The sequence below is a fragment of the Onychostoma macrolepis genome, chromosome 12 (assembly GCF_012432095.1).
Source record: "Onychostoma macrolepis isolate SWU-2019 chromosome 12, ASM1243209v1, whole genome shotgun sequence".
NCBI classification, from domain to species: domain Eukaryota; kingdom Metazoa; phylum Chordata; class Actinopteri; order Cypriniformes; family Cyprinidae; genus Onychostoma; species Onychostoma macrolepis.
In genome coordinates, this window is record NC_081166.1 from 24,092,814 (window position 1) to 24,214,709 (window position 121,896).

The 121,896-nt window shown below is 35.7% G+C and overlaps 5 protein-coding genes and 1 long non-coding RNA gene across 10 annotated transcripts; 4 read left to right on the top strand and 2 right to left on the bottom strand.

Moving 5' to 3' along the window:
* Positions 1-1,838: 1,838 nt before the first annotated feature.
* Positions 1,839-19,143, bottom strand: tubgcp2 (tubulin gamma complex component 2). Of its 2 annotated transcripts, none has more exons than XM_058794631.1 (18): positions 19,063-19,143; positions 18,123-18,287; positions 17,923-18,051; positions 17,631-17,807; positions 16,332-16,491; positions 15,905-16,112; positions 13,791-13,990; positions 12,690-12,879; positions 10,148-10,293; positions 9,780-9,960; positions 7,702-7,882; positions 7,081-7,253; positions 5,119-5,247; positions 4,919-5,039; positions 4,079-4,222; positions 2,698-2,826; positions 2,355-2,518; positions 1,839-2,153 (listed from the first exon to the last, which is right to left on the bottom strand). In XM_058794631.1, the coding sequence occupies exons 1-18, from the start codon at positions 19,081-19,083 to the stop codon at positions 2,078-2,080; spliced, it is 2,694 nt and encodes an 897-aa protein (XP_058650614.1). In that variant the 5' UTR covers positions 19,084-19,143; the 3' UTR covers positions 1,839-2,077. The 2 variants fall into 2 exon arrangements, with proteins under 2 accessions (XP_058650614.1, XP_058650615.1); XM_058794632.1 differs by lacking the exon at positions 19,063-19,143 and adding an exon at positions 18,541-18,678.
* A 4,756-nt stretch (positions 19,144-23,899) lies between these two features.
* LOC131550752 (QRFP-like peptide receptor) lies at positions 23,900-25,174 on the top strand. The gene has a single exon (XM_058793130.1). The coding sequence runs from the start codon at positions 23,900-23,902 to the stop codon at positions 25,172-25,174; it is 1,275 nt and encodes a 424-aa protein (XP_058649113.1).
* A 12,761-nt stretch (positions 25,175-37,935) lies between these two features.
* Positions 37,936-51,111, top strand: adam8b (ADAM metallopeptidase domain 8b). The gene is made up of 23 exons (XM_058792930.1): positions 37,936-38,059; positions 38,559-38,629; positions 38,768-38,874; positions 39,002-39,080; positions 39,299-39,375; positions 39,474-39,657; positions 39,746-39,808; positions 40,088-40,159; positions 40,283-40,452; positions 40,934-41,015; positions 41,142-41,284; positions 41,652-41,829; positions 41,990-42,079; positions 44,411-44,606; positions 45,548-45,650; positions 45,819-45,987; positions 46,071-46,151; positions 46,279-46,363; positions 46,467-46,581; positions 46,987-47,146; positions 47,753-47,800; positions 48,720-48,794; positions 48,966-51,111. Exons 1-23 carry the CDS (start codon positions 37,990-37,992, stop codon positions 49,020-49,022), a joined length of 2,475 nt encoding a protein of 824 aa, XP_058648913.1. The 5' UTR covers positions 37,936-37,989; the 3' UTR covers positions 49,023-51,111.
* Positions 48,279-54,919, bottom strand: LOC131550648 (uncharacterized). Its single transcript, XR_009273615.1, has 3 exons — positions 54,408-54,919; positions 51,888-51,989; positions 48,279-48,778 (listed from the first exon to the last, which is right to left on the bottom strand). It is a non-coding gene; the product is annotated as an uncharacterized LOC131550648 (long non-coding RNA).
* exoc6 (exocyst complex component 6) lies at positions 53,137-110,875 on the top strand. Of its 4 annotated transcripts, none has more exons than XM_058792931.1 (23): positions 53,137-53,303; positions 64,118-64,289; positions 67,970-68,017; positions 68,159-68,249; positions 68,708-68,753; positions 71,905-72,109; positions 73,486-73,635; positions 74,421-74,489; positions 76,664-76,747; positions 76,828-76,874; positions 76,964-77,084; positions 80,266-80,337; positions 80,790-80,887; positions 80,986-81,091; positions 82,431-82,540; positions 90,494-90,605; positions 90,694-90,828; positions 92,018-92,197; positions 92,818-92,847; positions 99,737-99,878; positions 103,305-103,378; positions 108,172-108,284; positions 109,370-110,875. In XM_058792931.1, exons 1-23 carry the CDS (start codon positions 53,173-53,175, stop codon positions 109,500-109,502), a joined length of 2,469 nt encoding a protein of 822 aa, XP_058648914.1. In that variant the 5' UTR covers positions 53,137-53,172; the 3' UTR covers positions 109,503-110,875. The 4 variants fall into 4 exon arrangements, with proteins under 4 accessions (XP_058648914.1, XP_058648916.1, XP_058648915.1 ...); XM_058792932.1 differs by lacking the exon at positions 53,137-53,303 and adding an exon at positions 54,129-54,375; XM_058792933.1 differs by lacking the exon at positions 92,818-92,847.
* Positions 110,876-116,978: 6,103 nt separating this feature from the next.
* Positions 116,979-119,837, top strand: LOC131551059 (cytochrome P450 26A1). The gene is made up of 7 exons (XM_058793672.1): positions 116,979-117,284; positions 117,451-117,675; positions 118,079-118,360; positions 118,456-118,611; positions 118,698-118,832; positions 118,913-119,065; positions 119,184-119,837. The coding sequence occupies exons 1-7, from the start codon at positions 117,096-117,098 to the stop codon at positions 119,520-119,522; spliced, it is 1,479 nt and encodes a 492-aa protein (XP_058649655.1). The 5' UTR covers positions 116,979-117,095; the 3' UTR covers positions 119,523-119,837.
* Positions 119,838-121,896: the final 2,059 nt, after the last annotated feature.

The following is a 121,896-nucleotide window of genomic DNA, read 5'->3' on the forward strand; positions in this document are numbered from 1 at the left end:
GTCACCCTGATGTCCAGGGTAACAGATATACATCTCTGCAGAGACCTATTGCATCTGACCTCTGATCACTTGTCACCAAATTAATCACTAGAAGATATGCTTCGAGTTTTACGTCCATGTGTGGAGATTTTCTTAGTTTATCTATGTTTCGACCAACCAGAATCTTGCTTACCTATGTATTGATGTAATTAGTGACCTCTGTTAGAGTATAATTACTGGTGTCTTGAACATGTACGCAGAGCGGCCTACGAACTCCATTGAGAGTTTTGAAGCTGACTTCTGCTGATGAAACTGCAAACTATTTTCTTCAGTAAATTGTTCAATTGATTGCATCTCCGACTACTGGTCTTTGTTCATCATACCTGGTCCTTGGGTTTAACTGTAAATTCCCCTACAGGCTACATATTAACTTTTTGAACAACTGGGCTGAGGAATTAAACACCACTACATACAGCTGTTGATGAGCTTCTTTGGCTTCATTTGGAACTGTTTTTGTTAGTGGAGCAAAAACATGTTAATATGGTCTCTAAAAAGTTACCCAATTGAATATATTGCTCAAGTCAAGCTTAGTTTGGATTGACATTACATTTAGTCATTTAGCAGACGCTTTTATCCAAAGCAACTTACAACCCGAATTCCAGAAATGTTGGGACATTTTTTAAGTTTGAATAAAATGAAAACTAAAAGAATTTCAAATCACATGAGCCTATATTTTATTCATATTAGAACATAGATAACACTTGTTTAAACTGAGAAAATTTTACAATTTTATGCACAAAATGAGCTCATTTCAAATTTGATGCCTGCTAAATGTCTCAAAATAGTTGGGACGGGGGCATGTTCACATATGGCTTCCTTTTTGCATGATAGAGCTTTAGTCGGCATCTGCAGATGGCACGGCGGATTGTGTTTACAGACAGTGGTTTCTGGAAGTATTCCTGGGCCCATTTAGTAATGGCAATTACAGAATCATGCCGATGAGTGATGCAGTGTCGTCTGAGGGCCCCGAAGACCATGGCATCCAACAAAGGTCTTCGGCCTTGTCCCTGACGCACAGAGATTTCTCCAGTTTCTCTGAATCTTTTGATGATGTTATGCACTGTAGATGATGAGATTTGCTAAGCCTTTGCAATTTGACTTTTTTTTTTTTTTTTTGCCCATCTTTACTTCTGAGAGACTGCCTTGCTAAGACATCCCTTTTATAGCTAATCATGTTACAGACCTGATGTCAATTAACTTAATTAGTTCTCCCAGCTGAATCTTTTCAAAATATCTTGCTTATTCAAATAAAAAAAAAATGCCCCAACATTTCCGGAATTCGGATTGTACAAATGAGGACAATGGAAGCAATGAAAGTCAACGAAAGAGCAATGATATGCAAGTGCTATAACAAGTCTCAGTTAGCTTAATGCAGTAGCATGTTTTTTTTTTTTAATTATATAATAAAAAGAAAACATATAGAATAGAAAAAAAAAATAGAGCTAGCTAGTGTTAGAGGCCTTTTTTGCTTTTTTTAATTGTATAATAAATAAAAAGAAAACAAATATAGAATACAAAAAGATTAGAAAAGCTATTGTTACTTTTTTCTTTTAGAAAACAAGCAGTAAATGAATAGAGTAAGTCTAAGGGACGTTTTTTTTATTTTTAAGAATAGAATTAGAATAGAGAGTGCTAGAGTTAGAGGGTCAAATAAAGATGGAAGAGATGTGTTTTTAGCCGATTCTTGAAGATGGCTAAGGATTAGCACTGCTTTTCTTGTCACTGAAAATAAGTTTGTGAAAGTAATACAGTTGTGTTTAGAATAATAGGCAGGAAAAGAAGAATACAGAACAGTGAACAAAGCTACATTTTTACTTTATTATATTGGATTTTCAGTCGGCTGGAATTCATTAAATTTGTACAAGACCATTAAATACATTTGCAACAGAGAGGAGAAACTGATCAAACAAGACTTTAAGTGCTTCATGTTACAGCACCATGTAATATTACTACATATTAAAAAAAAAAAAAAAAAAAAAAAAAGAGACCAATCAGCACTGAACATTTTAAAAACAAATGAATTTTATAATGGATGATGCTATGCAGCAGTTTTCTGGCTTCTCTCAATGGCCATTCTCTCCAATCTCTCTGTGTAGAAGCCATTGAAGTCCAGCCTATAAAAAGAAATCTCATTATTCATAGCACCTTTGAGCAGACTGAATTTTAATGAGGGTTGTATAAGCTTTTCAAATGTAAGAGATTTCAAAAGCTTGCGCTACACATTTCTATTGTTAATGCTCAGGCCAGGTTAAATCAGTAAGCACTAATACATGCACTGGGGGAAATGTTAATGAAAGGTTCTTTTCACAACTCGCCTGTAGATGATGTTGATCATGCTGTGTTCACAGTCATTGGTGCTGTAAATGCTGAGCTTATCCAAAAGTTCCAGCAATAATGTGCTGAAGTTACTGTCAAACTTGCTGATGGTTGCCTCAAACCCAGAGTCAGACTGTAGGGCATCCACGTGCTCAGCTAGGAACTGGGATCAAGACAAAGAGATGAGATAAAATATGATTATTTATTTTAAATGTTTAATTATAAAGATATAATTAGTGTTTTTTTATTTTTATTATGGTGACAGTGATTACACAGCCTGTTTTAAAAGTGCCTCTGTAGTTTTGGTATTGTAAAATAACTGATTCAATGCCAATGACTCACTTTAGAAGCCAGTCTTTTTTTCTCTGCCTCTTCTGTCCGCTCAGCTGAGGCTGAAGAGCCCTCCATAGTGCCATGCTCGAGAGTCAGGCGCTTCATCTCACTGTCTACCCTCATGCTATGAGTGAACCGCTGCAAAACAATCAAAATAAACACTTCAGTATGAGCATGACAGAAATATTGTTAAGTATTTTTACTATTTAAAATACCTGCTTTCTATTTGAATATATTTTAAAATGTAATTTATTCCTGTGATTAAAGCAAAAATCTTCATCATCATTACGCCTGTCTTCAGTGTCACATGATCATTCTAATATGCTGATTTGCATTTCAAGAAACATGTTTTATTATTATTAATACTATCAACATTTAAAGTGCCCCATTATGGATTTTTGAAAATTACTTTTCATGCAGTGTGTAACACAGCTCTAATTGAATGAAAACATCCTGCAAAGTTTTAAATCTGAAAATGCACCGTGTATGAAGTTATTTTCTCTCAAAAGAAAGAGTCGACTCTGAATCATTGAAACGAGTCGTTTTTAAAACAAATCCCAATCCTTTTCATGTTGACGTCAATATGAAACATTATCATATTGCCTGCCCACTTGTTGGTCTTTTCGCGTTGGTCTGAATGAAAATGCAAATTCATTCTTTCCCACTAGGTGCCACTTTTGGAGCGTTAAAAGCTCACAAACACTGCTTCAAATGAAAATTAGCGTCACGCAAAGGAGGGGTTTGGAAAAATTAATCGTTGAGCAAATCGTTTGGGAGTCGTTGAGCAAATAAGGTAAAAAAATTAATGCATAATATAAGAAAATGAAAGTGTTTTTTGACCTTGCATGCATGTCAACCTGTTGTTGGGGACTCCCAAAACCATAATATGAACCTTTCATAAACCATAATAGGGGCACTTTAAAACAATTGAGCACACTTTGATGAATATACACATATATACTGTATATACACACAGCATATATGTAGCTAGGATGCATTAAACATTCACATTTTTATTTCAAAATCTTTTGAACTTTGTATTTGAAGAAAAAAATTAAAATGGTCTCTACAAAATATTAAGCAACAACTGTTTTCAGCATTGACAATAATAATAATAATAATAAATGCTTCTGAAGAATGATTTCTGAAGGATCATGTGACACTGAAGACTGGAGTAATGAATGCTGAAAATGTAGCTTTACAATCGCAGGAATAAATTACATTTTAAAATACATTAAAATAGAATGTGGTTTACAATATTACTGTTTTTGCTGTATTTTTGAGCAAATAAATGCATCCTAAGTGATCATAAGAGACCTCAAAACATTTTTTAAAAATCGTACCGACCCTAGAAAAAGCAGGTTTTTCTCAATAATGTCTGTATTTTTACCTGCATGCAGTTGGTGAACATAACACAGACAGACATGAGCTTGGAGAAGATGCGGAGCAGCTCAGGGTTGGTGAGCATACAGTCCTTCAGACAGTTATCCAGGAAGCTGGTGTGATGACACAGCACATCATCAATGTTGGAAGCCTAAAAAAAGACAAGCAAATTAAGAACGCTCTGTGAATTAATTTAAACTCCATTTGTGCTCAGCCAGACCTATCACGATTATTACATAACAGCCTGATTACAATTATTTGAGAGAACCATGATCACTGTGCTCTTTAAATTCAAACCAATAATGGATACTGGCATACAAATAAGGAATTTTAATGGAGTTATGCAAGCACTCCAGACATTATACATAAGTACGTGTCAAATACTGTATATACATATATAAATGTAAAATATTGTATATTACATTTTATATTTGTTTAGCTTTAAAAGGAAATAACATTTTATTAATATTTAGTGTAATGTAAAATAAACAAATTAAATGACACTAGGTTTGTGTAATACATTTATACAGTACCATTAAATTGCAATTATTTATTTATTTATAATTAATAATTAATTGGCAACCAAAGTTTCAGAATAATGACAGCCATATACTGAAGCAATTCATTAATTAAAGTTGAAATAGGTAAATTCACTTATTGACTGGTAAAATCACTGGATATATGTACATGGAAATGTTATGCCTGTAACAGGTTGTTAACCCAGAAAGAAACCAGATAAATCTGACTTAAATCCAATTAAATATATTATATAAAATGAACTGCTTGTTTTGAAGTCATGAGACTTAATTATTAAGAATAAAGCAGATGTTTTATTTCATTGACTTACAGATTTCAGGTTGTTCTCCATGATGTGCCATGTGGGCTCATTAACCTCAAACATCATGTAGTACTGAATGTTCTGTACAAAGTTGAGCATCCGTTGTCTTAATGCAAAGGCAGCAGCAAACCTACAACATACAAGATCTACTTAAAAGATGTTCACTTTAAGATACACAATCCAAGGTCAAAATACATATTTAGTCTCACCATTTAGCAGAGTGCAGTGAATATTGCTTAGCTGCTTTATTGCTGATCCACACATTACAGAGCAACCTCTCCACATGCTTGCAGTAGAACATGTGCCTGAAGAGCATCTGGTATCTTGTCAGGGCTTTTCTGTACAACAGAACTTTGTGTTAAAGGAGCAGTTTAAGGACATTTGAATGACATTTGGAAATGTGACATTTCCAAAAATGTAGTGTGTAACGCACAACATTTCCAATGACGCAGCATGTAATGTACGACATTTCCAATAACGTAATGTGTAACATGCGACATTACCAAAAACAAAGTATGTAACATGCAACATTTCCAATAGATTAGTGTGTAACATTTCCAATAACAAAGTGTGTAATGTACGACATATCCAATAGATTAGTGTGTAACATGCAACATTTCCAATAGCATAGTGCGTAACGTGCAACATTTCCAATAATGTAGTGCGTAATGTGCGACATTTCTAATAATGTAATGTGAGACATGTCCAAAAGCGTTGTGTGTAATGTGACATTTCCAACAACGCAATGTGTAATGCACAACATTTCCAATGATGCAGCGTGTAATGTGCGACATTTCCAATATTGTAGTGTGCAAAGTGCGACATTTCCAATAACAAAGTCTGTAACATGCGATATTTCCAGTAGAGCTGTGTAACATGCGACATTTCCTATAGCATAGCATATAACGAGCAACATTTCCAATAGCGTAGTGTGTAATGTGCGACAATTCCAATAACGTAGTGTGTAATGTGCGTCATTTATGCATTTCCAATAACGTAATGTGCGACAATTCCAATAGCGTAGTGCATAGTAGTGACATTTCCAATTATGCAGTGCGTAATGTGCGTCATTTTCAATAGATTAGTGTGTAACATGCAACATTTCCAATAACAAAGTCTGTAACGTGCGACATTTCCAATAGCGTAGTGTGTACCGTGACATTTCCAGTTACAAAGTGTGTAACGTGCGACATTTCCAATAGCGTAGTGTGTAAAGTGCGACATTTCCAATAGCGTAGTGTGTAAAGTGCGACATTTCCAATAACAAAGTCTGTAACGCGACATTTCCAATAACAAAGTCTGTAACGTGCGATATTTACAATAGCGTAGTGTGTAAAGTGCGACATTTCCAATAACGTAGTGTGTAATGTGCGTCATTTCCAATAACGTAATGTGCGACAATTCCAATAGCGTAGTGCATAGTAGTGACATTTCCAATTATGCAGTGCGTAATGTGCGTCATTTTCAATAGATTAGTGTGTAACATGCAACATTTCCAATAACAAAGTCTGTAACGTGCGACATTTCCAATAGCGTAGTGTGTACCGTGACATTTCCAGTTACAAAGTGTGTAACGTGCGACATTTCCAATAGCGTAGTGTGTAAAGTGCGACATTTCCAATAGCGTAGTGTGTAAAGTGCGACATTTCCAATAACAAAGTCTGTAACGTGCGATATTTACAATAGCGTAGTGTGTAAAGTGCGACATTTCCAATAACGTAGTGTGTAATGTGCGTCATTTCCAATAACGTAATGTGTGACAATTCCAATAGCATAGTGCATAGTAGTGACATTTCCAATAATGCAGTGCGTAATGTGCGTCATTTTCAATAGCGTAGTGTGGCATGTGCAACATTTTTGATCATGCAGTGTGTAATGTGCAACATTTCCAATAGCATAGTATATAATGTGCAAGATTTCCGATCACAGTGTGTAATGAGCAACATTTTTAAAAGAATGGATTCCTATTTGAATGACTTCTCTTGCTGAAAATTCATCAAACAACACTAAATGCAACTGCACCTTAAGTGCATTGAATACAGGGTTGGAACAACACGAATGAAGGTCAGTTAAATGATGACAAAAGCATGTCTTTAAGAAGCATGGGCCATAATTACAATCACAAGCTGCTTGAAATAAAAGCTATACTGTCATACAGAAAAGCTGTGTACCGGTTGATTATGAGAGAAAGTGGCCACTTGACGATGTAGTCGAAAGAGAAAGCCTCCAGGCCGCTAAGTGACACCTCTGTGGGCTCTGCATTAATGATGGCTTTCTCTTGCTTGGTGTCTATAGCGAGGACACGCAACAGCTGGGTGATAACGTCATGGGGCATCAGGTCAATCTGGAAGAGGATAATACTGTTAAATTTGTGCAATTTCAGTGATGACCGGTTGCCTGTTTTTGAGCTGCACATAATTTTCCATTCCTTACACTACTCAACCACCTTCCAAATGATACAACCATTTAGATGGGTGACAGTAGCCATTTTCACACACACACAAAAAAAAAAAAACAGTGCTGTGCTTCGTGAAACATCCATCTTATATACAGTCAGGTCCATAAATATTGGGACATCGACACAATTCTAAAATTTTTGGCTCTATACACCACCACAATGGATTTCATTCTTTTAGTCTTTAGGCAATTTGTTCTTCATTTGGATTTCTACTTCAAATGCAATTGCTCAACACCTGAAATCTAGACTGTTATGCAGAATACACAAACATTCTCTACATATTACAAAGTGCGACTGTTAAAGTAATTGTTGAGAAGACAGAAGTGCATTTGACCTTTAAATCATCTTTAAAGGGGTCTGTGTTGGCAGTGCTCATTCTCAGGGCCAGCTCCAGCAGAGCCTCCAGCCGTGGAGGAATGATGTCATCAACCGGCTTCTTCAGTTCTTCCTCCGTCAGGTCCATAAAATGCACGAAAAAGTCTCCTTTATCCATCAAGAAGTAATGTTTGATTGACCTGCACCATAAAATGTAAGAAATGAGGTGATATTGAGATATTGAAAATACCAAATAATATTTAGGATTATACTTTGGGCTTTGGAAACAGATGACACTGTGATGCAGCTACACCAGAATATGTGTGGTTTATGCATGTTGATCAAAGTTTATGCAAATAATTGCCTAAATTAAAGGAATAGTTCACCCAAAAATGAAAATTTGTTAAAAAAAATTACTCAACCTCAGGTCATCAAAGATGTAGATGAGTTAGTTTCTTCATCGGAACAGATTTGGAGAAATTTACATTTACAGTTATTAATTTGGCAGATGCTTTTATCCAAAGCGACTTACAATTTAGCATTTCATCATCTGCAGTGAACGAATGCTGTCAGAATAAGAGTTTAAACAGCTGATAAAACATCCCAGTAATCCACACAACTCCAACCAATTAATTAATGTCTTGTGAAGTGAAAATCTGTATGTTTGTAAAAAACAAATCCATTATTAAGGCGTTTTAACTTTAAATACTTGCTTCTGAACAAAATACAAATTCATAATTAATACGCTTCCCTACAGTGAAAAAGTCCATTCCCTGTTGTCCTCTTACATCAAAATCCACTGACACATTTATTTAGATATTTAGTTTAGACTTATTTATTTAGACATATTTATTAACTGTTTTGGATCATTTTCAACAGTGCTCAATCCGTGCGAATTTCAGACAAGATGACTGGAGAAATCAATATTACAAATAGAAAACTTTTCGCCAGTAACAAGTTTGTTAGAATCTCAACTTAACATATCTTTACTATGAGTTATCCTTACTTTGCTATTTATTACAAACACGTGACTATACTGGGTGAACCTTTAAATCTGTCCATCATATAAAGCAATCATGTCTCTTTAGAAGATTTGGATTAAATCATTCGATTCACATGGACTATGTCTACTATGTCTTTACGATCCTTTTAAATTGTCAAAGTTTGGTTACATGGACTTGAAAGTCTCGCATTTGGAATGACATGAGGGTGAGAAAATGATGCTAGAAGTTAAAATAAACACCCACGGTCTGCTGCAGTACTAACAAAAAATCATGTTCCTAACCTTTATCTCCAGATGGAAATCTCAGTTGGCCAGACAGTGATTCATCTTTTCTGAATCATTAAAGTATTGGTGTCTGAAACATTGTGAGTTTTCAAACACTTCATTTAAATATGTGCTACAAATGAAGAGTGCTCAGAAACGGCTGTTGAGAAAAAAGTATTCCGTACGTCAAACCAAACAAGCGGACTGGCAATCAGTATGAATCACTGACTAAATTGGTCAGTTGACTCACTTCGCCTCACCATTGGCTCAGATTACTTACTCACATACCTGACAGCAGATTATGTCAGATTCTCAGCGAGTCCAGAATGGTTACCATGTTATGTGTACTTATTGAAAGCAAACAAAATTGTATTATGTGGTACACACTATGCCACAGGCGTCAAACTCACTTCCTGGAGGGCCACAGTCCTGCAGAGTTTAGCTTCAACCCTAATTTAACACAGCTAGTCAAGTCCTTCAGGCTTATTTGAAAACTACATGGTTTGTGTGTTGGAGCAGGGCTGGAAATAAACTCTGCAGGGCTGCGGCCCTCCAAGGAATAGGAGTTTGGCACCTCTGCACTACGCTATTGGTATTATGTGTTACTAGGTCCTTTTTTTAACATTTATTTGTTCCTAATAACAAAATCTTTTGGGAAAGCTGACAACTGATTTCCTGTTCACTAGAGTCTAAATACATTTAAACAGTGACACATACATTTTCTATAAATGACACTGAAACAGTGTGTATTGTTAAAAATGCTTGACTTGATTTGACATGACAGTAGGAAACACTGCCAGAAAATACAATTTCAAACCTTCAAGTTTTACCTCAGGCGTGAAACAAGCTCCTTTTCCTCCATCAGGAAATCAAGCAGAACCTTACTGGCGTAGTAATATGCTTTTTCGATCTGCTCCACATAAGCTCTCTCTTTAAGCGTGTAGAGAACCTCTTTGGCATCTGGACAGGTTACGTCACGACCGCACTCTCGCACAACATTAAGATACTTGCCTGAAATGAGAGAGAAGTTAGGAGTGGTTATGAAAATAAAGCATTTAGACACTGTTTCCAGCTGGCATTATAATCATTAGAAATTTGAACATTTTTACTATTTTCAGCTGCCTTCTACTGATGCCTAAAATGCTGTCTAATTACATTCTGGAACTAAGCTAATGTTTCATAATTGAAAATATCTCACCTGTGTTTAATATCTTATCTGCCATTTTTTGAAGGAATGATGGGATCCTGTGCTGAACTATAGTGTATCTCTGATCCCAGTATTTGTCATTATAATCCTCTTGGATCTTCTCTTTTTGCAGCTCATGCTCCTCAACCATGAATTCGCTATTTAAAAAAAAAAAAAAAAAAAAAAATTACTTGAGTTTTACATACACACACACACACACACATATATATACACATACACGTAACCCCCCTCCCCTTTTCAAGGGACCATAAATAATTGGACAATTGACTCAAAAGCTGTTTCATGGACAGGCGTGGGCTATTCATGTTATTTCTACATCAATTTAAGCAGGTAAAAGGTCTGGAGTTGATTCTAAGCCATTTGCATTTGGAAGCTGTTGCTCTGAACCCACATCATGCGGTCAAAAGAGCTCTCCATGCATGTGAAACAGACAATTGTTAGGCTTCAAAAACAAAACAAATCCATTAGAAAGATAGCAGGAACATAAGGAGTGGCCAAATCAACAGTTTGGTACATTATGAGAAAAAAAAATAAAAATATGAACGCACTAGTGAGCTCAGCAACATAATAAGGCCTGGATGTCCACGGAGGACAACAGTGGTGGATGATTGGAGGATCCTCTCCATGGTTAAAAAATAATAAAAATCCCTTTCACAACATCCAGCCAAGTGAAGAACACTCTCCAGGAGGTAGTTGTGTCACTGTTAAAGTCTACAATCAAGAGAAGACTTCACAAGAGCAAATTCAGAGGGTTCACCACAAGGTGCAAACAAGGCCAGATTAGACTTTGCCAAAAAAACATCTAAAAAAGCCAGACCACTTCTGGAAAAGCATTCTTTGGACGCTGAAATTAAGATCAACCTGTACATGAATGACGGGAAGAAAAAAAAGTATGGAGAAGGCTTGGAACAGTCCATGATCCAAAGCATACAACATCATCTGTGAAACATAGTGGAGCAGTGAGATGGCATGAGCATGCGTGGCTTCCAGTGGCACTGGGTTACTGGTGTTTAGTGTTGATGTGACAGAGGACAGAAGCAGCCGGATGAATTCTGAAGTGAATAGGGTATAGAGATATACTCTCCGCCCAAATTCAGCCAAATGCAGCAAAGTTGATTGGGCGGTGCTTCATAGTACGAATGGACAATGACAGCAAAAGCAACCCAAGAGTTTTTGAAGGTAAGAAAGTGGAATTTTCTGCAATGGCCAAGTCAATCTCCTGATTTCAACTTGATTGAGCATGCATTTCACTTGCTGAAGACAAAACTAAAGGCAGAAAGACCCACAAACAAACAATAACTGAAGTCAGCTGCATTAAAGGCCTGGAAAAGGATCATAAAGCAGGAAACCCAATCTCTGGTGATGTCCATGAGTTCCAGACATAAGGCAGTCATTGCCTGCAAAGGACTCTCAACAAAATATTAAAAATGAACATTTTATTTATGATTATATTTATTTGTCCAATTACATTTGAGCCCCTGAAAATGGGGGGAATGTGTATAAAAATGGTCGTAATTCCTAAATTATATTTTTGTTCATCCCCTTAAATTAGTTTTTCTCATTAGTTTAACTTATGCTCATCAAAGGTGTATTTATTTGATCAAAAATACAGAAAAACGAAGAGACTCCTCAACCACCACCAGTGTGCAGCATCCACCTGGATGATGCGACGGCAGCCATATTGCACCAGAACGCCCACCACACACCAGTTTACTGGTGGAGAGGAGACAAAGTGATGAAGCCAATGAGAATATGGGGATGATTAGGAGGCCATGATGATGATCAGAGGCCAATGGGTGAATTTGGCCAGGATGCCGGGGTCACACCCCTACTCTTTTCGAAGGACATCCTGGGATTTTTAATGACCACAGAGAGTCAGGACCTCGGTTTAACGTCTCATCAGAAAGACGGTGCTTTTATGACAATAGTGTCCCCATCACTATACTGGGGCATTTGGACCCACACAGACCACAGGGTGAGCACCTGCAGGGTGATATGGCTGCTGAACACAGTTCTTTTTAACTTTTCATTTATCAAAGAATCCTAAACAAATTATCACAGGTCCCAAAATATATTACGCAGCTCAACTGTTTCCAACATTGATTATAATATTAGAATGATTTCTGAAGGATCATGTGACATTGAAGACTGGAGACTGGAGAAGCCTTGATAAGCATAAGAAACTTTGTTAAAAAATATTAAAAATCTAACTGATTCCAAACTTTTGAAGGGCATTGTATGTGTGTATATATATATATATATATATATATATATATATATATATATATATATATATATATATATATACACACGAAATATAAATTAAATACAAATTACTCTAATGTTTCTGGAAATACTCAATATCTTATGTATATAATATGTTTAAGGGTAATTCATACTGAAAAGCAAAATATATTATTAACATACTAAAAAGATTCAAATTTGAAAAAAAAAAAAAAAATCTAATTTAAAAAGCATTCACAAGAGGATACCGAATGGCTCAAAGCCCTGTAGGTCCAGAGTCACATTCTACCTGTATGGGTCTTTAATGATGCCCCTATAGATCCACTTCTCAAGTATTTCAAAGTAGGGTACGCTGGCTGCTTTGGTCAGATAGAGGCAGAGCTCTTGAGCCTGGCTGTCTCCGGTGTAATTGAAGGTACGATCGTGAAGCAGGCTGAGGGTCGAGCCGCCCATACACTCACCCTTGTCAACAGAAGTGGCTACATGAAAGAGACCAAGGAGAAAGCGCATTAGCATGAGCATGTCAACAGTGTTGGCGCTACATCTGGGTAAAGTGAACCCCTAAACATGATGAAACCTGATTTCTACCAAGGCCCCCTTTAGAAATACAAATGTTTGCTTTGGCGCTGACTCTGTGTCAACAGTAAAACATGCTAAAAACATGCCAGCATTGCATTAACAACATGCTAACACCATGATAAATCATACTAGCAACATGCTGAGACATAGCCTACTCGCAACATGCTGAATCATACTAACAACAACATTAAAATGTTAATGTACTAAAGCATGCCAACAACATTAAAACATTCTAAAACCTGTTAGAAACATCCTAAAACATGCTGCCACCATGCTAAAACATGACAGAAACATGTTAACAATTTTACAACATTCCAAAAAATTTTAGTTTTAGAAACAGATTAGTAACATGCTAATTCATCCTAACATTGTGCAAAAACGAGTTAATAATAGATTATATTTGCTAGAATCACATTAAAACATGCTGGAGACATTAGCAACATGCTAACAATGTGACAAAACATGGTAAAACATGCTAGAAACATGCTAGCAATATTCTAACAAAATCTTAAATCATGCCATCAATGCCTAGCTAGCTATCTAGATGCTTTTAATATTACATCGGTGTAACCATCAGTGAAACTTTAAAATCTTAATTAAACTTTCAGATAAGGATCTGTAAAGCCAATTTGCAACTTATAAAGGTAAAGAATTAAGAACCAGCTATCAATGATCATGAAAAATATACTTTGACTTAAAGTATATTTTTACCTGCAAAAACTGTAAAAAATTAACTTATTACTCCTGTTGACACTTCTAAAATGCTAAGTGCTATTCTTTTAACAGTAACCACATGTGTTGAGAGCTTTACCGATGGAGGCCAGGATTTCCATGGTGCGCATGGTGGGCTGTATGTAGAACCAGAGCTTCTGCAGAGAGAGCATGCCCTGTCTGTGGAGATGCTCCAGCTGTGTCACCAGGATGAGATATTCCTTCATCAGAGTCCTCATGGCTGCAGTCAAGGCATGATTCACCTGACCGTACTCAAACGACGACTTCTCTTCTGTGAATCTGGACACGGAATATGCAAATTAATTGCAAGTAGTTTACATGAGTCTCAGATGACATGTGAGCAAGTCATACAAAATTTGAAAAATGAAACATCAATGCTTTTCATAAAATGATTTAAAGGGGTCACATGACGATGCTAAAAATAACATTATTTGGTGTATTTGCTGTAATGCAATGTGTTTACACGGTTTAAAGTTCATAAAACACATTTTTATTCGCATACTGTACATTATTGTTGCTCCTCTCTGCCCCACCTTTCTGAAACGCGTAGATTTTTACAAAGCTCATCGTTCTGAAATACGCAGTGTGCTCTGATTGGCCAGCTATCCAGTGAGTTGTGATTGGCCGAATGCCTTAAGCGTCTGATGGAAATGTTACGCCACTTACCATATTCGAAAACATACCGTGAAATAGCGATGATGGCAACAATACTACAGCGAGAGTAAAAGTTACGCGTTCTTTCTGCGTGTAAACATTTGGGCGGTGCTATGCAAATCTTCCAACACAATGATGTAGATATGTGGAGGGCGTGTTTAAAGCAGCAGTCCGTAAGTTTTGCCTCTTTGTCGCCATCTATGTTTGAAAACCTGGAATCATCACAATTAAAAGAACCATAGACTTAAACTACTTCAGTCTGTGTGCACTGAATTTATTTAATATACGAGTTTCACAGTTTGTTGTTTTCACAGAGTTGAATTACTGAAATAAATGAACTTTTCCATGACATTCTAATTTATTGAGATGCACCTGTAATACTTTCTGGATTACAATCCGCCATCAAAATGATAAATTTAATTATTCCAGCTGCTGTGAGAAAAGGCTATAAACGGTGCGCCACCTGCAGAATCCGCACTTGCTATAGCCAACTAGCCAGGACAACTTCTTTATGTTTACAGACGTGACGTAATGACGCAGTGCCATGCTCGAATTTCCCATGAAAACCTACCCGTACCACTCAATTTAGAAAACATTATTATAAGACAACTGTTGTGAATCGGGCTAAAGAAAGGCAATAGGTTTGAACACTGGCTGGTTATTTACTTGCTCAAATATTGATTTCGGATCATTTTTAACCAAAAAAAAGTTACGGACGGCAGCTTTAAATAAAGCATTTTAGGAAGCGTGGACGAGTCTTAACTTTTATAAAGAATATCTCTTTGGGTTTGAGACTTTAGTCTTTGCAATTTTACAGATCTTATATATGCACAAACAGCTTGTAACACTCCAAAGAAAGAGGAAAGCTTGAAATCGCATCATATGACCCCTTTTATAAAAGCCCTCTGACATTATTGACAAACTTATTTAATATTGCAATCAGGGTTTGAAATTAACACCGCCGACCCACCAGATGCAGGTGAAAAATCAACCGCAGCAGGTTACACATATCAAATCAATAGCCAATTTGGCAAGTTATGAGTCATAAATTATGTCCTCCAACCAGGAGCCTCCAACATTAGCAAAATAAAAATGTCTTTAAAAGTTCAAACACATTGCTTATTTGTATGCGTGCACATACACTAGCTAAAAGCTCCACACATCTTCAGTCTGTTAAACATTAAGCATTTTAACTTAATTTCCATACTATGGAAAGATTCTACCATTATTATAATTGTTTGTTGTTGTTATTAATCACAGAAAATTTTGTTTTCATTTCTGTTTAATTTTATTTCTACAGCATCCGGAAACAAGTCATAAAACGGTCATAAAAATTAAATTAAATTAAAAAACAAAAATAAATACATTTAAATATAAGATGTGATTTTGATAATCTGGATTATTTCTGAAATTCTGAAAGGTTGGCAACTTAAACATTTTAGAATCCGAAGTGGCTGGTGAGTGAAAATCTTAATTTCAAACTGTGATAATGTAAACACCTGACTAATATAAATATTAAAGGTCATATTGTTCACTGACCGTGTGATAGTGGAGTAACAGGATGCCACCGGTAATATCCGGTTGACCAGCTCTTTGATGGACATGTCAAGGGAAGGATCCACTATGAAGGAGCGGCTCTGTCTGCCGAGCACAGGCTGAGCTGTGATGTCTCTCCCATCCACACCAATCAGCACATACAGCAGATCCTCCACCAGAGCTTGTTCCTGTGCAGCCAGTGGCATTGTACCTGTAAACACACGTGTTAAAGTCACCATCAAATCAAAACTGACCACTCTTTTTTTTTAATGTAATTTTACAGTGTTTAATATAAATTATTTGTCCATGCAAATCTACTTAATGCACATGATACATAAAGTATTGGTGTTTCTTCATCACCTCTCACCAAATTAAATAACTTGCTTTACCTCTGTAACAATTCCCTACTCATCAAAGCCATGTCACATACCAATAGCCACCACGGGATCTCCCACTGGGGTGGGGCTAGTGATGAAATCCCCAATCAGCGCAGGCCGGTCATACACCCAGTTTGGAAACACAGGGTTCGGCTGAGTGGGGTTCTTCTTGTTATGTCGGTCTCTCAGCATTTTACGGATGACCTCAGAAGACTGTAAGGGAAAACAAAATCATTGTAAACTCATGCAATATACAGAATTCAGGATCGGCTTACTGAATCATGTTTATTAATGAATGCAAAAAACATAACAGTGTACACTGTGTTCCAAATTATTTTGCAAGTGACATTTTAGTAGGATTTCAGTAAAACAAACATTCAGATTCCCCCCCACAGAATGTGTTTGCTTGTTTTTTTCTAATATCTTTTCAGATAACTATTATCAATATCAGATGGGTTTGTTAAATATTTTGCAAGGTCTTCTTAGGTAAATGAAAAACCTACTTAGAGAGGTTGTTCCTCATTATTAGGCAAGTCACAGTTCTCATGCAATATGGGGAGGAAGAAAGATCTTTCTGAAGATGAAAAGGCACTGAAAGATCTAAGGATTCTTTGTAGCATCCTGTGTGTGTAAAAGCAACCATACAACCATACATTTGTGTTGTATGCTTTCTTTTCTATTTATTTATTATTCATTCTTATATAATCATTTTATTATTCAATTTAATCATATAATCATTAAAAGGCATTAAAATTTATGGTAACACTTTATTTTAGGGTCTCTTAATTAGTTGCTTTTTAGCATGCATATTACTAAAATATTAGCCATTTATTAGTACTAATTAAGCACATATTAATGCCTTATTCTACTTCCCTAATCCTACCCAATACCTAAAATTAACAACTACCTTACTAACTATTAATAAGCAGCAAATTAGGAATTTATTGAGGGAAAAGTCATAGTTAATAGTGAATAAGTGTTGCCTATTCTAAATTGTTACCAAATTTATATACTCATTTTATTGATTCATTTATTGATTATCTGGCATGAAGGCATGATCTAAAAGCATAGTAAGTAAATATTGTAATAGCATTCCACTCACAACAAATGTGTTCCCTACATTTTAAGATTAATTTTAAACAGCTGCTTAAGGCAAACCAGACCTGTGATCCCTTTGAGTACGGTGTATTTGTAATTGGTATACTGTCACTAACTGCCTAGGGACTATGGATGTAAATTAGCAATGTTGCTATAAATATTTAAATTTTGTATTTCATACTGACATTCATCAATGTGCACTGTCCCTATTAAATAAACAAACAGACTAATATCACTTTGTTTCCTCATACTACCTGAGGCACATTGGAGCTGGCTGTGACATTTCCCAGCTTTTTCCGCAATTCCTCCAGTTCTTGCATGGACATTTTGCTGCTGGTTGTAGGAATGTTGTAAGACGTGGTGGTGCCGGACGCTGCATTTGCAGACATTTCTGATCTCTCCTTTGCATTCTGCTGCAGGAACTTCAAAGTCTGAAGAAAACAAGCAAAAAGAAAAAATGAAGAGACTGACAAATGTATGAGTTTAAGGGGGGAAATTATGTGAACTTCTTGTGTGGAAATGAATAATGAGTTTCATTAAACCTACCTCTTTATCCTCAGTGAGTTTGGAAAGCAGATACACCAGTGGATCGAGGTTGCGCACATTCTTTGACTTCAATTCATCATATTTCCTCAAGAAGTCTTCAGGAGTTTTGGAGTGTTCTGCCATTTTGACCTGCAAGACATGATAAATTAGGCTCCTACATTCACAATACATATTAAAAGAAGATGAAACACATAATTCACCTTAGCACTGTGTGCTGTAGTGGTCACATAAGCAGTCCTGTTCTTCTGCAGTAAATCAATATAAACCTCAGCACCATCTCCTCCTCGGACATTAAGAAGCCCGAGAAGTTCATTAACATCATGATGAATCCTGAATTCACTCATGACTTCAGATGAAATCAGAAGCTGAAATCAGAAAGCACCATCATTGAGAAACGAGAGCAAGCTCCATGAATGAATAAATACATCAGCTACACAAACGACACTAGATCTAGATCACATAATTTGATGACAAATGAACGCCAAAACCATGAATAGTTAGTACGCCCAAGTAAAAAATAATAAACGGGGGTTTGTTATTACTTATGTAGATATATTCGTGCTGCATGATAAAATAAAACGTCTTGTTTACCTATAATTATAGAATATGTTATTTTACCTAGTAGAAGTCTAATTAGTCCGTCTGAATAACACCTACTACAGCATCTGTTGATAAAACACTAGTGAAACTGACAACACCAAAACAGTAGGAAGTCAGACACTGAACATTTGTAAATGTCCGCCAAAAGGCTTATTTTTCAAAATAAAAGCCTTTCCTCCTAACCGTCCTACTAATATAAAAGACGATCTGTTTTTTTTGTTTTTTTTTTTGTTACATATATATATATATATATATATATATATATATATATATATATATATAAAGATTTATACATTTTAAAAAGCAAAAATTCAATCAACATGTACAATAAGTATAACACGTATTTTTGATTATTTTTAAACATTTACGTATTTGTTAAATCTGTAAAACGTTTTGATTTAGTTTTGTTTAATAACAATACTACTACTAGGCTACTCCTACTTATAATAATAGTAGTAAAAGTAAAATAATAATAATAACAATAATGATTATTATTATTATGTAAAATAATTAGTTATCAGAGATAGTAGGCTAACACACAGTTCCATGGGCCGGTTGCATAAACTCAGCCTCTAAACCAGTGGTCTCAAACTCAATTCCTTGGAGTTTAGCTTCAAAGCTCCAAATCACACCTGCTTGGAAGTTTTTAGCGATCCTGAAGACCTTGATTAGCTGGATCAGGTGTGTTTGATTAGGGTTGAAGCAAAACAGGAATTGAGTTTGAGCCCAATGGTTTAGAAAGAAACCAAAATACAACTATGAAACACAACATCCTAGAAACCCCACTGCTAATGTTCAATTTGAACATCCAATTTTTACCTCAATTGCCTCAGAGCTGTCAGTTCCATCAATCACAGTATTGATTCTGGAGACAGTCACACATCCGGACTATTTGAGTGTGCTGTGGTGATTATCAGGAGATGTGGGTGAAGATGGCACACATATCTTGTCTATTGTTTCTATTAAATAAAAAATGTATCGCCTATATACACATCACAAACAGATGCAGACAATTTTGTCTCTCTGGCCTTCCAAACAACCTCAGTCAGATCTCGGTTTGCACTCTGGTGTTATTCTAGAGAACGCAGATGTTTCAAGCCGGAAGATTACTCATGTCAGTGATTCTCCTCTAAACTCCCAGCATTTGCAGTAGCTCAGCGCAGCACAGCTTGCCAGGATGATAAACACAATAAATGACTCACCACTAAAGGTATTACCTTGTGAAAAAACCAAGTGCCATCTCACCAATCTAATCCAAATATCTGGTGGCGCTTTCAAATGGAACCTCTGAAGAATAAAGTGTGAAAGAAGCAGGTGGTGAATGAAAAATAGAGAGGGTGGCTACTCAAGCCACAAATAATCTTGAAACTGTCATGGACTAAAGTGCTGCTGTTGGTTTATGGTTTGAGGTCACTAGTCTGGGGAATGAGACCATCTGCAGAGATGAAGCCTGATCACTCAAGACTTATAAAACAGGAGAAACAACTGATTCCATTTAATTTCACATGACCCTCTTGACCGCAGTATTGTGCTGCTCTTTAAGAGTCCTGGTTCAAAAAGAATGATACTCCTACACTGCTTGACATATAATTAGGTTTTTGACACTCCGAAACATAAAGATGCATAACAAATTTGCCTTATTTTTGAGGGAAAGTTTTGCATGCATGTTCAACCTCAGTATAGTCAGTTAGGCTTTTTATGTCATGGTAAGTATGAATTCTCTTTTTTATCATTCATAATGCAATTGCGTCATACATCATTTAGTTGTACAAGAATTGCATTGGCAGCAAACTGTTCTAGAACAAAAAATTATGACAGTGTCACTGGACAGATATGGTTACAAACTTTACAAATTTTTTTTTTTTTTTTTGTCATATTCTGTTTGCTGTAACAGACGTGATTTGAAACACGCATCTTGCATTATTTGCTACTGAATTATAATGTTCTCATTACATATTAAAATGATCTTGTGTTTTTAAATATTGCATATATGGAAAGGAAATATTTACAACTGAAAGCATGAGATCAGGTTTTTGATTTGAACAAACGATCAGTTTTGATTTTATACTAAATGTATTGAAAATGTACACTTTGCATGTAAAAATAACCAAAGTGAATGAAGAAACATAAGATCAGTTAGATTAAACAATGAACGAGAAACTAAATAAAAAAAATGTTTGAACACTTATTTTGTATAGTGAAAAGGATACTTTTTGACATGATTGAAAACATGCTAAAATATTTTTAAAAAGTGCATTTTGGATGATCAGTTGCAACATTCGAGTAATAAGAGTTTTGCATGTGAAAACTGCACCAAAGCAATTAAAAAAACTTTTGAAGGTTAGTTTGAGTTTATAAATGTGTAGTTGTGTAGTTAGAATACTTGTGCTACATTAAAAGAGATATTTTGAAGAATGTTGGAAACCAAACAGTTGACTGTAGCCATTGTCTTCCATATGTTTGGTTACCAACATTCTTCAAAATGTCTTCCTTTGTGCTCAGCAGAAAAAAGAAACTCATACAGGTTTGGAACAACTTGAATGATGACAGAATTTTCATCATTTTCATTCACTATCCCTTTAATGAAATGGAGATATGGATAAAAAATCTTGTTATATGGTTTCTATGAATACTCAATTGGTTTATCATTGCGCTCACCTTGATTAATTCTTCCTCAGTCTGATTGTTGTTCGTGTAGACCTTAATTATATTGCTTCACTAAATCAATAATATGCTTTGCATATTAGAAATGAGATTTGCTTTGTCAAACTCTGTGTAATTCTAGACAGAGTTTCCTTCTTATGTTTGCTACTGAGAGCTAAGATTTCAAATACAACATTTGATTCTGTTCTTGTGCGAAACTGAAATGATGATTTAAAAACACACACACCCAAATATGGTGAAAAAAATCAGTTTATTTATTTATTTTTCACATTAGATGCACTTCAAGATGCATTTAAAATAAAAATGTATGCAATAAACTGCAAATAGAGAGTTTCCTATTATAAAGTTTCTCAAAATCTAGTGCAGATAAATTGCTTTGTGAAGGTTTTTCTATTTCAAGTGTTTTAATTAAAAAAAAAAAATCTTTTAGCAAAACTTAAATGAGTAATAAGGTTAAATTTATATTAAGTATCATGAACTAAAAATAAATATTTACAGCATTTATTTTTTTGTTCATGTTAATTTATGCATATTTTAACGTCATCATGTATATTTTTAGTTTATTTATTATGAATAACAGAATTAACAATAAACAGTTGTATATATTTATGTTTATAAATTACCATCATTAAAAAATTAAATTGTTGTTCATTGTTTTATTTATGGTACCTAATTCATTAAATTAATGTTAATAAATTGAAACTTAAAACCTTTTATTTTTTGAGCACAGACCTGTTCTTGCACTCTAAGAAATTTCTGTAAAAACAGTTTCACCTGTGTTTTGAAAATGGAAAAATGTCTTTGGAGCAGATTACTAGTACCTTTTCCATTTTTCTACATTCTTTTTTTTTTTTTTCTTACAGTGCCCAATTTAAATCTTAATAGTTTTAATAACATAAATGTTATTGACAGGAAAATGTAGGAAATTGCATCAAACAAGTTTAATGAAGTCATTTAGCCAGTGATAAAAACACTATTTGTCAAGCATGACAGTTTTATTATTAATAACAGCAGAACACAATAAGACAGCAATTGAAACATCTGAGAAGAATAATCACTGTGACCATTAAAAAGAGCTTATTGAGTGGGCGACAAACTGCACACCTGCAGTGCATTTAGATCATTGGATAGATCAGGCATTGCTTTGTGATGTAGGTAAAGTAACAAATATGTGGGCTATTTGTTGTGTCAGTGTTGAATATTGTCAAATAAATGTGCTTGCAAGACAGTGACGTTCAAATCACATCATTTGCCTTCCTGTCGACCTTACTCAAGCAATGTTCTTCTAGTGTTTGATATCACAAGCAAATCATTATTAGTTTTCTTATTAGTCATGCTGTAGGTTGGAGCTGACATGTCAGCATGATGTGAATGAGTGAATTAAAACACTTTGACAGCAGGCCTGTTATGTAAGTCTGTTCATCAGTGCTACTTGGTGGACTGGAACACTATGTGTTAGTTTTGAGGTGTGTGAAGAAGAAATGATTTTTCTTCTTTTTCCCCTGTTCAAAAATATTACCAGTTGCAAAGGCAATTAAGGCAAATGCACATTCATTTTTTTATTCATAATATATGCAATATAACACATGACTGTAACGTGGCATCGAGTGGCTTATTGCTTTTATAAACGGCGGCAACAGCGATATGATAAAAGACACAAATGTTCAATAGATAATTACATTTATTCATAATGAACGATTCTTCTGCCAAAAGATATAGCTAATTAGCCTCCAACTGGGGCTGTTTATAGAAACGGCTTCGAACATGACTAATGCAATCAGATTTTATACACAAAACTATTCATTTTATAATATGCGTTCATATTCTGTTAGTGGCTCTTTGAAATGTGCTGGAAATACCTATACCTGCAAAACTACTGTAAAAATGCAAAACAACTGACTGGACTGATTTGATGACCTAATATCGATTCAGCCCTAGAAACCGTTAATTTAATCAATAACAAAGCCAGTTAATTTAGATGCTACCACTAACTGCTAAGCAGCATTGATTTAAAGACAGCATGCTTTAAGTTTGTTAATTTGAAAATATGAATCAATGTGGATGGGTAAATGACATCTGGGGGACTACATGACAGAAAATGCATTTTCATGTTTATTATGTTTATCTCTACATTTGGTTAGTAACTCAGACAGATGTAACAAAGAGAAAGAGAGAGATTAGTGTGTGTGTGTGTGTGTGTGTGTGTGTGAGAGAGAGAGAGAGATAGAGAGAGACAGAGAGAGTATGTGCATGCATGTGTGCCCATAATTCTTCCTGTGTAGTGTCTGTTTGCCTTTAATGGAGGTGTGCAGCAGTAATACACACTCACACAGATACATATACACGTTTACTAAATGAGGACATTTCATTTACTTTAATTGTATTTACACAAAGCTAAATATACAGAATTATCTTTCCTATATTATTATATATATATATGTGTGTGTGTATGATAGATAGATAGATAGATAGATAGATAGATAGATAGATAGATAGATAGATAGATAGATAGATAGATAGAAATACATAATTCATACATTGAAGCTGCACTATATTGAATATTTTAATTAAACGCGACATTTAACAAGTTATGGAATATTTGAGTCTTTTTTCTTCAGTGAATCGTTGCTCTTTTATTATATTCTTGAGGGTGGGGGCGTTATGGAGATCCTCAAGAAGCGGATGGTCAGATGAAATGGCACATAGAGGAAACATGAACACCTCGAGCATTTACAGCACATTCGGACGCTTCTTCCCAAACAACTTTTCTATTTGGGAGCATCTCCAGAAGAACTGGACCACGCGTGATTTGACGCCTTTCTCCATCGACTTTCTGTTTGCGGGTCACGAACCGGACACTATAGTTTTAATGGTCATGTATGTGATATCTTTCCTGACAGGACTGGTGGGGAATATCATGGCTCTGTGGGTCCTGACGCGCCGGAGGAATCGCTTGTCTGGAGCTTCGGCCACCAGGAGACTCCTGGTCAACCTGGCGGTGTGCGACATGATGGTGGTGTGTGTCTGCATGCCGGTTAACTTAGGACATCAGGTGTATAACGCCTGGGTGTTTGGAGACTTTCTGTGTCGAGCTGTGCCGTTCGTTCAGGCCGTGTCCGTCTCGGCAAGCGTTCTGAGTCTGGCCGTGATCAGTCTGAACCGATACTACAGCGTCCACAGTCCACTGCACGCCAGGTCTTTCTTCACGGCCAGCAGAATGATATGCATGATAGCTGTGGTGTGGGTCGTGTCTTCTGCGTTATGTTTGCCGTTATTTTTCATGAACACAACTAAGACGCTTTCCCTTCTGGACGGGCTGCACACCGTGACGGTGTGCGTGGAAAGCTGGTCTAAAGTCAGACTGCGCCAGGGTTACAACTTTTTACTCTTCTGCGCGCTGTATGGATTCCCGGTGGTCTTTAACCTAATCATTTGCTTCCTGACCGTTTGGAAACTGAGTAGAGGAGGCACGGCATCAATATCAGATCCCAACCAGCTCTCTCTGACCTCTTCGACATCGCGCCTGAAAACGCGCAAGAGGATCTCCAAAATGGTCTTCGCGCTCGTGCTGCTCTTCACTTTCTCCTGGCTGCCACTCTACGCCGTGGACATCTGGATCGATTCCAACATCCCCAGCTCTCCCGATCGAAACGACGAGCTGAGCAACGTTGAGCATCATTGGATTCTCCAAAGCAGACCCTTTGCGCAATGGCTGGGTCTCACCAACTCGTCCCTCAATCCCCTCTGCTACTGCTTTGTTGGAAACTTGTACAGATCGGCCAAAAGGTTCAGAGAAAGCTACAGAGAGAAGATGTCTTCAGTCTTGAGCCTGACCAATAAATCTTCAATTAGAAATTCCGCGTCTAAAATCCAGCAGCGCAACTCTGGCTCATCCAGGAGATTTGCTCCGGAAACAAGGAGCTACACTGTTTTCAAGCTGACCAGAAGTAAAAGCGTGTCTTCGACGACCGTGTGTGAGAGTATTTGACTTGGGGAGCATGAGAATGCACAGACAGAGATGGAAATATTAATAGGGTGATGCTTTATAAATAACTCTCATTGATAAGTCATTATCAAACATCATACGCTGCTTAATAGAGTAGTAGTTGATGTACATTTCAGTCTAAATATATTTTTTTAAAGTTTCTTTGCAACACAATAACATGCTTCTATTTTGCATCTATTTATTATTTGCTTTTTTATATAATTAAAGACATTTTTTATTAAAAAAAATATTTCCAGCATAATTTGAATTTGAAGAGTATTTGACATGTGTCTTTTTTTCCAGTGTTGGCTTAGACATATAATGCATAATTGTTCATAAATTAAAGATGTTTTAAAAAGGTATTATTAAGGATTAATGTAAATTATATATTTATCTTGGCTATTTTGATGTCTTCTTTTGTTATTATTTTCAGTTAAATAAATGAATACCAGACTTGTTCTGAAATCAGTCCATATGAGTGGAAAACTGTGGTGGGATTTACGGGGACAAACCCAGAGCGTGTGGCTCAAGTCAAGATTAATGGTACCGCTGAGAGGCTTTAGCCCTGACGTGTGCTTGTCTGTTATTCCCACCAACTCCTCCCTGGCAGAAATCTGATGAGCTCTAAATAAAAAGTATTCCTACTGCTATACTTTATGACTGTATCACTGCACCAGAAGTTAAAATTACAAATGTAATGACAAATTAGAGTTATATCAAAAACATAATGCTCCAGTGTTTGCTGTCACTCAAGAAAATTACTCGGTTGGAGATTAATATATGTATTCTATGTCATTTCCATACTAGCGTGACTAATACAGATGATAATTTGTTGTCACTAAGATTGAGCACAGATGCACACTCTCTAAATGAATAGTAACCCTGTAATTCTGACAAACACATCTCCACAATTTTCTGTGCAATTAAATTAATTTAGCATTAATCCGGATAAATAGCATTCTAAGATTATCCTCAAGTGCAAAAGATTTTCTGCGATCTGTGCAAGCATGCTGGCTATATTTCAGAAACTATGATTATGCCAGCTTCACTTCATTAACTGAAAATTGACTGTGCATAATTTGTTTAGAAATGAATGCAGGAAATGAATCAGCATAGAGATACACTGCAAATGAGTGCTGTAAATTGTAAATTTGACATAAGCATCACTTCAGATGCTGATACTATTATAAATACCCAAATAAACTGTGTAATGCTCTGCATTTGACTCATTTTATTGAGATAAACATAGCATTTCATTTTCAATCAGTAGTGTTGCCACCACTTAAGCTTAAAATGTGCTCTCTCTTATCTCTTAATATTCTGTGCTTAAATGTTTAATGTTGCATTTGAATTATGTGTTGTCTCGTTTTTGACAAAACAGTTAAAATTTCAACGCTCATCTGAAGCACAGCAAAACTAGCTCTATTTTTGCAAATACATTACAGCTTTTTTCTCTCACTAGCATACCGAATAACCCTAATGCATTATCATAATTTACATTTTTTACTGTTTATAGCAGGGGAAATAGAGTGACTAAGGCGTCTATTTTGCTCTAAAAGATCTCAAGAGTGTGCTTTGATTACATTTATTTAAACTGAATGCCTAGCACAAATGGGCTCCTGTCAGTCATTGAAAACAAATGAGTGCCATAATGGATGTAGTGCCTCTGTTAATAACCTCAGAGAGCTTGTGCCATCAACGATTCAATCTTGTTTCAAAACAAAAGGAACGTCAGTGACAAAACATGTTATTCGGTGTGGCTTTAAAAGAGTCATTTAAAGTCTTAATTTAAAAATATTAGCGCAGCTTAATAATTTACACCTGATGTAGCGAATAAACGCCACAATATTGAATATTTTAGGCTGTTCGTGTTCATAGACAGTCTATGAATGCAACAACCGCAGTCGTTGTTATTCAGTGTGGGTGTTCTGCTTTGTATTTTGAGGATGGAGGAGAAACCTGTGAGCATACTCAATAAATTATAGTTTGCTTTTTCGTCAGACTTTGGCTGCGGTTACTCTTTCTCTCTCATCTGGACATCTAAAGCTATCCATCTGTAAAACAAGAAATGGGCTTCTCACCTCGTATCTGTTCAGTCCAGCTGCTGATTCTAATCGAATGTGTCAGTCCACCCAGTGGGTTCTTTTCAAAGGTCCTTTTTATATTTGATCAGTCTAATTGTCCACCTAAAAAGGAATGAAGTGGTTTGTAGGAAAGATTCAGTATGAAGGTCTTCAGAAACAACATGAAAGGCAATTCAGCCCTCTTTATTTCTTCTGTCATTAATGAATAGTACCAACTGATCAGCTAAATGGCAATATAAGGAATGACACTAAAGAAATAGTTCCCAGAAAAATGAACATCTGCTAGAAATTTATTTACCCTCAGGCCACCCTCAGAACAGATTTGGAAAAAATTTGTACTACATCAGTTGCTCTCTAGTGGATCTTCTGCAGTGAATGGGTGCCGTCAGAATGAGCATCCAAACAAATGATAAAAACATGACAATAATCCACAAGTGATCCACATGACCCCAGTCCATCAAGAAATATATATTTTTTTTTACTTTAAACTGTCATTTTGGTTAAAATACGAGTCCATAATAACGCTTTGTCCAGTTAAAAAGTCCAACTGCTGTTTTCCTGCACATCAAAATCCACCAACATATTTGTTTAGAACAGTTTTGGACTGTTTTCGCTTGTAAACAGCATTTGCTCTGTGCATATTTCTATCCTGATTCAAACAAGACAACAAGTTTTAATTGTTTATCACAAACACACCATTTTTCACTTCATGAGACGTTAATTGATAGACTGGAGTCATGTGAATTAATTGTAGAATTTTGTTTTTATCAGCTGTTTGGACTCTCATTCTGACGGCACCCATTCACTGCAGAGGATCCATTGGTGAGCAAGTGATGTAATGCTATATTTCTCTACATTTGCTTGGCTTAAATGTTAGTAAGTTTTCAGCACAATTTATTTTTTGGTTAAACTATTCCTTTAAGGAAAGGGTGCCTGAAGTGTATGATCAATAATCTTTTTTTTTTTTTTTTTTTACAGAATTTTGTTTAAGCAAAACAATTTGTGTGAAGATAAATAATAAAAGTAGATTGTTTTTATGTTACATATGTGAATATAAGGGGTATGACAAAATATGCAAATATATACAACAACATATTTTTGAGGAAAAAAAACCCCACTCTCATGAATATTCCCGTAAGAGGGTCTTTTCAAGGAGTCCTTTAGCAGGCCAACATCAAGGGGCTTTTTACTCTAAATATCCTTTCACGTATTACTGTTGATTTAAAGACCTTACAAAACTGAAAAAACATCTTAAAATATCCATGATATTTTATGGGATTCTCATCAGCTATGAATCTGCCACGTAAAAAACAAAGTAATTAATTGTTAATGTCTTATTTTACTGGATGCAGGTCAGTTTTCGAGCGTAGTGACAGACAGCTGTTTATGAAAATGCGGTGGTGTTTTTTGCTGTCATTTGTTGTCAGCGCTCGTCTGTTTCAATACCAAAGCTATATTCACAACAGACTGCATTTTGATCTCTCTGTCCCCACACAAACCTTTCCCCATTTTGAAAGCCACAGTGTGTTTCCTCTATTCTATCATTTATTTTCGTTTCACTTTTCTGGATCTATCCAGGATAATTGCACAGCATTATCACAACAATGATCATTGGAAACGGTGTCTAAACATAGAACTTTAGAGTAATTAAGTCAAAGAAGAGGTGCATAGTTTATGATAATTTAACCTGTGAGTTGTAATCAACCATAACAGAGCTGGAATCATTTGCAAAGAGCTGCACAGAAGCAGGAGAATGCGGTTTATGACACGAAGGAGTAGATTTGCATATAAATGTGAGTTTAATAGTAAAGTCAGACACATTAACATAATTTCACATGATTATTTTGTGCAATGTTTATTCAATTTTACAGTGATTATGTTATTATGCCTTTGCCTGCTGAATATATTACAAGTTAGCTTTATTTTTGACCTGAATACTTCACTTTTTATACTTTACAAGTTCACAAGTTTATTTTGCCAAGAAATAAATTCCCAGAAATATTCTGAGCTCTATTCCCACTGAAATGCTTTTAAATACAAATGAATGATTCTTTCATCAGTGCAATCATTTCTTCCGTGTTCTAATTTTAGAACAAATAGGGTTCGTAATGTGTCAGGTCATCTGAAGAACCAGCACAATAAAACATTCATTGCCTCCTCCTCTCAATAGTGAGAAGCTGATATGAAACTGTATATATTTCAAATCTGAAATGCAATGACTCAGACTCATAAATTTACTCATCAATGAAGCTGAAACAGATGAATGTTATACAGCATTGCAAACGCTGCAGTCCTGCAGTGTCAGAGACATTGAATTTGTAATGTGTTTTTTCTGTAGCATGCAATATATTTGGCATCCTGGATTCACAGTCAGAGCAATAGAAGGGTAAAGATGAGTGGGTCATTGATGGGGGCACATTTCATTTTGTTGGCTTGGTAAATGAAATGATGGGGATTTTTTGAAATAGAGGGCAAACTCTTGTTTTGAACTCGTGCTCTTGAGGCATTTTAAGACACAGAAGCAATTTCAGCTGTCAGTCTTACTATATACTGTACCCTCGCGAAAAAGATCTACACTGTACCATACTTTGAAAAACAATAATTATTATGGAAATAATATACTTTAACGGATATATAAGTCACACACTTGACTACATTTACATTGCATTAAATGAAATGTGTTATAATTTAAATTTATATTAAGTATAATTTAGAAATTAGAACTTTAGAGCGCTTTTTTGACCCACTAAAGTAGAACTTTATAGTACATCTTTATATGTAATTTCATATCTTATATTAACTTTGCAGAATGTCATTTCTAGATGTCATATGTCATATATACACATTTGTAATGATGAAATTTCAATTTAGTACAGTTCAAATATATCGATATAATTATACAATTTATAAAAATATAACTTTAAATGTAATATTGAATAATACAGACTATTACAGTTAAAATTATATTGAAATATTTGTGCTTTATATCAAAATGTGTGTACTTCAAACAGTTGCTGATAGCCTTTGACTTCCATAGAATGGAAAAAATACTGTTTGGTTACCAACATCCTTCAAAATATCTTCTTTTGTGTTCAACAGAAGAAAAAAAGTCACAGGTCTGAAACAACTTATGACAGAATTTTATTTTTTGGGTGAACTATCCCTTTAAGCACATTTAAGTGGCCTTTTTTCATTAATATTATGATACCTGCAACTACATTTTATTAAAAATGATTGGAAGTAGTTGAAAAGTCAAAAGGAATTAAAAAAGTAATGTTTGCTGGCTACAACATACACTTCATAGAAATGCAACCTTTAAATTTTATATTGATTTAAAGTCCATATGTTGGATGTATACCATACACTGTAAAAATGCAACTGCACATTTTCTAGTTTACGAAACCTTTTGAGTGTCAAATACTAATTGAAACTATTTTCTTGAAACTACATAAAAACCCTTGTCAGTCCAACAAAATGACCCCAAATGTTGTCCACAGTTGACATTATTGTTGAAATGTTAAGGCTTTGTGAGTTGCCAGCATGCATTGCAGCATGAATAAATTATGCAGTTACTGTTATAGGATTATTGTTTTGCTGATTACATTTTTCGTTGTTGTTGTTTTATAATTATTGTTAGTTATTTGTTGTACTGTGATGTAAAGGGCTCATCTTTTTAACATTTGTCGATTGCCACCATTCTTGAGATTAGTGTGTCTAGTTTTGGGGCCTAGAGTATGTTCAACCACTTTTGTCCATTTTTTTGATATATTAGTCTTGTAAGTTGTTTTACGAACAAAGAAAATGTTGTTTACTTATTAGACTAACTTATCCATTAATGTTTGTAATTTGTAATTCGATAAAGTGGTGATTTTAACATTATTTTTTCTTCCAAGAAACAGAAAAAAAAAAAAAATTACATCAACATTCAAGATAATAAACAAAACTTGAAGCCTGCATTTGTAGTTTTATTTTATAGCATTATACAAATTAGGGGTGCGCCGATCCGATATTCAGTATCGGTATCGGCTCCGATATTGGCTGGGTATCGGTCAGACGAGACCGATCCAAATCCGATATTGTGCGTATAATATTGTGTTATTGTTAAGCCCCACAAAAGCTATAAACACATTATAAAACACCATTAAGTTTTTATGCACTATATTCCAAGTGTTCTGAAGCCGTTACATAGTTTAATGTGAGGTACAGATGAATATTTAAGTCAAGTTCATGTAAACTCTTCTCTCCGCTGCGGCTGTCTGTCATCCTCCATTCAGCATTCAAACTGCGTGTCGAGTTCGTTTACTAGAGTCAAGACAATGAAACTTTGCAAGATTATTAAATGTTCCTAATATTATACTTGATCTGTAAATAAAGTTAAATGGTTTTGCATAAAAGGACTTTATCTCGCAAGACTCGTGCTGTTTTCAAAATCGTGTTGATGTTCACATTACAATACAAGATCACAATACTGGACTAGAGAGCAGAGCACTATGTTCTTAACAAGCACAGTAACTGAAATTTAAATCGGTTAAAAGAAAATGCTCAATAAACTATCGCACAGATTTAATACACTACGCCAGGGCCGTCGCTAGTGGGGTGAAAGGTGGTGAAGATTATAGGGGCCCAAGACTGAGGGGGGCCCCTGGCGATCTCAACCGACTGGCTGAGGCCAGCCTAAAAAGACACTCAAGACAGTTGATGGGCCACTGCTGCGCATCGTCACGAAAGCTTATCATTTGCATGTGTTTTTAAACCTTGCCAATTGAAACATTCAAAAGAGTTTAACGCATTCAAACACAAGAGCGGGAAAAACTCGTGAGCTGTGTTCGGTGCGCACGCAGAGAGCCGCGTCTCACGGACAGCAACACCGAACCGAGCTCTTCTTCGCTTCCTCCTGCACCTGAACGAACAAATACAAATTGCAGTTTAAACAAGCAAACAGAAAAAGATGTGAAAGAGCCCAAGTCAGCACCCGCGCGCGGTGTTTTGTGCGCACAGGGCGCACGCGGAGAAACGTGTCTCAAAGCACTTAAACAACGAATTTGCCTCTTCTTGCTCTTGTACCGACAAATACATACAAAATGATGTCAAAATTTGGAGAGTATCCTCGAAAGAACTATCGGTTATGTCTTAAGTGAAAGTAAACAGTGGACAAAGAAATCGGATGTGTATCATTATCATGGATGTATTTTCTCTTAAAGTGACCGCGTCTAATTTACTATCGGCAGTCGTGTCCTTAATGTTAATCCAAGAAAATGAAAGAAAGAAAATCACTCACTGCTCTTGACTGAATTACTTTGTAGTTTTAACAAGAATTAATCCACAGAACCTCCTTACTACAAATTGATTGCTTTGCTAACCCAAGTTTGTGTCTTCTTGATGATTCTGCTGAATACAAAAGATAATACTTTTGAGAAAAGTTGTTTGCTGGTTTTACGGCTGCGAAGAAGACCATAATACAGAACTGGTTTACACCGTACGTATGTGTGCAAAAACATATTGGATCCATAGCCTGCTGAAAATAGTGGCTTGTGAATGTACAACAGTGCGAATTAATGGGGCCAAGCCCTCTACCATTGATGCGTGGCAGTGTTTTTCCTATAGCATACTTGATTATATAAAGGAATGACTTGTTTTGTTTTTTTCTTTTTTCCCTCCCTCTCTCTCTCTTCCTTTTGACTGGACTCTTTAAAGCAGTGGTTTTCAAACTTGTTCCTGGGGACCCACAGCTCTGCACATTTTGCATGTCTCCCTAATTTACACACCTGATTCAGATCATCAGCTCAGTAGAAAAGTGATCCATGAACTCAAATGAGTGTGTCAGATAAGGGAGACATGCAAAATGTGCAGAGCAGTGGGTCCCGAGGAACAGGATTGAAAACCACTGCTTTAAAGTATTGATTATATGTCTGTTGTTTTGTTGTTGTTGTTGTTTTGAATAGATGTTGTGATGTTGTGTGTAAAAAAACAATAAAAAGTTGATAACAAAAAAATAAATAAATAAAAATTAATCCACAGTCAAACCAAAAATTATTCAGACACCAGATATAATTGTTGATATTTTTTACTAGTGGGTGCAGGACACTATAGATTTATGTAAGTGAGGATAGCAAAACAAAGTAAACTGTGACACATTATACCCTAAAATTCTTCATACAGTGGACTATCAGTAAAATTTATAAAAAATTTGGTACCGAAAATTATTCAGACACTTTGACCTGACCATGTTGTGCTTAAGTGTTTTTTCTTTAATTGCTAATGTGACCTTTTTACACCACAGACTGAACAAAATTAAGCATTGCTTGTTAATTGGTCAACAAAGTGTTGATAATTGAGTAAATATTGTCATACTTACAGTCGTCTGAATTTTTGGTTAATTGTAATCCATTACATACCTTTCTATCAAAGTTATCTAACATTATCAAGATTAATTTGTTCTGACACAGTTTAACTCTGAGGTCTTGGCATATGTTATTACCATTTTCTAAACTATAGCAAATAAACTGTGATAATGTGAGAAAAGTTGAAGGTGGTTTGACTGTATATTTAATTTTTACAGTTAAGACTATGCAGTGCTATTTTACATTTGATTATTCGGTTTCTGTATCTGGACACCTACCAACTTGAAAAAACTTAAACATTGTGCAAATAGCACAAATAAATAAATAGAACGAACATCCAAATTAAACCATTTCAAACAGGGCCCACTGGTACAATCTGCCCCGCAAACCCCAGCTACGGTCCTGGAGGCAACAGAAGTATAGCTTCTCTGGTTTGTTGCCTAAATCCTCAAGGCTGCAGCTTTGGAAGTCTTTGCCCATCTGTGGAGAATGTGATCTCCTTTTAATCTCGCTGTCAGGCACACGGGGCCTAGGCCAAGCTGGGAAAAGATTCCCAAAACGCTAGTCTCCATAACACACCACATGACAAGCAAATCAGGAAGTATCCTCAAATATATCATCCCGCTGGACAGTTTTTTGGATGAGCAAGGCAAGCCAGAAATGACCACTATCTGAGGAAGGTAAACAATGTTGATAAAATAATTTAACTTAAAGTTCTGTTACTGGTAGCTTAGCCTACCTGGAGACATTATTCTGCAGAAGTACAAACTACCCATAGTTTCCTATCATCATTTTAGATGCCCTGTCCAAAAAAAGAAAAAAGAAAAAATACTTTGGGTGACAAGGGAACCATTAAACTGCAAGCAACTGCAAGTAGGGCCTTTTAGAAACAACGCAGGTGCAAAAATAACGAATAGAAATTATTTAGAAAAAAATAAAATAAAAAATAATAATAATATTGAAGAAGTTCAGTAGCTGGCGGTATTGCCCTAAAGGTTTGCTCACATTTCAACAACATATTTCCAAATCAGCAATAAAAAAACCTATATTTCAGGAGAGTCTAGCTTGAGCATGTGAAAGAGTAAATGCTGAGGGGAAACCTGTTTGGTAACTAACTTATCTGCGACTCAGTTCCTAAAAATATCGGAGATAAATTCGGACAAAATCGGACGATAGACCTAATTCTGAGAGGAGTAGCGAAGACAGCAGGACGAAATAAAATGAGCCAGTGAAGGCAAGGAAGATTCAAAATTGTGAAACATGTACGTGTAATGTTTAATAAGAATACATTTTATATTGATATTAATATTTCAAGATGTACAGTTACTAGACTGAAGCAGGTTTACTTGATTATGCATCAAAATTATGTTAAAATGTAAGCCTAAATATCAGGCTTTTGAGGAACGTTTATGTGTAGGGCTAACATCTCTCAATCATACTGCATTGCATTGTTTTGCACCCCACAATTAACGTTACAGAACTTTGATAATAAAATAGAGCATTTAAATATCAGCTTATGCGGAGTGACATCTTTATGCATTTTTTATAAGTAGCCTGTTAAAAAGATCGCAATGATTTTTACATTGCAAATCTTAATTTTGCCATCAAATGTGCAACAAGTTGAATACATTTGCTCGGTTTAGACCTCTGAATAAAATGTAGGTGTTTTTTTTTAACTTCTCAAATAGGCTAGAGCTCCACATTCACACTATCATATGAGAAATGTAACAAAAAAAAACTTTAAACACCCATGCAAACTTTTTAGATTTTCTTTTATGTTTTTACTTTTTTAAATTTGCTTTTGTCAGATAAATAATTTTGTGTATGCCACTTGATAGCTCAAGTAAAATCTGGCTCCTGAAGTAAGACCAGTTGAGAAGCACTGATCTAAAGTGCTAACATACTGGCTGTGAAATAAATACACACTGCTTTTGTGAGCGGTGTGAAACAGGCCTGAGAACAAACACTTCCTCTGTGACAGTTCTGAAGCTGTGCCACAGAAGATGATCAATGCAGTCTGAAATCAAATAAAATAACCATTAAAATCCTTAATGACAGCATCTGAACAGCAGAGCCAACACTAACACCATTGTTTTGTTTTGTTTTAGCATTACTGAGATACTATAATTTTTTGTTGTTGTTTGTTTTAATTAGCTTTTATTGTTGTATTTTGCATTTTCATTATATTTTAATTTTTTTTGTCATTTTTGTTGTGTATATATATAGTGTATATACAGTTTTTATTCATTTTATTTCAGTTTTTGTTTAGTGCATTAATTTAAAGGAAATGAAAATGAGAACTACTGCTTTGGCAACTACCTGAAATAAAATATCAGTTTGGGAGAACACTTATTACACACTGAAAGGATCTCTTCCATCTGGCGTAATATGATGTATCGTTTATGTTTTTGACATCAGCAGGATTTGTGCGTATGATGGACTGCCCCTTAAAAAGGACCATTTGTCTTCTACAGCTTGTTAAACAGACTTGTCTCTGATTGCAAAACTTTGTGTAAATTAAGATGACACATTCTACATTTAATGAGTCAGAGAATCACACAAGCAACCATTGTAAACGCCAGCTGCAATTTCATGATAATTATTGCAATTTAAGAAATTGAAAAAAATCCAAGCTTCTGGAAAATAGACTGACTAAAAGGGACATTTAATAATAATAATAAAAAAAACATTTAGAAAAAGCTTCTATAATTAGCTCATCAAGAATTCATAGCTGAAGCAATGTAACTTTTATGAATATAACAATGCTAAATCTATTCTAAAAAATGGTTATTTATTTAATTTTGTTTTACCTATATTTTGAATTTTACACTGTATTGTGTTGTGTTTTAGAGTTGTCCATAAAATTAATGGAAAATGTTTTGGTAATGAGCTGCCACTACAGTACTTTCTGTTATTTTACAAATGTATTTCTTGTAAAGACTCTTTCTACACTCATCTCCCATTTTAGGGAGCTAATCATTACTTTTCAAGTACAGTGCCACATTTTTATTTTTCCACGACATAGTGGAAATACCTGTTTTGTTGTTATTTGTCTTCTTGCTTCTTGATTTACTGTTAAATGATTCTCTGGCATGGTGTATGAAAAAGCAGGCCAAACAATAATCTTACTTTTCACATCATCCACGGAGTATGATTTTTGGCACTGCTCAACCACTGCCTCAATCTGTTATTCTTCCAAATTTGGTTATTTTAAGCAATCTTAAGAAAACAAGCATTGAAAGATGTCAAAATATAAATCCTTAAACAGTCTTGCAAACAGCAAAAAATATCATGCAAGTTTTCAAGATCAGACAAAATAAAAAGTCTAGCAAACTAACTAAATAAATAAATACAATGCATGTAAAAGGTTTTATGGTTGAATGAGACGTGAGCTTTGTGTGGTGTAGCCTATAGTATTGCAGACATACAGTATGTCTATGTGTCTATGATCTTCCTGTCCTCTAGTGGTTATGATATGCAAGTGCAATTTTTTGTCAAGCGCAAACTCAAGCAGGATGATCATTACATAGTCCAGGTCCAGGAGGATATCCGGGTTTATTTGAGCCTTAATTTCAGTAGACTATTACAGCAGTAAATTCAGGCAATACGAAGTACTGCAAATTAGTAGCCTATACCGTAGCCTACAATAAACGACAATTATACAACGAGAAGATATGTGTGAAAAACACGAATTCTAAAGCTATAACTAAATGTTAAACATGCGCTTTAATACGTGACGTGTTTCCTGTAATGTTATGAGTCACTGTCATTACGGGATATGTTGCGGTGTGTCCCGCTGGGTGGTTATTAGGAAACACAGCTGTGTTCATGCAGGGGCCTCGAAGGGAGGCCCAGATCACCGACTGCTCCGTTGAGCCGCATTCAAATCTCAGGTCGTGTTTCGTACACTAAAAAGAAAAATTACTAAATCCTATTAGTTTCAAAGAGTGTAACCTAAAACAAAAATTTAAATTCACCTCAGCGGCCTATAGAAAACAATAAAAAAACACTTTATTGCGTAATCACAAACGAATGTGATTGCTTCCCCAAAACCAGCGCTGAGAAAAGTATTACCTACCACGTGACCGCGTCATCGAGGATCTATTTTAGAAGCGATATGGACAACAATTTACACCTAGATAATAACACTGAGAAACGGTATTTTGACATGTAATTAAAAATAAACCGTTTAATTGGTCAAATTAAGAGAAGAATTATTTCGATCCTTCGTGACGTCTCTAAGCTCCGCCCCTTTCAAAACTTCTGTTCCATGCTATTGGTAATTCTATCTATTAATTCTGTTTTTGCGTCTATGGTTTATCCTGATAAGTAAAAATGCAGCCCACTTGGGCGGATCTCAAGTTTATCTTTTGGCATATGTAGTTCGCCAGAAATGAACCCTACAGTAATCATGCCGTGTTCTGCCTTCACAACTCATGTAATTTGCTGTCTTTGTCTTTGGGGTATGTATGATGTTATTTTAATTATGTAGAAATATGTTTCATTCCTTAATGCATGTAATTATAAAGCATATTTGCCCTGAAAGATTTAACCGGTCGCTTTTGTTTAGTTTATGAATTTATTTATATTTATTTACATTCCTGCGAATGGGATACTCATAAGATAGGAGGCTATACAGTTTGATGGAGGAACTTTTCTGTTCTTTAGGTTAATTTGATAGAAAAATGCATTTTTAAGATTTGTAACTTTTTATTGTGTCCTTTTAATTACATTTGCTTATTGTTTTTCCTAATTTTAAATGTGGGAAAAATGTTGAATATACAATAATTTTCATATTTTGGCCGTCCCAAGTAGGTTAATTAAATGACGTATTTATAAAGTAAATCAGGGAAAGTCTCTTGCAATTAATTTTGATTATTATTATTATTAATGCTGTTAAGGTTTGTGGGCGGTATTGATAGTGCATTTATGAAATATCAAAATATCTTTTGGTTCTGGCAGGGAGTATCCATACATTACCTCATGTGGAGCGGTTTGATGTGGTGAGACCTAAAAGACAGAGCGTGAGAAAGGTACCTCCATTTACAACCTTGATCTTACTGTTACAGCAGCAAGATATGCCTGAATTTTATTTTTTTTGTAGTTTTAGGATAAAAGCAACGATAGGGTTGTGCTGTTTATGTGTGGATTAACACTTCAGTCCTCTGCAGGTGCAGTCTGATAAAAGTCCACAAAGCCATGAGACGTATCCTGATAGACTCACATATCAATTATTCTTTGGAGGGAAAAATCATGTGATTCATTTGGAAAAGAACAGGTGAGTGTTGAGTTTGAATGGATTATATTTCAAAGTCTTCTCTTGGAGCTTTCTGTAAATTTCATTTTGATGTTTAATAGTATGAAATACACCACTGTGTCCTAAATAAATATTTACTGTAATTTAGGCAACTCATTGGACATAATTACACCGAAATTTACTATCGAGATGATGGACTGATTGTGAGCAGTAATCCAAATTTAAAGGTAACTTAAATTTTACTGTAATTATTATTTATCGATAACTACGATTAGAACAGCATACTAGCATATGTCCCTTGCTATTCCTGCAGGATATAGCATATCGCATATTGTTCAGTTCCTGCTGGTATTTTATTCAGAACATGTCATGTCAGACTGACTGGATATAATATGATCACTTAAGCACAGAAAATAAAAATCAGTCGATTTTGTGTCATTTGTAGGACAATTGCTACTATCATGGCCATATTCAAGATTTGGAAGATTCCTCAGTCAGTGTGGGAATCTGTTCTGGAATCAGGTTTGAGTTCATTACAATCAAGTTCATTACAACATGCTTTTCATACATATATACAAATATTAGATTCTATGTTTATGAATTATGTTATCTGTCTATAGAGGTTTTGTTCGAGTGAAACAGCAAGTATACCTGATTGAGCCCCTGACCAACCACAGTGATGGAGACCATGCACTTTATAAGCACGAACATCTGAGGTGGAAGAGAAGCTCATGTGGTGAACCAAGCACTACCATTTATGACCATGAACAACCAGTGGCTGTCCCCTTAAAGTCCAGCAGATGGGTAAAAACATTTCCATCGCAATTCTAGCAATTGTTCTTTACTGAAAGAAACTATGGATAGATTTTAAATCATTGATATATTCTCTTAGAAAACAAAGCGATTTCACACTCCAAGATTTGTGGAACTGTTTCTTGTGGTGGATAACACTGAGGTAAGAATTTAAGCTTTCACAAACTTGTAGTTATTAGCAGTCAACTGTTATTGTTTTTTACACTGACTGATGGTTATGCTAATATCTGATTGAACATAATACAATAAGAAAATCAGATTTAAAAAAAAATGCTGAAGCATTCAATACAGTCTGTTTTCTTATATAATATTTTTGACCATTCTCTTCATAGTGAGGCAAATACTACTGGTCAATACAAAAGCTAAGAGGAAGAATTTCCAAAAAAGGCAAACATGATTGCTATGTTTTTTTGTTTTATAGTACAGAAACTTTGGGTCTAACATGGACATAATCAGAGCCAGGATGCTGGAAGTTGCAAATCATGTTGACAAGGTATAATCTTGATCTAATAGAGTTAACCTTACAAATATAGTATTTACTTGTGTGATATGTGAAAATCAGTTAATAAATGTCATAAGGAAATGCAAGAGAGTGAACACTTTATTCTCTGCACAGTTGTATCGACCTCTTAATATCCGGGTTATGCTGGTGGGTCTTGAGGTCTGGACAAAACACGACCAAATTGTGGTCAGTTTGATTTCTGATGACACTCTCAGTCGGTTTATTGAGTGGAGAAAGAGCAATCTGCTTAAAAGAGTCAAGCATGACAACGCTCAGTTTGTGACGTGAGTATGACCTAGTTACCCATTTATTCTGCTGGATGACTAAGACCGTCAATACACTATGTAGCATAGCAGAAACTAGTCCACTTTAATATACTTTACTACACTTTACTTATTTGTTGTCTTTAGTTAGCTACATTATGAATTAGCAATGAACAATACTGCTAAAGCATTTATTACAAATATTTAATAGTAATTTCAACATTCTACATTTTTTTATAATTAAGTAGTATCTGTTAACATTAGTTCATGCACTGTGAACTACCCTGAACAGGCAATGAACAATATATTTTTATTAACTAACATTAACTAAGAATAATAAATTCTGTAAAAAATATTTCTCATTATTTAATGTTAGCTTATGCATTAACCGATGTCAAAAAATGCAAGCATATTGTAAAGTGTTATATACCTTTATTTTACATTAGTACACTAATAATGAGTGTTTTATTATTCTGTTTTATTTATTGATGTTACTTTCCAGTGGAATTGATTTTTTGGGTGACACAGTTGGGCTGGCAAACAAATTTGCAATGTGTGCTGAAAGCTCAGCGGGAGTCAATCAGGTATTTATGATCTGTGTTAGTGATGATTTTCTGGTAGCAGATTATCTCCTGTATTTGAACAATAAAGATTCTTTCTTGAAAGACATAGTGTAATTACATAAATGGTTATATGTTGTTATTTTTTAGGATCATAATCAGAACTCACTAGGCCTGGCATCCACAATTGCTCATGAGATGGGTCATAACATGGGCATGTCCCATGATGAAGATCACTGCACCTGTGGCTCATCAAATTTCAATTCCATCTGTATCATGACAGAACGTGTAGGGTAAGCAGTATTTGTGAAACGTTACACTATGTTTTCAATTTTGCTTTGGTCAGATGTCAGATCTGTCTTAGATTATATTATGTTCAAGTGCATTTAAAAAAATATATACCGGTATATACTTTTAAGGTTTAAAGTACACTACAAGTGCACATTCAATGAAATTATGTGCACTACTTCACAAGGGTAGTAATGCAAGTGTATAAAACTCTTTGAACCTTTAAACTTCACTATCCTGAAAACACAATGTGAGCCTTCTGTTGGAGTTAGATAAACAAACAATAAAATACTGTATATGGTCTACTCTGCCTAGTAGCAGTTTATAGTGTGCACTGTCCGAAAATGACATGCTCTGACCTTCTCTATCTAGCACGCTGTTCCCGGAGCTGTTTAGTGACTGTAGTCTGGAGCAGCTGAGTGTGTTTCTAGACAACGCCAACCCCAACTGCCTGCTGGACACCCCCAGCTCATCCAGACTGTACAGTGGGTCTGTCTGTGGTAATGCTTTCCTGGACCCTGGAGAGGAGTGTGACTGTGGAACAGTGGAGGTATTGCACACATATCCTGTGTCCGTAGTGACTCAGTCTTGCCCAGCTGATCTAGCTCAAATGATCCTTTTTTATGACATCATTAATGCATTAATGTAGGATCATCTTTGACTCACATCTGATGTCTCATTGATGACTGTGATTTAATGTCTCGTGTAAGGAATGTGAAAATCCATGCTGTGATCCCATGACCTGCAAGCTCACTGAAGGCTCACAATGTGCTCATGGAGACTGCTGTGAGAATTGCCAGGTAAGTGACTCTTATGAAAACTCTTCATGGCCTTCTTGCAAAAACACCAAAAGCGCTATAAAAAGAGACTTGTGTGAAGGACAGGCTGAATATAAGTTGTTATTCAATAAAAACTTTAGTGTCTTAATTACTTACTTGGTACCTAAAGTCAACATGAAATAGCATTTGCAAGTGATTTTACTTTCCTAATTTGAAGTAGTTCTAGTTGAACCAGAATATTCAATGAGAAACATATAAGGATGGGACAGTCTTCTCCTATCCAAGTGAATTGTCCAGATACAACTAAGTGAGCACAATCAGCGAGACTATCTGATTGTGTGACCAATGGATGTGTTAGAGAAAACCATTAAATACAGTCATTGTTATTGCACAATTACTGTTTCTCTGCTCAATTTCAAAATGCTGGAAAACCATGTTTCTTAAAGGCTGCATGAGTATCACTGGGATTCAAACTCAGGATTTCCTGTTTGTTATGCGGACACCCTATCTAAGTTAATTACACAGCACCAACATCTAATTTTCCCTCATGGAAAGTGACATGACGTGTAGTCAAGTATGGTGTCCCATACTCGAAAATTATGCTCTGCATTTATCCCAACCAAGTGCACACACACAGCAGTGAGTAGTGAACACACACACACACCCGGAGCAGTGGGCAGCCAGTTTTGCTGTGGTACCCAGGGGCTTGCTCAATGGTCTCACCTCAGTTGTGGTATTATTGAGGATGGAAGAGAGCACTAGTTATTCACTCCCCCCACCTACAATACCTGCTGGTACTGAGGCTCAAACCTGCAACCTTAGGGTTACAAGTCAGACTTTCTAACCATTAGACCATGACAGAATCACTGAAAAGGTACTAGTTTTAAAATGTAAAATGTAAAAGGTATTCTTTTATAGGGATTTTTGGGGTGGTGGGAGTTTTCATGACTCTGGTGGGACTCAAACACACAACATTTGATCTCCCTCATTTTACAGTCTAGAAATCTGCAACCCATTGCTCCACAGAACCTACTTTTCTTCCTGACTTTTGTATGACCAGCATTGTGGCAAAAAAGAGACTTTCTTGAGTCTCAGCAGAATAGAAGCCAGATTCAGAATGTTGAAGCACTATTATTTCCTAGAGTGGGAGAGCAAAGTCACTGATAGAGGTGCACTGTTGGGATTGGAACCCAGGATTTGTAAACCAGACTGGGCTGCTGCCTTTGACTTGTCATATAGTGTGGGCGGCATAAAAGAGTTTTCAAATGTCACGCAAGCTTCTGTTTCAGGCTTTTTTTGTTTTTAGGGTGGTGCAAAATGCACTCACGAAATTGCCAGAAGTCACGACTCTGATGGAACTGGTGGGCCTCCTTTCCTAGAGTGAGGTACCACTGGAATTTGAACCCAGGATCTGAAAATCAGACTGGACTGCTACTGTTGACCCTCGTGTATTGGTGCTTGTTTGTCCATCTCATGGAGGAGCAAGATAGACATTATAAGTTCCACTGGGATTTGAACCTAGAATCTTATGTTTACGAGACACACACTTGAACCAATTGAGCCATGGACATGGTAGCCTCATGTAGCCAAAGCTTCAGACTGACGGCAGAAGGTCTGAGAACCTTGGCCGCTTTGAATGGCCAAGGACCGCTCAAGAGGCCATATGACTGACAAGTAAAACAACCAATCAAGCTTTGTTTTGTGCCGCTTCATGTTTACGGGTGTGGAAATGTCCCCACAATAACACAGACTGGTGTGTAAAACTCTTAGACATATTTTAAAGAGTCTATGCTGCGAACTTTACACATTTCACATACTTTTGAAAATCTAGCATTTAGCTAATCCAGATAAGCGCTCACTGTCACAGTTGTAAACACGATGGCTTTGTTCTTCAATGAGGGGGTTTGGCGCCACTGCATCTTGTTTCCAGGTAGAACATTAAAGAACGTGGCACACATGTCAGTGGGCGTGACGTCTGAGCCTGAGACCATGGCCGTGGAAGCCATGGAAGGCGTTACTCAGAAGAGTAGCCAGGAGAGCAAAATCGCACCACTGAGATTTGAAACAAGGATCTGTAAATCAGACTCAACTGCTGGACTTGACTTGTTATATATTGTGTTGGTGGCATATATGTCATGCAAGCTTCTGTTGTTGTTGTTGTTTGTTTTTTATGAGGGGGGAAAGACACTCAATCAAGTTGCCCAAAGTTACAACACTGGTGGGACCTGAACCAGCAACCTTTGCATGGCCTCATTTTGAAGTCATTACTCTGTAGTGTTAACAATAACTCTAGTTAAGGTTGTGATTGACAATTTTTTGTTATTTACAGCTTCTCTTTTTTTTGCACGCCAGATAAAAGATGCTGAAAGCTTGTGTCGAGCACCTGTAAATGAGTGTGACGTTCCAGAGTATTGCACAGGGCTCTCAGAGCACTGCCCGGAGAATGATTTTAAGATGAATGGCATTCCTTGCAGCTCTGGCCAGGGTTACTGCTATAATGGCCAATGCCCCACTCACCTCCAACATTGCCAAAGACTTTGGGGAACAGGTACGCATGAGTCTATTACCCAAAAGTCCAACAGTTCTCCAAGATCAACAGACATTTTACAAGACCCTAGAGTCTTTCCCTAGAGTAAGTGCTTTGTTCAGAAGCACAGTCAGGGTTCATATCTGGGTTGTAGGGTTGGAAGTGTAATAAAATTCTGTGCTCTGCACCACTGCATCTAAGCACCATGGCAAAAAATAAATGCTTTATTAGTTGAGTTATGAACATTATGAACTGGAACTAAATCTCCAAAAAGACTCAAAAACACTAGAGACACCTTTAAATCACTGTTCATCGATCATGCTCAGTAAATCATTTAGAATGGTTATTGACTTGATCACAGAACCAGTAAAACTGTCTGAACAAGTACCAGTGGCGTGCCCAACTGAAATGGTTAATTTAAAAATGTTTTGCAATTTAATTTAAGTATATAGTTAGGACCAGTTATTCTTCAAGTACTAAAAGAACTGTTAATACAGTTAATGCACCAAAATCGTTAAAGCGCTAGTCTCCCCAAAATGAAAATTCATTTGTCATTAACTCATCTTCATGTTGTCCCAAATTGTATGACTTTCTTCTGTGGAACATAAAAAAAGATATTTAGAGAAATGTATCATTGTTTTTTTTGTGCATACAATGCAAATCAGTGTTGACCAAAACTATTTGGTTGCCAACATACTCCAAGTTTGGAACAACATGAGAGCAAGAATGTGATGATAGAATTTTCTTTTTTTGGTTGAAACTTGAATCTGAACCAGTATAATTAAATTCCCTATGATTCCCTACAGCCCAACTACTTTACTAAAATGCCACCGTTCATTAATTTTCACAAGCTGTATTGATTTCCTCTACCTTGACATTTCAGTATCCTGCTGTGCATAATGACTCATATCAAGACAGTATTCATATCTGCTTCAATGTTGTGTCTCTGATTATTTCCCTAGGTGCCAAAGTGGCTGCTGATGCATGCTTTTTTCGAAACACATTTGGAAAAAATGATTCTCACTGCGGAAAGATCAAAGGTGGCTACAGAGCCTGTTCAAAAGAGTATGCCATCTTTTTCATTTTCTGATTCAAAAAAGCTCACAAAATGACTTTTTCCAGCATAAATATTTGTCATAGCAAATATTATAGTTTTTATAGTCATAGTTTTTTAAGACTAACCTAATACATCAAGCATAGATAACATTAAATGTACTTTTTTCCCTTAAATAGGAACATGTTTTGTGGAAAGATTTTTTGCGATGGAGGAAATGACTACCCCATCACTGGTCAGAAAGCTGTGATAGGAATATTTAGGGTATTTTGCAACATAGCTGGGGACCAATCTGAAGAGGACGCCCTCAGCATGGTCCCTACTGGCACAAAATGTGGGCACAATAAGGTAAGCACAGAAGAATGTTATTTAGACTATGACAGCAGGACTTGTAGGCACAAAAATGAAAACTCTGGGTTGTGTTTCAACAGGTTTGCTATGATTATATGTGCCAAGACCTGAATGTTTACGGTAGTAATGATGAATGCTCACTGCAATGCAATGGAAGAGGGGTGAGATCAAATCTCCATTTCACTGAAACCAATAGGAGGATGTCTTATAATTCAAAATATAAAAAGCTTTTGAAAGAATTTAAATTTTAAAAAGAAGCAATTTGTAATTTTTGTCTTATTTTTGCAGATTTGTAATCATAAAAAGCAATGCCACTGTGAGCCTGGATGGGCACCTCCTCACTGTGAAGTCAGATATTCTGAATTGCCATCCGGTAATCAAACAAGCTTTTATCTATTCTGAAAAGCATGTTTAAATGTAGTACCTGCAGTAATGTACCAATCTGACAAACTCTACTCTTGTTTCCAATTTTTTAGGACAAGCAAAGATAATTGGCATCTCAGTAGCAGTTGCAATCCCTCTACTTGTACTTGCACTATGTGGAGTCTTGCTTTATTGTAAAAGAAGAAAAGCCATCGTCAGCCACAAGACGTAAGTTGCTTGATTTTGACATGTTTTGTGAAATTTATCATGCCCAGGGTTTTGAATGAACTGCAAGTGAACATTTTCCAGCCTGGAATATTTTTATTCGCCATAAAACTATTCTGCATAATTTTCTGAATAAAAAAAATCTTTTTTTGCCACTTAGAAAAATGGTAAATTATGTCGATGACTTTCTTCAAAAGTACTATTTATGCTGTGTATGTAAAACTTTTAATGAAGGAAAATTACTGAGTGTATCTTTCAAAAATGTGCCATGTTGCATAGCAACCATCCTGCAGATTTCTTGTAAATGTCTTGCAAATTTATTGGTCAGAAGGTGTGGGTAGCTGTGAGTAATGTAATGTAATTATAGTAGTCTGTCCATTCATGTCAAGTCTGTCTGCTTGTTTACAGAAAAACTCAGTCTGCAGGGCAGATGAACCTTCTTTTTGAGAACAACAGTGCCAAGAAGGACCGCCCTGAGATCAGCCAGCCCACATTCATGGGGACCACCGTAACTCAACCCTGCACCCCTCTAACTGTTAGATTGGGCCCGACCCGTCCTGCTCCACCAGTTAGTATTATCATCTTAAAGTCAAAAACTCTTTTCTCACTGAATTAAATTGTTTTTTTTAGCCATACTTTTGTCTTTGTACACAAAATCTGACTCACACTACAGCTTATTCTGGATAGGAATGCCCATCTAGATGAAAAGAGACCTCGCCAGCATTTAATGCTACCTGTCATAGTTGGTACATGCCATTTAGGGCTGGGAAAATCTAAAATGATTCATACAATAATAATAGACTGGCATGGAAAAACTTGTCCAAAAATGTGAATGGAATTTCTGTTTGTTCAAAAGTTTTACTAATTCTTTAAACAAGTTGAATATAAATGTTGCTCATGGAAATTTAGTTTATCACACACAAACACCAATCTAGTATTGTTCAAAGATTTGAATGCACACATGTTAAAGCATGCTGTATGTAGTTTACAATTTTTTACATGTGCTTTCTAGTTTTGTGCACAATATATCAGGTATATGAACAGGCTAATACTAAGAATAGGGTTAAATACTTCAACGTTGTTAGTAGTTTCCAGGACTGATAAGAATTAAGTAGTCTTTTCCCATCTCTCTAGAAAAAAATAAAAATACATTTGTACTCTTATTCTGTTTCAGCCTCCAAAAAAGTCACCATCACAATCGCAGCAGACCATAGTGAAACAGGTAAGACCAATTATTGATAGCAGAAATCCACCTTTTTGTATTTTGTAAAATACTATTTCTGATATTTAAAATATTTCACACAATAATGAAAATTCTGACATTACTCACCCATGTTATTTTAAACTTGTACGGCTTTCTGTCTTCTGTTGAACATAAAAGGAAATTGAATGTTTCTAATTTTAAAATATGAAATAAGAAATTTTAAAATATATTTGCATTAACAAATTTGGGTTTGTATATATATATATATATATATATATATATATATATATATATACTTTTTCTCAATCTAAATATATTTAAAGTTTTTAAAATCTACAAAAAACAACAACAACATTTGTCCAAAATGCATTTTAAGATTGGAATGTATTTTGAAATATATTTTAGGATTTGAAAGTTGAAATGAAATACTGTTCATTTGTCAAATATTGTTATTTGTTCAATGTTCAGTTGTAATTAGTGCTAGATTTAAGTTCAGTGTTGTTAGTCAGTATTTATCAACTATAGTTACAGTATTTCAATAGTTTCCTAATTCTAAGCTGTTGATATCAGGGCTGTAATACTTGAGTGAGTTTACATAATTACTTAAATTTGATTGAACAGAATTTGTACTTTACTCAAGTAATATTGAAACTGAAAAGTTTGTTCAATTACATTTCCAAAATAAAGAACATACTACTGTTTAGTCTTTTTATTTAATCAAAATACAACACAGGTCATCTTAGGTCATGTTCACCCAAACCCATTAGTTGAGTCATCTGTGGTTTCCTGTTCCTTACCACTGAAAATGATTTTAAGTGACTTAAATAGACCACACCTATTTCAGTAACATATAGGTTTTGGAACAGAGCCGATAACATTTTTAAGTAGATTCATTGTGTTTGTGGACTTATTAAAACTTTGCAAAATATCTGTGTAGGGAATCAAGCCGACTCCACCTCCTGTTCCTCCAGTCAAACCATCTTTAGCAACAGGATCCTGGAGGACAGATCAAGTTAGTTACATTCATTCTGACAGAGATTATATTATCATGCATGCATATAACAGTTTATCTTGTAATGTTAATGTGATGCTTTAGATGTGAGCAGCTCAAATGCTTCCAGTACAGCTGCACTATAAGAAGTCTTACATTCACTTATTCTTAAACTGACTTCTCACATTGCAGGTCACAGGAGACACAGTCAAGGTTGTGTTGAGACCACCCACCATTCCAAGTAGATGACCAGACGTGAAATCATCGTGTGACTCATTTAAACAAATTACAGTCCCTCTTGTTCACTTTTATAGTGTGGGAGTGTCTGAAACACAAAGTGCTTTTTAAACAATGCTTTAAAAAACACACACACTGTTGTGCTTGGCCTCAAGTAAGAGTTAGTTTTTGTCTGTTAGTGTATGATAATACAGTGCCCTCCATAAGTATTGGAACAGTAAAGACAAAATTGCTCTGTTTGCTGTGGAGTCAAGACATTTGCAAATATGACTAAAAGATGAATATGAGACAAAACTACAGAATGTCACATTTTATTATTAGCTGTTTAAACACATACATGTTTTGCCAAATAAAAAGAACAGCACTTTTAGAGTTCATCCCACCATTTGATGTGAGCATAAGTATTGGGACAGATGAATTTAAGGCAGATGTAAAAGATTAAAAGCTATTATTTTGTTGCAGATCCCTTGCGTACAATCAAAGCAGTGAGTCTGTGACCCATAGACATCACCAGACTCTTGGTCTTATCCTTTGAAATGCTTTTCCCAGCCTTTAATGCAGCCAATTCCAATTGTTGCTTGTTTTGGGGAGTTTCTGCCTTTAGTCTCCTCTTCTTCTGGTGAAATTCATGCTCAATCGGATTTAAATCTGGAGATTTATTTGGGCAAGCTAAGACTTTACATTTTTTTGCCCTTATAAATTCCTTGACTGAACTGGCAGGGTGTTTTGGGTCATAGTCCTGATGCAATGTGAAACGCTTTCTGATGAATCTGGTGGCATTTTCTTGAATATTGGTAGGCAAGATGGTTTTGTACCCTTCCAAATTCATTCTGCTACTGTCATCATACATTAAGTCATCATTAAAACTGAGAGGGCCTGTTCCAGAGACAGCCATGCATGCCCATGACACCACCTCCACCATGCTTTACAGATGAGGCTGTATGCTTGGGATCATTGCAGTTCCCTTTTTCTCCACACTTTTGCTTTCCCATCACTTAGATAAAGGTTCATCTTTGTCTCATCTGTCCATAAACCTCTGTTCCAAAATTCCACTGGCTTTTGCAAACTCTAATCTTGCCTTTCTATTTTTGGAGCTGGTCAGATGTTTGTATCTTGCCGTGTAGCATCTGTAAGTCTATGTCAAAGTCTCCTGAGGACAGTAGTTTGTCAGAGCCTCACCACAGCTTTCTGGAGGTTGTTGGTTATTTTACAGACATGTATTTTTGGGTTCATTTTCACAGCTTTTATGATTTGCCTGTCATCAACTACTGTCTAAGTCGGCTGCTGATGTCTCCGGTGGTCTCCAAACTGTTGATTTCTCCATGCCCTTTGTTATTGCTATATATTTGTCATTGCTATAGCTCTGATAGACTTCCTCTTTTCTATTAGCATCCAAATTGCTTGCTTTTCTCTCAAAGTCAGCTCCTCATCTTCATCCTGGTTTGTGTGTGTCAACATCGAATGCAAGATTCAGAATGCAGAAGCAATGGATATAACTGATACGACACATTCCCTGCTTTTAATATCTGAAGAATTAATGCAACAGGACACAGCTGATCACTTAGAAAGACCTGTGAGGCAACTGTTCCAATACTTATGCTCACATCAGATATGTGATGAACTATAAAAGTGCTGAACTTCTCAGCTGGTAAAACATCTATGTGTTGAAACACCCAATAATAAAATGTGACATTCTGTAGTTTTGTCTCATATTCATCTTTTAATCATATTTACAGATTTCTTGACTTCACAGCCAACAGAGCAATTTTGTCTTTACTGTTCCAATACTTATGGAGGGCACTGTATATTGTATATGTAAAACATTTGAATGTCTGGCTGGAAAAATTATCAACAGGCCAAAATGCTTTATACTGTAATTAATTTAATTTATTATTTACAGACTATTGAGGTGAAGTGAATGTATTTAATTCCAAATATTTTTTAAAACTTTTTAAATAAAAGTTGTTATTTTTTACTGATTGCAAATGGAAGCATTGGCAATCTAATGTCACATGCAGAATATTAGTAATAAACAAATCTCATAAAATAAAGATGCAAAGCTTTTTACTTTAATAAAATACAGTAATGTCAGTTTGCTGAATCGGGAGTTGACTATGACTATACACTGTGAAAACTGATGTTTCAAAGTTTTAAATCAAATAATTTCAGTCTTTCTACTTCAAAATTAAATGTGATTCAATGTGAAACTTGAACTTTTAATTACTTGTAAGGTTTACTAGCAATTTCACATTAGGCATTATTATCAAATGTTATTTATTCATTAAGTAATAAGTTGAAAAGGAAAGCTTTGAGTGTTTTTTTTATTTATTTTTTTTAAATATTATTATAATGATGATAATTATATCTAATTAATATTTACTAACAAAAAATGCTTTTTAATAAACTATATTATTATGATTTGAGGAGAGAAAAACAGGCTACACTGTGTGGTTAAACTGAGCCAAAACCAGAAATGTGTCACTGGTTTACTGACTTGGCCAAACAAAACTTTGAATTAATGGTGTTCAATAATAATAATAATAATAATAATTATAATTCAAAATTGGGAGCAACACAATCCATTCCCCTCTAGTTACATATGATTTTGTAAACATTTAAATGTAAACAACTTTTTTGACAATGTCTTTTTGTTTTGCAAAATTTCACACACAAAAAAAAAACTCTTAAAAAGCCAGGGCACATTTTGCACCCATAATGCCCTCACACCCTGCTCCACAACTCCTGACCGGCCCAGATTAAACTGCTCATGTCTGATCCTGTATTTAGTGCTAAATTTTCCCAAACCTTTGTGACAGGCCATACACTGACTCACATGTGTCTTTTTGATTCTTTCTGATGTGTGTCTCAGTGACTCACTGTGATTCACAGGTGCAGCTGTTTCATTATCCGGATGGAAATACATCCTGGGCTACACTTTAAAGTCGACCACATGCTTGTCGTGATATAGCGGTTAGATACCTGACAAGAAAAACCAGTGGTGTAAAACAACATTGGTGACAGCACAACCCCGTCATCATACATGTATGAAGTCATGAGATTTAGCTGTCGTCTAACACAAGATTTCGTTATGGAAAATGACTCAAATCATTTTTTTTTTTCTTGAAAGTTTGTTCTGCTTCTATGCAGTGCTTTTCCTTTAGAAATTTCTATTAATCAGAACCTTAAAAAATGTGGCCTCAGATTCAAAACAAAAATACTAAGCAGCACAGTTGTTTTCATTATTTCTAATAAATGTTTCTTAAGCAAATCAGCATATTAGAATGATTTCTGAAGGATCATGTGTCACTGAAGACTGGAGAAATGCCTGCTGAAACTTCAGCTTTGCATCACAGGAATAAATGACATTTAAAATATATTTTAATAGAAAACAGTTATTTTAAATTGTAGTAATATTTCACAATATTACTGTTTTTGTAATGATAGTTTAAAAAGACATGGGCGCAAACTGATAGTGACAACAAGACAAAACAGAGGTTAAATGAGTTGCTTCTAAAGACACATAAAAGCAAAGCAAACTTTTTTTTTTTGTAAAAACAAAAATAAAGTTAATCTCGTTTCCTGTAAGTTAGGTCACAACCTCTACTTGTTTTGAAGCAGAGAGGAAACCGTTTGTTAAGACATAAGTTTGCAAACAGAACAGTATTTTGTAATCTGTGTAATTTGTAAAATGATTCCTCTTACATGAAATCAAACAGTTGTTATGATGTAAATATTTGTTCTTTCTCTGTTGAGTTCTTTTTTGTTCACTTCTCAATTTTCATGAGTATCCAAGTGCAAATATTTAAGACATGCTGTAATAGGGTTTATACTTACAAATGGCTTTAAAAAATTACTAATGTACTGTATAAATGAACTTATAAACACGTGCAAAGCATTTTTACAATATCACGCTACTTTTTTGAGTCTTTTTATAGTATATCAGGTAACAAAAAATTCAGATCTCAGTCAAGGAGTGTGATAAATCTTGAAGCACAATTGGGAAATATTTAACAGGACAGCACTTAAGCCTGTTTTGTTGGATTCAAAGTACTAGAGATCACAAGGTCTGTCCCTTTTCCTTAGTTGCAGTTTTCTGCTGACTGTAGTATGTGTATGTCCTGCTGGAAGCACGATTCTCCCAGTCTAACACAGTCTAACAGACATGTACAACAGCAGAAGCAGTCTCAAGATTCCCACAAGTCCCCAAGAAGAGGACAAAGGAGAAGGAAAGGTGTACGGGAATGTTTTTGCAGAACTGGAGTCAGTAGATTTGCCCCTAGGAACAACTTTAAGGTAGAGTGACTGTTATGTGTTATGAAATAATTGTGTTTTTGATGGATGCTTTAAGCTGTTATTTTACCACGGTTATATGCAATACAGACTTAGGCCAATATGGTATTCAAATAGCGAAAAAGATTAAAGTATTATTATATTAACAATAAAATACAATAAAATACAATAAAATTATATAATTAAATAAAATAGTATAATTGTGACAAAAACACATTACAAAATAAAACAAAATAAATATTTAAAAATTGTATAATTTATTATTTTAATTTTCAAAAACTGTATATGCTGTAAAATTACAATTAAGTAATTCCAAAAATATTTTTAACCCATTACAAAAATAAAACAATAAATATCTGTATTTTAATTTTTTAAGTAATTAAAATTAATTACAAAAAAAATTGTATGAGTAATAAAAATTATTCAATATGTTTACTGGTAGTGTATATACATATGAATATGTACATATTTAATAGCCCATATGTGACCCTGGACCACAAAGCCAGTCATAAGTCGCATGGGTATATTTGTAGCAATAGCCAACAATACATAGTATGGGTCAAAATCATTAGGATATTAAGTAAAGATTATGTTCCATAAAGATATTTTGTAAATTTCCTACCGTAAATACATCAAAACTTAATTTTTGATTAGTAATATATTCATTGCTAAGAACTTAATTTGGACAACTTTAAAGGCGGTATTCTCAATATTTTGCACCCTCAGATTCCAGATTTTCAAATAGTTGTATCTCAGCCAAATATCCTAACAACTCCTTATGACTGGGTCACATTTTAGCTCTGCAAAGTCCTCAGCTCAATGACACAATCACAAAACAGTGACCTCTACCAAGCTTCGTGTCTGCCCTGCAAACCCCGCGAGCCGCCGGCTGCTGCAGCTCCACCTGTCGGTGGACTGGTGTTACTGCATCTCTGTCGGCATTGTCACAAATGAACACTGTGACGATTAGAGCCAACATGGCGGAGAGCGAGAGCTTGGAGACTATCACCGAACATGAGCGAATATTACAGGAGATCGAGAGCACGGACACGGCATGCGTGGGGCCGACGCTACGGTGAGAGATGAGCATCATCTGCTCTTATTTACCGTTCAGATGGCGATGTGATGTTTCTCCTGTCTGATGGCTGGAAAGCAGGCCTTTGTTTGCTAAAGATGCAGCTCAGCAGGATTTTATGTCATTGCTGATGAATCTATCAAATAAAGTGCTGTGAACTGGTGTTTTTCCAGATGAATTCTTTGAATGACCGCTGTATGCTGTACTGACACTGTAACGTTAGTGATTTCAAACACAGTCAATGACACAGATCGCTGTTTTCCTGTCATTCATCGTGTAGCGTACGACTGGGGGATGTTATGCGTAAATTATTTGTTAGAGTTTGCTAAACATCTGTCTGTCTGTCTTAATTAAATAAGATGTAAACATCTGAGGTGAAGCAGCACAAGGCCCAGTGACGGTCTCACTGCATTATGAATATGATGGAGCTGTTGACAGGTGGAAAGCTACGAGCAAAATAGCTTTAGTTTTTCCAAATCGACGTCTCTGTCAGGTTAAAATCTTCTGTATACTGTCCATTTCCTTTTCCAAACACATTTCAGCTGCGGAAGAATGAACGCTGACAAAATATGAGTGGGTGTGGCTTTAATAAATTAGTCTGGGTTGAGTTGGACATTAATATTCTGCTCTGAGCTCAGGTTTATCTCCTCATGTGATCTGTGTTTGAATAATTTCAGTGGAAACCACGATGGCCCTCACAATTTGATGATTTCAGCACAGTTGCGTTTCATCATGCATTTCATATTTCGGTCGAAATCATGATTTAATGATAATGCTTTTTATTCCAGTAAAGATTTGCTGTCTTTGGCTTCATGATTTCTGGTGAAATCATGATTTCGGTAAGCTAGCTGTGTCCTGTCACAAGATCTTTTGCTATATGATTTCTGATCAAATCATAATTTCGGTAGAGCCTAACTGTTGTCCCATAATGAAGTCTGTGGCTTTATAGTTTCTGATAAATTTCATGATTTCGGTAGCACTTAGCTGTGTCCAGTCATGAGATCTTTGGCTATATGATAAGTCGTAACTACATTTCTGATCAAATGATCAGCTACATCCAACCACTAAACATTTGGCTGTATGATTCGGTAGCATTCAGCTACATAACATCTCATGACATCTTTATAATTCTGATAAAATTACGGTTTTTGTAGCACTCAGCTGTGTCCCGTAATAAGAATTTGGCTTTGATTTCTGATCAAATCATGAATTCGGTTGTGTTCAGTTGTGTCCCGTCATAATATCTTTGACCTAATGAGAAAATCATGATTTCATTAGCTCTCAGCTGTGTCCCATAATGAGATCTTTAGCTTTGTTTTCTGATGAAATCATGATTTTGGTAGTGCTCAGCTGCATCATGACATCTTTGGCTACATGATTTCTGATATAATCATAATCATGTTTCTGATAATATGTTTTCAGTAGCACTCAACTGCCATCACATCTTTGTCTTCGTGATTTAAAAAACAACAACATCATTATTTCAGTAGCACTCATTATGGGCATGGTATCTTTGCTTCATGTCTTCTGATCAGTTCATGATTTTCCGTCCTGATGTCTTTTGCTTTATGATTTCTGGATTTCAGTAGTTCCCAGCTACATCCCATCATGACATCTTTGGCTTGATTTTTTTATTTTTTTTTATTGTATTAGAATTTGTGATTTTGTGAATCATGTCTAGTAGCTCTCAGCTGCATTTCCTAGTAAGGTTTTGACTTGATTATTACAGTACAAATCATGATTTCAGCAATCATGAACTTTTGCACTATAAGTTGATTCCTTGTCTAAATCTCAATATAATGTAAATAATGGAAGAAAACTGTTAACTGTCAAAATACTACTAGTACTAGCCCTGTAGGCTTTAACCTAAACCTCCAGAAACCATGATTCACATTGTCATTTGTTGTGGATAAAATTTTTTAAAATATCTTTACTGTTATGCAACAGAAGTCCTAGATGACTCGTTTTACACAGTGATCTGTTGATACTGAAATTGAACTGTGTAACGATAGTGAGAGATTCATTCATTTAGACATAAGTCCCAAAAAGCAGGTCTTCAGGACACGCAAATTTGTTGACATTCCAGAGCATGCAACATGTCCTGAGGCCACATGTTCTGTGCTGACAGTCATGCTGATCGTTACAGATATGACAGCTGTATTTTCTCATTCCACAGATTTCAGATATGTTACCTAGTCCACGTAACATGTTGTTTACATACAGCAAATCTTTGAAGGAAAGGCTCACCTGTTTCTTACAGTTATGCCTTGAAAGTTCAAAAGTGTGCAGGGAAAGTGTTTTATCATGCGGTCAGCTTTTTCATTTGGGTTGCACTTATGTGTGTTAATTTGTCACTATTAATATTTGGATTCATCGTAACCTTTGGTGATTTTTCCCAGGACACTTTTGATTAAGCTGACTGAATCAGAATCATATTAGATTGAAATGAATCCTTCGTTATTTTTAATTTCATGACTTTAAAAAAGCTGTGTTAATCAAGTAAAAAGTAAAATAAAAACGTTTTATAGCATAGTGTATATCAAGGCTGGACGATATTGGAAAAAATTATATTTTGTTTTTCTGCAATATATATTGCGATATGAAAAACAAAATCACCAGATGACTTGAATAGCTCTATTTGGAAAAGAATAATCAATGCTTGGGGTGATTTTGTAGGTGTATACATCAGCATAGGAAATAAACAAATTACAAGCATAGATAATAGAACAAAGATACAAATGAAATAAACAGTGCTTTGTATTTTTCATATAAGTCTAACAGTATTCATGTACAGAAATTGAATAATCAAATGTAAAATAACACTGCATAGTCTCCACGATATAAATTAAATCTAATAATCTGTGTTAAAGCTGCTGTAAAGTGTTTTGTTGTTTGATTAACATTTATGACACAGAAAGCAACAGGAACATTAAACTGCTGTGAACCAATATACTGTTACATGTCCATTTTCTCAATTGTTTACCTTCACCTGCCATAAGCAACTGTGTTTACAAGGATACTTGCAGAGAAATGCATTTTGACATAGTTCTGAACAGAATTCAGTGTTCATGTGCATCTGCGGTGCAACAAAATACTGTAGAAACCAGTTATGTAATCAGTGTTGCTGTCTGACTACACTGGATGCGACACAACACGACAAATCCCCAACAGTAAACTAATGCCTCGTTCTATTTATGACGTACTACTGACACAAAGTTCAAAAGATTTGCAACGGTCACTTTGTCGCATCCAGTGTAGACAGCCTTTAGCTGTTGCGGCACGACTTGACAGCTGTTGTGTCCGGTGTAGACACGGTGTCTGTGTGTGAGCAAAGAAACAGATCAGTATAAATATAACGATCAGTACTAAACATCGCACATCCTGTGATGTGCGCATCCGCGACAGTCACATCGCTATATCGATGCTAAAACGATATATCGTGCAGCCCTATATAAGCATTAAGTAACCATTACCATTATTTAAAAAAAGTTTTTAAAAGAAACATTTTTTAAGGTGAAAAACACTTTTTTTTTTAAAAATATCATAAATATTGATTGAACCACATTTATGATGAGGATTCTTGAGGTTTTTTTCATTTGACAACCTACATCTATCCATGTCAAAAAAGTCAAATTATTTGCTATTTTAAAAGTCAGCATGAAATTAAATGTCACCTTATATATTTTCTAAATGCATATTTAAAAAAAAAAAAAAAATCATAATTCATTTTAATGCAAAAATATGGCAATACAGACCAAAAAGTGGTTTGAGACACACAAGTAGCCTTTATGATTACATGCGTTGTGTGTGCGCACATTTTCTTAACCCAAATATATGTTCACTACAAGCAGCATTCTTGATATCTTTCCATCATTTCCATTTTTTAGCTGTGTTACTTATACGTTATCTTCAAAAACCTGTAAAAATTTTATTTGCATTTACATGGCCCCATGTAGTGTTCTCTGACAAAAACCCAAGTGTGGTAAAACAGTTTCTCTTAAAGTAGGTATTTGGTGACCAAACATTTGATGGCACCCATTGACTTCCATAGTGATGGAAGCATTTTTAAAAAATCTCGTTAATTCCTTAAACAGCATTACGAAAACACTTCACATTTACATGATAAATGCATTTGATTTCTGCAAAAACCCTGAAATACACCTTATTTCCTAAGCCTATTTGCTTAAGTGTATGTAAACACAGTGACTGACCCTCATTTAAGCTCATGTTACAGTAGGGTGTAGTTTGGTTTCATTTACTGCCCTGTGGTGGTTGTTAGATGTATGTAAGACTTATAATGATCTGTGTTTTGTGTTTGAGCTGTAAGAAGAGACGCTTGACTTTTACTCGCTCTGTGTTTCTGTTTCCTTCAGTACCTCCTGGCGGTTGTCCGGAACTTGCTGCTCTTTGGTCTGTTGAGTTCAATAACAGGAAGGAGGAAACTCATTGTGAACATCATCCTGCTGATAGTAGTTCTGTGTGCATATGTGCAGATTCGCAGAAAGGATATCCCATTATGGGGCGTAATATGACCTTCTGAAAGGCGGTGGATGTGGGTACCGGTTTTGAAAGCTTCGCGTGTTTTGAGTAGAAATTGACCCTCAGCATTTTCCATTTGGCTGACAGGAAAGAGCCGACCAGCAACAGGGGTTGGATGTAAAAAAGCAGAGTGCATCTTAGTTGGTCTGTTCCTTAATACAAGCATAGTTTTCCATTTTTATAGTAGCGTTAGTAGCATCCAGCTATCTAGGGTTGGCAAATTAAAACTCGAACTTAGGAAAAGTAACTATGCAAAATTTTACAACCGAATTAAGGCTGGGTGATATACGATATCATATTAAGATTGCAGTAATTTATGTTGATAAAGATGATAAGTTGTGGATTTTTATTCAATATGGTTATATCTAACAGCCTATCACACTTCAGAAATAAAGTTGATAACAGCCAATTAGTGCATGTGGCTATGCCTACATGTTTTGTGTCTTTGTATGAATGACTGGCGTAGTTTCATCTACTACAGAAACTCAAACACATGTGATGCTTGCAATGTTTTCTGTGTCTGATGTCTTATGTCTGATGAGGACATGAACAGTTGAACTTCATCTCTGAGAGTCGCTTCACAAGCTTTTAATCGCTTCATTTGAGAAAAACTAGTCAAAAACACACTGAAATGCAAAGATCTTCACGGCAACCCACCAAAACAAGTATGGTTTAACTTAAAGAAAATATGACAGAAATACATTACGAAAATGTACTTCTCAAAGAAATTATAATATAATTTTCAGGGCACCACACTGCGACTAAAAATATAACGTTTTTGCTTACATCAATTTACATGTTAGATTTAAAAATTTGCATGTAATACCTTTTTTCTTGATTGGTTTGTGATTACATCTTTTGTTATGTTGACGTAATAAACAGAGACATTGCGCATCGAAAAACAGTCCTCATCTCTGGGGAACACAGTTGTGCAGCACGAGAGACCGAAAATGACGTAAACGTGCGAAGTAAAAGTGCAGAAAAGCAGTGTCTATTCCATGCACAACTTGAACAAACTACAACAGGTAAAGCTGTCAGCTGTGTGGAAATCGGCAATATCGTTAACAGTTCTCATTTATAATCGATACTATAGCTCTTGTTATTAAGATCTAGTCTATATGCTATGTTCTATTAACGCATGAACTTCCTATTATTTGTAGCGCACTTGCCATCCAATAATCGCAAATTAAGCATTTGTGCTTACCTTTTAATAAACAAAGTATAAGCTTTAAACTTCTGCCAAATTCATAACGAAATTCAATCTATAAATTAGGTTTTGGCGCTCTTTAATGCAGCATGAGCGATCGCTTTGGCGCCTCAGTTCAAGCGGCAGGTGAACCCATCATATCTTTCTCTTTACCACTGTAGTACAAAATAAACATGAATCATCAAAAGGTTGGCTATTTTATAAGATAGCCTACAACTTACTGAAATGTCTCATGTAATCACTTACTTGCTGTAATCACAGCAAGTGCTATAACAAGTCTCAGTTAGCTTAACGCAGTACACGTAGCAAGTTTTTTTTTTAAATTAAATAATAAATAAAAAGAAAACCGATAGAATAGAGCAAGCTAGTGTTAGAGGCCTTTTTTGCTTTTGTTAATTATATAATTAATAAAAAGAAAACAATACAAAAGCCAGTGTTATTTATTTTTTTATAATTATTTTTATTAAAGAAAACAAGCAGTAAATGAATAGTCTAAAAGGGACAAGTTTTTTTTTATTTATTTTTTTAGAATAGAATTAGAATAGAGAGTGCTAGAGTTAGAGGGTCAAATACAGATGGAAGAGATGTGTTTTTAGCTGATTCTTGAAAATGGCTAAGGACTCAGCTGCTCGGATTGAGTTGGGCAGGTCATTCCACTAGGAGGGAAAATTTAATTTAAAATAAAATACAAGAAAAGATGAGACATGACAGCATGACTGAAAGGTTAAAGTGTAAAAATAAATAAATAAAACATATTTATTCTGTGGGAACTAAAAAAATTATTTGGTGCCTAATTTAGTTTCTTATAGGAGCCAATGGTTTCTTATTTTAATTTATTTATTTTTTGTCTGGAGCCCTGATTTTTAAGCAGTGTCATACAACCAAGATATTTTTAAATCCATGTTTTAATGTACAGTTCTGTTGTGAAGCAGTAGAACATGGCGCTTGCATAAACAGCATAAAGTAAAAAAAAAAAAAAAAAAAAATGTATACCTTAATGTAAGTACTTTTATGTCTGGCAAATGCACAAATAAATTGAAAATGAATTTACATTACCCATGATGCTGTACAGAAAATTCCACCAATCAGAGAGTTGCAGAAAGCAAATTGTGCCAAAAGACCTTGCAGGGAACACTCACTCCAATAAAACCCCGTGAACAATCATGTTGGTCTCCATATGCTCTCAAAATACTTGCATGCATGTTTTGCAATCAACTTTTTTCCAATTTTCTCATTTTCCCAAAATACTCATTGCCCCTTTTGTGGATTCTAATTCAGTTTTTGGAAATATTTAGTGAATTTTTTAATTTAGTTTCCCAGCCCTGCAGCTGCTAGCAGTCATTTAGAACATCCTGCAATTTTATCGCGGTGTGGTAAAAATGACTCAGAATCAGCTAGTCGTCCCATTTTAAAGGTTGTCATTCACAGTCTAGACGTTGAGGCTGTGTTGCCAGTGGCAACCTGGATTTCATCCGAACCTTCTTCTTGGCATCTGAAAGAGAGAGCCAGCTGGTGGTTTCACTAGCAGTGAGCCGTCCAAGACTTTGCTACTTTGTTATTATGAATATCTTTATTTTTATGCTGGTTGAGATTGTTTAATATGAATCTCATGCTAATTGCTGTGACTGTTCAGAAGTAGTTTTACAGCAACTTCTGCTTTTGACACAAACACAACACACCTGTGAACAGAGGAAGTACCTGCTTTTACAGGCTGATGCTCATGTCAGAGTCATGGAGAGACAAACCATTTATCCTGTCTGAATGAATGAACAAACGTTTAAATAAATGTTGGAAATGTATGATTCATAATGCTTTATGAGTTATTTTTTTCAGGTAATATAAAACAAGGAAACAGAACTTTGTTAGGCCAACACTGTCACCATAATACAAGCAGTGTGACACTTTGTCCTGCTAATTTAACTTTTAAACTTCTTTGTAAAATTGTTGTGCTGTTAAAGCATATGCTTTAAGCACATGCATAGCTAAAAAATTCCTGTGATCTTTCATCCTATAGGATTGATATTTGCACACATCACAGGGATATAATTCAGAAATGATTAATGAAGAAAAATAATGCATTCCTCTTGTTCATGATGCACTGCCATGCTTTTCCATCGAATGTTGTTTGGTCTATTCAATACATGGCAATAACATTGATTTTAAGAACATTTGCACAGCACTTTTGGTTCTTGTGCTGGGTAACCACTTCATGCTCAGTGTTCAGTGTAAACCACATGAGAGCCACTGATCTATGGCTGCTGGTTTGGTTAAATATTTGCATATGCATCAGTGATTGAACATGCACTGTTCCCCACAGGGTGGCGCACTTGGAGAACTATTCATGCATCCCTCCAACTGCAGCACGTTCTGCTCTCTAGTGGTTTTTGTACTGTATTTTTTTCATAGTCTGTTCATTTTAGCCCAATGTTCATAGATTGCGGGGCTATTTATGCTTAAATGTTAAATGCTAATTTTTTTCAAACATGATCCTTTTGTGGGATCTGCTTCCTAAAATACAAAGGAAGCTTTTCTTATGTATAAAATATATGTGAAAATGAATATTAAAAAACAACTATAAAAACATCTAAATTAACTATTATTGTTATTTTAGTATTATTGATATACAGTTTTTACTCAGTTAATGTTTATTTTATTTCAAGTGACTTTTTTTTTAATGGTTTTAGATAACTTTAACAAACCTGCAGTGTACTTAAGAAATTAGTTAAAATATTAACATAAACATATTTCATTAATGTCATAAAGATATAATTCTCTCAAAAAATTTAATTCTGTCATCACTACTCACCTTTATGTCATTCCAAAGCATTGACTATCTTTCTTCTGCAGAACACAAAAAAGTTATTTTGACATTGACGTCCAGTGTCAAAAGAAAAACGCTGAAACATTTTTCTTCTTTTATGTTCCTTATAAAGTCATAAAGGTTTCGAATGATATGGGGTGAGTTGAGTTTTTGGTTGATCTGTCCCTTAAAGATATACAGTATTAGACTTGTGTTACCACCCCTCAAGGTTCTGCAGACCCGAATGTGAAAGCTCCATATCCAGACACCATGGCATTTTATACCATTTTCTGAATCCAATCAATCACTAAAGTCCTAAAAAAAAATTTTGAACATCCTTTTTTGCTTTGAAATACTTTCTGGAAGTAAAATGGCCATGTTTCACATTGATTGTAAATGATAAGTAATGCGGTACAGTGTCAGCTGGTGCAGTTCCGTCCACACTTCCTCTTGATCTGTGTCAGGAAGTGAGTGAAGACCCTGAATCATCTCGGACTGTTCTTCTTCACTGAGAGAGATGGCTCTCTTGGCCATCTGGAGCAGTGAGGAGGGCAACACGCTCTGTGATCTCACAACACACTGAAGAAGCGGCCCATCTGTTGGCTTCACCTCGCCAGCTCTCAATGCTGTACACAGACACCAAGGCCAGCGCTAGATAACACAGCTACTGATACGCACATGCTCTTAGATTGATAAAACCACACAGAGACACCTGCAGAGTATTGAAGTGTGTGTCTTATCTGAAGGGGAAACACAAGGTCTGGACTGTAATTACATAAAAACAATGCATTTTCTGAAGTGAATTGTTATTATTACTTTTACTGAATCGTCAGGTTTCTAGATATGGCTTGGTTTGGGTTCCACCTGCATTGTAAACTGATGTAAAAAGAGTTTGTTTTTTGGCCTGATCATTCAACACAGCTCCTGAATATTTTGCACTTGTGAAATATATGTTTTACTAGACAGATGGAGGATAAACATTTGTGGACAGACAGACAGTTTATAAATGTGACTTTGATATTTGAAACCATTAAAATGTGACACACTAAATTGTTGTGTTATATATGTTAAGAAATTTGTCACTGTTAATGTAAATGAAGATGAGATGACATTCATGGGACACTTTAAGATCTTTAAAGAATATTTCTGCAGACTGTTTGTTTGAAATAGTTTAATGTGTGATGTTTGTTTTATAGATCCGTTTACGATGATCAGCCCAATGCACACAAAAGGTTTATGGAGAAACTTGACGCCAGAATACGCAACCATGACAGAGAGATTGAGAAAATGTGCAACTTCCATCATCAGGGATTCGTGGATGCCATCACAGAACTGCTGAAGGTCCGAGCAGATGCTGAGAAGCTGATGGTACGTGGAAATCATAATTACATTTATTTTAGGGATTAGTAACATGTTTATGCATTGATATTATTGAGAAATAATCTATTTTTTAATATATAAATAATTAATTTTGTCCTGCAAAATATTGTGGCAGTACCATGGTAGAATAATAGTATCAGGAAAAGAAGAGAAAAAAAAAGATACACCATAAAAATGGAAGACACAGAGCTAAATCATTATACAACCCGAATTCCGGAAATGTTGCGACGTTTTTTAAAAATTTGAATAAAATGAAAACTAAAAGAATTTCAAATCACATGAGCCAATATTTTATTCACAATAGAACATAGATAATATAACAAATGTTTAAACTGAGAAATTTTACAATTTTATGCAGAAAATGAGCTCACTTCAAATTTGATGCCTGCTACAGGTCTCAAAATAGTTGGGACGGGGCATGTTTACCATGGTGTAACATCTCCTCTTCTTTTCAAAACAGTTTGAAGACGTCTGGGCATCGAGGTTATGAGTTTCTGGAGTTTTGATGTTGGAATTTTGGTCCCATTCTTGCCTGATATAGGTTTCCAGCTGCTGAAGAGTTCGTGGTCATTTTTGACATATTTTTCGTTTAATGATGCGCCAAATGTTCTCTATAGATGTACGATCTGGACTGCAGGCAGGCCAATTCAGCACCCGGACTCTTCTACTACGAAGCCATGCTGTTGTAATAGCTGCAGCATGTGGTTTTGCATTGTCCTGCTGAAATAGACGTCGTCTGGAGGGGAGCATATGTTGCTCTAAAACCAGGGCCGGTGCCAGGGCACCTCAGTCGGGGGGGCATTTAAATTTCTAGGAGGCGGGGGGTGATCTGTGATCTCGTGCAGTTGCTCGCGAAAGCGTGCAATGCCTTTCTTATGCGTGCTATTTTTCTGATTTCACTTTCACTTTCGAACACGATAGCAAGGCGGGGAGAGGATGGAAAGGATGCATCCCCAACCCGCCCACCCCCCGTTTGTGTGTAAATTAATTTTTATTATACGCTATAGCATTAATATAACATGAAAAGAGTTTGTAACCCTATTAAAGCACGGGATGAGTCTGGTAAATTGTGAATTAGCTGTCATCATCAGAGCTCGTGCAGCCAGCCGAGCTGAAGAAACTGCGATGACTGTAACCCCCGTATGCTTGCGAATCGCTCTTGCTGTAGCCTACTTTGATAGGCTATACTGCTTCAAGTCAGATGCTGATTGATCTGCTCAAATCGAACACAATTTTATGCGCTCTGCAGACGGTGCCCCATGTTCCTACAATTAATTATCCATTAACGGTTTAAATAAGTTCATTAAGAACTGAGGGGGCACAAATTCTTTCTGCCCCCATTTGCCCGAAAGAGGTCTCCCTCCTCTTTTGCCCGTAGGACACGGCGTCCGTGATTTCCAACAATGTCAAATTTGGACAAACACTTGAAAAACACTACAAACACTTTCTCTGACAAACGAGTTCAATGAGACTTTTTCTGTTTTGGTCAGGTGACATTCGACATAAATCCCATCGAGCGCAGCTTGTATTCTGTAATTACATTGGTATTTTAAAGGGATCCCTGAGTATTAAGACTTGTATGGCTTAATATAATGTAAATGATGTCTTTTACTGAAATATGTAGTAGAAAACCCATTAAAGATTTTTGTTATTTTAAAAAATCATGTCATTTTATACATATTTTGGATTATGGGGGGCGCCATTATTCTGATGACGTAAAATGGTTACACTCTGTGAGCTACTACCGCTACCTGTTGCTATTTTTACCACAACACATCTCAGAATAGACAACTCGGAAAATAAAATACTGATATGATGACTACAGCTACTGAAAGAGCTTACAGCTGGTGATGGATATAAAATCGATTTTTCCCCACAAGGAGTCTAAACGCCCCGGATATGGAGGGAAATCTGCGTCGAGAAACTCCTTTGGCGGCCGCGCGTCATGATTAGCGTCGGCATGTATACATCCTAACAGATGGCATCTAGCGTTTCTTGTCTCAGCCGTTTGTAAGCTCTTTCAGTAGCTGTGGTCTACTAAAAGACTCAAAGGCATCAGGGCTAAAGTGGAGAGAACAAAGAAGTGGGTCTTTAGAAAGTTTTATTCGTCCACAGGCATCTTCCCATTATTTTCTTCTCTTCTTATCGCTAGGAAAGCAGTGAAGTCTTACAGAAGTCTTATAGAAATAAGCGCCATTAGCTCACCGAGTGCAACCATTTGACGTCATTGACGCAGAATGTACTGTGCACATAAAATAATGGCGCCCCCCCCCGAGTCAATTTAAAAAAAACTAACATACATTTTCATGGGTTTTCTACTGCATATTTCATTAAGAGACATCATTTACGTTATATTAACCTATACATGTCTTAATACCCGGGGGTCCCTTTAAACTTATTTTAACCCCTATGTCACGTGTGAAGCTCTGCTCCTGGAGAGCCACTGTTCTGTAAAGTTTAGCTCCAACTCCAACACACCTGCCTGGAAGATTCTAGCCCTTGTAAAGACTTTGATTAGCTGAGTCAGGTGTGTTTAACTCTTTAGGACAGCGTTTGACACCCCTGCCCAAAATGAAGATCGAAAAAGTACTTCTCCATGAGTTTAACTGAGAGCTTTTCTCATTTTCCTGCTCACTGGACTTTTCTCAGTCATCCCCAGTAAAATGAATACATTCTTCTCCAATAGAGTATACAGTAGACAATTATATTGCCTTGAAATTGTATTAAGAAAGGTTAAGCACCATTTTCCAGAACAAAGCTTTAAGTAGTAGAATCAAATTTGCATAATTGTTCAGTTATTGATTAATGTTTTGTACTCACTCCCTGGAATGGAGAGATACCCATTTTTGTTTACGATAGTTCAGTCATTGTGCGTTCATGGGGTTCAGACCTCACGCTGGAATCGCACGCCAATTCTGTTTAGCTCCCTTTCCACTTCCCAGAGTGAAATACGGTGACCAAACGGCACAGGAGTGGCTCAGCAATCCTCGTAATTAGACCCACATTATATAAAGCATATTCAGATAACAAGAGAGCACATACGGCATCAGTGAGGTCACTGAGCCCTCATTGTTCGCGAATAAATGAGATTTTTAATAAACTCAAAAAGCGGTTCCTTATTACGATGACCTAATGAGACTTAATATGTGGGAAAGTCTGCGGCCATGAGGTCCCTGCACCTGGGGCACTATACTGGCGCAGTGGTGTGGAGGTCTTCACATTTGATGTTAATCAGCCACCCAGCGTTTGTGTCCAGGCGAAAAAAAAGAAAAAACGAATGTTTAATTACCAGAAAATGCTATCCGCATTTTACCCCAGACAATGAATGGCACATAGAGCTCATTGAAGTTACCAACAAGGGACCAGTGGTCAATTGGGTCATTGATTTGAATTGTTTGACAGAGCCAGAGGAACAACCAAAGTTCAAAAATCCCAAGTAAAATTGAGAAGTTTGTCACAGAATCTGTTAGAAAGGGCTGTCAGAAGCGATTACCGGCCATAAAAGCTCCCCGCCGACCAAAAGTTCAAGTTCCCGCTGCACATTTAATTTGAATTTGCATGTCTTTGTTCTTGACTCCTCATGAAGTATGATCTGATTACAAGGGTGAGCAGTTACAACAGGGAATCGTGGGCTTATTTGTCTAACAAAAGTGATATTATGTTTTAAGGGCCAAGTGAGCGACACCAATCGAAGACTTCAAGACGCCGGACGCGAGGTATGGCACAGTCTGGCTTTGTTAGTATGTCTGCCGTTAGTTGGGCAGAACAAAAGAATGTCGATTATCGAACAATAGCGCAGAGAGGACTGTCTCGTTAATTGAGAGGGCTTCACACTCTTTGACCTTCTCTTATGTAAGGTGACGGCCCAAACGGAAGAGGTCATCCGCTGCCGAATTCAACAGAGGAACATGGCTACCACGGTGGAGAAGCTGCAGCTCTGCATTCCCGGTGAGATGCCGCATTTGCGCAAAAAAATCTCGCCATGTGACCTGTAACTGCTACTTTTTGGTGCTTGTTTCCCAGAGATTTCGTGAAAGACTATTAAAAACGATCCAGATACCGTAAACGCCAATGTTCCCAGGTTTCTTGTTACAGTAATGAGTCCAGGTCCTCATGTGTTTATATTTTATGGTCTTTCTGACTTAAAACTTGATACGACAGTTCCTATGTGCTTGGACAAACAAATGTTTTGTTTTTACAGTGGTTTAATCAAGAAACCTATTGGATGATTCTGTAGATAAATGCAGTTAGGTTGTGGTTTCTTTGGTCTGTTTCTTTTGAAAAGAAATAGTATTTAGGAAGTGGTTATAGTTCACTGAATGAAGAAAATGTTTCAGTTTGATTTCTTTTTAATGCATGTTCTTCTTTACTTGAAATCACGCTGTCTTTTGTTTGCATTTCTGCAGTCCTGGAAATGTACAGCAAATTAAAGGAGCAGCTTGAATCGAAAAGGTAACTTATTACTTATTTGGACTAATGTGATTTAAAAATCTTTATTGCAAATCAGTGGTGACAAAATAGGTTGGAATCTCTTTAAAAAAGAGCTCACTTTTTTTTCAGCTCACAAGTTCATTGAAAGGTGCTGAACAGACAATGTTTTTCATCCACCTCATGATATTAAACTAAATATATGAGCTTTTAAGCTGCATCGTAGGTTAAAGGTTTGTACTTTGCGGTCCAAATACAGTATAAAACTATTATTTTAGTGGTTTGTTTCAGCAAAAAAAATTAAATAAACACTCAATAAAATTTATAAAAATAAATAAATTACAAAAAATGAGTTACACTCGACAAGGCATGTTTAAAGCATATTTATTCAAAATGGTATCAGTATGATTAGGAGAAAGGTTAATTTGTAGTTATGCACAAGCCTAACTTTTCCATAAATTAAAGAAAAAATATTCTCATCATCATGTATAACTACATACTGTAATTTCTACAGTATGATAATAATTGAATGTGTGAGCTTGATCAGTGTAGTCAACAACACCACAGTTAGTGTAAAATTTGAGAAAACGTTTGCTGTAGAAAGGGTCCAAATGAAATCACAATTTGAAAGAATTTTTTTTTTAATGGGGTGAAAGTCATGCAATAAGAGGGTTGCATCCAAAAAAGCAGAATATTAAATAATTGGTAACTTAAAAATGTAATTCTTTAATAAAACGAATAGACATTTGAATTATTTATCGTTAAAAACTACCTACTTTATATGTATGTATATAATGGAAAATTGTAAAAAGAAAATTTGTAGTAGTTTAAACATATATAAGAGCGTACACTCTAAAACATATATATATATATTAAAAAAAATTAATTGAACTATTAGAATTGATCTAAAAATGCACTTAAACCTATTTTATAAAGAAGCGTTTGGTCATCTCCTAGAAGGAAGGCATGGATGTAAGGTCATGTTGAACTTGAAAATAATGACCCTTCTTTGTCCATTAATGTCTACTTAGTCAGTCACAACACATCATGAATAAATAAACTATTCAAACGCAAAGACAATTGACCTTGTGTGTGCCCTTCTTCACAGCACTGCACTGTACCAGCAGGCCCATGACAGGCCTCCTCCAAATTGAGGCAATTAGTATAACGTGTTTTTCCATTAATCTGTGTGTCTCCACTGCGCTCTAATGACTAGGCTGGGACATGGTCTAATCAGACAGGGATTCTTTCGCAGTTCACATGTAGCACTTGCTGGGAAGGGCGCCACTTTGGCCTTCCACATGGACGCACGCGCACTTCAGAACGGTGAGGTCAGGGAGCATTCAGAGGCACCGGCTACTGCAGTACAAGTTAATAAGCGTACAAGTACATTGAATATAGACAGACACAGGTCATGCTTTGTGCAAGTTTGTTATTTTTTAGCCCTTGTTACATATATACTACCAGATATATTTTGATTATTTGGAATAATTATGATTTTTTTTAATGCTTTTGAAGAAGTTTCTGATGCTCACAATTTTTTTTTTTTTTTATAAAAATAAAGGGAAAACAATAACTTATTAAAAATAATTATTATCAACTCTGAAAACAGTTGTCCTGCTATTTTTGTAGAAACTGATAATTTTTTGGGATTCTTTGATGGAAAAAAAACTGAACTTTTGTAACATTTTAAATATCTAAACCGTCACTGTTGATCAATTTAATGTATCCTTGCTGAATAAAAGTATTCATGTCTTTTTAAAAAATTATTTAAAAATCCTAGTTAGCCCAAAATTTTGAATGGTGGTCTATCACGGTTCACAAAATATTAACCAGCAAGAACTGTTGAAACCAGTTATTGTAATTGTAAATATATTTCATAATGTTATGGTTTTTACTCTTTAATTACTTTTTTTAATTATTATTAAATAAATGCAGCCTTGGTGAGACTTGTTTTCAGAAACATTAAAAAATTCTCAATTATACAAAACTATAAATGGAAAAAAGACCCCCATTCTTTCCCATGACTTGATAGCGGCATACTTTCATAAATTTGGCCACTACTCTAATTAATACAAGCAAAATATCTAATGAATTGGGTGCGAAGAGCACAGGAACACAAGGCTTTGTTGTGGTAGTATTGTAGTTATTCAATGCTGATAAACTCCCACCTGTGACCACACACTTTATATTAATGCAGCAAAGTTGCGACATTGCTTATCAACCATAAACAGTCTGTAGTTAACAATAAGAACTGTATTACTTGGTGAAAGAATAACTTATTCTGACAGTTATAGTAATATTCTGAGTTTAATTAAGCTGAATCAACAGCATTTATGGCAGTAGAAAATTGACCTGTCTCTTGTTTTCTTGTTACAATGAGGCACTTGCAATGAATAGGGCATAAGGGCATTTGATAAAAACACCTGCATTGATTCTTCTCTTAATACTTGTTTGAGCTGTAAAGTTTTTGAACATTTCACAGACTTGTGCAATTTAATATGACGTTACACTGAAACGGTTGGTAAGCAATTTTCTTCTAAAATCATGTTAATGCACATGTGGTTTACATCTTGTGGATGTGCTGTTGAAAGAGTGAGTACAGATTGGCCCCATTCACTTTCATCATGATGGGATCTGACATTGATTCTCTTAGCCAGAGATACAATTTTACAGATACCTCAAAACATGCCACAATACAATTACAATTTGATTAGATTTATTATGATATTTTGTGCTTGTTTTACACAGATACATTTTTATTAACTCACAAATGCAACCGAAATATAACATGAGCTTTGAAATGAGCTCCCTGAGAGCTGAAAGGTTGTTGTAACTTATCAAATATTTGATGACACCGCTGTGATGTGCGTGGAACAGTCAATGAACATGAGTGTCAAAATAAAGGTGCATCTTAAAAATATAGATATTGTTTGTGTGTTGTCAATCCATCATATCATTAGTCAATTGATCAGTGCATCAATACATATGGATGCGTCATTGTAGCCCTAGTAAGTGCCTCACTGTAACCCAGATTTTTGCTTTTTTAAGTATTTTGAAACCATCTTAGCCTTTATTGATCATCACGTTATCATCAAATTGACATTTCAGTGATTTTTTTTTTTTTTTTAGGAACTAGTAAATTGGTGACTGACATGAATGTTTTCCTTTTCAGATACTACTCTGCATTGAAAACAATGGAGCAGCTAGAAAACATTTATATTCCCAGAGTGAGCAAGTACAGGTTCTGCCAAATCATGGCTGAGACACTTCCTAAACTCCGGGAGGAGATTAAGGAGATCTCCATGTCTGACCTAAAAGACTTCTTGGAGAGTATCCGAAAGCACTCGGATAAAATTGGTGAAACCGCAATGAGACAGGTAAGATTTTATTTTATTTCTTTATTTGAACTATTTTATTAAAATAGGCTGTTGTAAATCTAGGTTTCAAAACCTAGTCTATGGTTGCATCCTAACTAAAATGGATTCTGATTTGATTTTGAGTGCTGTACATAGGTGTCTGCATATCATGCAAAGTGCATTTGGAGAATAGATTCATTGATCATTGGTTTCAGAGCTTGCTGTTTGCATGATAATGCTGTCTACTCTAATGGTATGAACATTTCTTATCACGATTATAGTGTCCAAAATGATCACGGTTATCAGTATTATCACAGTATTGTTCAAATGTGCTGGAGACACATAAATCACTTCACCAAGTTTTATATTTAAAAATCAATAAACAACGAATAAAATGACTTTTTGTTTGCATAATCACTAAAACAATAACACTTACCAATGATATTCGGATTTTAAATGACAACTTGACTGACAACAGTTTAATAGCATGTAAATGTTCAAATAAATCTTTGAAAAAGTTTTGCAAAAGGACAACCTCACATTTCAGCCTTTAAATAAAGAAAAGAGTTAAGTCAAAATGATAATTGATTATATGTATTTTATCTGCTCCATAAATAATTCTAGGTAACTTATCTAAATTGTTTAAATGTGTAAAATCCACATAAGTTTGTTTTTAATCAACCGGTCAAAATTTACAGCAGGGCATACAAATTTGGTCCGTTTTTGGTCAGACAGAAACTGCACACAGGCTGAATGTAAATATAAGTCTCTGTAAATCCACTCACTGACACTAGGTGGCGCTTATGGAAAAGCTGAATTACAGCTGTTTCCCATAAACTCCGTGGACAAAGCAGCGTTGTGATTAAGAACACTTCCTTTAGGTATTACATGTAGAGAAGATGAAAACAAAATGCCTTCCAATCGTTTCTGAAGACAGTCAACCTTCAGAGGTACATTCATATAATTAATTCATTCATATTTTCATTTATAATTCCCTTAGCACTCTTTTAAAACCTGTTTCCACTCTGCGTGCTGTGTGCTCATGAGACTGTTACTGACAACTGAGCTTTATGCTGGAGAATATTTATTTATTTATTGTGAGTTGTTCAAATCGCGGTAATCTAATACGGTTCTAATGATAATTAAAATATGAAACGGTAATACTAACCGTGGGGAGTTTTATCATGATTTATCATCAACAAAACATCGTTACATCCCTAAGCCTGAGCAAAACCCTGATGCTTTAAAATGTTTTATGCAGACACCTCACTAGGTTTTGAAATGGAGATAATGTGTCCTAAATTTGTTGCACACTTATGTAGAAATCTAAAGTTGCGATGGGATTGTAGGCTGTTGACATTATTATTGGTCTTCTCTCCGTCACCCTGTTCTCTCAGGCTCAGCAGCACCGTACGTTTAACAGTGCGGTGCAGAAGCAGGTGACTCTGAGCTGTGCCAAACCTCTGTATGGTCTGAATGGCCGAACACCCCTCCATCACAATGGCCTGAGCACAGAGGCAGCAGATGAAGAGGAGATGGATGAGGAGGTACATTCTAAGGATATTTAGCATCATCGAGTCCAAAATAAACACACTTTTTTAAAGCACCATACTGTGGCCCTGCTTTATGTATAGCATTAACATCCAGGTCTTCTAGAAAATGTCTAGATTTCATTCCGGAATTATATTTCACAAAGAAAATTCATTTAGAATCATTATTTTTTTGTATTTTTATAACTGCAAACATTTTCCTGTGATCCAACATCAAATCCTATGATTCATAATTACTTAAATTATACTTTTAATAATGCTCATTTGGTTAATACATAAAATATTATATTATTAGTATTAGTGCATTTATAATATAATATAATATACCAAGATATAAATATATTACTGGTACTGTAATAAAAATAATGTGTGTGTGTGTATATATATATATATATATATATATATATATATATATATATATATATATATGTATATGTGTATATGTATATATGTATATATATATATATATATATGTATATGTATATATGTGTAATTAAATTATTCATAATGACTTATTAATTTATTATGCTTATACCACAATACATAAAAATTCTAATTATTTTTCTTGTGTGAGAAATTATAAAACAATAATATATTTATGTTTTAAATGCCCTTGAATGGTATTTTGTTTAATATTTATATTTTGTTTGATCTCTGTTCAATTCAAAGATCTCCATTCAAAACATCATAAACATAGTTGAAGCATCACTGTTTATTCCATTGCCAGTAAAGCCACTGAGGTCAGGAAATGTTCCTTTAACTTTGTCGGTTTTCTTTTTAAGGTCTTGACGGCGCAGGATCTGGTGGATTTTTCGCCAGTCTACCGATGTCTTCACATCTACACTGTTTTGGTAATTCCCAGCATCTCTTTTACTACAAATGTGCCGTGCACACAGTGAACAACCAATACATCAACAGCCTGTCTCCATAACATGTTATGAAAGTCTGTTTGGGTTCTGCAGCAGAATACAATATGTGTTTTATTGAGAAACATTCCTGTTGATCTGTTTCTAATAGGCCTCCAGCCTCTGAGTTGACAGTGCATTTTCATTGAAGTGCTTCTCTCCCAAGTGGCTCCTCGAACATTAATGGCTTATATAAGCAAAGGGATTTCCAGAGTTTTGACTGTCGTGCCAACAATATTATTTTTGCTTTAAACCAAATGCAAACTGTGGAGAGGTGAGATTGAGTTTGTTAGCGCTTGGTGCCATCGCTCATCTGGTCAGAACTAATCCCGAGTCCTTCAACACGCCAACAAAAGGGGTCAGACTGCAGCATCTAATGGGACTGACCGAGCAGTAACCCCCTTTTCGCCGTAAAAACAAAGCAGTGAAAAAGTTCTTTCGCTTCGGCATTCAGATTGTGCATAAACTGCGGTGCATTCACTGGCCGGAGGATGAGTCGAGGGCTTTTCCCTCAATGGTTCAGTTAATGAGAACACGAGCGCTTTTGACCGCTGTGCTACCCGAGCGCTCACAGGTGCTGGCAAGGGCCAAGGGCCACTCTTCAGCCACACCGGGAAGAGAGAGGGGGCGCAGGTGCTTTGCGTTCAGAGAGATTATGTGATTATTAGAGACTTCGCCTAAATTTCAGTCAAACCACATATAAACGTACCTATATATACATTTCACTCCAGTTTCCAGCTGAAATGAACACTAGATGCAGCAAAACGGCAACCACTTTTATTCCTTTTTACACAAATTATAATAACGGGGCAAATAATTGAAAAAATAAAAGCTTCCACTCAGTTCCTTGCACAATACTATATTATGACCTCAAAATACTGTTACCATAGTGATTGATGTGTAAATTTTTATATTTGCATTGCATAACCTGCTTCATATGTATGGCTTTTCGGATTTAGTAAACTTGCTTGGTAGCCCACCTGATAAAGCATTGCACTTGCGATGCGGAGTCCTGGAGTATGACTCCCTTGAAACAAAAGTCACGAGACACCACAAAAGAGCTTAATAGAAAGCGTTGTTAAACAACAACAACAACAACTAGATAAAAAAGTTAACCAAGACAAACTTTGAAGTTGGCTTGAGAAAGCTTGACCAGAAAGTTTGAAAGAGTTTTTAAAAAGTTTGATGGTTTTCAGTCTGAAATAGTTTGAAGTTTAATGTAGTTTTAAAGCTTAAAGGAGCAGATGTAGACAAGAATGACTTCTAAGCGATTGAGGTGTTTTGTTGTTGGATGTAATAATGAACATAGCAGTCCTCATTTACTCCCATCATCTGAGATGAGGTTCCCATCAAGTTTCACGATGAATGTGGCTAAAGTAAACAGTCCCTCAGAGAGGGAGGGCTTTGAAGAGAGGGGCGGAGTCAGCAGAGCTCATTAACATTTAAAGGAGAATGATACAATACGGCTTGCTCTGACAAGAGCAGTTTTTGACAGGGTAAAAAAGGTGTTACACTACCAATGAAAAATTTTAACCAAACTATATTACAGACTTTTCATTAAGACCCTAAAGAATAATGTCATGACCCTTTTGAAAATTGAATGTTTTAAAAATAATACAGTGTGTTAAGAGATGGATTAGAAATATTAGAATGGAAGCTTAAATGAGTTCATATGGCTTAGAAATATTGCTAAGGTATTCTGGATGGTTGCTAGGGTGTTGCTATGTGGTTGTTAGGGTACCCGGGGTGGTTGCTAAGGTATTCTGGATGATTGCTAGGGTGTTGCTATGCGGTTACTAGAGTACCTGGGGTGGTTGCTAAGGTGTTGCTATGTGGTTGCTAGAGTACTGTGAGTGGTTGCTAGGGTGTTGCTCAACTTAATTAGTGAAATTGAAAATGAATTGCTAAAGTCAATCAGTGATGTTACAGTTGACTGGTTTGCATTAGAAAACATTCCGTGTCTTGTGTGCCTTAACCTGATTAATTACAAATACAGTTTGCTCTGGGGTAAAATGCACAATTACATGCCGTGCAAGTTGAATGCTCTTGAATGATTTAAATTAAATGGATATTAATTAGTTTTTTTAAACACCTTAATGCCACTTTCTGTTTCTTTATAGGGAGACAGGGAGACGTTTGAAAATTACTATAGGAAGCAAAGAAAAAAACAAGCAAGACTAGTACTGCAGCCTCAGTCTAACATGGTTAGTATTCTTTTCTCTTTGTATAATCCCAATAGTTTGATTTGTTTTAATGTATTTTGTCATATTATGTTTCACTTCAGCACGAGACAGTGGAGGGCTACAGGAAGTACTTTAATCAGATTGTTGGGTAAGCTAAATCTGGATTTGTTTGTGAAGTTATTTATGTGGTTTTTCTCAAGTTGATCAAGTAATGCCAACTCCCATCATGCTTTGCAGGTTCTTTGTGGTGGAGGATCACATACTACATGCCACACAAGGCCTGGTGACCAGAGCCTTCACAGACGAGCTGTGGAACATGGCCCTGTCCAAAGTCATCGCGGTGCTCCGCACACACTCCGTGAGTCCCTCACACACACTCGTCCCAATCAAGTCCGAGCACTGCGGGGGATGCACTAAGGAGTCCCATGCGAGGATTTGACATCCCCCTCTCTTTCTCTCTCCGCTGTGCTCTGGCCCAAGTCTCTTTTTTGTGATTGAAAGTTAGCTAGCAGTGGGAGAGAGCAGGCTTGACCCCTTTGTTCGGGCCGCAGGACTCAGGCTGTGAGCTTCAGCCGCAGGGTATTTGCATAATCCCTCACTGATTTACAACTGACTGGCCCTCCAAACACACTCTCAGCCCCAGCAGTTTAGAATATTCACAGTTAATCTGCTGTTATTGTTGCAATCTGTCCTCATTAGGCCCAACTGACCTCTCCATTAGATCAGATTGAATGGATCGCCACTGAAAGGGCTCACCAGGAAATGCTTCCAATTATCATTCCAAATGCCTTGTTTTGAAAATAAACTTCATTGAAAGACACGACTAAATCCCTCTTAGCTCCTGAGCTGCCTGCGCCGAAAAAAAATTGGTGTAGGATTTACTTTGAAACCATTTTCATTCAGAAATTCTAGTCAGTTTCACAAATAATTGCAGAGAAACAGCAAGGAGCATATTAAACATGGAATTTTGAAGTAGAAAGACTGAAGTAGTATTTTCTTGTAAAATGTACTCCAGTAATCTTACATTTAAAAAAAAAAATATTACAATGTGAAAGCAAAAAAAAAAGTCATTTAAATTGATTAATTCCCAGATTTGATACCGGACACCAGAAATCTCTATAAAAATGTTTCAAAATCTTAGTAATAATTGAAGAACAAAAATTCATGGTGATTCACTGCTCAAAACATGTGGGAACCTTAAGTGTGTAATTCAAAGTTAAATACATACTTTCAGGCTGCAATTATACACTCACAAAAGCTATTTTCTTGTTTTTTTTGGTTTATTTTTTTATGAAACCAACCAAAAAAATGACTAATATGATGATATATGAAAACATGATGTGTGTATCATGAGGAATTGGTTGAAAATATTTGTGTTCTTGAAACAACCACTATAATATTGCAGTTATCATGTTATATTTGATAATTTTTTAAAAATGCTACTGTGATTTTAACTTGTAATAACCATTATCTTCCTTTTTCATTTGCTTATGATAAACAAGTTCCATTTAATTAGATTTTGCATAATTATATTATTTAAATAAAAAGTAAATAAATAATACACCTAAATATGAATTATATAAATATAAGTCACGAATATAATAATAATGTATAATATCATTATTTAGTAATTACGTCACACATAACCTTATAAATAATTTAAAGTAATGAAATTTAAATAGTATCCTGTGAAAATATTCTACAATCTTTTTGTTTTAGGGGTCATATATCCACGTGTGTGTGTGTTTGTGTGCTCGTCCAAATGCTTGTCAATGAAGTACATCACGTCCTGAAGTGTGGAGTGACGGCGTGTGTTGCAGCCTGACCAGTGCTTATTTAACTGTGTGATTTACGCACTCACTCCCTGCGTCTGAGAGGCAGGCCACTGCGCCCTATCTAAATGTTTAACAAGAGAATCACACTAGTGCAAGGGGCTGTAAATCAAACCTGCAGCTCCTGTACAACCACCCTCACTATCAGACCCCACCAACCTGGAAGAGACTCGTCTGGCTCATGGTTAAATGCTCTGGAGATCTTTGTGGAGGCTAAAGCTGCTGCCAGCCGTATGTTAATGTTGATAGTGGTCTCTCATAGCGTAACTCATATCTGCAGTTAACCGTAAATCATTAACTAGTTAAACACTCATCAATAATTGATTGAGAACTGCATTAAGTTCCCAAAATCTGGGGCAGCAACACATTTCTTTTACCATTCCAGCTTAAGTTACTATATATATATAACTAATTAATCGCATACAAAATAAAAGTTTTTGTTTGCATAATATACGTGTGTGTTCTGTGTATATTTATTATGTATATATAAATACACACACATACAGTATATATTTTGAAAATATTTACATGTATGTATGTATGTATGTATGTAGGAATATATATTTATTATTTTATAAAATATATATATATATATATATATATATATATATATATATATATATATATATATATACATACAGTATATATATATATATATATAAGAGGGTATGTATTAAAAGAGGGTAATAACAAAAGTTCATCAAGACATCTTTAACTTGGGGTCTGTTCTTGTTATAGAAGTCTCAAATAGCTTTGTTTTTTTATGATGTAATGAAGTGTGTTTGAGTTTGGACACTTATCACATCACAGATGCTCGGCGATTGGAGCGGTGCCGTGGGGTTTCATACGGCAGTGGGTGGGCAGGCCTGTGTGCTCAGACATTGACTCATCACTCCCCTGCCTGGGTCAAGCACTGCTCTCACCTATTTAACCTCGCGGACAGGCCTCCTCCATCAGCGGCGGGGGAGGGCCGGACGGCCTCATTTAGATGCTAATGTATTCTAAAGACTCATTAAGACACAAGTGTATTTGATCAATGAGTGACTGGCTGTGAGTTACCCATTTAGAGGGAAATGCTGAACCTAAACTAATCTGGTCTACAGAAAGGTGATTCAGTGGATCTCGGATCCTCTGTTTGAATGGAGTGATAACACAAGGTTTTATTCTGCAGTTTTAGGGGTGAATCGAATGAAAGAATGTCTGGCTTATATTTCAAACCAAAATTAAAAGAATGAAAGAAAATCTATTTTGCAAAAATACATTTAAGTACAAACGTCATCCAGTTCTCCACACACACATCCTTTCAAGAGTTATCATTAAAAAAAAAAAGAAGAGTAAAGAGAAAAGTAAACATATATCTGGAAATTTTTTATGGTAAATTGATGATTTTATATATATATATATATATATATATATATATATATATATATATATATATATATATATATATATATATATATATATAAATAATTGTGATTTTATTTTTTGTGCATCATGATAAATTGACTTCACTTCTAAAATCTTGTAAAATCGTTTTACTAATTTTATTTCTTTTTATTTTGGAGTGAAATATGACCTGCACATTTCTTTAAAAGATTCACCCATAGATGCTTTATGTTCTAAACACATTTGTGAAGACTGCTAATTTGAAGATGCACCATTCTGCTCTCATTCTTATCATTATTATTGATTTTTTTAACCCACTAGTCCTACTGCAATGATCCCGACCTGGTCCTAGAGCTGAAGAACCTGATAGTTATATTTGCAGACACTTTACAGGTATTTTCCAACTATGTTTTGTTTAAAGCATATCTGTTGATTTCACTTGAATTACACTTTGTTTTTTAATAATATTTATATCAAACAATGTCAAGATATTTATAAACTTGAGCTATAATATCTGCTGCTTACTCACTGAACACTTACATCTCATGAACACTTGACAATAAAACGTGGAACACACAACACTATCATACATTTATTTATTTAAAACATACTTAAATTTCAAATTTGCACATAACATACCTGTACATACAAAATTGTCCACTTTTGCTATTTTGTACATGGTCTATTTTGCATATTTGTATATTATTCTTTTTATTATATGTGTCTCGTCTTGTCACTGTTGCACTGTGGAGCTTCTGTCACTAAAACATATTCCTCGTATGTGTAAACATACCTGGCAATAAAGCTCATTCTGATTCTGATTCTGTAATTGCCTTGTTTTGTAGGGTTATGGCTTCCCTGTCAACAGACTTTTTGACCTTTTGTTTGAGGTTAGAGATCAGTACAATGAAACTTTGCTCAAAAAATGGGCCCTGGTGTTCAGGTGAGCTGAACTACAACTGCATTGTTTCCGGTGTCAGTGAATTGATATGGGTGATTCTGTGTTATACATTGACATCTATGTTTCCTCTGCTGAAACAGGGATATTTTTGAGCAGGACAACTATAGCCCCATTCCAGTGGAAAATGAAGAGGAGTATAAGGCTGTGGTCAGTCGCTTCCCCTTCCATGATGCAGAGATAGAAAAGGTTGGAATAATAAAGATTTTTATGTTTTTATGTTATTTTTTTGTATGTTAAACATTTGACAATTTAAACAAACTGCATTCTGTTTTAATATATTTTAAAATGTCATTTATTTCTGTGATGGCAATACTGAATAATACCAATAATCCAGTAATTCAGAAATCAAACTAATATGCTGATGGATATTCTATATGGACATTTCGACTTTATTCTCGTAGTTTCGACTTTCTTCTCGAAATATTTTGACTTTATTCTCATGGTGTTTTGACTTTATTCTCGTAGTTTCGACTTTCTTCTCGAAATATTTCGACTTTATTCTCGTGGTATTTCGACTTTGTTCTCAAAGAATTTTGACTTTATTCTCATAATTTCGTCTTCTCTAAATATTTCGACTTTATTCTCCAAACATTTCGACTTTATTCTCGTGGTGTTTTGAATTTATTCTCGTAATTTCAACTTTATTCTCGTGGTATTTCGACTTTATTCTCGTGGTATTTTGACTTTATTTTTGTGGTATTTTGACTTTATTCTTGTGGTGTTTTGAATTTATTCTTGTAATTTCAACTTTATTTTCGTGGTATTTCGACTTTATTCTCGTAGTATTTTGACTATTCTCGTGGTGTTTTGACTTTATTCTCGTAATTTCGACTTTGTTCTCAAAATGTTATGACTTTGATCTCATGGTCTTGGATATTTTTTTTGACGTGGCACTAAAACGCCATCGTACTCTTGAATCTAACATTTAATTTAGTTTAATTTTTAATTTTTCTATTATTTTAAGTTGGCATGGGCTTCAGAGGCCTTGCTGTATTTGTTCAGCAGTTTTAATTTAATTTAATTTAATTTTATTATCTGTTTCGCATTCCTTGTCAGTGTCGTGCACTAGCTTTGCCCTTTGTTGCTCTTATTCTTTTTCTATTCTATCTGTTTTCTTTTTATTTATTCTATAATTTAAAAAAAAAATCCACGTGTACTGCGTTAAACTAACTGAGACTTGTCATAGCACTTGCATATCATTGCTCTTTTGCTGATTTTGATTGCTTCTATTGTTCTCATTTGTAAGTCACTTTGGATAAAAGCGTCTACTAAATGACTAAATTATTATTCTAAAAGATTCTTTCCAAGAAAGCCATTTTGGCCAATTATTTGAGATAATTCGTGCCTTGAATTGCGTCAGAATAGTCTCGAGGAAAAAATAATAATTTTTTATATATATACCAGTGTGATTCACAAATGAACACAAAAGAAAGTGTAAATATTTCTTGGAAAATGGGTTGTGAATGTCTGTTCTTGTCGACTGGACATGAATCACCTATTATTGTCTTTCTTGTTTATTAATCAGCAACAATTTCCAAAGAAGCTGCCCATGTCCCAGTCAGTGCCTCAAATCTACTCTCAAGTGAAGGAGTTTATTTACGCCAGCTTGAAGTTCTCCGAGTCACTCCATCGCAGGTGAGCAGAATCCACAACACCCATGAATCTACAGACAGCAGGCATTCAGCAATTTTCAATCTCATTCATCCAGTGTGCTTATTCTTGTTCAGAACAAAATGCAAATATCAACTTTGGATGTAGAATGTTGTAAAACAACCAAAAAGAAGACATCTAGAAACAGAATTTGGCTTATGAAGCTGTTATCGTGACATGACCTTCTCCATGGGAAGCCCTCATTTACGGTTCTGAACTGTCTTTAAAAACCACCACCCTCCCCTGCAGCCATCTCTTCTGCCAATATTTGTTCTCTTTAAGCTCTGTGGCATTCGGCTGGTCGTTGTGAGGGGTCTGTGTTGTGCTTGTCACTGGCACCCCAAATTCTTTCCCAGAGGGTTAGAAGTGCACATAGCTGGAGGATTTTAGCTCTCACTGTCCCTCCGAGGCGAGTAGTCACTGCTCAGCAGCAGAGATTAGTGGTTGACCAGTGGATCACCAATGCTGATATTTATCGGCTGATATTTGCCTTTTTTCTTTTTAATATTGTAGCAGCTGCTACGTTTATGTGTGTCAAAAGCAAGGCTTTTTTTTTATTTTGGCAACGCTGAAAACGCCAGCACCTGAGCTCTCATTCTCCATTTTATTAAGTTTATTGTTTTTGTTTAACTGTTTACTGCCTTATAAATTATTAGACAGGACTGTTAAACAAAGAAAGTAAATGAAATTTTAAAAAAATATTATTGCGTTTTACTTTTATTATAATAATAATAATAATAATACAAAGGTAAGCGCTAGAATACTTTCTCGTTAACACTTTAGAATAGGGAACACTAATTCACTATTAACTACGACTTTTCCCTCAATAAAGTCCTAATTTGCTGCTTACTAATAGTTAGTAAGGTAGTTGTTAAATTTAGGTATTGGGTAGGATTAGGGATGTAGAATAAGGCATTAATATGTGCTTAATTACTACTAATAAATGGCTAATATTCTAGTAATATGCTTGCTAATAAGCAACTAGTTAAGAGACCCTAAAATAAAGTGTTACCACTTTCTCATATGCTGTCGGCATTCAGCAAAGATGATTTTTTATCCATTAAAATGTTGTTGAATATCTCAGAAATATTTAATGCCACATACTTTGCAAAGTTTTGGAATTCAACTTTTAGATCCTCTGAAGTATGCACTGTGTCATATTCAGTGTTTATTGTATGTAAAATGAGAGAAAATATAATTTGCTGTACACAGACTTGCTAGATTTTTTTTATCAAGTTCAAATATTTTTAATATTTGTTTACTGGCAAATATTAAAAATACACTGTTTATTTTTACATACAGGCGAGTGTCACTGATACCAATACTTCTGATGTCTCTATGAAATAGATTTTTTTCTCTTAAAGTTTAACCATTGACTGTAGCCATTCAACATTACAGTATAATCGAGAGCTATCAATTTTAACATTTATTAGACTTTAAAAAATAACTTAATTTAATTTAAGTGCATTTAAAACAATCTTCACATAAACCCATTATATTAAATGTCACATTTACCTGTGCCCTTCAGCAAGTAGGAAAATACAGAAATTTAATAAAGTTATCAAACACAAAATTCTAAATTAAATATAGATGAATCCTTAAAGCTACAACAGTTATTGATTTTCTTTTTTTCCCCCCTTTTTTTCTTTTGATTAACAGACATCACAGCAGCTGGGTTAGGTTTTTTTGGTGCTATTACTTTAAGAGCTGCCGCTGCTGAACTGACGTGGATCTGACACGCATCATATTTTCTCACAACTTTCTGTCCCACTTCAGTTCTTAAAGTCTCTATGAATGAGCTGACGAGTTGAATCAGGTGTGTCAGATGAGGGAAACAGTGCTGGGGTGCTCCAGGACGGTTTTGAAAACCACTGTATTTCAGAAACATGTTTTTGGAAGAGTGCACTACAAGCAAATATTTGTAACACCGTTAAGCTTTAAAAATGAATTGCCAGCGTTAACACGCTCATTTTGACAGCACTATGTAAAACAAATATGAATGGTTATTGTCTATAATTTAATTAGTGTAATATCATAAATATCAGTATTTTTTTCATATTAATTTATTTTCAAGTGATTTTTAATTTAGATATTAAACATTTACAGCATGTTATTTACTTTCTTTAAATTGAAAAATGTGTTATATATAATAATATTATTATTATTTATTTTTTTAATTATTATTATTTTTTTAATATTGATTCATTTTCACATGGTTTCTAGTTTGGAAATCAATTCGGAAGTCAGTAGGCATGGGACGATAACCGGTTTTAAGGTATACTGCGGTTTGGAAAATTCACAGTTTCAAAACCACTAAAATTTTCCGTTATACCGTTCCTGCGGTATGCGCAGTTTTTTTTACGTGTCGTCAAAGACGGAAAGTGCAGGACTCCCTCAATTGTGAGCAGTGAAGAGCGTAACAAGTCACACGACCCCTCCTCCTCCTCCAGCCAGCGGTCAGTGAGAGTAACCTGTGTGTAGGATGATGGCCGAATGAGGTGAATCCTCAAGAACGTTTTCCCCCGTCGAAAAAGCCGAAGTCTGCCTTATGGGAATTTTTCGGGTAACGTAGACCAATCATGTTCCGTACACAACGATGTTCCGTACAGATGATGTTTTGGCGCCGATCGCTAAATAAATACTTCCAGGTCGTACACAAACGATATATCTGTGTCGTCTTCATTTCTCCCTCTTTCACCCTCGATCAAGACAGAGACCCATTCGCCGGTTGTTTCAGTGTTGAAATAAATACTATTTGGCTTGCTACCGAGGCAGATAACATACCTAATTAACTATCTAACGTCAGCTAGTTTCCTCCCTCACGTTACTTCACAGAGCGGGGAATAGCAGACTAAAGTACTACGTTTCTGCGATTTAGTACAATACATTTAGCTGGTATCACGTAAATTTTTTTAAGCCTCCTGCCATTGTTTACATCTGTTCAAAATCACGTCATTTAAAAAAGAAACAAACTGCTGGCTCAGGTGTCTATGCCACTGTTTGAGTGTTATTCGAGAGACCGTGTGTGTGACACAATCGCGCGCTCTCCTTATGTGAATGTGCACACATCTTTGTACCTCACCGCTCATAACTTGGACTGAAAGATGAATGTGTAGAAAGTGAGCATATCTCCAAAAACCTTGTTGAGCTGCAGGTTTAATGACTGCATATTTATTTTTTACAGAAATTGTTTTGATTTATGTTTTTGATTATTGAGCTGTAAGTTTAGGTTAAGTGACTGCATTTGTAATTTTTTTTCATTTAGAAGGATTTTTTTTTTTTTTTTTTTTTTTTACAGAAAATAATTTATGTTCTGATTATTGTTGAGCTGCAGGTTTAGGCTCACTTAAGTGACTGCACATACTTTAATTAACAAGAATTCAATTATTTATATTAATTATTTAGCCTGACATGTTTACCATTCCAAAATGTTCTATATGTTTCTTAAAAATAAAATGTATTGTGTTCAGTGGAAAAAACGTTGTTTTTTACCCAGACATTTAAAAATGACATATTTTAGAGCTGTAATAGCAATACCGTGATACCATGAAACCGTGATATTTTTAGCTAAGGTTATCATACCGTCAGAATCTCATACCGGCCCATGCCTAGAAGTCAGTATAATATGTTAATGGATATTCAGACACATTTTTTCCAAGAAATCCATTTTGGCGAATCAATTGAACTAATTAGTGCCTTGTATGATGTCAAAATAGTCCCAGAATTAATATATTTACCAAATGTTTTAGTGTTTAGAGGAAAATGGGTTATAAATATGATGTAAAATAAATATAAATTTCACTGCTGCATGTGTTACTTATCACCTTTTAAAGCTGCAGTCCATAACATTTGGCGCTCTAGCGGTTAATAAACAGAACTGCATACGTCTTGTGGAAGAACACTGTAGCCGGAGCTACTTCTCTCTGTTTGTCTATGATGAATCACGCAGTTACTGGGCTACTCCACAGTGGTTCCACCAGTACCAATCTGAAATAGTCTGAATATAAAAACTCATTATAAGTGTAACGTAATGATTCAGGATAAGCCAAAAACACGGTTTGGAAAATGGTTAATGATGCACTCGCTTATAAATTTTGTAAATTTTGAACACCAAAAAGTTACGAACTGCAGTTTTAAATTGAATGGTGTGATATATATCGGCTTTATATAGGTTGTCAAACGTATATCGGTGGACTATCTTCTTTTTGTCCCTTTTCCACCAAAATGGTGCAGTGGCTGAGCCGGCACTCGCCCAGGCATTAGCACAGAATACCAGCCAAACAGTTTTTGCTTTGAGCAGAGAGAAGAGTGTGCGGAGACCCACATGAGGCTGTCAGAGCACTTATATCTAACACAGTCTTTTCCCCTCCTGTCCCTCCACTAATCAATGCAAACGACTGCAGATTTCACACTCCTCTCTAATGGTTTCTTTGTTATTTAAGCAAGCGATAATGAGCGACCTCTGCACCTCTTCATGGAGTGTTTCCCACCTGATCACTCCCTCCTAATCAACACCTCACACTGAGACACACAGTCCCCAACTGCAAAATCAACACCAACCAGCAGTGTCCTGTAAACACTCACACCTTACAAGCGTGCTGGGCAGCAGTAGGGCTAGTTGTGGACCTGGTCAGTACTAATGGGTGCAGACAGCAAGCATACTGTGCTTGGTTAAAGAGAGAAAAAAAATGGAAATTCTGTCACCATTTACTCACCTTTACTCACCAAGCGTTTTTGTCCATACAATGAAAGTCAATGGGGCCCAATGTTGTTTTGACTGCGGCGTTCTTTAAAATAAATTATTTTGCATTCTGAAGAAGAAAAATCATTTTGGGGGCATAATGTACATAAGTAGAGATCTGAATACATTTTTTAACGTTTCTTAGTGGCGTAGTTGTTTTCAAAACAATGTAGCTTTCCGCTAACAAGCTAATTTATCTGACAAATAGCAGTGTAGCAGGTCAACTACCGTAGTGCTTCGCTGTATTTGAATTTTCTCTTTCTTGTTCAAGTAGTGTTATGTCTACTTGGCAAATAAATAAATAAACGGACATAAAATATTGTTCTAAATTTAAAAGATGCATGTCTGAAGAAAGAGCAAAAAATTGTATGGTTGACTTAAAAACTAGCATAGCATAGGAAATTGGTGACCTGGTACCGCATATTTTAAATAAGCTGAATTAAGTATAGTCATTTTAAAATTTAAAAGGTACATTTCAGTTGGCGCCGATAGCCTTGTGGGCAGCAAGCGGACATACAGTGTCGTTGCGCAACGGGTATCCTGAGTTCGAATCCCGACTGAGTCCTTTCCCAGTCCCACCCCCATCTCTCTCCCACTTCACTTCCTGTCAATTCTGATCCGTCCTACTGAAATAAATTGAAATTTTTGGTGAAAATTGCCAAAAAAAGGTAAATTTCATGTCCATTGATGATAGTCAATTTTTTCTAACAATTTCCTTTAGAAAAATCATATTTTATCCAAGAGAAACCATATAATAATCTCTTGCAAATATTTTGTATTTCCCCAAAATGACACACTCTGAAATAACAATTAAATTTTTTTAAAAGTTGCAGTGATCATTATCTATATTAAATTTATTTTTAAAGTCTAAATAAGTGTTTTTAAAATTAAAATGGTCTTTAAATTAAAAAAAAAAATTAAAAACAATTTTTTACTAACTGAACAATCACCGCAACTCCATGCATCATGATGATTTTTTTTTTCTTTTGTGGTGGACATTTTGGACACATTATTTTAAGTGTCCTTTTCTTGTCAGTATTTTATCTACAGTAAAACTATCAAAGCAATAACTATCAAGTCATATCAAAGCAATAACTAAATCAGCATACTATCATCTCAAAAACATTGCAAGAATTAGATGTTTTGTTTCCAGTCAAGACTTGGAGAAACTTGTTCATGCCTTTATCACCAACAGGGTGGACTATTGTAATGGTCTCCTCACCAGCCTTCCCAAGAAGACCATTAGACAGCTGCAGTTCATACAGAACCCTGCTGCCGGTATTCTGACAAGAACCAGAAAAAATGAGCATATCACACCAGTCCTCAGGTCCTTACACTGGCTTCCAGTTACATTTAGGATTGATTTTAAAGTACTCGTTTATAAATTACTAAATGGCCTAGGACCTAAATACTAGGGCTGCTCTTGACTAAGGATTTTTCTGGTCGACTAGTAGTCGTCAATTTTAAGCATTAGTCGACTAATCGCACGTTTATTAATAAACCATTTAAATCATTATAATGAGCCGTTAATTGCCTACATAGCTTAATAAGCTCATAAGCACATGCATAAAGCTTGTCACAGTGCACCAGCAGAAGTAATGATTATGAATGTGTCAGGGAAAAACAGTAAGGAGGCTGCATTAACATTTTAATAATTTGATAAACAAGTGCTTTCTTTGTTCTCGGTTTAAGAGATGAAGTCTGCAACACTGACTCATCTCCGCAGTAGAGGACGCGCCTGTATGCATGTTTCATACGTATTACATAATCTGAGAGTGTTTGTTTTCCATTTGAATTGGTTCTTTTGAAAGTAGACATTTCACTCTCTATAGATATATTTTTAATGTCTGTAAGGCAAAGATATACACAGAGTTTCGCGCTCAAGTTCACAGAGACCGAGACGGCAGAAAGCGCATCCTGTTTGCTTTCATTATTTTACAAAAGCGTGTTTTGTTGTTATTGTGAGTGCACACAAATAAACGTAGAGTCTTTACAGATTTGAAATATGTATTACTCTTATCTGTATGACCAAAAATGGAGTATTTTAAGAGCAAGGGAGCGCACAGGCGCCTCCATCTGTCCTGCAGTGAGCGCTACTGTTCAGCTTCCACACAGACACTTGAACAGCGCACATTTCTCTATGTTAGCATTAGATTGAGTGACCATGAAAAGTTGCTAGTATCAGATGATAAGCCATATTTGAGATTTGAGGGTGAGTGTTTGGATGTCATGCCTGATGTACTGTATTACCGCCATTAATGATCTGTCCGCCACGAACTACGTGAGTTTGCCTGTGGATTTTTAAATTATTTTATTGTATTTTTTTTCTGCAACTAATCAAATTTTGGTCGACCAAGCTTCTTCTGGTCGACTAACAATTAGTCGACTATTAGGCAGCAGCCCTACTAAATACATTGCAGATATGCCCACTAAATATAAACCAAGCAGACTACTCAGATCATTAGGATCAAGTCAATTAGACATACCAAGGGTTCAATCAAAACATGGGGAATCTGCTTTTAGCTTTTATGCTCCCTGCAGTTGGAACCAGCTCCCAGAAGAAATCAGATGTGCTAAATCAGTAGCATATTTAAATCTAGACACAAAACCCATCTGTTTAGCTGTGCATTTACTGAATGAGCACTGTGCTACATCCGAACTGATTGCACTGTATTTTATGAATAATCATTTTTATTCTTAACTCTTTTAATTCATTTTAAATAAATGTTTTAATTATTTTGAAATTTTTATTGTTGTGATTTATATTTTTTATGATTATTTTAATTCCTTTTATATGTAAAGGACTTTGAATTACCATTGTTATATAAATAAACTTTGCCTTGCCTTGCCTTACAATAACCTATTGTCAAGGAGTATAATAATTGACTGTCAATTATGTTGAGTTCACTGTTATGGTGTGCAATATTTTTTAATGATTGCCATTCGAATATATAATCAAATTTAGGTTCGCCTGATCAAGAAAATAAAATGTGGTTGTCCAGACAAAGCCGTTAAGAATAATTTAACCTTCTATGTGTCAGAGGAAACCGAGTATATATGTGCATGAACTAACAATCCGTGCAAGAGTTAACAATGTGTCCTGTCGACTGTGTGTCCTAATTATATTATGAGACATAATTAAAAAGAATGTCTTTGTGCAAAGATTGAGCATATTTCTTGGTTAACTTGTATTTCAGCTCAACCGAGATTGACGACATGCTTCGTAAATCCACCAACCTGCTACTGACGAGGACGTTGAGCAGCTGCTTACAAAATCTCATCAAAAAACCACATATAGGATTAACTGAGGTAATGCTAATGTGACTAATTGCCCCATTCTGTTTGCGAAGCTCAGTTCGAAAATAACGTACGCTTTCCTTTCTATTATGTTTTTCAGCTAGTTCAAATTATCATCAACACCACCCATTTGGAGCATGCGTGTAAATACCTGGAGGATTTTATCACAAACATCACCAATGTTTCCCCGGAAACGGTTCATACCACAAGACTTTACGGGCTTTCCACCTTCAAGGTAAAAGTCATTCACAGACATGTTCTTTAATTACACATTTCACTCGGCTGTATAACCGCCATGGGCACACTGTGATCAGAGAGCAGCTGTCTGGAGTGGTTCCCTCAGAGTAAAGCTGTCATCGACTGCACAGGACAGGAGCCGCCTCAGACTTCACAAACTTTATTCAGCACTTGTTTTGATGCTACTGTGTTAAATGTATCAAAACGGAGGTGTTATCGGGTGACCTCTTTTTGAGTCATTAAACATACAGCAGCATGTTAGCATTGCTCAAGTTTGATTACAATGAATTGCATAAGTATTCACTCCTACCACTTTCCACATTTCGTTGTTTTACAACGTAAAATTGCATTCAATAAGGATTTTTTTTTAACCGTTTAAGATCCACCACATGTTTAACAATTGACATGCCTAGAAAATGTTTTTAATTGTAGCATGAAAAGCTGGCATAGATAGCATAGAGGTCAAAACGAAGGTGTTATCAGGTGACCTCTTTTCAGTCATTAAACGCGCAGAAGCATGTTGGCATTGCTCAAGTATGATCACACTGCATTGCATAAGTATTAACCCCCACCTTTTTTCATGTTTTGTTGTTTTGCAACTTGGAATTGCATTTGATAGATAATTATTAACCATTTGAGATCCGCAAAATGTTTACCATTTGATATCTATGCAAATTATGTTTGATTGTTGCATGATGATTTAGTGGTTGCAACATTTATTGCTTCAGTTGGTAATTGATTTCCAGTGCAACTAGGAATTTTCCACATTTCGCTGTTTTTTTTAAATCTTGCATTCGATAGGAAATTTTTACCATTTAATTTGCAAAAAATGCTTGCCATTTGATATGCATTTAAATATTTTTGATTGTAGTGTCAAAAGTAAAACATATAACAGCCATACTGCTTGCAAAATTTGTTTTAGTACTGTTTAAATACATCTCAGGATTTTGTTGGTAATCGGTTGTATCTGTGTTTGTACACTTCTGAAGGAATTTTCCAAATGTTGTTTTACAACTTGGAATTGGATTTGAAAGGGAAAATGTACCTTTTTTTTAAAGTTAAATAAAAAAGCGTACATTTATTGTTTCAATACTGTTTCAAATCATCTCAGGAATCATTTAGTAGTTGGTTTTACCAGTGTTTATACATTTCAGAAAAATTTTGAATGCATGATTTCTTATTTTTAGGATGCCAGACATGCAGCCGAAGGAGAAATATACACCAAACTCAACCAGAAGATTGATGAATTCATTCAGCTGGCTGATTATGAATGGGGCATGGCAGAGTCAGACGGCAGGGCCAGCGGCTACCTCATGGACCTCATTAACTTCCTGCGTAGCACCTTCCAGGTCTTCACACACCTTCCAGTAAGTTCCATACCATCCTATTCATACGCAGTCTCGCCATGAATTTGTGACCATTCTTCACCCGTGAGTTCATGTAATGTGTGTTATTGCATGTGTGGCGTCAATCAGTGTTGCATTTATAGGTGTTTAGATGGTCATACCTGGGCGGAAGTTCTAGGAGCCAACATGTTTTCTAGTTTATGCCCCTCTTTTGACTTTCCACTGTTTGATGTTAGGTGTAAATCAATGCGTAAGTGCACAGGAATGTCGTGTTTGGTGTTATAGGTGTCAGTACACAAACATACATTGTCCGTTCCCAAAACCAATCGAATCTTTGTCTATTCCTGCACATAATCAACACAGACAACTCCCAGCCCATCCATTCACTGAGAACGATACAGCTTGCTTGCGTTTCTCTTCAGCTGCCCTGTCCTCTTAAACAAATTAATTTAACCTCCAGTTTAAGTTGGTTATGCTTTGGTTTCTCTACAATGTAACATCTTTCCTGTAAGTGAATGTATTCCTTGATTTATTTTCTGCCAGGCATGCTTGGTTTTTCTGATTTTCCTTTGTCTGTCCATTTATTATCGCTATACTTTCTTTCCCTGTCCGTGTTTTATTTTCTTGGGGTTTCAACTCAGAATAACAACAATGATCATGCTGCGATGTCGGTAAGTAGACTCTCTTCGAACCCTAGAGGAGGAAGAGAACAATTACGATAATTTAAAAGCAAAAAAAAAAAAAAAAAAAAGACATTAAAACTGCATGTTATTGTCAGCTCTGTGGACTTGCTGCCAGCCTTGTTTTGCTTCCCTTTTCACGTGCAATGCATAATGTAATCCAGATCGATTGGCATGCTGCCCCTGATTTGCTGCCCATTATTGTCTGACGCTGATACCAGTATCTGCAGAACGTGTGTGCCATTCTTACTTGAGATTCATTAGTACTAGTCACAGCATTAAAGGGACAGTTCACCCAAAAATGAAAATTGTCACCTTATGTTGTTCCAAAAACCTTTCTTTCTTTCTTTTTTCAGAACACAAAAGAAATTATTTTGATGAGTATTTTTGCCCATAAAATGAATGTAAATGGGGTCCAAAACCTTGTTGACTTTGATTGTATGGACAAAATTTTGGGGGGTGATCTATCTCTTAAATGGTCTCAATAATGAGTGTCTCTCAATTCAGAATGCTGCTTTATTAATGCTGCATAATGACACATTCTAACCTACTACCCTATCAGGACAGCTAGATGTCAGATGATACATTGGGGAAAAAAATTATTTGATCCCCTGCTGATTTTGTACGTTTGCCCACTGACACAGAAATGATCAGTCTATAATTTTAATGGTAGGTTTATTTGAACAGTGAGAGACAAATCCAGAAAAACACATTTCAAAAAAGTTATAAATTGCTTTGCGTTGTAATGAGTCAAATAAGTATTTGATCCCCTATCAATCAGCAAGATTTCTGGCTCCCAGGTGTCTTTTATACAGGTAACGAGTGCTCCTAATCTTAGCTTGTTACCTGTATAAAAGACAACCTGTCCACAGAGGCAATCAATCAATCAGATTCCAAATTCTCCACCAAGGCCAAGACCAAAGAGCTGTCCAAGGATGTCAGGGACAAGATTGTAGACCTACACAAGGCTGGAATGGGCTACAAGACCATCGCCAAGCAGATTGATGAGAAGGTGACAACAGTTGGTGCGATTATTTGCAAATGGAGGAAACACAAAATAACTGTTAACCTCCCTCGGTCTGGGGCTCCATGCAAGATCTCACCTCGTGGAGTTTCAATGATCATGAGAACGGTGAGGAATCAGCCCAGAGCTACACGGGAGAATCTTGTCAATGATCTCAAGGCAGCTGGGACTACAGTGACCAAGAAAACGATTGGTAACACACTACGCCGTGAAGGACTAAAATCCTGCAGTGCCCGCAAGGTCCCCCTGCTCAAGAAAGCACATGTACAGCCCGTCTGAAGTTTGCCAATGATTCAGAGGAGAACTGGGTGAAAGTGTTGTGGTCAGATGAGACCAAAATACAGCTCTTTGGCATCAACTCAACTCGCCGTGTTTGGAGGAGGAGGAATGCTGCCTATCCCCTCCGTCAATCATGGAGGTGCAAACATTATGCTTTGGGGGTGTTTCTCTGCTAAGGGGACAGGACAACTGCACCGCATCAAAGGGACGATGGATGGGGCCATGTACCGTCAAGGCCAGGGCATCAAAACCAGCCAGGGCATTGAAAATGGGTCGTGGATGGGTATTCCAGCATGACAATGACCCAAAACACACGGCCAAGGCAACAAAGGAGTAGCTCAAGAAGAAGCACATTAAAGTCCTTGAGCGGCCTAGCCAGTCTCCAGACCTCAATCCCATAGAAAATCTGTGGAGGGAGCTTAAGGTTCGAGTTGCTAAATGTCAGCCTCGAAACCTTATTGACTTGGAGAGTATCTGCAAAGAGGAGTGGGACAAAATCCCTCCTGAGATGTGTGCAAACCTGGTGGCCAACTACAAGAAACGTCTGACCTCTGTGATTGCCAACAAGGGTTTTGCCACCAAGTACTAAGTTATGCTTTGCAAAGGGGTCAAATACTTATTTGACTCATTAAAATGCAAATCAATTTATAACTTTTTTGAAATGTGTTTTTCTGGATTTTTTTGTTGTTAACCTGACTCTCACTGTTTAAATAAACATACCATTAAAATTATAGACTGATCATTTCTTTGTCAGTGGGCAAACGTACAAAATCAGCAGGTGATCAAATAAATTTTCCCCCACTGTATGTCAAGTATACTCAGATGTTACATAATCTGTATGTTATCACAGCTAACTCACTTCACACCAGTTCATTTAATATATGCTGATTTAGTGTAAACATAGACCATAAAAAATTGTATTTGTGGTTGAAAGAGATGAAAGCACAAAAAAGGGTTTTAGAACATAATAGCCATTCAGCTCACATTTTAATGAAACTTGCATGTTTTTTTTAACACAATGGGATGAGACAAATGGCTTTGTTAATCACTATTTCCAGTTCAGTTTTTATTTTCGCCGTTGTGATGGGTTCGGCCCACAGTCAGATCTCATTGGTCCAATAATCCAGTTCACATCAGTTATTTTAGTATCATGGAGATACTATTATAGTTGTTATTAATATTTTGAATTAGTTTTCATTTTTATATTTCCCGTTTTCATTTTAATTTAAGTTGAGGTTTTAGTAATTTAGTGTTTTTGCCATTTTTATTAGTTTTATGTCTTTTTCTGCCTTTTGATTAATTTGGGGTTTAGTTTTCGTTGTACATTAATTAAACTAATTGAAATATATTATTCCAGTTAATATTCATTTTACTTCAAATAACAATTTATTATGGTTTAAGGTTTTTTTTATTTGTTTTATTTATATATATATATATATATATATATATATATATATATATATATATATATATATATATATATTTGCCTCTTGCCTGGTTAGGACTTATATTTGTGGTGCAACGTTAAAAATTTTTCGTGCAAAATAGTTGCATTTATGTAAGAATCTTTTTATGTGTGGTTTTTAAAATGTATTTATTTTTTTAATATTTTTGATCTCAGAGAATTTTTAGAGGGCCTGGCTTTATAGTCCTGATTTTCAAAATGTTTTTATATCTCTAGAAATATAGAATAATGTCCATGCATTCTGAATTTATTGTCTTTGTGTTTTTTATGATATGCTTGTTAAACAGAATTGGTTGTGGTGCTTGAGTGTTGCTTACACACAAAATAATACAAGTGAAATATTTAGTCTTGTTTATAGTGTGAGGTGTCTAATGGATATCATCACTGATAATAACAGGGGGTTCGTTTGCAATTTTTTGCTTGGGATAGAATAACTAAATGGAATTTTTTTTATTCATTTCTTTGTTAGTTATCAGCATGTACTGGTGGAGCAGCTGTTGCATGAGTTTTACGTGTGTTTGAGTGTTTGGCGTCTGGTATTGCCGGATTTGACTGGTCTTTCACCTTTTTCCTCTTTACAACCCTGCTCATTTTGAGCGTGTCGGCTTGCATGAACGACTGCTGTAGATATGAGACTAGATGTTTCCGTGTGTTTGTGTCTTAATTGAAATCCATCAGATGATGGATTTTCGAGAGATGGAAAACCTTTGTCATCTCCATTTTGCGTCATTACTTCCATTGATTTAGATTTTAGTTGTTAAGGATGGTTTTATGAATTATGGAAATGAATAAACATATACTTTCAAAGGTATCTATGTGCTTACTTTCATACATTCACCTAAAAGTAGTTCACCGTTTCTGTCACTATTTACTCACCCTCATGTTGTTCCAAACCCAATGTTTTTCTGTCCTCAGTGGAACAAAAAAAAGAGGAATTTTTTAAGAATAACCAGACTGATCTTTTAAAAATTAATTGAATGTGAATGGTGACTGGAGCTGCACATACAAAGCTATTTTATGCTATATTATCAAACAAAGATATATTATGATATGACACTATCAGAAGACTTAAACATAGAGTATGAATCATATGGACCACTTTTATTCCCTTTTTTGTCCTTTTAGTTCTTGACAGACCCATTCACATTCAATTTAAATATATTGAAACAAGCAGTCAATATATGCTACAGTAGGCGCATTTCCATTACAGTTTTGCGCAGAACTTTAGCGATTATTTTATAAATGTCGATAAAAAAGTATTGCGAAATAACGGCGTTTCCATTAACCAATGTTATGCGATTAAAACGTAACTTCTTCCTCTCACAATAAGTCATGGCAGTGGATTTTGGTGGGATTTTAATGGATTTTGGCTATATTTACTTAAAGGAGTATGCGTGTATCTTTACAGAAGCAGCGTGGAGAGCCGCTTGTTTTTTGCAGTTTTGTGAAATATTCCTTTTTCGAATTGCCTGAAAAACCACCTCATGCGAGCGTAAACATTTTTTTGTGATATATGGGAGTGTTTGCAAAACTGACACATTTCCATTAGGCGTATTTTCAATTCACAATTTCAATTTGCGCAATTTGAAGGGTAATGGAAACGCAGCTAGTGATTTTTAAAAAATGAAAATGATTTTTTGGTTTCAGGGGGGAAAATAGCAATAGCAAATTTTGAAATGTAAAAATTGTTTTAAAATTAATTCTACACCAAATATTTTTTGTGTATGTGTATATATATCATGGCCAAAAATATCGGCACCCTTGGTAAATATGATCAAAGAAGGCTGTGAAAATTAATCTGCATTGTTAATCCTTTTGATCTTTTATTTTAAAAATGCACAAAAATCTAACCTTTCGTTGGATAATAAGAATTTAAAATGGGGGGAAATATCATTATGAAATGTGTTTCTCAAATACACGTTGGACACAATTATTGGCACCCCTAGAAATTCTTATGAATAAAATATCTCTGAAGTATATTCCCATTCATATTCACAATTTTGAGCACTCCAGGGTGATTATGAACATGAAATTATCCAGCCATGGCGTCTTGTTTCACAGAAATATAAATAGGAGGGAAAACAAAGCCCAAATTCCCTTAATCATCCATCACAATGAGAAAAACCAAAGAATATATTTCTGATGTGCAGCAAAAGATAATTGAGCTTCACAAATTAGTGAAGTGGCTTTAAGAAAAGAGCTAGAGCAGTGAAAAATCCCATTTCCACCATCAGGGCAATAATTAAGAATTTCCAATCAACATAAAATGTTACGAAACTGCCTGGAAGAGGACGTGGGTCTATATCGTCCTAATGCACGGTGAGGAGGAGAGTTTGAGTGGCTAAAGACTCTTCAAGGACCATAGCTAGAGAGATTGCAGAAAATAGTTTTTTTTTTTTTTTTTAAATTGTCGAACAGCACCTACATCACCACATGTTGTTCGGAAGGGTTTCAATAAAATTCTCCTAGCTCATCCAAAAACAAACTCTAGCATATTCAGTTATCAGACACGACTGGAACCTCAAATGGCACTGGCTTCTATGGTCTGATGAAACTAAAAAAATGAACTTTTTAGCAGCAAACACTCAAGATGGGTTTGTTGAACACAGGGATAAAAAGTACCCCATGTGTACAATGAAATATACTGCTGTATGTTTGATGTTGTGGGCCTATATTTCTGCTGGAGGTCCTGGACATTTTGTTTAGACACATGGCATCATGGATTCTATCAAATACCAACAGATAAAAAAATCAATAAGTGACTGACTCTGTTAGAAATCTTATAATGAGCCATGTTTGGATCTTCCAACCGTACAATAATCCAAACAAACATAAAAAAAAAACACAAAAATGGGTCACTGAGCACAAAACCAAGCTTCTGCTGGCCATTCCAGTCCTCTGACCTGAACTCTGTAGAAAATGAGAGGGGTGAACTGAAGAAAAGAAGCACTAACATGGAGCTGTGAATCTAAAGGGTCTGGAGTGATTCTGGATGAAGGAATGGTCTCTGATCTCTTGTCAGGTGTTCTCTAACCTCATCAGGCATTATAGGAGAAAATTTAAAGCTGTTAAACTGGCAAATGGAGGTTTCAAAAAGTATTGAATAAAAGGGTGCCGTTAATTGTGGCCAATGTGTATTAAAGCAAAACATTTATTTCATAATGATATTTCCCCCTATTTTAAATTCTTATTATCCAATGAAAGGTTAGATTTTTGTGATTTTTTTTTTTTTTTCCTTTTTTTTTTTTAAATAAAAAATCAAAAGGATTAATAATGCAGATTAATTTTCACAGCCTTCTTTGATCATATTTACCAAGGGTGCCGATATTTTTGACCATGACTGTGTATATATATATTATATATGTGTGTATGAATCCCACCAGGATTTCACTTTATTTTTAATTTTTTTTCAGATTTGTGCAACCTAAAATGTCAGAATTTGCTGTGGCTTTTCTCAAAAAATGGCTGCAATATTTGCTTTTTTTTGTGTGTGTTTTTGCAGTGAAAACACACCAGTAATCATGATGTACTTTTGTAATTAGTGTAACTGTTTCTGGTTCCCAATGCACAAGGTAATGGTCACACCAGCATTGAAATACATATAATTCTGCTTTTCTTAAAATACAGAATTGTGTTGAACACAATAGCTTGCACATTGTCACTGGATCAGTGACCATATTATAAAAAAAATATTATTTCATGTTTTTATAATTGAACAATTATATATCGTCTGAAATATTTAAAGTGTGCATATTCAGTAAAATAATGTACTTATTTCAATCTAATCTTGGCTATTGGTGAAATCAGGCATTACGGGCACAATACGTATTAATTTATTAGTTGAGACTCTAAATTATGTATTGTTATTAGCTAATTTTTTTTATAAGAAGATTATGTAAGAAAAAAATCATATGGGCTTGGATCAATATTTTAGGGTGATACTTCTAAATTAGCCATTACTTTATGTTCCTAGAGTGGCACAGACCCTGATACTAACTTTGGTTCATACTCTGAAGTAATTAAGACTTTGAGATAGAAAAGCACTGATGCCATGTGTAGCTGAGGACACCTGTCCTAACGGTTTGTCGGTGTGTTTGTGTGCCGTTCCTCAGGGTAAGGTGGCACAGACGGCTTGTATGTCTGCCTGTAAACACCTGGCCACGTCACTGATGCAGATGCTGCTGGATACTGAGCTCAAACAGATCAGCATGGGAGCCATTCAGCAGTTCAACCTGGATGTCATACAGTGTGAGCGTGAGTAGTGCGTCTTTAATAATTTAATAATTGCGTATTTGCAATGCCATCTCCATGTTCATTTCAATAGTCCACCCAGTAATGAAGCTTTTGTCATTATTTACTCACCCTCTTCTTTCATTGTAAGAAAAAGATCACTGAAATTTACAGTATAAAAAAAAGTTGTGGTTGCCAAAACTTTACTATAAAATGTTCTGTAGATTTTACAGATTGAACCTAAATTTTAAAGTAAACCATACTCATTACCTGATATTAATATATCAACCCACTGAAATACTAATCACTAAAAAAAAACAAATAACACAGGAGGTAACACAAAAAAAGCCACATGTAGAATCAAGCTAATCAGCAAGCAGGTTTTTCCCAAGCTGAAGTAAATATTAATATATACAAGGTGCACACAGTGTCATACACAAATACAAAACACAATCATGGTAAAACACAACACAAAAATAATGCAGTAAACATTAAATTGACAACATAAGATGTAACATAAAACACTAATGTGCATAGAACAACTAAGAAGAAACAGTTAAAAGTATCCCACAGGGAATTCTGCCAATGTCAATTTATGTTTTTGGAAAAAGATGATTTGTTCTTTTTCACTTCCAGAAACTATTGTAAAATCACATAAAATGTCCCATTCGATTTATTACAAATATAGTTAAAGAACCTTTTTACAGTAGCATTTATACTTATATTTAGTCTTCACCATTAAAATTGATGATTTTATAGTGTAGTCCCTGTACACTATAAAAGTGGTCCATATGCTTTATTTTAAGCCATATTAAAATAATAGTAATCATTTATTGAATGCATCTTATCTGCCGTAAATCATTAATTAATAAACCAGACCTTTTACAAAATACATCCATTTTGAAAGTTTGAGCATTGCCATAAACCATTTTCAAAGCGGAATATGACTAATACACTAACAGACAGGCGTGTCAGTCTTATGCTTTGTGAAGCACAGCATGGTGGTAGATGCATTCATGCAGCAGGTATTATTGATATTATCAGCTCTTCTCAGAAGCAGTTATCTGAGTTACACTCTTTCAAGAAAAATTCCTGATTACCTGCACTCCACCTGCTCTTGTAAATCCACACCTGTTCTGATATGAGCTGATATGGAACAGTTTAGAGCAACATTACTCGCTTACCCATTTGTACGTTCATTCATCTTACATGTGCTGCATTTGCATGCATTACCCACCCATATGAGGATATCATTCATAGTTCTACTGAAAATGGAAATGCTGTTTCGAAGCCAAGTAACAAAACTTGTCTGTGGAATACAAAAAAAAAAAAATATATATATATATATATATATATATATATATATATTCAAATAGAAGACGGTTATTTTAAATTGTAATTCACGTGGATGCTCTGACTTCAAATATTTACATTTTTGGGTCCATTTCTATCCTTGATCATCTTCGATACTTCAGTTTTACCAAGTACATCAAAAGTGTATAAATGAATATCACAGTAAACAGGCTTATTGATAGCTTTAGTGTGTGATAATTATAGCTCAAGTATTATATGAGGGTTTTTTTTAAGCTAAAGAAGGAAAAAAAACACTGCTAAATGTGTTATTTCTTTGCAAACTTTTGAGCACACTTATAGCTGTTTTGTGGATTTGCTTTTGCTTTAGACATTGTGATTAGTGCTTTTAGGCATATGTCTAAAATGGCATATGACACATTTTTAAGGAACGGAGCACATTTCTGGGCTTAATGACTTCATCCTGATCTGAAATTCATTGGACTTCAGAATTATGAAAACAGTCCCAACCATTTATGGAGCTGACCTTTAAATGTTTCTTTCTCAAGTCAAAAGATCCTCGAGTGTCTATGATATTGTGAAATGCGAAAACCGGTCTCATTGAGGTTTCACCTCTGATATCTCCCTGGGGAAGTCCATAAGCCCCTTCAGTTTTTGAATGGCACAGTAGAGATGTCAGAGCACAGCGTACATCAATAATGTTAATATATGGACAGTTCTTTGGTTCTAGCATCACATCTTCTACTCCTCAGCCATTTAAGGTTTCAGTCACGCTACATCACTGTCAGCAGAAGTGAAAGGCTGTGTGTCTGCATGCTCGTATCTGTTGCCTCAGGTCACAGATGTCTAGAGTTTGTGAGGGTTCAACCGCACAGGTACGGCAGGGAATGTCTGACCTTTTTCTAAGGTCTGAATTGTTTGTCCCATTAGCGGCAGTTTATCTTACGCTAGTCAAAACACAGACTGTTTAGATGCACCCATAGTAATACTTATCCCAAGTTGTGAGTTTACAGTCTGATTTGTCTGAATAATTGCTTGTAATTTATAGTGTGTCAGTGGATAGTTGACAGGGAGGTGTAGGAAAAGTGAGGTCACATGGCATTTGGGACGTAATCAAGGTCATACATGCACTTTCATTCAGTCTGGAACAGTAATCTGTTTTTTTTTTTAATGTTTAAAACACTCCAACTGAAATCTTACCAGTCCTGTTTTTGTAGTTTGGCCTCGAGCATACATACACATTACTGGGACCACAAGTGGCCTCAGTGCACTTGCTCTAAATGACAGAGGTGACTTGCAGCATGAATTTAGTCCTTAAAATATTTAATTGTACATCATGCATACTTGAAGACTGCAGCTCAACTATGCAAAAAAAACATTTGTACAAAATGATAGATAATCTGAATAACTTGACTGATCTTCAACATAGCTGAGCTAGTTTTATCACTAATATCAGTCTGATACATATGATCATCTGGTTTTAGAAAACCATAAGATTAAGTAAGTTATGATCATCTACAGTAGTTTTTGAAAACCATAGATTGAGTGAATGAGTTAGTTACTTGTGATCATCTAGTTTTAGAAACCCATAGATAAAGAGAGTTAGTTATTAGAAAGTATAGTTAGTTTTAGAAAACCATAGTGACTTAGTTACTGAGTTATGATCATCTAGTTACAGAGTACCATAGATTGAGTTAGTTATGATCATCTGCTTTTAGAAAATTCTCCTGTGGTGACCTACGGAAGGAGACAGATAGAGATTTAGTTAATTAGTTAGTTAGTTAGTTGGTTAGTTAGTTAATTGGATGGTTAGTTTTGATCATCCGGTCTTGGAAAACTGTAAGTCAAGTTACAAATATAAACAGCAACACAAGTCGGAATAGTTTGAAAGTCTGAAACAAGTTTGGTGGATGTTGCTTAAACATTTTAGGACAACTTAGCTTTAAGAATTTTAGTCTCAGAAATGTAATAATAATAATAATAAATAGTGGATCAATATGTTGGCTTTATCAAGTTTTGGGTAATGTTTCAGGGTAACAAAAATGCTTTGTAAATATTGTTCAGGGCTTTAATTTGATGTCTTTACACAACGCACACCAACTAATATTTTTTTATATTATTTTCCTGTTCCTTTCACAGTGTTTGCCAGTTCAGAGCCCGTGCCAGGATTCCAGGGGGACACGCTGCAGTTGGCCTTCATCGACCTCCGACAGGTACAGACCTCTCTGCAGACAAGACCGTTCTTGATCCACAGTCCCAGTGAGTGAGCTGAGGGGAAGGGTGGAGAACATATAGCATTAACAGGCACTAATGGATTATCCCAACCTGAACACGCTTACCTTCAGGAGGGGAAATCACTTAGTCGCAGTGGGGTTCATTATGCTATCAGGAGCTCTTTCTTCATTTGGTCCTGTTTTTTTAGTGCTGCTTGGAGTTTGAACTTTTAATCTGGGCCTGAGGTGCTTAAGGTGCAAAACTGGGGTCATGTCGAGGTTTCTTCTACAAAGGTATGTCATATAAGGAAGTATTATTAGGGCGTGGAGTTAATAGCACTCAGTTTAAAATCCCTTTGGTTTCTAATACCTCTATTTATGTTCAGCAGAAAGCTGAATGTGTCTTCAAATCACACATGCTGAAGTATTCCGTCGGTTTTTAGGATGCTGTTGAAGGGGGATGTATTTCTGTCATAAATGTCCCACCCTCTTGTCCCGATTGTAGTTGTGTAGAACTCGAGCTGTGTTTTTCAAGACATCCTGACTGCTCTATTCCATGTAATAAAAAATTGAAGGGGACTGAGACTTTCAAGCCCTTAAAGGGATAGTTCACCCAAAACTGAAAATCCTCATGTCGTTTTAGACCTATGACTTTCTTTCTTCTGGAGAACACAAAACAAAGAATTATGGTAACCAGTCAGTTTGGTGATCATTGACTTCCACTTTAAAGCATGAAATATTTTCTCAAAATACCTTTAAAAGAATCATAAAAGTAGACCATTTGATTGAATTAAATGCCATTAACGTCAGGTTTTCAATGATGTTTGATTACAAGATAAGTCCATTTTGATTCCCATTTGGGTCTGTTCCTCACATAATGCTATTGTATGACTTAAGAGGACTTGTAAACAATTTATATACAACACATTGATGATACTTTTTGGTGCTTTTTAGGATCTCGACAGCCTGAGTCCTTATTTACATCCATTATAAAGAGCGGCCACTATATGGACCATTTTCACAAGGTTCTCCGAAGCGAAAGTCATCATAGTTGGGTGAACCTCTATAGTGGTGATAGTGCTAAAGTTTGAAATGACATGAGGGTGAGTAAATGATGACAGAATTTTATTTTTGGGTGTAATTTTGGGTGCAATTTCAAACCACATGCTGAATCACATACACCACCTGTTCATGGGAAAGCTCTGGCTTGATCCGCGTGGCACACACCGGTCGGGGTGGCGTCTTTCAGCATGTCACGACTGCGGCTGCTCACCAAGACCTCTCGATTACCATTAGCATGACGCCGCTTTGATCCTCGCCTGGTTTCTTGGAGGATTTGCTGACAGCTTCTCTCAAGTGCTCTCAGCGAGCTCTGGCTCCAAGTCAGGCAGAGTGAGCTCGGACAAGGTCAGAGATAAGGAGAGTGTAGTGCCGGCCGTCAGAATTTACCTATTCACCCCAACCGCCCCGCCCCCCGTGTAGATAACCTTCCCATCATGCATTATGACGCAGATCTGCCCTAGAGCTCTTATCGCAGTCAGACATGAAATTGATGCCAGGCTCCCGCTTTTTTTTTTTTTTTTTTTTTTTTGAGCATGTACCGACACCAAATAGAGAGGTCACAATCTCCCTGCCAATCTCGCAGCGGCTAATGGAGCGGCTCTTGTTTACTCTGTTGTGTTTTAAACGTTTTAAGTTCTTGTTGTCTGTAAGGTGATACTGTGCAGGGCTGCAGATGCTTGTACTAATACTGGTAAAAATTCACTTGCTAACATCACTTAAAAGAGACTGAAATGTCTGAAGGCACATTTCTGAACAAGCCAAGTTTTCCTGCATTCTTCACTTTCACCAGCATCGCGAATAAGTATCTAAAAGTAGCGATGCTGCTAACTTGACTCCTTTTTTCAGTAGCGTGAGAATAGATCAGTTGTTCACAGTAATACAGCTTTTCCAGTAATTAACTACTTTTTGCAACAATTATCATTTAAAACATCGCTGTTTACAGTCTGTTGTGAACTGAGGCAATAATCAAAAATGCTTATATTCTCTCTTATGTATAGCATTAATATAGCTGTTCAGTTTTCTTTTTCTTTCTTCGTTTCTTACATTTACTTACTTGCTGACTTACCATTTCCTGCATTCCCTAAGAATCAAACAACGACCCTGTGTTATTAGTGTCACACTGCATATTCTGAGCTACGTGAATGCTTCACCATTAACACTACTGTTCTAAACTTTGGGATCGGCGATTTTGTTTAACTTTTTTTTTTTTTTTATGTTTTTGAAAGAAGTCTCTTATGCTCACCATGGCTGCATTTATTTTCTTAAAAAAACAATAAAAACCATAATATTGTGAAAATGTATTACAGTTTAATAGAACTGTTTCAGCATCATTACTCCAGTCTTCATGATCCTTCAGAAATCATTCTAATTTGCTGATTTGGTCCTCAAGAAACATTTCTTATGAGCATCAGTGTTAAAAACAGTTGTTCTGCTTAATGTTTTTGTGAAAACCGTAAAACATTTTTCAAGATTCCTTGAATAGAGCATTCGATTGAACAGCAATTTTTTTTTTTTTTTACACTTTTGGTCAATTTAATGCCTCCTTTCTGGAAAATCCCAAACTTTTGAAAAGTGGTGTATATACTGTATATAAACAAGGTGTATTATAGTATATATTAGGGTGTATTTAATGTCAATGTAATGCTCTCATCCTAATTGAAAATGAAAACCCCTCATTGTCCAGAAAAATGCAGCTCTGAATAAATGCTCATTGCAGTTGATAATACGTCCCCTTCAAATGAACCTTCAACTCATCTTTGACTAAAACATTCAGAGGTGAACGTTTTCTGTAGATTACTCACTGTGAACTTTGTCGGGTCATGTTGGGCTTGTGAGTCTGTAGTGGTGAGATCTCTGAAAGGTCATGATTAGTGCTCCAGTGACTAGTGCACATAGACTGCCCTGTGGGAGAAATGCACTTTACTGGGATTATAATAATCCTAAATAAAAGCACACAAATAATGTATAGAATGTCTAAATAGTGACTTATTTATAGTGCAGAATCTAAGATATTGCTATATATTTTCAGGGTGGTCTGGGACTTTAGGATCCCACCATTTATCGAATATTCATCAAGATTTAATTCATAACAGTCCAAACTAGTCATTCGTTGGGTATCCAGGAAATGCATGACCTTATATCATGTATACTCTGAATGGCATTTAAATCTGTTTTGGATAATTGATTTAGCTGTATCACCCTGGCCCAAGGTCTGCAAATATTGACACATACAAGCACAATCTTGTTGCCCATGATGCTCCGCAGGGTCTTGGTGTGTTTAGCAGCAATATTGTCACAGCCCAGCAGGAGCAGCAAACAGCACTAAATAGCGGTCTGAAAAACAGACCTCCTCAATACGGACCACATAGTAGGTGTGAAGTGCTATTAGCCCCCTGAACCCTCCTCTCCCGGCCCTCCATAATGAACGAGCCATCCAGGAATTGTCCCCCATTGATTGATATTGATTTGCATATATAGAGGTGAGTGATCTGGTCCTTCTCCAGCAAATTAAGTTCAATGTGTCCAGAGCCTTGCTTTGAATCCGAGTTGCAAAGTGGCAGGGAGCCCACTGACCAGAGCACCGTGGAGCCAGGATTAGCTCCTCTGTGGGTTATCCGGAGGTCACGAAGGGATTTCTCTTCTTTTTGCATTTAAAGTGCTCCCAGCTCTCCAACAAGTGCCCTAGTACTAACCCCCGCCATCAGTGTTTGACCTCACACACTTCTCTTGCAACTTGCAACTTTCTTTTTTTTGGACCTTGAATATTGTTTGTTTCTTATGATTACGGTTCTTATATAGAAAAAGTTTAAAAAACTATCTGGGAATTTCAAGAACAGTGTTATTTTAGTATCATTGACATACTATTATAGTTTTTATTAATATTTTGTGTGTGTGTGTGTGTATATATATATATTAAAGATTAATTTTTATTTCAGTTTTATTTTATTTATTTTTTTACATCAAATTTAACTTAAAAAAATGAGAACTAGCCACTAGGCCACTAGCTAAAATAAATTTTGGGGAAAAATGCATATTTATTTTATTTTAGTTCAAATGTATTTTATTTGAATGAATGAAAAAGTTTTATGGTTTTAGTTTTATTATACTTTAAGTAGAATAATCCTGACCAGGCCTATTAAAGTCATGAGAATAAAATATTTTTTAATGTTTTTTTTTTTTTTTTTTACACTTTATTCTCAGCTGTGATATATTTCTATGGCTTGAATTATGTATGCATTCTCTGTAAAATTATATTTAAGAATCTTTGCATACATTCCTTGGAAATTCTTTTGTTCAAGAAGCGTGGCAGCCCTAATTGTTATATTGTGGTGTTCATGTTTTTCTTAATTTGCATAAAAGTGTATGCTAAATCAAAACAAATGGCAATTCCATTCATTTTATTCTTTTCAGTGTGTTACAACCTATTCTGTTGGTTCTAGTTCGTTTTGGCACAGACAGGGCTTAGACGAAGCCAAGATTAGGTCATAGTTCAATTAGGACATTTAAGTCATTTTTAAAAACGTGCCTTAGAAAAAACATTACTGGTGACAAAATAAAGGCATTCATATATTTTAAGATCAGTCAGAGCAAGTTTCTTTCAGTTGAAACAGCTCAGACTTAGATTTTAGTCTGGCGATAGGCTTAAGCCTTGTCTGTGAAGCTGGGGGTATAAGTTCTAAAGTTCTGGTTTTGACACTGTGTTTTTTTGTTTTTTTTTGTAATTCATTCAGCTTCTAGATCTGTTCATGGTGTGGGATTGGTCCACGTACCTGGCAGACTACGGACAGCCCACCTCAAAGTACCTGCGGGTGAACCCCTCCACTGCGCTTGCACTTTTGGAAAAGTATGTAGTGTTTTTACTCTTTCCTTCAGCTCAGTGAAGAAATGCTAATATCAAACTCAAGCTTCTTAGACTGCTTTACAACAGTTACTTTTCTAATGATGATTCATGATGGTTTAGAAGGCAGCTGGCGGCTCACTAGTTTCAGAACAGAATCTCAAATATAAGTGATTTGAACAGTGGAGCCCTGCTTTGTTTTTTAACCTAATATATAATCTTCGTCCTCTTTCTTTTTTCTTACTTGCCAATGCCAGAGTCAACAGAGGGTACGTAGATCCAACATGGATTTCTCTCTCTCCATAGTAATGTGATATGCTGCATGAATAGACTCTTACATTCCTACATGTCAAAAATAATTTATTTCATCATCATTTATTCATCCCACACCCATTGCAGCATGCATACTGTACAGAGAGGCTGAATAATAATATAATTTGAATAATTTACATATCATGAGACATATGTCACGGATCACTATATCATGACTAATTCATGATTTTTACTGCACTGAAAAATCTCTCCTTGATAATGTATTTAAATGGGTTTAGTATGCATATGCACAATTGAGTCATCATCTGATATAGCATATTTATCATAAAAATATGCATTTATACTGGAATTGTTGTCATTTTTACATATGAGTTTAAAAGAGAAGCGTGTTATTTCTGTGTCACTTGCATCACCAAAAGGGTTGCAAAATATGTTTGTGATTTGTCCAAAGATAAAAGATAAATAAAAAAATAATAATAATTAAACTTACCAAGGCAAATTTTCTGGTTTTTATTTAGTTGAAGTACTAAAATAACTAAAACTAAATAGACTAAAAATGACAAGAAATTGAAAAATTGTACTAAAATTTAAGCTAAAATTAAAATTGATTCAAAAATATGAACAAAAATTAATAGAATATCAGTGTTTCTTTATTAACACTGGTTCATAATATACTGTAGTTTTAATTTGTTTAACATTTTTGGTCATGAAATAATTCACATGATTGTATTATTTTGTAGTTGTTATAACAATAATAATAATAATAATAGCTGTTTTCTGGACTACTGTAATATTTTCCCCTCATTTTGCTTTTCCAGAATGAAGGACACAAGTAAAAAGAACAACATCTTCTCCCAGTTCAGGAAGAACGACCGTGACAAGCAGAAATTGATCGAGACAGTGGTGAAGCAGCTGAGAAGTCTGGTGAATGGAATGTCCCAGCATTCCTAGAGTCGTCCACATGAACTCCAAACACCGGGCTGGGTTTGACAATGTAACTCACAAGCTATGTTATACTTCTTGCTTTGGCCCTTTTTTCGAAATCCAATAACTCGCTGTAAGGTAACTACTCTCCAAGTACTGTGGTATATTTTGACTGCATCCTCCATGTCTTCTGCCAAAATATTCGCCACTGTAGGTTAATAATGTAAATATAGTGCAAAAATGAAGAGAAAAAAAGTGAACAGATGAAGTTATGCAGTAATTTTTTGTAATGTATTTTTAAAGGTTGAGAATTATGTTTTGTACGTTGTGAAAGTGCAATGACTCCTAACACTACACTTGAGAGAGCGGCGGCGTGTATGTGACTGGTGATGCTGATGGTCGTATTGCAACCTGTATGAAATTCTCCCTGGTGTAACATGGATGAAGTTTTTATTGTAAATATTTTTAAATATATTTAACACTGCTATGAAATCATGCTTCCCATCGGTCTGCCTCGAGTTGAAGTCGACTCAAGTTTAGGTAACTTAAAAATGCTAAACATTTGCATGAGAATGCATCGTTTTTCTTTTACGTTGGCAGACTTTGTTCCAATTTGTGTGCACAGACAGCACTTCTTTATTAAAAAGAATCTAAAATTGTCAGCTGCATTTCACTGAACAATGTACAAATGCACCACAGAATTATATTTAATTTTTTATTTTCTCAGGGTGAAATGAAAGCTTTGGGTTCAGATGCTTTAGAATCTCATTTTTAGGTGAAAATAAATAAGCAATAATTGGTCCGGCTACAGACATTGAAAATTCCAGATTAATATCTTTATCCACATGGATTTATTTTGTTTCTTAAAATTTATTTTGAGCAGGCATTTTGCACTGAAAATTATTTAAGTTTGCCTTTTAACAAGCAACTGTATGGTCATGTATTTAAAGTACCACTGTATATACCATAATATTTTATTAAAATTGGAGAAAAATGGAATGTAAAGGTAAAACATTTGTCATCTGAGGGTGTTTCCATATTTCAGTTTTCTGTTGTCTTATGGTTGTAACAACACTAACATTGGTTTCACTTTCAAATAACTCTCATAACTTAAAAGACATGGTTAACAAATCAGTAGTTCCTTTACATTCAGATATTACAAGTGTTTGAATGTACATTAACTAATGATCTGTTATGCATTGTGGAATTTGTTCAAATTAATAATGAAAGTTACTGTAAAGTGTCACCCAGATATTCAACATTTCAATGAGGCAAACAGAATCATGATATCCAAAAACTGGCATTACCTGGAGTTACACAAACCCAAGTGACTTCAGTTGTTTTCAAGGTCCGCCCATTTTTATTTGTGTGCTTTAATAAAATTTCACCACAAAAATACATTTTGATCCATTGTTTTTTTTTTGACTTCTAATGTCTTTACAACATTGTTACTCTATACATACAGATTAACTCCTCAGATTAAAATGGAAAGAGTCCCCTTCAGATTGTTTCATTTTTTATTAAATTAAAATAATATATACACATTTTTCAAATTAAATGAAATTAAGATACCCAGCCATGTTAAACTTCTTTCTGGGGAATTATCTTATTCTATTGTTGAGTATATGTTATTTTAATATTAAATATTAATGTTAATTACTAAATATTCAATGTAATTGTTTTAATTGTACAATTAATTGTTTTACTGCATTTAAAGTCATGCTTATTTTTGAACCGATGATGGCTGATATTTCTAAACTTCATTTCCCAAGTTTTCCATTTGGGATGTTCTTTAGAAGGATATATTGGCAAACAATCCGCTAGGTCCAGTCTGTCATCACTGAATGAATTCAATCTCGATGGAGGTGGTCCGGTGGGCTGGGCCCTGCACTGGTCCATCACACATGTACCATTTATGTCGCTATATATATATATATATATTTTTTTTTTTTGTTTGTTTTTTTGCCATAAATAAGAAAGTTACAACAAATTGAAGCAGACAATTGATAACACCCAATTAAAGATTGCTTAAAAATACAATAAATCAAATAAGTAAAAATACTAAAACAGTTCTAGTAAAAATGTTAATTATATCTATTTGGATTTTTTTTTTTTCTCGCGTAATTTTTTTTTTTTTTTTTTTTTTTGAAGATTACGTCAGACAACTGTGTCAGTGAAGAGCTTGAGATTAAATAAAGGACCAACTCCTTGGGGGACCTTCACAAGAAGAAACGCAAAGTGAGACATTACACCAATTAAAAACAATCTCTTAATCATAACACGATTCTCAGATTATTCTCTTATTCTGAACCTATCCTGAGCGAACAGATTTTGGCAAATGCATTCGGTCACGCAGCTTTGGAGAGCTACATTCACTCTTAAAAAATTGTATTTTTATTGACATCTATGGTTCCATGAAGAACCTTTAACATCCAAGGAATCTTTGCATTCCACAAAAGGTTCTTTTATAGTGAAAAAAATTGAACTTTTCTTCAAACATCAAACATTTCTTCTATGTCATTAAACATGTTTTTTCTACGTCATCATTGTGGAACCTTTACTTTTAAGTTTGTTCCATATCTGCAAGATCTGGTGAAGACAGAAATATCTAAGTGGAGTTCAGGATGAAATTCCATCAATGTCAGAAATTCAAATTTGCATTACTGCATAAATAAATACGTGCTGTACCTTTTTTACACTATTTGGGGTTTTTTTGCAGCGTTTCCTGATCCCAAAGGGATGGAGAGTTTTATACAGCATCAGTGAAATGCATGAGACTGATTGATCATTTGATCCTGACCGTTTTGCCTCGGAAAGAAACGAGAGCAAACCAGAATGTTTCAGTTACATCCCATTTGGAGATGAAATGAGGAGTGGCCAAGATCATCATGAACAGTCTTGATGTTGAACTGCTCGCCAGCTCAGAATGGAAACTGGTTACCAAGACAACCCCAAAGATGCAGTACCGTCCTCCACCCTGCCAATGGACTCCATGTTCATTTCTCATCCTCTAGCCTTGCAGATAAGATTCATTATTCATATTTTCAGACCTGTTTAGTTTGATTTTTTTTTTTTAACCAGCGTGCACTTAGAAACATATTACACTTGAATGCTCTGTATGAATACAGTACCAAAGAGGAGGAAATTATTGTAACATTCAAATAAAATGCAGATTTACTGTTACATTGGCTACTATTTATTTTAATATGATTGTTGAATTTCTTTGCATTTGGAATTTGTAGGTATTTGAGGCATTGCAGTTGTTTGAAACTAGTGCCTATGAATATAATAGCTCAGTAAACTGCTTTCCTATAAATCTAGCTTCCACTAATGTCAAAAAATCTAAAACTTTTTCCTTGTATTAAAAAAAATGCAAATGTATCTTCACTCTATTCTTTCAAACAAACCATGTTTTGATGTTTTGTTGGGAATAGTTTTAATTTAATTAGTTTATTTTTTCAGTTTTTTTTTTTATTATTATTATTATTTCCCATGTCCTCACTTTCTTTAGGATTCTATTAGTCTTTTATTTACCAGTAATTAATTTTGATGGAAATTTAACAGCTTAAATATCATTAAGAGCTTGTGACAAAATTCAGCTTCAGAATGTCTTCAGAAGATACATATAAATAAATATAAGTGAATATAAAGTAAATAAAATCACCAGTAATGACAACATTAAAGTAGTCAGAATTTTATTGAAATACTACTACTACCTTTTTTTAATACAGAAGGAGAGTTCAAAAGCTACTGCAAAACACAAATGACCATATAAACTGTTTTCACCCATTAGTGACACAGGAACATTTTATATATTCCGCTATCTTATCGTTTTGTTTTGTTTGGCAAGGAAAAGGCCTTTAATAGCAGCAGTATTTTGAAATGCATATAAAAGACGGAACGAGGCTCCAGAGGCTGGAGGTTATATAGCTTAAAGTCAGTCTTCAGTCTGACCCTTTAGTGAACTGTTTGGCTGTGCTCTCGTGACCCCCTCCTGCAGTGCTCACGGTTCAAACTGCGTTCGCGGGTCTATATGTCATGTAAACTCATAAATCAAAGACAAATTCACTACCTATAGCTGTGCCACGTGTCACTAATGTGAGTCATTTTATGCGAGTAAACAACAACAGAAACGGTAGCTCCGGCAGGCTGCGTAGGCTACACGTTATCCGAGGTAAACATGTGCGCGTTATATCTGAAATAGCTGCTGACAATGAATATGTTTTATATGATCACAGGGTAGGCTATATAAAGTAGCTAATTTACCCAGAGGGTAGAGACATTTTTATACACGGTAATCGAAAACGATTCCTTTTCATCATTGGTGCGAATTATGTGGGGATGGGGGGGGGATCTGACGCCCCTAATTAAGGCTTGAGTCCTCAAGTAGCCTACTTCTTCAGTATAATTATATATGTACGGATTCAAACATAAAAAGTTAGATTACAAGTAAGGGCGCACTAAATAGAGGCCTGCGTTCGCCTGAGGAGGTAACAATAACAATAATACGCTGCTTTAGCGCTTCTGTTCCGTTCTGAACTCGACAAAACGGCGTTATTTGTCTCTATATTAAACATTTAAATTGACATGTTTATCAAAATGGTTGGCGTTGAACAGTGCACGACAAAAGGCAGTTTGGGCTGCGCGAAAGTAACCCTCAGCTTGCGTCCTGAAAACCGCTGACAAATTAATTCAAAACTTCGAACTTCTCTTAAAATCATTCTAAAGTTTGCGGACTACTTTTCACGGCCATTTTCAAGCTTCTTCCTTGTAGCTATATCTATATGTAAGCAGATGATGATGATGAAACTGTGATAAAAGCGACGATCTACATCCAAGGCTCCAATTAAAACTCTCTCTCTCGCACACCAGTGAAAGGCTGTTTATCTCTTGACCCAATTAGAACATTACTGTAAGTGGCTTTAATGATGCCCTGGATTTGATTTTTGTGATGGACAGCGCAGAATAGATGGCAGTGTGGATAATTACTGCTGCTCAGGCTGCGTATCTCGTTATTTGATGGACAGTGAACTTGGCGAGCTTTGCGCCCAGAGTTCACAGAGAAGTCAGGGTCCGCGCTGCAGGGTCACCAGCGGGTCACCAGCGCCCGGGAACGAGCACTGAGACCAACACAAACTCAGCGCTGGGTATTACAGCTTATACGTGCCATGTATGGTCAGCGATGACTCTCCAAAATCGCTAAATAAACATCGAAGTGAGAAATAAATAGCGGACAGCGTGGATGCTTTGCGTTTAGGCAACTCCCTTTTGGAGTATTTTTAGTAATGAATGCTCTTACTGCATGATTTGGCTCAATTTTGTGGTGAAAATAACAATCAGTGCAAAATGAACGGGAAGATTTGGACTGAAATGATAAAGAATAGAACAATTAGGCGTTTACGATTCAATTCAGTTCGTTGTTCAGTTTTATTGTCAAGACTAGTCGTTTTAATCCCGCAATCAGCATTCCCAGCCCAGCTAAATCATCACGTTTTTGGATCTATGAACATGTACATTGCATTATGCAACCAACTGCAGTCTTTTCCACATATTTCCAAATATTGGCTATTTATATTTACAATTATTATTTTTTTTATAATTATTATTATTATTGTTTGCTTTTTAAAGTGTTTTTTCTGTTAATAATTTATAAATATTGCTCAGTCACAACAGAAAGTTGCAAAGAAAAGTTTAAATACATTGTGTTCATGTTTTCTATGAGACTTAACAATACATTATTAATAGAGCTTTTAAAAATCGTATGTATATTGCATGTGTATTGATATGTTTTATGATTTTATTCATGATGACATAGCCTGTATCACATCTTTCAGAGGGCTTTAAGCAGCTTTATGTTGATATAAAATCAATTTCATTTACAGTTGGCATTTCTTTTTGTAAAATATATAAACAGCTTAACAGAAAAGTTTGGTCACAAATGTTGCCAGTGGATTAAATGGATTAAAGTACAACACTGCACTGGGTAATATCACAGTTTACATATTGGATATAATCAGGAAAAAAATGCATACCAATAATGAAACACAATTTTGAGAGCTATAAATAGGAAGAATTTATACAAGCTTTCTTCGGTAAAATATCCTTGAACTTCAGGTTGCATTGCTTTTGGCTCAGGTTGAAAGAGTTTATTAGGTTCATCAAAGCATTTCACACACTGCTATGACTCTGACGAGGGAAAACAAATCTCATAATTGCAAAAATTCACAAATAAGGCCAAGTTTGAAGGTTCGCTTGGGGCATTTGGCACGGTCGGGTCATGTCGAAGAATAAATATGGCAATGGTCGAGTAATGGGTTAACATATGAACGCGCTGCTTACATAGACACATGCCTAAAATACCCTCAAACATAGATATGTCACGCGTGAGTTTTCCCCATCCCATCACACAGGATGAAAGGTGAAATGCAGGCAGACACACATCAAAGAATGAAGAGAGGGAAAAATTTGGAGTCATCCTGTCTCTTTAACTGACTGACTTCCCAGCTTGTTTTTTCCACGTTATGGCTGTCGTAAAAACAGTAATTCAGACTGTGGGTGTTTGCTCTTCATGTACCGGTAACCTAGCTCTGCTCCATCACTTTTTAAGCTGACCCGGGTTTGAACCCGCAGCGAGACAATGATCATATTTATGATATTACTGCACACTCTGCTCCACATGAAAACAGGTCATAACAGCTATGGCACGGTTCCAGGTTAAAGTCTAATGTGAGATCAGATCCGGCAACACTGCCCTGACAACTGTCCTAACTTATTTCAATCACTGACCTCAACAACTTAAATACGTCTAGGTTGATACACACAGACATTTTGTAGACAATGTTCACAGATGTTCACTATTATACTGTAATGTATATTGATATTGTAAACAGATCCTGATAATAATGACTCAAATCAACTCTGTGTATTTTTATAGCAAATCATCTATAGGTTTCTATATAAATAGAAACTCAAAATCTACAGAGAGCCCAATAAAAAAGTAACTATTATAAATAAGAAATATTATACTTAATTTTTCATATTAAAAATAATTTTTCCATTTTCCATTCTATACCATATAAATGTACATGTGTAGATAAGCTTTCTAAACTCTGTAATGGCCTTTTAAGGACCCCCCACCCCAAAGAAGGACAAAAAGAGGGACATTTAAGGGATTTAAAATGTAAAAGTAGAGCTTCACAGTTAAGCTCCTCAATTAAATCCTCTACGGCATTTCTGATGGCACACAAGCCCAGAGTAATGAGTGTAAACGACGGGAATATTGGCAACAAAAGAGCCTCGGATGCTTCCTTTTGTGTCGGGGGAATTAACACCTTTTCAAAGTGAAATCTCTGGATTGTCTGCCTTCTACAGGAGGTGGTATTAAAATGCGCCTATAACAAATGGTTCAGAGTTTGGAGCAGCTTCTGCCCTGTGGGCGGGGCGAGATGACACCACAATTAAAGATGAACTTTGTGTGAACTAATTTATCTGTGGAAGGTAACAGGAGGAGACCTGCGCGCCATGGATATATAAGGGCGCACAAGCGAGGACGCCCTCAGTCTGTGCGTAAAGACGCGTCTCCTCTCCAGAAGCTCTTTTGCGATCTTTGCGCGCTTCAGCATGGGGCTGTACACGCTCATAGTCACCTTTCTCTGCACCATCGTGCTCCCCGTTTTGCTCTTTCTCGCCGCGGTTAAGTTGTGGGAGATGTTATTGATTCGCCGGGTCGATCCGAACTGTGGAAGTCCCTTGCCGCCAGGTACCATGGGCTTACCCTTCATTGGAGAAACGCTCCAGCTGATCCTCCAGGTACGCGTGCGCTTTTATTGCCATCTGTACAAGTTCAGCTGAATTTGCTTAGCTGGTAGCTAAATGCGATGCACTCTAATGTTTTGTTGTTTTAATAACGGATGCATGCAGAGCAAAATGTGCATTTGGAATCTTTGTGCCAATAACGCGTTTTCCTTACACACAGAGAAGGAAGTTCCTCCGGATGAAGCGCCAGAAATACGGATGCATCTACAAAACGCACCTCTTTGGTAACCCGACTGTCAGGGTGATGGGAGCCGATAACGTGAGGCAGATTCTGTTGGGCGAACACAAGCTGGTTTCTGTTCAGTGGCCAGCATCAGTGAGAACCATACTGGGCTCTGACACGCTCTCCAATGTTCATGGCACTCAACACAAAAACAAGAAAAAGGTAAGGATGCTATTTTTTGTGTTTTGTATATTAAGTTACATTAATGTTGTGAATTTTGTACATTTCTCCCAATATTATAACAATGTTCTCTGAGGAACTTATGCAAGAACCGTGTCAGTTTGTCAGTGGTTCCTCCTGTAAAGCCATTACACGTGAAATATTTTGAGGCAATTGAGATGTTCTTTGATTGAACAATGGAATTTTTGAGGCATCTTCAAAAGTTAGCCTAGAAGTTGCAGATTTTCTGAGGAACCTCAGATGGTTTCTCAAGTATCTTCTCATGTTTACAGTGTCAATCTTCACTGTCCAATAAACCCCAGCTTCATTCTTTGCATTAAAATGAAAAATGTTTGAAAAGATGCACTGACTTTTTTTTTTTTTTTTTGTATAATGTTCTGCTTAGGCCATTATGAGAGCATTCTCAAGAGATGCTCTTGAGCACTACATTCCAGTTATCCAGGAGGAGGTGAAGAGTGCCATCCAAGACTGGCTGCAAAGAGATACATGTGTGCTGGTTTACCCAGAGATGAAGCGACTCATGTTTCGTATAGCCATGAGAATCCTTCTCGGTTTCGAGCCTGAGCAAATCAAGACAGATGAGCAGGAACTGGTGGAAGCTTTTGAGGAAATGATCAAAAACTTGTTCTCCCTGCCTATTGATGTTCCCTTCAGTGGCTTGTACAGGGTAAGTTACCTTAGAATGACAGCCTGAAGATGCATTTTCAGTATGTGAAATAAACTTGAGAAAATAATAATAACAACCTGTGATTTGTTTGGCAGGGTCTGAGAGCACGCAATTTCATTCATTCCAAAATCGAGGAGAACATCAGGAAGAAAATTCAAGATGATGACAATGAAAATGAGCAAAAACACAAAGATGCTCTTCAGCTGTTGATTGAGAACAGCAGGAGAAGTGATGAGCCCTTCAGTTTGCAGGTAACTACTTCTCATTAGACTTATCAGATATTAGTAATCAACATCCATTCAGGGAACATCAATAATAAAGTGTGTGTTTCCCTCAGGCAATGAAAGAAGCTGCTACTGAGCTTCTGTTTGGAGGTCACGAGACCACCGCCAGCACTGCAACCTCACTGGTGATGTTCTTGGGTCTGAATTCGGAAGTGGTGCAGAAAGTTAGAGAAGAGATTCAGGAGAAGGTATGATCCATTGAGTTCTTCTCAATTTGATGGCACATTTAAACCAATGTGTGGGCTAATGGACACATTTTTCTTCGCAGGTTGAAATGGGCATGTATTCACCTGGAAAGACATTAAGTATGGAGCTGTTGGAACAACTGAAGTACACTGGATGTGTGATTAAAGAAACTCTCAGAATCAACCCTCCTGTCCCTGGAGGCTTCAGAGTCGCACTCAAAACCTTTGAACTGAATGTAAGTTGAACTTTAAGGCTTGATCATTAATATTATAGACCGCTTCTAAATGTTCTCCCATGGTGTATGTCACACAAAATCATTCTTTAACACCACATTATCTTTCATTTTCCTTCAGGGTTACCAGATACCTAAAGGATGGAATGTCATCTACAGCATTTGTGACACGCATGACGTTGCTGAGGTGTTTCCTAACAAAGATGAGTTCCAACCAGAGAGGTTCATGAGCAAAGGCCTGGAGGACGGCTCCAGGTTTAACTACATCCCCTTCGGAGGCGGTTCCAGGATGTGTGTGGGCAAAGAATTCGCCAAAGTGTTACTCAAGATCTTTTTAGTTGAGCTCACACAGCAGTGCAACTGGATTCTTTCCAATGGACCCCCGACAATGAAAACGGGGCCAACTGTTTACCCAGTGGACAATCTCCCCACCAAGTTCAGTAGTTACGTCAGAAATTAGTCCTGAACTAACGTGAGCTTTGTACATATGTTTTTTAGATGAGCTGTGATGTATTGGATATTTTATATTTTGTTTATATAAAAGATGTGTATATAAGTCTATACAAGAAAGCAAAAACGAGGGCACTACTTTTTCATGGATCACTGTAATTCTACAGAGTGTCTGTGATGTATATTTATAATGTAGTTGTGTTATATATATATATATATATATATAGCTTTTGTACTGTATGCAACTTATTTAACTTGCTCTTTATCATATGGGTTTTATTTAATAAAACAAGACTTTTCATTACTGGCAATAAGTTGATGCTAATAGTAGAGTTTTATTCACATGCAAATTTTAAGATTGAACATTCTAGACAATGTCCTGATCCTTTCTCATGTAAAAATGGAATCGTTATGTTATCTGAAAAGGTCTTCTAGGCAGACAGGAACACTGAGATCTTATTAGCAACTAAAGTATTCTGAAATGCAAAGTACCTGGAGCCCTTAAAGAAACAGACCAAATGTGGGTCCAGATAAGAATGATGGTTTTGAGTCAAACTGTCTCACAGAAAACAATCATTGCCAATTAGATTAAACATCCAAACAGCTCTCTGTGTCTGGAAGCAGATGGATGTGGAACATCTAAAACAATAACACACCCTGCTTGTAATTTTACTTAACCATAAAGTCTACTGGATAATATTTGGTATGGAAATTTCTAAGGCCTCTAAATTATCAACATGACTAAAACTTTGGCAAATAACTTGTATCTAATACATGCTTTCTGTTGTCTTAGTAAAACTGTGAAAGAATCCAGCTTCAAGTCATGGCACACATACTGATTTTTAGAAAGCACATATAAAAATAATATATATTATTAGTAATATTTCAGGATGAACATTTTCTGGACCAAAGCAACTTTGGTTTACTTGATTATCAATACATTATTTTTTTAGAAAAGTCATGTTAAAATATGAGCATTAAATATAATACATCAGAATTTTGTGGAATGTTTATTTGTCCATCTCTCAATTAACATTGTATTGCATTGCTTTATATGTTTTAAAAACTACAGAGCTTTGATCATGAAACTAAACATTTAAAAATAATTTTACTAAGATTACTGGGAGATATAGAGTGGCAACTGATATTTATATGCATTTCATGAAAGTAATGTATTATAAAGATCTCATGTCATCATTACAAGCTACCAGAACCTTTTGGCCGTATAAATATCAACAACCGCACAAAATTGCATATTTTTGCAGTTAGGGCCTCTGAATAAAAGTGAGGTGTGAGCTCTATATTCTCACTATATATTTGATGTATCAAATGTGATACTCAGCAAAATCAAATATGCAACTTTTTTTATTTATTTTTTGGTCAGTCTTTTTATTATTATTTTGCTAACATTAGCATATGATTTAAAAACAAAATGTATAAAGGTTCAATAAACTGTTCCATAAATAAAAAAAATAAAAAAATCATATGTCAGACTTTACAGGGTTATCTTCTGAAACACTTAACGTTATATTGCCTTAACATTTTTACTATAAGTTTAGAAATATAAATAAAAACGTACAATTCTTAGACTTCTTTCCACATGTTTGTAGTTAAATAGAAATCATCATATAAGTCATTCAAGTGTTACTGTGGGAGGAAGGTTATTTATCTGTTTATTTTATTATTACTGGTGCTGTTTCTCTGTTTTGAGTAATAATGTTTTGTAAAGTACTTGCAAACGACAAATGTTACAGTACAGTTGTCTTTATTGTTGTCCGAGCTCATTACGCTGCCGTATGGTTGTTCTAACGACCCCCATAGGCGTCCCACGTATACTGTTGCAAATTTGCACAAATGCATTACCCCCGGCAGGGCCGCGTCTCCCAGCGCACAGGGGTCATGTGGAAGGGACTTGTCCTTGTGTGACACGGCATGAGAGACAGAAAAGGCGGTGAGATGCTGGCAGATGCCTCTCTCGGCCATTTCTCTGCTTTTCTCTGTTGCTGATTTACATGCGTCCCGCCGCAGGCCTGACACCTTTATGTTCATCCACCCTATCGCTGCAGGTCCAGGCCTTGGGAGAGATGCAGCTGAACTTTTCCTCCTATCACCTTGTAAAGAACGTCTGTCCGGCCTATTGTTTGACATCTAGGGGCGACAACAAAACTTTTTATTCCCAGAGCCATTTTTTCTCTAAATTTGTGTGTATATACAGAATTTATAGCAAGCAAATGAAAGAGGCCTGTTTTTATTCACTCCCTTGAACTGAACACAGTGTAAATCAGCGTAATTGCAGGGTGTTTTCCCTCGGACACTGAACTGCTTGTTGTTTAGCGTAAGGGAAGAGGACAAAAGAAGCATTTTCAGCTGACAAGTTTCTTTTT

Excerpts from the sequence above, each read along its gene's own strand:
- tubgcp2 (XM_058794631.1), bottom strand. The coding sequence starts at position 19,083 with ATGCAACCGGCCCATGGAACT. Across the intron at positions 9,961-10,147 it reads AGATAAGATATTAAACACAG|GCAAGTATCTTAATGTTGTG; the intron begins GTGAGATATTTT and ends CTCTCATTTCAG. Across the intron at positions 5,040-5,118 it reads TCACTGCACTCTGCTAAATG|GTTTGCTGCTGCCTTTGCAT; the intron begins GTGAGACTAAAT and ends TGTATGTTGTAG.
- exoc6 (XM_058792931.1), top strand. The coding sequence starts at position 53,173 with ATGTACAACAGCAGAAGCAGTCTCAAGATTCCCACAAGTCCCCAAGAA. Across the intron at positions 76,748-76,827 it reads TGCAGCCTCAGTCTAACATG|CACGAGACAGTGGAGGGCTA; the intron begins GTTAGTATTCTT and ends GTTTCACTTCAG. Across the intron at positions 92,848-99,736 it reads ATGATCATGCTGCGATGTCG|GGTAAGGTGGCACAGACGGC; the intron begins GTAAGTAGACTC and ends GCCGTTCCTCAG.
- LOC131551059 (XM_058793672.1), top strand. The coding sequence starts at position 117,096 with ATGGGGCTGTACACGCTCATAGTCACCTTTCTCTGCACCATCGTGCTC. Across the intron at positions 118,612-118,697 it reads ATGAGCCCTTCAGTTTGCAG|GCAATGAAAGAAGCTGCTAC; the intron begins GTAACTACTTCT and ends TGTTTCCCTCAG. Across the intron at positions 118,833-118,912 it reads GAGAAGAGATTCAGGAGAAG|GTTGAAATGGGCATGTATTC; the intron begins GTATGATCCATT and ends TTTTCTTCGCAG.
- LOC131550752 (XM_058793130.1), top strand. The coding sequence starts at position 23,900 with ATGAACACCTCGAGCATTTACAGCACATTCGGACGCTTCTTCCCAAAC.
- adam8b (XM_058792930.1), top strand. The coding sequence starts at position 37,990 with ATGAACCCTACAGTAATCATGCCGTGTTCTGCCTTCACAACTCATGTA. Across the intron at positions 39,658-39,745 it reads CCTTAAAGTCCAGCAGATGG|AAAACAAAGCGATTTCACAC; the intron begins GTAAAAACATTT and ends ATATTCTCTTAG. Across the intron at positions 48,795-48,965 it reads GATCCTGGAGGACAGATCAA|GTCACAGGAGACACAGTCAA; the intron begins GTTAGTTACATT and ends CTCACATTGCAG.